The 143,501-nt window shown below is 47.7% G+C and overlaps 1 protein-coding gene, 1 long non-coding RNA gene and 1 other non-coding gene across 4 annotated transcripts; 2 read left to right on the forward strand and 1 right to left on the reverse strand.

Annotated features, from left to right (window-relative positions):
• Positions 1-240: 240 nt before the first annotated feature.
• Slc44a3 (solute carrier family 44 member 3) lies at positions 241-72,348 on the reverse strand. Of its 2 annotated transcripts, none has more exons than XM_074050946.1 (15): positions 72,257-72,348; positions 71,945-72,052; positions 68,837-68,979; positions 67,336-67,472; positions 66,464-66,557; positions 55,731-55,891; positions 53,407-53,496; positions 52,492-52,616; positions 47,151-47,337; positions 36,382-36,547; positions 30,001-30,157; positions 27,232-27,315; positions 4,157-4,294; positions 1,652-1,888; positions 241-724 (listed from the first exon to the last, which is right to left on the reverse strand). In XM_074050946.1, the coding sequence occupies exons 1-15, from the start codon at positions 72,281-72,283 to the stop codon at positions 620-622; spliced, it is 1,959 nt and encodes a 652-aa protein (XP_073907047.1). In that variant the 5' UTR covers positions 72,284-72,348; the 3' UTR covers positions 241-619. The 2 variants fall into 2 exon arrangements, with proteins under 2 accessions (XP_073907047.1, XP_073907046.1); XM_074050945.1 differs by having other exon boundaries at positions 27,232-27,318.
• On the forward strand, positions 72,048-80,851 carry LOC141414964 (uncharacterized). The gene is made up of 4 exons (XR_012439989.1): positions 72,048-72,450; positions 72,758-74,084; positions 76,556-77,709; positions 78,587-80,851. It is a non-coding gene; the product is annotated as an uncharacterized lncRNA (long non-coding RNA).
• A 53,897-nt stretch (positions 80,852-134,748) lies between these two features.
• Positions 134,749-134,821, forward strand: Trnaa-agc (transfer RNA alanine (anticodon AGC)). The gene has a single exon. It is a non-coding gene; the product is annotated as a tRNA-Ala (tRNA).
• The last annotated feature ends 8,680 nt before the right edge of the window (positions 134,822-143,501 follow it).

Consider the following 143,501-nt stretch of genomic DNA (forward strand, 5'->3'; position numbering starts at 1 on the left):
GAAGGTTTGTTAACTTGTCAGTGCCTCCTGCCTGTCACCAGCTAAGTCCCATGTTCTTAACCTGCTGCCTTTCACCTGTGTGCCCAGGTCCAGGGAGAGGTCACATTTTGTCTTTGAGTCACTAAATCTAAGAGCTGCACCTTGGAGAGTTCAGATCTTTAGCACATCTCCTGGACTGGGTGGAGAGGGGAGAGGCCTGGCCCTATAGGAAGGCAACGCCACAGATTTCTGCTCACAAAATCCTGTTTTAAAGGTTTATTTACCAGTCAACTCACACACTCCGGTGAGTTTTTACATATTGTACATCTTATTTTTTATTTATTTTTGAGACAAGGTCTCACTCTACAGCCCAGGCTGACCTCAAAGGCCCAATCTTCCTGCTTTACCTTTCTAATTGCTGGGATTACAGGTGTGCACCACCACGCCCAGCTATATTCTTTTTAAATTGAGGCGTAGACACATGGCATTAAATGTTTCTTCCGTCTTAGTATCAAACGGGCTGTAGACGTTTATGATTCCATTATTGAAACCTGGTCAAACAGTGTGGCTCCTTCAGGTCTGATCTTTTAGTTGGTCAGTGGCTCTGAAGGTCACTTCTGGGTACACATCTGATGAGCACCTAGCTCACAATGGGATGGAGTTCTGGTCCCTCTTGTTTCCTTAGCGGGTTCTCATCTTGTTCTGAGCCTGCATTGTGAAATCTGTGAATCCTTTTCACAAAACTCTGAAAAACAAAAGAATGGGTGAGACCAGTGCTGTATCTGCACTGTTTGATAACACCTACAGTTGGGGAGACAAGTTTTCCCCGTGGTGCTGGCGGGGTGGGTCAAGTGGTAGAGGACCTGCCTAGCAAGTGTGAGGCCCTGAATTCATTCAAACCCCAGCATCTCAAAAAAAATTATTTTCCTGTGGAATTAAAATATTTGAGGGTAGGGGGGACAGTTAGATTTCAAAGTGAAATTTTAACTGGAAAAGTGTGAATCAGGAAACCACCAGAAACACCTTCAGAACCTACAGAGGAGCCAAATAAAAAATGACTTTTATGCTGTATGCGGAGGAGAACTGAAGACACATTAGTGCCTTCTGAGGGACAGTGCCTTGAGTGTCAGCACTTAAGTCTTGTGGCGACAAAATGAAAGAAAATGACAGAGGAGCCACTCGACACAGGACACCATTCAGCTGTCTACCCTGATGAGGTGAAAAAACAACAGCTGCGGCTCTGCAGATACGGGTACTGATGAGGGTGTTTCTGGGATGATGGGGCCCCAGGGCTGCAGGCCGGTCAACAGGGGACAGCCGGTGACAAGTCTACACTGCTCTTCCTTCAGCTTGGTGGGTTAGGACACGACTCAGGGACGCAGAACACGGGAAAACATCAAGCGTTAGATAACCCAAACTGCCCAGGCGGTCACGCCAAACCTTTGGGACCGAGGTGCTCAGGTGCTAGTGTGACCACCAGGCCCTTTGGTGCTGCACCTTGGGGAACCCATCTGGACTTTTAAATCTGTTGGGCTCCCTTCTCCAGGGAGAAGGCTGCAGTGAGGTGAGGTGAGGCTCAGCCTCGGAAAGCTGAGACCAGGGCTCTGGACACTGAGGCCACATGGAGCCCTCGGGACGAGACGTGAGGCTGAGGATGGAGGACACAGCTTACCAAAAACTCTTGGTCCATGAAGTAGGGCCTTTCTGATGATCCATCATTTGTATCCAGATCCACAGCGAAGCACAGGAGCAGCGTGTCCAGAACAGTTTCAAAGACAGATAAGAAGCTGTGAGCCACAAAGAAGGCGAAAAAGGCCACCAGGAGCAGCGGGATGCCCCACACCTGCAGCGCTCGGCTGTAGTTAAACGCCAGCAGTCCTGCGAAGACCGTGAGGCACACTGCCAGCACCTGCCAAAGCGAGCGTTTGTGGAGACCTTCGTAAATGGGTTGGTTAGAGGACTTCGGGAAAGTCACTGTCAAAAGCAACTGTGTGTGCGCGCGTGTGCACTCTGTTGTAAAGAGTCGAAAATTGGCAGAATGAGAGCGGAGGGAGGACAGCTCAGTTCATGGGGTGGGAGGGCGATCTCCCCCCATTGCACCTACTTGTGACACACACGGAGTGGTCACAAAGCGCTTGTCCTGGTTCTCCTTAATACCCCAATGTCACAGCACATCTGTATTTTCACTTAAAAGCCTTCTTAGAAGGGCCGTTTTTAAATGCCTGCTGCGTAGCCGCCCGCTGAGCAGGGGTGCTACACTTTAAAAAGTGACCAGTTTAACCCTCGGGAATACAGTGGAAGCACTTCCATTGCTATGGGGAGATAATAGGATTATTCTAGGCTTTTGGAAGTATAATTATTATATTTCCAGACACAGAACTACAGGCCACAGTGTGGCCAATTCTCTAACATGTAAGATTCTACCTGGGGGACCCAAAAGAACCACTGCTTACTGCGTGCTGATTAAAAGGTGATTAGCTTCTAATATGTTTTTTATGGGAAATACAGGAAAATGAATTATTATCTAAAGTTAGTGCATTCAAAGAGCCAAAGCCAGGTGTGTGGAGCATGCCTGCAATCCAGCACGAGGGAGGCTAAGGAAGGAGGATCTCAAATTTGAGACAAAAAAGGGAAGGAAGGGAGGGAGGGAGGGAGGGCGAGAGGAAGAAAACTCATTCCAAAATCTTTTGAAAGTTGTATTGGCAAATAGATCTGCACAACCCTAGCAAGCTACCACAGATGGGCTTGTCCACTTAAACACAGCCCAGATATTCAGGCTACTTGAAGACCTGGTGACTTTGTGCTGCTCCTGTCACTGTCACACGAAACACCTCAGGCCCGTGGTGTGCAGTTCACATACACCTGTAAAATCCAAGCTTGCTACAGCTGGTTGCTGACAGCTAACTAGGAGCACCATGCACCAGGGACACTGCCCGTGTCCCAGGAGCACAGAGTCCTCGGTGAAGAGCACAGTCCCCATGGCACGGCATGGGCCAGGTCACAACTGGTTTGTGTCAGGTAGCGGAATGGCTTGAGGAAGTGTGTAGCTGGGCACAGGGAAGCCGTGGAGGGAAGGCAAGGGGTCTGTGGGTGGCAGTTCAATTGTATTCAGGTAGATGTGGGGCCAGGGGAACAGATGTGCAGAGCTGCACCCGGAGGGTGAAAATCAGGACCGTGTCACCACACAGAGAACCTTCCAAGGAGCTGGTCCAGCAGGAGGAGATGAGGGGACGGAGGGGGACAGCCACTGCCATCACTCTTTCCTGCAGCCCAGAAGAGGCCTGGGATTGCAGGCATGCTCCACACACCTGGCTTTGGCTCTTTGAATGCACTAACTTTAGATAATAATTCATTTTCCTGTATTTCCCATAAGAAACATACTAGAAACTAATCACCTTTTAATATAGCATGCAGTAACCAGTGGTTCTTTTGGGTCCCCTAGGGATATAAAACTGAAGTTTGGGGTTGCAAACGATTCATATTCCGTCCTTTATACTGAGCCATGCTGCAGCTCAAAGTTGCCCCTTCACTCCACAAGACGACAGGCAATTCTTTAAAACTTTATCCAGACGATAATAGAAATGCAACATTGGTCCTATTTAGGAAATAACAATCTACCTTGCTTCAGACCTAATGCCCTGAAATAGTGCCCAGATTTCACAAGGTCAACGCTGTCCTGTGTTTTTATGACAAACATCCACAAAACATCCTCATTTGCTGGGGGTCATAGCATTGTTACTTTAGATATGAAAAAGTGGGACTAAGAATGGTAAACGTGGTCTCAGGTAAAATAGATTGAGGATTAAAATCCTGTCCGTCCCTATTATGGGACCCTGGAAAAGTTATGAAACCTGAAGCTGGGGACACAGCTTAGTGGTAGAGGGCTTGTCTAGCTTGTGCAAGGCTCTGGGTTCGATCCCTAGCACAGCAAGAAAAGTTGTTAAACCTGAGTTTCAACATTTGCAAAACAGAGAAGGCTTGAGGTACTGAGGATTAACCCAGATAACACAGCATCACTATGAGGTAAGTGTTCAAGAAATGTTAGTCCCCAGTGCTGGGATTGAACTCAGGGCCTCATGCTCGAGGCAAGTGCTCTTAGAAATTCCCTTTCAAATCAATTGCGGTGTGGCCCAATTCTTTGAATTCCAGGTCCTTTTGTCAAATCAAGACATCTCACCTTTCCTAGAAAAATGATGGAGCTTCCAAAGCAGCAAACAGACAGGAAGTGACTCGAATTCTTAGATAAGATTTTCAGTGCATCTTTTGCTGATGTACAAAAATCTGTCCCGTTAATGGCAGCTGCAGTGTATGCACTCTAAAACAAAACAGCACAATCATTTCAAAGGCAACAGAATAACAGCAGAGACGGCGGGCGGGCACACAAAACGCAGGACAGTGACCACGAACCACTGTCTTCATCCAGAACAGATCAGTTTGAATATAATTTGATTATATTCAAAAATACTTTCACAAAATTGCAGTGAGTTGCAAAGGTTGATACGGTGGGTTAAATGTCCCACTACAAACATGGAGATGATGGGTAAGTCATAAATGATTTTGTAATGCAAAGCAAAGTTTATATGGGAAGCAAGACATAGTGGTTTGTGAGAGGTGGCCCACTGGTGGCCTCGGAGGGGATTAGTAAAAGTTCTTGGGTTGGGAAGCTGGGAATTGAACCCACTGGAGCTGAGGGACAATGCAGGCTTTCATAGGGAACTGAACTAATGTTCCTATCAGCCCTAAGCCAGGAAACTGCCCTGCAAGTGCTGATGAGACACGGGTGGCCAGGACCGCTGGAGCTCTTAGGGTCTGGCCAAATGCAAAGCAAAGCCACCTCCCTGGGCCAGAGGACAGGGGTTGGTGGAGGGCTGGGGGAGGGGGGTTCCCACAGACTCACTTTACAGATCCAGGGAAATGAGCAATGCAACACTCAGGAACTGGGCCCTGACAACAATCTGGAAGAAGGAGTTAAGAGAATGTGGAAGAACAGTGACCAGAAGGAAAAGAAACTGAATACAAAATCTAGAAGTGAAAAGTACAAACCTTAGTTGGTGCAGGGTCAAGATTGTATCTACAGCTGACTTGTTTCCTCTATGTAAGCATTTTTGTCTTGCTATGTGGCTTCTGTAATTTTAGTTTTAATGAATATAAATCCCAACGGGGGTTGTGCACCTGCACGTGTGTAACTGGGACCTATTGACTGTTAAAAATATTTTGCTATTATAAATCACTATGCAATGAGCTGGCTGCCAGAGGCTCACGCCTATAATCCTAGCTACTCAAGAGGCAGAGATCAGGAGGATCACGGTTCAAAACTACCCTGGGCAAATAGTTCAAGAGACCCTGTCCCGAAAAAACCCATCACAAAAAAAGGACTGGTGGAGTAGCTCAAGCGATCGAGTGCCTGCCTAACAAGCGTGAGGCCCTGAGTTCAAACCCCAGTACCACCAAAAAAGTAACTATGCAATGGACATCTTACTTTCCTGATTTGGGATAACTTATTTTTTTGGTGAGACTGGGGTTTGAACTCAGGGATTTATCCTTGCAAAGCAGGCATTCCACCACTTGAGCCACACCACCAGTCGATTTTGCTTGAGTTATTTTTTGGTGATGAGGTTTCTCGAGCTATTTGCCCAGTTGAATCACAGTCCTCCTGATCTCAGCCTCCCAAGCAGCTAGGATTACAGGTGTGAGCCATCAGCACCTGGCATAACTTCTTAAGCATGAATTTCCAGAAGAGGATTACTAAATTAAGAGTGTGTGTGTGTGTGTGTGTGTTCACATGAGAAGATGTATGAAGTGATTTTTTTCAAAATACTTCCCCATATGACTATGTGATCATTTCAAGGCCATCAGCTCTTGAATTCTGTGAAGATGCTACTTGTCCTGAGTTTGCATTAGAGAATTCATAACTGTCCCAGGAAGAAGACTCCCTGGAACACTACCTGCTTAGATCATTGTTGTTTCTTTTGACTTGGATAAAGAGTGAAAGCGTTTTATCCATGCCATGTACACTTAACCCTTGTGCTCACCTCCTCAAAGTCATTAAAAGGAAACCAGTTTGGCGTCCACTGTGGTAATCCAGCCCCACTGCTGGAAGAGGAGACGGAGACAGAATGAACCAACCCAATCCATCCAGGGCAGCTAGAGAGAATGTTTTGTTCTTAAAAACAGCAGGCCACGGCCAGCTTCCTCACTCAGAGTTCAGTCAGGGTCAGATTAAGTCCCTACAAAAGCGCCTTACTGTTTCCACCAAGAGCTCTGGTGCCTGACTTGCACACAATACACGGGAAGCTTGCCTTGACACTCAAACCAGCCCTCATGTTACTCGCCTGTGTCCTCAACACCTCGAGGGTTGCAGAGGCCTGGTGACCGATTTGGTAAACCTCAGGACACACATGATGGGTGTGGGGTGGACGTGGGTGAAGAGGCCGCCTCACTCATTTATAGACCAAGATCAAGGGCATTTTGCTGGTGTCTGCTGGTGAGTCAGTGAGACACAGAACTTTGTTCTTTCTATTCCAACCTTCTGGATGTCACCCTACCAATTTTCACTAGGCCCAAATGCTGTTTAAAAGCATGGTGGTTAAGGGAAACAATAGGCTCTGCAGCCAGACTGTCGCTGGGTTCAAATCCCAGATCCAGCGCTGAGGCGTTACTGACCTTGGGCCCCTGATTTCATGTCTGTAAGCCTCACTTCCTGGGCTGTAAAGGGAGTTATAACACCTACCGCCAAGGACCGTTGAAGGATTAAAGAAGAACTTCCCTATAAAGCATCCAGCACAGCACCTGGCTGAGGAAATGGTGCTATCCGGGTGGCTATTATCTGGCTTACCGAGGCTGACCTCATTTACAGCTGGGAACACAGAGCAGCGCTTTGATCACCTGGGGAGGCGGGAAGGGTGGGAGGTTTCCTTACCCTCGGGTGCAATCCCTCACACCACAGACCAGGAAGGAGGTCTTGCCTCTCAGGCCCTGTCCCAGTGCCAGGCTGCCCCTCGTGTCTCCTCTTTTCATCCAGGCTCTGTCCCCAGCCTCTCTCCCTGTCACATCCATCCCCCTTCTTAAAGGAGGTCCTTAGTGTACTTCCTGAGTCATAAGCGGAGGGAGGGCGGGTTTTGTGGGGACTCCCTCTTCCTGAAGCCCATCTACTGTCTCAAAGTCAATATGGTCATCATCACCAGCAATAAAAGTAGATACCACTCCTTGGCTTGGGTAATTAAAGGTTAAAATGGCATTTTCTCACGTCTGCACTGACTGCACAGACTCCGGGTGTCCATAACCGTTGATCTCATCTTCAATGTCTCATGGCCCACGGAAAGAGGGCCTTAAAACCACTGTGACGGGAATCACACATGCCTTCCTGCTGTGACGTCCCCAAAAGCAAGATTCAACCCCGAGTGCCTCAGAGAGATCAAGAATTAATGTCTGGATGGATGTGGACAGGCAAGCACAGTCAAGACAGGGTGTGGAGCAACAGTTGTAGCCAGCATTCCTGGATTTGCACTCACTGTGAGTAGAAGGTGCTTCCTATGGGGCAGGTGGATGGATGGCAGATTCCCAGACTGTGCAGTGTGTGCTTGTGCCCAGGCTGACAGAGCTCAGGTCACCAGCCAAGATCATGTGCACAGCCTGTCTGTATGTGGAAAGGGCTGGCGGGCGTGTTGCTTATGAAAGTTAATCAGGACAGCCTAAGGTTTTTGGCAGCACTGGGATTTGAACTCAGGGCTTCATGCTTGCTAGGCAGGTGCTCTACCACTCGAGCCACTCCACCAGCCTTTTTGTGTGTGTGTGTGTGTGATGGATTTTTTTTTCATTTTTCTTTTATTATTCATATGTGCATACTGTGATGGATGTTTTCAAGATAGGGTCTCAAAAACTGTTTGCCTGGGACTGACTTCAAACTACCATCCTCCTGGACTGTGCCTCCTGAGGAACTAGGGTGATGGGTGTGAGCCACTGGCACCTGGCTCCAAGGTTAATCTTTAAGCAAGAAAGCAAGAGGTTAGTGGCACCCACTTCTAATTTATGACCGCACAAACTTCACTGAGCACAAATCTTTGATGTCACAACACAGTTGGGCATTTCGGTGTCTTGACACTGAAGCTATCAAAATTCAGAATCCCAGGAAACATCCCAAGGACTCCACACTGGAGCATGGTGGCACCCCTGCATAAGCTCCGATTCTCAGCCCCTAGCTTTGGACTAAAGGTTCCCTCTCAGTCCAGACTGATCACATGTCAGCCTTCTGTGACTGTCCACCTGGGACTGCCACAAGCGAAGGTTTCAGCAACAAGGAGCAGACCCAGAAGCTGGGGTGAAAGGAGGAGGAGTGTGCTGGCAGACTTTGTAGATGAAGCCTTGGCACGGGTCCCCGTGCTGGCTGTCCCTGCAGGAAGGGAGGCAGTGGCAGTGGCCAGCAAGTGACAGAGGCATGTCCTATGTCCTGTGTCTGGTCCTGTCAGGCGCTGGTGGGCCAAGGGGAGGAGTGAGGTGAACCATGGGTCTGGAGGAGGCGTGAGCCCCACCTCGGTGGGAGGAGAGAGGGCAGCCACAGGAAGCTTTAGGAGGACTTGTCACCTCTGCTCTGTACTCCTGGAGGCTGCCCCAAAGCTCCCTGGGAGAGTCCAGGCCGACCCCCTCACCACAGAGCCATGGAGCCGGGCCCTCTGCGGAGAAAATCAACTCACTCAGTTTCTCCCATTGGCTTCTAACAAGAGCTCCTGGCGTCAAGCAGGCCACGGTGTAGCAATAGCCAATGGGACAGCCCCCAATTTAGTCCTGAGCTGACCTGGAGGTCCCACAGGCCAGGCCTCAGTCCCCAAGAACCAGTCACGTCAGACAGCAACCATCAGCCCTGTCGTCTTAGTGGTGCTTCTGACCAGTGGGGCTGTCATCGCTAGAGCGCCTCACAAAGTTGGGGAGACACTTCCCGGTTTATTGTAAAGGATTTTACGAAGGCCACAGTTGAGGAGATGCAGAGGGCGAGGTATGGGAAAAGGGGTGAACCCTCCCTCTCTGCACCTCTGAACCCTGTCCTGTGGGCTTTTGTGGAGGACTTTGTTGCACAGGCACAACTGAGCACAGGCAGCAGGGTGTGGCCTCATGCTAACAGTCCTGGTGGGGAAACCTAGCAATGTCTACTGATCCGGGTTCTCCAGCCTTCCCACTTAAGGGCTGTGGGGCAAAGACCCCTTCCGAAGTGGGGGGCTCATCGCCCACTGTCAGACAAAGTAGGGCAGAGAATTTAGCATTAGAGTTTCTGTGACCTGACTCAGGAAGAAAAAGGAGCAGATAAAAGGAGGGCAGGAGAAGGAGAGAGAGAAAGAAAGAGAGAGAGAGATCACTTCCAGAGGCCTTCTTTGAAGGCCTAATGTGTCTCAACATCCCATCATGACTAAGGGAATGACAGAGGAGCAGTGAGTCAGGAACTGTGAGTGAAAACTAAAAAACTGCCAATCATGAGGAAGACTATAGAAAGTGGAGAGATCTCCCTTGCTCATGGATTGGTAGAATCAACATAGTAAAAATGTCTATATTCCCAAAAGTAATCTACATGTTTAATGCAATTCCCATCAAAATTCCAATGACATTCATTAAAGAGATTGAAAAATCTACCGTTAAATTTATATGGAAACACAAGAGGCCATGAATAGCCAAGGCAATACTCAGTCAAAAGAACAATGCAGGAGGTATCACAATACCTGACTTCAAACTATATTACAAAGCAATAACAATAAAAACAGCATGGTACTGGCACAAAAACAGACATGAAGACCAGTGGAACAGAATAGAGGATCCAGATATGAAGCCACACAACTATAACCAACTTGTCTTTGACAAAGGAGCTAAAAATATACGATGGAGAAAAAGCAGCCTCTTCAACAAAAACTTCTGGGAAAACTGGTTAGCAGTCTGCAAAAAACTGAAACTAGATCCATGTATATCATCCTATACCAAGATTAACTCAAAATGGATCAAGGATCTTAATATCAGACCCCAAACTCTAAAGTTGATACAGGAAAGAGTAGGAAATACTCTGGAGTTAGTAGGTATAGGCAAGAACTTTCTCAACGAAACCCCAGCAGCACAGCAACTAAGAGATAGCATAGATAAATGGGACCTCATAAAACTAAAAAGCTTCTGTTCATCAAAAGAAATGGTCTCTAAACTGAAGAGAACACCCACAGAGTGGGAGAAAATATTTGCCAGCTACACATCAGACAAAGGACTGATAACCAGAATATATATAGGGAACTTAAAAAACTAAACTCTCCCAAAATTAATGAACCAGTAAAGAAATGGGCAAGTGAACTAAACAGAACTTTCTCAAAAGAAGAAATTCAAATGGCCAAAAACCACATGAAAAAATGCTCACCATCTCTAGCAATAAAGGAAATGCAAATTAAAACCACACTAAGAGTCCACCTCACCCCTGTTAGAATAGCCATCATCAGCAACACCATGAACTACAGGTGTTGGCGAGGATGCGTGGGAAAAAGGAACCCTCTTACACTGCTGGTGGGAATGTAAACTAGTACAACCACTCTGGAAAACAATTTGGAGGCTACTTAAATAGCTAGACATTGATCTACCATTTGATCCAGCAATAGCACTCTTGGGGATATACCCAAAAGACTGTTACTCCAGAGGCACCTGCACACCCATGTTTATTGCGGCACTATTCACAATAGCCAAGTTATGGAAACAGCCAAGATGCCCCACCACTGATGAATGGATTAAGAAAATGTGGTATCTATACACAATGGAATTTTATGCAGCCATGAAGAAGAACGAAATGTTATCATTTGCTGGTAAATGGATGGAATTGGAGAACATCATTCTGAGTGAGGTTAGCCTGGCCCAAAAGACCAAAAATCGTATGTTCTCCCTCATATGTGGACATTAGATCAAGGGCAAACACAACAAGGGGATTGGACTTTGAGCACATGATAAAAGCGAGAGCACACAAGGGAGGGGTGAGGATAGCTAGCATTTGTTGCCCTTAACGCAGAGAAACTAAGGCAGATACCTTAAAAGCAACTGAGGCCAATGGAAAAGGGGAACAGGAACTAGAGAAAAGGTTAGATCAAAAAGAATTAACCTAGAAGGTAACACCCACGCACAGGAAATCAATGTGAGTCAACTCCCTGTATAGCTATCCTTATCTCAACCAGTAAAAACCCTTGTTTCTTCCTATTATTGCTTATACTCTCTCTTCAACAAAATTAGAAATAAGGGCAAAAGAGTTTCTGCTGGGTATTGAGGGGGGGGAGAGGGAGGGGGTGGGGTGGGTGGTAAGGGAGGGGGTGGGGGCAGGGGGGAGAAATGAACCAAGACTTGTATGCACATATGAATAATAAAACAATAAAAATAAATAAACAAATAAATAAAAAACTGCCAATCATAATACCCAGCTCCCCAAAGCTCATTCCAACCCAAGCAGGGGGAGCCCCGGCCCCGTGGGCCGTGCTGCAGTCTGGTCAATGTGTTGTGACCACGTAGCACTGAGCAGCTGGTCCTGCTGGCAGTCACCAGCCAGGGCCCAGGCCCAGTGACAGAGCTCTGCCCTGGGAGACATCAGGGACTGGGAGCTGCACTCCTTTGGCTTCCTCCACCTGCCTTAGTGCACCCTGAAGGACATGTCCCTTCCTGGCCACACCCACAGAGCTACCTGGGCCCTTTTTGCATTTCTTCAGTCATTAGGTAGGTGTGGACTTGTGTGTTCAGACATTTGTCAAGGACACTGGGTGCCTGGTTCAAGTCCATTTCTGCCTGCACACAGTAACTCAGGTAATCCTCTAAGCAAACCCAATCCAGGGAGGTAGCAAGAAAACAAAGCACAGAGCGGCCAGGTGGTGCCTCCCGGTCACATGCATGCGACTGACCTGGTGTCACTCTTACAGGAAGTGAACCTCTGGCTCCTCAGCCCCATCTGCAGGAAGCATCTTGGCGCTTTCCTCCCAGAGCGCTCAAAACACGGAAAGCGGCTCTCTGAGAGCTGCCGCTAGAAAGAGCCAAGGGGGTAGCAGCGTGGTTTCCTGGAAAGGAGCCGGGTTCCAATCGTGCAGCCTCTGAAGACCTGTGAGGGGCCTTAATGGTACCTCTGTGGCACCTGTCACCTGCAGGTGTCCTGCTTCTGGCCTGAAAAGGTGTCTAGCAGCTGTCAAGGTTGGTGCCAGGAATGCTTCCCACTGGCAGAGCTCTTGGTGTGCACCAGGCCCTCCTGGGAGCCTGTCATCCCTTCTCTGCTCTTCATCACAGCTCGGTGACATCATCACCACAGTCCCATTACCCCCACTGTACAGAAAGTGTCCAGGCGGATGAGAGATAAGTGCACTCTTAGGCAACAGGAAAGGCAGATCACCGCTTTAAACTACCTTGAGAATTCTCCAAGAAAGAGCAGCTTTTGCTCCTGTGTCAAAGCCAAAGCCAGCCCTCTGTCCTGACTCAGCTGAGCACATCTGTCTATCCCCCTCCAAACTGGAATGGTTTCTTCTTAGGGAGGCAGAACCACGAACTCGAATTTCTGTTGACTCTTCAGACAGGCAAACAGGGTTTCCCTCCACCGTGGGGGGAAGGTATTTGCCAAAACTCACGCCACGAATAACCCTTTATTTCTGGGATGGCTTGCTAACACAGCTCTGATTCTTACTAACTCGGAATAAAGCAAGAGTGACTACAAGAATGGAAGGATGAATAAACAGACACCGGAATTCATGTTTTCCTGAGGGCTGAAAGAAACGCAGTGGAATCCGAGTCCAGATGCAACCGTATGCACGGGGTCCTCGAGGAGACAGGAACAACCCCAAACCCGTTCCCCACCAGCTGTTTTTATCACAAACATGTCCCAGTGAGGCAGAGCTCACACAGCCTCTGGCCTTCCAGGGCCTGACAGTCCCCATCCAGATCCCCACAGGAATTCACCGTCACCAGGCTGCAGTGCCATGGTGGGTGGGGATGCCTGACAGGCCCCTGAGGGGTCTGGCCAGGTGTGGGACGGTGTGAAAAAGACAAAGAGGGAAGAAAAGCACTCATCTCCTCCCTCAGAAAAAAAACACTGCTGACATCGCCTGGACGTCCCCAGCCTTCCTCTGCAAGCATGCATGGACAGAAGGAAGGTCGGATGGGCAGACCGGTGTACTCGGTGTTTTAAATACAAGCACAGATGTTAATTTGACTGGAGCAAGAGGAAATGAAACTAAACCAAAACGGAAGGAGAATTTGAATTTCTGACAATTGTAAAAAATCTTCTAAGACACTATGAAAAAATATTAAGAGGTTAGCATATTAATTTTCTCTTGAAAGCCTTTTTTTTGCAGTGGTGGGGATCAAACCCAGGGCCTTGTACATGCTAGACAAGTGCCCTGCCGCTGAGCTACGGCTCTGGCCCCTGGTTTTTTGAGACAGGGTCTCCCTGGGTAGCTCAGGCTTGAGATTCTCCTGCCTGGACCTCCTGAGTGCTGGGATTAAAGGCCTGCACCATCACACCCATCTTAACACCATTTTAAGTCTAGGCAGCGCTGATGATAAAGGATGAATCCCTCACATTTCTCCTCCCTCCTGATTTTAGTGACGCTCATTATCATCCTGACTTCGCTAAGGTTTGAACACCTGGGCTCACACCTGAGCAGCCTTGATTCCTTACCAGCCGTGACCTCTGCCTGCCCCTCCCACACCGGTTCCGCCCCCAGACTGTCACACCGCCTGCAGGGCTCCCAAGTCCCTCTGCTTGCCGATGTCCCCCTGACCCGGTCCTGTCTGGAGGGCTGGCGGCTGAGAGATAAGTGAGATGATTCTGGCAAACCAAGAAATAGCATCGCTTCCTAAAACCAGAATTCAGCTGATGGGCCTGTTTGTCCTTCAGGAGCCTGGGGGGACAGTGTGGGTCACCAAGTTAAGCTCAGAAAGACAAACTCGCTCACACGTGGAAGCCAGGCGCGTAACACAGCAACACGGAACAGAAAGCCACCCAGAGGCCACTTCGCAAAGCGCCTCATTTTACCCAAGAGGAGACAGCTCTCTCAGGTGTTCACAGCTAGTGCTCCATCGTGGACAAGCCCCTTCCTGCCCCAGACCCAGGAAACCCCGACCAAAACCCCAACCAAGCAGGAGCACGGTGCCGGACCTGTGCTGACCACCTCCAGCTGGTGGTGCTACAGACAGTGATGGGACCATGAGGGCACCACACTAATCTCTGAATCTTTTTTTTTTAGTACTGGGATTTGAACTCAGGGCCTCACGTTTGCCGGGCAGGCGTTCTACTACTTGATCCCCTCCTCCATTTCGGGGGCTGACCTCACTGATGGATAACCGTGGATGAATTGTCACCTATTAGGAGGTGGGGCCTAGGCGGAGGAAGCAGGTCACTGGGGACAAGCCCTTAAAGGGCTACCCTGCCCCTCAGCCCCTTCCCCTGCCCTCCTGTTTGCCGGGAGGTGGCAGGTGAGCAGCATTGCCCCAACACTTGCTCACCATGATGTCCTGTTTCATCGTGCACAGGCTCAGAGGCCACAGAGCCTGGTGTCCATGACCTGGGTCCTGGGAACTCTGAACCCAATATCCTTCCTCTTTAAAGTTGTTTTTCTCTGTGATAGAAAATTGACTAACACAGTGGAATCATACAGTCAGTATTCGTCCTTTTGCAACTGGCTTATTTAATCCCGCATGGCGGCCGTGAGGCAGGGCTCCTGTCTTTTTTAAGGCCGCATAATATTTCATTGGATGTAACACACTTCTTTGTCCATTCATCGGTCTACGGACACCGGTTGCTTCCACCTCTCCGCTGTGGTGGACATAAGTGTGCAAACAGATCTCGGTGGTCCTGTTTTCAGGTCTTTTGGACAAGTATCAGAAGTGGGATTGCTGGGGGATAAGCTAGTTGTACTTTTCACTTTCTCTCCGAACTCCATACTGTGTTCCGTGATGGCTACGCCTTTTCCACGCCCACCTACAGTGCGCAAGGCTTGCATTTCACACCCCCTCACACTTGATGCTTTCTGGTCTGTCGACAGCAGCAGTTCTGATGGGTGTGAGGTAGGGTCTCCCTAATGAGTAGTGACGTTGAAAATCTCTTCACGTGCTTGTCAGCCACGTGCGGGGCTTCTCGGGTGAAATATCAACTTCTTTAGCCTGTTTTTTAAAAAGAACTTGATACAGGGTCTCACCACCCAGCCCAGGCTGGCCTCACACTTGCAATCCCGCCTCCGCCTCCCAAGTACTAGGATTACAGGCGAGCGTCACACGCCTGGCTCCTTTGCCCATTGTTTTAATTGGGTTATTTGGGGTTTTGTTGTTGAGATGCAGAGTTCCTGGTGCATTCCGGATATTAATCCCTTCCACATATCATGTGTGTTTTCCTTCCTTTCCTTAGCTTGGATTTTCACTCTGTGCCTTATTTCCTTTGGTGTGCAGAAGTTTTGAAGTTTGAAATAGTTCCATTTGTCTATTTTTGTACGTTTTGTTTTGTTGTTTTTGGTAACATGTCCCAGAAATCACTGCCAAATCCCAGGTCCCAGCATTTTCCCTCTACTTCCTTCTGGGAGTTTTAGGCCTTTTCTTTAGGTCTTTTACCCATCATGAGTTCTTTTTTTTTTTTTTTGAGGTGCTGGAGTTTGAGCTCAGGGCTTTCACATCAAGCCACTCCACCAGCCCTTTTTGTGAAGGGTTTTTCAAGATAGGGTCTCACAAACTATTTGCCCAGCAGGGTTTGAACCTCTATGCTCCTGATCTCTGCCTCCTGAGTAGCTGGGATTACAGGCGTGAGCCACCAGTGCCTGGCTGTGAGTTCATTTTAAAATATGGTATAAGGAAGGTTCCACTTCATTCTTCTGCATGTGGATACCCAGTTTTCCCAAGGTCATTTGTTGAAGAGACTGTCCTCTCTCATATGTCATTTGGGGATCTGGTTTACCTCTGGTCTCTATTCTGTTCCAAAGGTCTGGCATTCGTCATTTTTACCAGTACCACCTTCTTAGTTATTGTAGCTTTATAGCATGACAGGTGTTGTCTTTCTGAGCCTCAAAAGACAGACTGTTGTGGGGCACAGTGGCTCATTCCTGAAATCCTAGCTACTCGGAGGCAGAGATGAGGAGGATCATGGTTCAAAGACCCTATCTCAAAAATACCCATTACAAATAGAAAGGGATGGTGGAGTGGTTCAAGTGATAGAGCACCTGCCTTGCAAGCATGCATCCCTGAGTTCAAATCCCACTACCACCAAAAAAAAAAAAAAAAATCTGGTCCTCCCGTGTTACCTCCTCTCTCTGCCAGCACTTCTGCTTGGAAAGTAGTCGTGTCTGCAGTCGGTTCAGTCATGGGAGGGCAGTTTCCGCCAGAAAGGCAGCTCTTTGGAGTCAGTGTTCCCTTCTTCACGGCTCCTGCTAGCAAGGCAGACAAGACGTGGCTGGCGGATGCCCGGAGCACCTCCTCCTCCCACCCCGAGATGAACCTGCTCAAGTCACTGGGCCTCAGCTGTCTCCTCGTTCCTCGGGTGAAGCAACCCTGCCAGCGTCTCTGTCCCAACGGAGAGGGAAGGCGAAGCCACAAGAACGTCCAAAGCCTGGAGCACCTGCCACAACCTTCAGGAATTTTGTAGCCCCACCTGCTTAGGAAACTGACTGAAGTAAACTCGTCCACACCGCTTCGATCCCTGTCCTTTTCAGGGATCCGTTTCTCCACATGTGTAGGGATGAGACTCAAGGGGACCGACCATCGCCATCCTATTCACTTTGCTCTCTGACTTCGGCTCGTCACTCACCGATTTCCTCCTTCCCCTCCTCTCTGCACCCCCCATGCCAACAGGACTCTGTGCTTGTCCCTCTTAGGGGCATGGGTGGGGACTGGGGACAAAAAGGACACCCAGTCTATAACTCCTAAGGGCTTTGGCGGGGGAAGCGAAGGAAGCAGACTCACAACGGGAACTGATTTCCTGGAGCAGTGGGCGAGCGGTCAGGTCTCCCTCCACCCCAGATTAGAAAATGAAGGTCCCCTGGGCTAGGGGAGCAGAGCACAGAGTGCAGTGGATTCTGACCAAGTGTCCAGGTGTCCTTTGTCTTAGCATGGAGAAGGGAAGAACTCTTCCATCACTTGCCCTAGGGCACCGGTGTGCCCAGGACTCAGGAGGTTCCAGATATGGGGGCTCAAACAGTCCTGGTCACCCACCAGTAGCATATCCAAGCAGACAGGACCGGAGGTGGCTTTGTAAATGATTCTTACATCTCAAGCAGGGTTAGAGGAGCCATGAAGACAACAACACGGTTGTCTCAAGGGTGACCTGGGAACGACCTGAAATCTCATGTGATCGCATAGGGTGACAGGCCAAGGAGAGTAGATAACACTGTTCTGCCAGTCCCCAGAAAAAATTAGGTCATAAATTAGGCCGAGTGACATGATACGGTGTTGCCTGCCCTTATGAGTTTGTGGCCAAGATTCACACCCGTGTGGAAACCCAGCAAAGAGGAGACTCGGGGGCTGGTGGCTTAGAGCATGGTGGCACCCCAGCGTGCAGCAGAACACGTCACTGCCTGCCACCAACACAGCTTCTATCGCCAACCACCGAGACTCACACCTCCTCCCATTTTTCCTTATTATGGATGCCTCCTGTGGCCCCTGGCTAACAACCACTTCCTGCCCCCAGTCTCAGTGTCCAGGTCAGAGGCACCCGGGGGACAAAAGCTGAGAACCGCTCCCCACCAGTGCCTTGCTTGGACGGCGTGGAAGGGAGGGACGGGTGTGGGCTTCCCATGTGCAGTGGGCAGCGACAATATGTGCTCCAGACAAAGAGAAGTGACCTGAAGAAACCCGCTCTCCATCACTGGGAAGATTAGATTTGCGGTAGGAGCTACTTAATTGTTTAATTTCGTTTCCTACAGTAAATGAATTTGGGAAATGCTGACATCAATCTGTAATCTTTATGGCTCTCTTCTCCCTCTCCTTCCCTTGCTCTCCTTCTTCCCTCCCTTCCTTCCTCCCTCTCTCCTCCTCCTCATCTTCCTCTCTCTCTCTCTCTCTCTCTCTCTCTTCCATAATGGAGGTTGAACTCGGGCCTCCCTCTTGCTAGGCAGGTGCTCCACCACCTGAACCACACCGCACCCCATCCTGTGTTGTTTATTTCTAAGGTAAGGTCTTGCTTTATGCCCAGGCTGGCCCAGATGGTAGCCTATTCATGCTCCCCTTGTAGCTCAGGTGACAGGCATGAGCCACCACACCCAGTCATTGGTTGAAATGGGGTTTCGTATGAAATTTTTGCTCGGGCCTGCCTAGCACCATCACCCTCTTGATCTCTACCTCCTGAGTAGATAAGGTTACAACCACGAGCCACCGTGCCCGCCTTACCATCTTAGTTCCTAAGTCCTTGGGGTAACGTGGGCATTTGGGCTGATATCCTTCTCAACATCCTCCCTTGCCCTACCTGTGACTATAGACAGTGGCCTGGCCCTGTCTCAGGCACAGATAAGCAGGGCGCCTGCCACAGATGCTAACCCGGAGAGGAAAAGGACCCCGGAGGTGTTCGTTCTGGGGTTGCAGATCCCACAGTCAAACACTTCATCAGAGCACAGTGTCCTCATGTGCCAAGGAAACTGGGTTTTGCTGTCTCTGAAGACAGATTTTGTACATCAAAGTTAAGAACACGCGTGGTCCCCCTCCATGTATCTCCAGTGTACTAGAACATGTCATGATGGAAGGTACACAGGACGTACAGGTTTGCTTCATACTCGACATGGAGGTCACATTTGGAAAGGAAGTCCCACAGCCAGGAAATGGTGGTCCCTTAGGTCAGGTGACCTTCCAGACCGGTGTTCTTGGACACGGTCACAGTTGCCCTCGCTAGGGAGTGTCACTGCTGGCAACCGCTGAAAACGGGATGAGGAGAGAGAAGATGAGGCTAGATGCAGAAGTGAGAGGCGAGAGACCACCATCTGAGACCTGGTGTACTGGGAAGGCGGGGGGCTGTTGGCTCAGTCTTCAGCCACAGTCATCCCCTGACCCCGGTCACAGGTTTGGATCTGAGTGCTGGACTCTCCCTCATGACCTTCAGTGGCAGGGAAGGGACTCAACTCCCCAGCACGTGGTTCTGGCTGGGGTGGGGGTGGGAAGAAAAGGCATCTTTGGGATAGAAGTTCCCGATGGGTGACAATGTACCCCTAGTTAAGCAGGCTTAACGAATAACCTCATGAACTCATCACTAGTCCAAGTGTCACAGATACACCAGGAGCACGCACACTGCAGGATGGGTTAGTACTGATTAACAACTGTGAACAACTTTCGTTTATTCAGGAAATCCTTCCCCATGCCAGGCACAAAACTGGGAGCTTTGTAAACTTCTCTCCTTAATTATTTATCATAACCCTGGGAAACTGGCAGTTTTATACCGAGCCTGTCTGGCACATGGACTTCTGGTATTTGGTGAATGAGTCAATAAAGCCACCAGACTCCCTCACCGCAGGAATCTGAGGTTCATGGAGCAGAGCTAAGATGCACACACCAAGCTGTAATGGTTACGCATGTCAGATCATTCTTTCAACTGCTGAGGAGGTACGGATTAAGAATTTTGCTTTTTATGAGGGGCAACAACTCTCACAGTAAATGGGGGAGCCATGGCTCAAACCCAGACTGTCTGCCTCAGAATCTACCCCACTGCTGGGAAGATAGATACACAGACCACAGCCAAAGAGGGGAAGGAGTGAAGAAGAGACCTCTCTTAGACGTGGATGGCTGTCTACTGGAAGAAAGGAAGGAATAGAACAGGAGAGGCTTGGAGCTGGAAACTGGGAGTTTGGTAGCAATAATTAAAAGGTTGATGCCAACCTTGCTAGGACTCAAACCCTTCTGCCCCTGTGGGCATAGGCCTGACTTCTGTGTTGTCCATGGGACAGTGTGCGGGGAGATCTACTTGTTCTACTCAAGACACACCATGTAGTGTGACACACTTGTCTAACCTCAATGTCAAAGTGACGCTCAGAGGGCAAGAAAGAAGATGCAGAACAAAGAAGAGGGGGTCAGAAAGAGCTCTGCTACCATGTAACCCCCGGAGAAGCAGTCAGATTCTGCTCTGTACCCCAGATTCTGCTCTGACGGGAGGGAGCCCCTAATGTTTGAAGGTCTGGGGTTCTGGGCGTCCTGCCTGCAGAAGGATTGCTCTGTGAACTAGTGAAAACCCAGGTTTGAGTCCTGCCACAGGGTGACCTTGATTTCTCTGAAACTGCCTTTGGGGTGACACCTCTTGCTTGTTCCCAGGGGAGGAGGCTCCCTTAGGGCCTGGGTGAGTATGGAGGGAGGAGCAAAGCCCAGACTGGCTCAGCCCCTTCCTCACTCTCCTGTGGGATCACCTGTCATGGAAGCCGTGGCATCTGCACTCCAGCTTCCACCTTGTTGGAGAGGCTCATGAGAGGGTGGCTTGGTCCTTCTGGCTTAGGGGCAAGCCATGAACAAGCTACTTGCTGCTTCTGTGACACATTTTCCTTGGTATGCAAAGTGTCATTTTTAATCTTCCTCTGCTCGACTCTTGTGTCTCTCTTGTTCTGAACTTGGACAAGAAGAGCAAAGACTCATTGGGCCTTCAAATTCTCAACAGTCAGCTCCATCCTTTTCCTCTAACTTAAGACAGATTACTGTGTAACGCTCAGAACCTGGGAGTTACCTGTTACAAGGTAGGCCAGGCATGGTGTCACATCTATACGCCTAGCTACTCGGGAGACAGAGCTTGGAAGGATCATGGTTCAGACAGCCTGGGTGAAAAGTTAGTGAGACCCCACCTCAATCAATAAACTGGATGTGGTGGTTCATGCCTGTTGTCTCAGCTATGGGGGAAGCCCATAAGTAAGAGGATCGTGGCCCAGGCTGGCCTACCTGAAAAATAACTAGAACAAAAGAGGGCTAGGAGTGTGGCTCAGGCACAAGGCCCTAAGTTCAAACCCCAGTGCCACAAAAAAATAAATACACAAATAAAATGACTATAATAGTCCCCCCTGCCAGGGTGACTGAGAGGGAAGCTCCAGGTAGTTAGCATTCATTGCTGATTTAATGCCCTGCACAGATAAATAGCCGTCCACCACAGAGGAAGGAGAGAACTTCACACCAGTCACCGTTGCCTCCCAGGAGACTTTCCTGATCATTCCACTGCCCTCTGGCACATTCTCTCCCTTTCCCATGGAAAAGTCTGCATTTATTCAGTGAGGTTTCATGGCCTCTCCCGGAAGGGAGGAGGCCTTTGAGTTGAAGGACTTCAGAGTCCCGTCCAAAGCAGCAGCTGCTCCCTGGCCTTGCCACAAAGCCTGAGGGGCACTGGGGCCACTTGAGGAAGAGGGCTGTGGGGACCTTGCTCTTCCTGCATGCCCGCAGCACGTGGGAGCTCGGCTCAGAGAGGCTGCTCCTGGGACAGCCACACAAACCCACGGTCAGTCGTAAGCTTGCACCTTGGAGCCATGCTCAGGAAGCAGGAGGGTGGCGTTTGTGTTCTCCCAGACAGTCTGGGGCCCCTGACACAAGGTGCCTTAAAACCTGTCTATCTGTAGCATTTGCCACGAAACAGCTGGGTGTGGGATTATCCTTGCCTATAAATGAGCCTTAATGCAAACTATCATGTTGACACACGTGTGAGCCTCCTTCTAAAACACGCGTGCACCAGGCATCTCTCTGGAGCTCTCCCATCAGCTGGCCACCTCAGAATAGCTCGACGCCAGCTGGCCCGAGAGGCAGGATGCAGAAGCACCTTTGTCATAGAGAGAACAGCTGTCTGGAGGCTCTGTGACCAGCTTACCTATTATGGCAACATCAAGGACTGAAAGAACTTTCTCTTCTTGAGAAGCTATCCATCACTTTCATAACGTAGTTCCAGAAATTTCACAGTATTCATTACTTCTCCTCCCCTTGGGACACACATGCTGCACTGGGGACAGAAGAGTCACTGGAGATCTGCCCGATGGCTTGGGATGAACCAAAACCTGACACGGCAAAGTCACCGGGCCCTGCTGCTATTGATGCATGAGGAGAAAGAGAGGCATTGAAAGCGAGCTGACTGCAGGTTCAGGGAAAGAGGAGCTTTGAGCTTTTCCAATGTCAAGTTGGCCACAAAGGCTTAGAAGACAGACCGACATTGTATTCGCTGAAAAAAAGAGCTGGCAGGCAGGGCAGGTTGGAAGGGAGAGTGAGGCGGGGAGGGAGAGATGTGTGGATTTTCCAGGAAATGGCAAGTGTTTCTCTGTGTGTGACACCACAAGACTTATCCAGGCTTTAAGAGCAGCATGTTTGTTTGTGAGGAAGACAGGGAGTCACTGCATTTCCACATCGATGGCAAGAGGTGACTAGTAGCCCACATCTAGATGGATGCCAGAGGAAAGAGGTGGCACGCCCTCTGGGCACATCATGTGCACCTGTCAGCCTGTTCTCTCCACTAAGTCCTAGGCATGGTCATCCTGTGTTACTGCCCACAAAGCCACTGTCCCACTGCTGAGAATGACCCAGGGGCCTGGCCTTTCCCTCAAATCTCATTGCCAGGTATGTGTTTTACTGGCAGAATCACTCCAAGTGGTACAGACAGACAGATGGATCCTCTTTGTCCCCTCGTAGGTGACTCTAGGAGACTCTGGAGCCTCAGGAGCAGAGAAATGAAAACCATCGTTGTGATTCCAGGGTGACCCTCTCATGTTGCATCCGGACAGGAAGACAAACAGCTCAAACCCTCCCTCATCTCCCCACCCCCCGCACCTTCCCACAGATGGGGCAGGTGGGCTCTGTATGCCCCAGCTCTGGGCTATGTCCCCCACAAGGGCCAGAAAGCTTCATGGGGACCTTGGAGGTTACTTCACACAGCCCCTCAACCTGCAGAAGCTCACTAAAGTTGAGTGACTCGCCCAAGTTACACAAAGAAGGAAGAGGCCACTACACCTGACTAAGGCGTTATCTGCCTCTAAGCACCTCCAGGGAAACCCCATAGAAATGGTGGTTCTCAAACTTTTTGACATTAGCCCATAGCTCACTTTCTACCTACTCCCGATTCCACTGGAAAAAGAAGAAAGGACTGGAAAGGAAGCTGATGCTTAAAGTGATTGTGTGTGTGTGTGTGTGCGTGTGTGCGCGTGTGTGAATTAACCAAGAACCACTCAACAGAAGTGTCATGGCGCCAAGGCAAGGATGACTCTACCAAAGGGTTCTCATCCCAATCTGGAAAATCCCAACTCTCTGCTGTGTCCATCCCCAGACCTGCAGGGTGGTCAGCACTGCCTTGACAGCTAGATGTTTTGACAGAACAGTGAACCTGAGTTCTCAGGAAGCTAAGTAATGCACCAGCTTGGTTCAAAAAGAGCACATTTCAGTAAACTTCCATAGCACATGATCTCCTCCATTGATTGGTAAGTACCCCTCACTGTACACAAACATGAAAATCTGTGGAAGACTGCTATTTGTCTATACAAAATGGAAAAAACAAAGAGTTTTTGGACCTCTCAGATCAGTTTTAAGATTTGGAGGAACACTGATCTAAAACCACTGTCACAACTGGGACAGACGCAGCGTGGCATTTCTAGGAGGAACTGTGTGTGAACACCTTAAGAGACAAAAAGGGGAGGACCTCTGGCTGACTGAATGGGGACTTCACAGGCAGGTCCCTTGAAGGAGTTGGGAAAAGGCAGGGTAGCTGCAAGTGCTGCAGGACCAAATATTCTCTGAGATGAGCCCAGATTCCCTCATGCCTGTGTAACCGACGTGACAGAGGAGAGGAGGCAAGGTCAGACCACTCAGACCTGTAATGGCATGATTCATACTTTTCTGCCTTTAATGGCTGTCCTCCACCTTTCCTGTCCCCCACAAGTCAGCTAACTAACAAGGATGCTCTGCCAGCAAGCTTGCTTCTCTGACTCAGGTGGACCCTGAGTCCTCCAGCTGGTGAAGGTACATAGTGGTTAAGGGTGGGTCCTGGAGGCAACATGGACTTGGGTTTAACTCCTCATTCTCCACTCACTGGGGGTCTTCTGTAAGCTTGTCTGTAAGGTGGCAGTCCTTCCCTACATAGGGAAAGGGCTTAGCCTGCAACTGAGAGTTGAGTGCCTACAGCCCACTGCCAGCCTGGTTCTTATTTATTAGCTAGTGATCTCCAGTGGGTGCTATAGCCTCAGGCCCCATCTCTTCTAGGAATTTTCCCTAAGTTTTGAGTCAATGACCTGTTTTGGTTACCAAGATCGTCCATTTCTGAACTTCTGCAGGTCTATTCCAGCACTCAAAGATGCACTTTCCTGTACTGTTACACACGGGTCTCATGCATATGCCTCCGCCAGTGAGCTTGCAAACTCTTTGATGGTCTGGCATACACTTTAACTAACTTTGAATCCTCATTGTCCCCTGGTTGCATACAGCAAAAATAAGCAAATGATTGTTGCATGGGGATGTTTGACACCCACTTTTTAAAAGTTATATACACATTTGAGATTAATGATGTAGAGAGAAGTAAAAGAAATAATGCTATAAAGAGTTTCATCCCCATTCTGCAAGTGAAGGACAAAGCCTTAGGCTGGGTGTCTACAAAACACTGCCACCTGCCTCCCTCCCAGGACTTGCCAGAGATGGGTGAGGCCTTTATGAAGTGATGGTGCTGACGAGAGTAGGGCTTCCTGCCCTCTTGCAGCATCCTCTGCTCCCAAGGAAAATAAAGCAGGCTTCAGCTCCTTTCCATCTGATTTCCAGACACAGAGATGCCAAAAACTCCCCTAGTAACCCAGTCCAGGGCCAGGCCATTTCTCAGAAGGCCCATCTACATTCCTTCCCTCACTCAGAGCTCACTTTCCTTTGTCTACTGCCAGATGAGCTCAGCAAGGCTCTGATTCCCCTGTTACACTCATCATCTCTCTCCCTGAATTTACTTCCTTGCTTTCTCAATCCTTTAAACCTCAGGCGTCTTGGCAGCACTCACATCAGAGGCATTGCCCAATCCTGTAGGAGTCACCCCGAGGGAAAGATGCCAGTGGAGGCCACAGACACCATAATCAGAGTCCCAAAGACCTGTCCCTGTTTGCACCACTGATTCACAACAGAAGCTGGATCAAAATGGCTTAGCCTTTGTAGGATTCAAGGACAACGAGTTCCACTGTATGTCTGTTACAAGGATTCATCACCTTTACCATAGTGATTATAATGTGGTTAACACTGACTCCACTTATGACCCTGGAAGCACTTTGAAGTCCTGAGGGAAAAGGACCTGAGTTAATGCAAGGAGGTGAAATCTCAGAAGGCAGAAAGTAGGACATATTTTCTGCTCATAACAGAGCAGAAAAACAAAAGTGAAGACAGCATGGTTTTCAAATGTGTTTAACAGCAACACAGTCCTATGGTCAAATGACCTTCAGTAGACTCCCATCCCAAAACTCATAAGAAGGAATCCCTTTGGTTGAGAGGCAGGGCAAGGTGGGCTGGATGGACCGGAGCCTACTCTTTCCCTCCTCACTCATTTCTTTCCCTCCTGATGTGGCAATGATTGTCATAGCCACAAGGAGACACTAGGCTTCCATGGGGGCAGTTTGAAATGCCGAGTGAAAGGGGGAGTCAGAAAGAACCCAAATTCCATGAGACAGCGAGAGGGATGGCAATTCCAGCCTGGAACCTTGGAGGGTCATAGGGTCAACATGTTTGTATCAATGGCCTCCATGCCTTTGTTCTCTGTAGTCTACCTATAAGTTTCTTAGCCTTGGCTTTTCATGCAAATACAAAGTATTTTTGTAGTATATCTCAAACATCATAATATAGTAAATTGGTGCTCAGATGCACACAGATGCCTCTGAGAAGACCATGGCATCTTGCCTCAGGAGTTTATCCACAGATCTGGCCTTGAGGAAGGCTAGAAAATGGCCCATGGGACTCGTCAGAATAACTTGTTCTCAGCACATTTCATACTAAACTCCTTATCTCAGCCCGATGCTACAAAAAAACCTCAGGGGGCAAATCTGTCCTCCATTATCACTCAGATAAAAGCATGGGTGTTGATGACACTCCATGCCTATGATCAGAGTGCCCAGGAGCTGGCTCAGGACTCCTCCCTCAGGCTGTCACAAATGTCTCAAAGCAGGGGAGCTCTCTGTGTCTGCCCTTTCCCTTCCACCTGACTCACCACTCCTTGCCTTGACCCTTAGTAAATCCCACTATCTCCCTTACTCCATCCATGCTTTTGCCTGGAGCCCTCCATGCTGGACACAAGCCTGACTTGCTACGTGACCCACCATTCTGAAAAATGCTCTTGTACTTGATTGTATTTTATAGGCTGGTTTGTGGGGGAGCCAAAAGAAAACCAAAACCACTCTAAAATATAGTCCAAGATTCTTAGGAAGAGCCTTAAAAATAGAGCTGTACTGTAAGAAGGCTACACTTTTCCTGAATAATGAAAGGTATTCTAAGTACCTCTTATAAGACATTAAACATGGATGTTCTAATTAGTCCCTTTCCTTCTAACGGTACATTTATTAGGAAAATGGGCTGTAATAAGAGGTACTTTTCCAAGTGAGATTTCTGAGAACATTTTAATTATAAAACAGCTTGCTGACTTTCAAAAACACTGCATTGTGAATTCGACTTTCCTGAACCATCTACTAGAAAATAACTCTGATATTTAAATTTCCATCAATTTGAGAGATTCAGGAAAGAAAAAAAATCTGAAGTTTAAACAATTGCAGGATATCATTTTTTAATGATTTTCAGTGGGATATTTATAGCTTGAGAGGGAAAGGCTGGTGAAATACAGAAAAATTATGGAGGCAATTCTTTTCCTAGTTCAGGAAAATTATAGTTCTTGAAGACACTGAAAATCAGCTCTTAGCAGATGAATATTCTTTAGACCAGGGCCTCTAATGTTTCTTCCCCTTTTATTTTGGAAACTAGAAGCACATGTTTTTCAGAATGTGAAGAGTAGGTTTAACAGTCTAAGGTTACCAGGTAAGGGGTTGCAGACCACAGAGGGGACCATCCATCCATCAGATGGCCTCCTTTCCTTTGGCTATCACTAAGAAAGAGTTTTATGATTTTAATGACAGAAAAGATTCAAAAGAAGAGAATTTCTTAATACATGCAACCATATGAGATTCAGCTACCATCAATAAAGTTTTATAGGAACACAGCCACGCTCACTCCTTCACATTTTCTCTTCGGCTGCTTCCTGCTATGATGGCAGAATTGAGTGGGTTCCACAGAGAATTATGAGTCTGCCAATCCTTGAGCTAAGACATAGAAGCCACCCTTGGATCTTCCTGGGGCAAGGGGTAGGAGGATGCATACCTGGTTGAGATGGAGCAGGCATTTCCCAAGGCACCAAAAGCCGCAATAGCAGCATTTGGATGCATCCCTCGACCATGCACTGTGCTGCTGGGATCAGGTCCACACCACAGGAGTCGCAGGAGCAGAGTGAGAGACAACACAGAGACGGTCAGCAGATACCTTCCTTCTGGGGAGACCCTGTTTCCACTTGCAGACTGACGCACTGGGCAGCCCTAATCCAGTATGGGAGAAGCTCTGTTTCATGCACACTGCTAACTACTTCATTCCCAATGAGCTAGGTTTCTCTGGTGGGCTAAACTCTTATGGTTGCTGAGAACACCAACAGAAAGGGAAATGGATTAATCCATATAAGTAAGAAAGAAAAAGTACTCCTTCGGGTTCTAGCAGAAAGAATCTCATTTCCCTCTCCATTGGCTCCTAAGTGTCTCAAATGGTACACTTGTGCTTTTAAAATTTATTTTATTTTTTGTTTTTTTGAGACAGGGTCTTGTTATCTGATCCTCCTGCCTCAGCCTCCTGAATGCTGGGCTTACAGGGATGAATCACCATTCCTGGAACACTTTGCTTTCTGAACCCAGAGTTTTTGTCCATGAAAAGTTCACCTCCCACAGACAAAAAAAAAAAAAAAAACCCAAACAACATATTGTAGATATTAGTTATGTGTCCACATAAATAAAGAATCAAGTTTAACTTTGGGGGAAATTAATCCTTTATGAGACTTAAAGGACTAAATTCCAAGGGATAATTCAGGCTTTTGAAATATAACTTGAATTTGAGCATAACTGAAACATGAGTAATTGAATCAAACCCTGTGGGGAGGGGTAGCTCACCATGTCCTACCCACGGCCCAGAGTAAAAAATAGACCCCAGCTCACAGTCCTGAAATAGCCTCCCAGGAGGACCCCAGGAGTAACTCAGCCTTATATGGACATTTTTCTTGTTGCAGTGTTAATTCAGTGGCATGAAACTTGATCTGACACTTTCTGGCCCCGTGGGGGTTGCAAATTGAACTGATTTAAGGCAGGAGAGAGCTCTTGGTAGCTGGACAAAGCTTATCTGCTGTAGACGGCACTAGAAGACCTGGGTTGTTTTGTTTTGTTCTTTAACCTAAAAAAGAACGTGTTTCCCAAGAGTGACCTCACTAGAAGGGAGTATGGCTGCCTTGGTCATCCTGGGATCTTTCAGACCTCGGTCAGAGAGACCTGGAGTCTTCCACCAAGTTCTTGTTTAGTTTTCTGGAAGACTTTCCCCGAGGAGGTTAGGGTGCCTCTTTTGAGGGGAGATAGCAAGCTCACAGTTGCTCATTTAGCTTTGATTGTCTATCACTAATACATATAGAAATAGGTGAAATCCATAAATCACCATTCACATAAATGGTGCATATGCCTTAGCAATTCCCACAGGAACCTAGATTTATGCAAATACATAGAATATGTAAACAGAATATATATTCACTTGTGTATGTGTGTATATGTAAAAATACATGAATGTGTCTAAAATAAAAGACTACTAGTTTTCAAGAAATCCTTCCCAGGCTGACGGTATGGCTCAAGTGGAAGAACACCTGCCTAGCAAACTCAAAGCCGGGTTTAAACCCTGGTACTGCCAAAAGAAAAAAAAAAAAAAAAAAGAAAGTTCCTCCTCAGGTTCCTTAAGATTGAGGGATTAATTCCAAAATGCAGGAGCCAGAAGTAGTAGCTCGATTTGCCCTGGAAGGGTGGAAACCTATCTTCCAATCCCTGCAATGTAGCCAGGCAGGACTTTAAATACAAACATGGAAAAACATTCCTATAACCAAAGCAACCCCTCAAAGCGTGTGTTTCACCACGGAGAAGCCAGATGGTTTTACGTGAAATTCAATGCATTGTTCTAGTTGATACGTTAACCTTGTATCTTGATTACCAATTGAAAAATGTCAACAACTCAGATCTCTATTTAAAAGAGCAAACAAAATAAATTCTGAACTACAATATGAACCCGTGTGTGAAATTTCCTACCTTACTAAGGACACACAGCCATACCTGAAGTCTTAGGCTCAGGTAGGTTTGTGACGTGCAGACCAGGCACGACCCTTGAGGTGGGGCTGGGGAGTTTCACAATGTGTGAGAACAGAAAACTTGGGCAAAGGCCAACCACCCCTTGTGAGCAGCTAGAAACACCACGAGAACAGCTGTTTTCCTGGTGTTCGAGTTCCCGCTGGCATTTATAACCAAATGGCCATGGAAATAAAACCCGGGAGGGGACGGCTCTCAGCACAAAAGCCCTACAGTTTTCTGTCCCTTGAGCTGGGATGTGGGTCAGCTTGCCCATTCTCGCTTTCAGGCGTGTGCACACTTGCACACGCTCACTCTGACTCCCCCTCCTCCCGCGCCTCCTCACCCACGCCACGGGGAAGGAGTGGGCTGGGAGCATGTCAGCACTAACACAGCAACGACTATCATTCCTGTCTCACAATGCACTTTCCTACCTTAAAAAAATGCATGAACAAGAGACACAGACTCTGGTTTAAATTTTACCTTCAGAATTTGGCCCACTTGTTTTGCATTTTGATTAGAAGGCAACCTAGCTAATTCAGAGGCACTCCCTCCCCAGCTCCCTCTACCTCCCCTTCTTGGAGAAAACCCAAGACCAGGCACAAAACAGAGCCTGGGAATAAGGTCTGCTGGGGAAGGTGGGGACCTCTGAATGGCCACCCCACTGGTCACACTCAGGTCCTGGGACCTGCTGGAGTTTTCAGCTGTTAACCGCTCTGCATTAGGACTGCCTTACCTTCCCTTTCACAGTGTTGTGGATGCACATGAGAACAACCCTTGGAATCCTCGTCACAGTGATGAAAAATGACCCTTTCACTACTGTCCCTTGGTGGTAGCAGAAAAGAACGGAGAGGGACGACAGGATTGGACGGTCGGGAGGGTCATTCTTATTTCTGGGAATAGGGAAAGAGAACATTTTAAAGCCACTCTTTAAAAAGCAACAAGAAACTTCTTTGTGGTTCAAACCATGGTGCTAACGACCCATAAAGCAGTGAGTAACGCACTTTGAGATATTTTGCTCTCGGTAGCTGAGGATGCATTGTGTCTTGGACTAATTTGATTCCTGTTGGTGACATACAATGCTATAAGCACATAGAGAACAGAAAAACACTTTTTAAGCAAATAGTACAGAGTGAAAGTGACGTTTCCTTTTCTAGGACCTCCTCCTTCCTCCCACCCTTCCAGGTGGCTTTTGGCCTAATCTTCATTTTCCCAAGTTCAATTCTATCACAGACCCCAAGCTTTAAATGACAATATTGCTGGCATTCGCTTGGTGATTGATGTCATCAGATCACATGACCAGGACCTGGACCAGCCAAGTACCCGTGAGCTCAAGTTTAAAGGAAAGGACACAGAGCCCTGGGTGTTGGCGTCCTCGTAGCTCTGGGCTCCTGAAACCCAGCTTTAAAGGTCATTTCAGTGTGAATCATTTACGGGACTTGTTGTGACACAGCTCTCAAGAATGCGTTCTAGTCAGTCTCACAGGCAGCAAAAAAGTGATAAAGACCAGAATGGAGGCACAGCCTCCTCCCATCCCAACCCTGGAGGACAGAACCAAGGAGGAGAGCTGCTGTGACCCTGCAGGCGACCCTCGGAATCCTCTCAATGCCAGTGCTAAAAATGGGGCCTTTTCCCAGAGTTCCAAGCTAACACATTACTCGACAACTGGCTGGGGTTGCTAAGAAGTCACTGTGAACTAAGTTGTCACAGCAGCCTGGGTTTTGAGGGAGAAGGAGGCCTGCAGCCAGCAGTGTCTTAAGAGCTGGCAGTGGCTGAATTTTGCTGTTACTTAAATCATCCAGGGAAACAAAGGGAGCATGACAGTAACCCGGGAGGACAGAGGCACTGCAGCCAGGTGCCCACCAAAAGGGGCCATGTGTTTAAAGCATGTGATTTCAGAGAGACCAAGGAAGCAGCAGCTGATAGGAGTTCATTTTGATCTGATAAATTTGGAAAGTAGAGTTGGCCAGGAAAATCTGACACAATTTCCCCCTTCTTCTTTTAAAGGAAGAATCTTTACTTTTCCATTGAGACTGTTGTGCTTGAGAACATATTACGGTTCTTAAGAGACTGGAGTGGGGGAAGAACGGGACAACTGTGTTCCATCTGGGCAGGAAACATGAGGCACAGGCCACTATGCCTACTCTTGCAGGTGCTGAAGTCTTGGGGTGCGCCTCAGGTTTCAAGGTTTCAGGCAGAGGAGTGCCTGCCCTGCCTCTACTTTCCTAGGTAGGGCTGTAGGCCCTGCTGAATTTGGCTGGAAAAAAAAAAGTGCTTCCAGCAGCTGTGTTATCACAGATGAGTGAGGGGACTTTAAAAGTAGTCCCTTTCAACCCAAGCCAGTTCAGGGAGCCAGGTGACACTGAATACCTGCCCTCAATAAGAGGCAGCCCTGCAGGAAAAAGGCTGAGCAGAACGTCTTGGAAGCTGCCACCTTCCTCTTCAGGCCCTTTCTTCCCCAAACCCACCACCAACATCCTGTCATCCCTCCCTGCTGCCATGAGCTCTGTCTCCTCACAACCTGCAAAACCTGCCTTCAGGAAAGGCTCTGGTTTACCCCAGTGAGGCTAAAAATAATAAGTTCAGTAGAGACTGGGGAGGATCTCCAGGACCACGTCAGCTCATGGTCTACGGCATTGGGTTGCAACATCTGTTCCCATGAGACATCACCAAAGAGAAAACCAAGCAAGCAACTGGAGGGTCCGAGGAGCAAGTTGTCCCTCTAATTGGCAAACTCTGCCAACCCGATGACCTGTCAGTTCTGTGCAGAGGTCCTGGACAAGTCGGGGCTGCACTGCGTGGATGGCTGGCCTCCAGTGCAAAGGTGGGACTTAGACAGGGGTACTGTGTGGCCCTTGCAGGGAGACTTCTTTTAACAAAATGGACTTGGGACGGCTGTGAAAAGGCTGTAAAGTTCACCCCTCAAATCCTGCAGGAATTAGAAGCTGACTGTGTTAGGAAGAGCAAGATTCTTTAGCTGTCCTGGGTTACTCTTGTCAGGGCCAGGAAATCACCCGTCTCTACTTTTATTCCTTACACGCTGTTGGAAGTCTGCTTCTGCACTGGGTCACCAGCACAACCCAAACAGCTAGACGCCACCTTCCCTACATTTAAAAATGGTGACAAAGTCAGGTTTCTACCACCCCATCCCCTAGGTGGCAGTCCTAATTCCTTGCTGTCACAGCTCTGTGGACCTCTCTTGAAGCAAATGGTTGTAAAAGGTAAGTTTGGCAGGTTCTCCATGCCCTGGCCCTTGGTGGTCTTTGGATGAACTCTTCAGCCCGCGTAGGGCTTAAATGAATGACAGAGATGAATGCAGCCTGGCTATATTTAATCCTTACCCTGTGTGCAGACTACAATATAGCATTAAAGAAATGGGAACTCTGAGATAAGGAGAAATCTCAAGGTTTCAAAACTAAGCAGACAGTTCAAAAGAAAGCAGACCCTCTAACAAATGAAATAGTGCTAAAAATAAATCACTACACATTTTATTTTAAATTAGTTTCTTAAATCAGAATAATAGATGAAGTATCTTAAAAAGCCAAGTAGTATTGGTGGGCTTAATAGGAAAAACAGGTTTTCTTCCTGCACCCCTAATTTTCCCTCCGAGAGACACTAGCTTGGTGGCTGCCTCTGGACCTCCCCGCCACACTTTATACCTGCACGTCCTTACTGCTATTTCTTGACTTGACTTTTCTTTTCTTTTCCATGGTGCTGAGGATTGAACTCAGGGCCTCGTGCATGCCAGCAAGTGCACACTCCCTCTTGACTTTTGAAGCTTCAGATACTGTCTGCAACTTCCCCTTATGGAAGTTTCATTTTGTTATTCAGCCTAAACCACTCCCCAGTACATTCATTTTTATCACCCCTTCTCAATGATATTGAGATTTTTAGTGTTCGTGCATAAACAATATGTCTGGTGAATAATATTCACAACTGATCCTGAGGCAGGCAAGAATTAGGGAAAGTTCGGGACTCTTAGAACAAATATGACTTAATATTGCATTTCAGATTGAGCACTCCTCTCTTTCTCTGAGCCTTCTTTCCAATTGCAAATGTGTGCAGGTTACTCACACCCGAGCTCAGAGACAACTCAAACCACCTTCACCTGACTCTGGGACCACCCAGGCCCTCCCCACTCATCAGTTACTGTGGGGAATCCCCACGTTCTTCCCTTCCCCTAGGTGGGTGTACGTTTTAAAGGCACTTGGAAAAAGAGAAAGACTCTCTGCTTACAGCTTCCACCTGACCCACCATGTCCCCTTTTGTAATTCCCCTCTCTAGCTTTTAATAAACCCCATTACACCCACGTGTCCTGCCATGGATTCTTCTACGGGGAAACAGAGAATTTGAAGTATTCTGCTCACAGACTGCACCACTGCAGTTAACAATCCAAGTGTATTTCAACTACATCTCCTTTCCTGCACAACTTTGGGATTGTCCTGGAGTTAATAATTGTATTGGTTTTCTTTTTTTTGCTTTGTGTTTCATGGGCTTCGCTGAATGCTTCATGAAGGTGTAATCTTTTCTCTCACTGTCTTTTCTTGGAGACAGACCTCCTGCTCCATCTTGGACTGGGTGTTTTACAACTGTAATATGGCGACATTCTTGGAAATTCCCTTCTTTGCCATGGCCCATTTTCTGAAACTCATGTTTTCTGTCCTGGTTCACTTACAAGTCTAGGGGAGAAGGTGTGGGGAGGGAAATCCTTTGGGCCTTCGTGTATCTGAGCATGACTTTGTTTCCTTTACTGTTGACTGACAGTGGAAGTTCTAGTTGGGAGTCCTCCTTCCTCAGCATTTTCACAGCCGTGCTCTGATGTCTTCCTGGGTGAAGCTGGTCTTACTGCTGAAAGCCCGAGTCCATTTTGATGCTTCTCCCTCTCTCTGATCCTTCTTTTTTTACTTGAGCTCTCCCCCTTCTATCCCGAGATCTTTTCCTTACTCATGTCCTAGCTCTGAATGTTTTCCTTTCATAATTTCTTCCTTAGAAAAAAATCTTTTTGTTCTTTGTTTATAGAACTGCTCTCAGTCAGGTGGCAGGTTGCTTAAATAACTCCAGTGTTTTATCTTTTCTGCCTTCTTTTCCATTACTGTGCCTTTTTTTAACCCCTACCTTCTGGAAGAGTTCTTTTGAGGTTACAGTCTAATCATTCAATAGAAAAGATTCACCTTTGCAATTTTTAATTATTAAGGGTTCTTTCTTATTCACTCATTGTTCCGTGTGGGGGAATCAAAGTTTATGGGTCAATATTTCTGTTTTCTTTGATAATATTGTAGGGTTTTTGTGGTTGTTGCTTCCTTTTGCAGCCCATATTGTGTTTATTTTCATCTCTTTTTTTCCACGATGCTTTTCTTCAAGTGTTTAATAATTGCTGGTCGATAGCTCCAATTTAAGAGAGACTTGGATGCTCTGTGGGAATGGCGTTGCTTATTGCCTGGTGAGCTATGCTGTTGGGTTAGAAGTCAGGGATTCATTTCACTGGAAGGAAGACTCTGTGTGGACTGTCTGTAGGCCTTTACTTGGGTTAGCCAGTTTCTCTTCAGAAGGATCCTCTACCCTACTTTCAGGGAATCAGCATGGCTGCCAGCTTCCTAGGAGCTGAGCTGTGGAATTGGGGAGGGTAGTTGTGAGAGCGTAGTGGTCGGGGTCCTTACTATTCAGTGGTTAGACTTTCATTTATTTCCTTTCCCTTCCTTATGTCTGGTTTATATCTCCAGAGAGCAACGGTCTCAGCGGCTCCTCATTTCAGACTTGAATTCCTGAGGCTCTCTGGGTTTTGGTGGCTCAGCTCAATCGGCATCTCATTTGCCCTCCTGACAGCCAGCACACAGGCACAGACAGGCTTTGCAGGTTTCACGGCATGGCCAGTGGACATGGACAGCCTGTCCTCAGCTCTCGAGTTTGGTTGAAGTTCTTTATCTGTTGTCTTTCCAATGACAGCAGATAAGGAACACGGTCACAGTGTGCTTGCCCCTTTTCATTCTTTCATGATTGAGGGTGGGTGGAGAGGGGAGGGATGGGGAGGACAATGCTGTGCCTTACTGGAATGTCACATCAAAACCCTGTTGAAAATGCTTTGGTTCTGTTATTCTAAGATAACACAAAATCACTCTGTCACACAAACGTTACCTGCTGGCCAATTTAGCTAGAACAATCTTTGCTCCCTACTCAGGAGCAAGTAACACCCTCCCTTCCCCCTTTAACATCACCCCGCCCCAGCTGGGAGGTTTTTAATGCCAAGGACAAGAGCCCCTTTGTGAGTTCCCCAGAGTCCCTAATGATGGAGCTCTCAGATGGCACCACTATATTAAAAACCCACAGAGCTGTTTATTGTCAGGAGACAACTGCTCCATGGCATGAGTCATGCCTGGTTGACTTTCTTACCCCATGAAAGCTCATGTTTATCTGCTCATTTGGTCTGAGATTAGAGGAAGATCGGCCCTATCTGGAAGTAAACTTCCTGTTTGGGGTTGGGGTCCAACCCTGTCATTTTCCTCGGCCTGCTCTCTGGCTAATAGTCTCATTGTCCCATGGAGAGTCACACACAAGACAGGCAAAGGGTTCAGGTGTGTGTGCGTGTGAGTGTGTGTCCTCAATTATTTCCACGGGGTAATGACTTACAAACACTGAAGCATTAATTCACTAACATGTAACGCTATAGACATGAATTATAGTTACGCATGGTTCCTTTAGTGTTTAAAGTTATTTTCTTAGCAAACATTCTCCTGATTTTCCACATGAAAAAAAAAAAAAAAAACAAGATTCACAGCACTTACTGAAGTACGTTCAAAATAGACCTATCATCAAAAAAATCTGAAGTCAAGAAGATTGGCTATTTATGGAATTCAATTCAACCTTTGCTTTGAGATATTTTTCAATTCTGAGGAATGTACATTCCTTGCTTGGGTTCTTTCTAAACTTCCTAGCTTAAAGCAAAAAAGCCTGGAAAATTTAAGATTTAGCATTTCTTTTCACCACCAAATGAGCATCCAGTCCAGTTTTTAGCTTAGTCTTTTAATTTTGTAAAAGAGTCACATCAAAGCTCTGAGGTCCCTTCTGCAGTCCACAGCTCGAGGTACTTAGAAAATCCACTAGGAGGAAAGGATGGACCTACCTGTTGAAATAACAAGACACCACAGCTCCAGCAACAGTCATTTGCTGGCACGCAAGGATGAATTCACTCGTCCAGAGGAGGCCGATTAAATGGTACCACCACAGGTACCGAATGCCGGAGATAGGCTCGTATTCCACTTGGCCATTTTCCATAACCCGGGCAGCACCTACGGTTTAAAACACAGGCACGCCTCACACCATGTGTTCCCAAGCACGGAAGATGAATCGACAGCCACATTTCTTCATGCTTGGTCTTTGGGAATACCCAAAACATAGATGTCAGAGTCAAGTTTGTACCCGACAGAATTTTAAATCTTCATAGCAAACCTAAAATTTGAGAACACATTTAAATAATGTCAGCAGTGGTAATTATGGTGACTGACTAGCAGGCAATCTGAGAGACACGTGACATCTATGTTGTTATGGTTTGATTATGAAATACTCCTCCCTGGCCTATGTGTTGATGCGTGTCCCCAGCTGGGAGTGCTGTTTTGGGGGTGTGGGTGGAAACTTTCAGAGCTGGGGTCTGTTTTCAGGAAGTAGGTCACCGGGAGCATGCCTTTGAAGGTTAAACCTGTCCTTTCCTCCTTCTCTGCTTCCTGTCTGCCGTGAGGTGAGTAGTCTTTGCCATTTGCTCCCACCACCTTGATGTTCTGTCTTGCCAAGGGCTCAGAGTCAATGGAGCCAAGGACCATAAATCTCTGAAATCGTAAGCCAGAAAAACTTTCCTCCCTAAGTTGTTGGTATCAGGTATTTTGTCACAGTGATGAAAAGGCTGACTAACACATACTCTAAAACTCATTCTACTTTGAAGATGTGAAAATCTAGGTTTGAAAAAGCCAAGTGACTTGGATCTCTCTGCCCATAATTAATGGAAGAGCAACTTGGACTCTACATTGTAATGCAAACCGATGGTATTGATGAAAACACACAAAGCCATTGAGACCATGTCACAGAAACCCACTTCACCAATGATTCAGACTTTATGGAAGAGACAAGGATTTTAGCTTTCTCCAGGGGATTCACTTCCGACTTCAGGAACAAACTCTTCTAACGTGTTTAAAACATCTACCTTCCTAGGTTCAAATTTTGGTTTGACCCCTTCCTGGAAGCTGGGGACATGTGATTAAGCTTCTTGGAGTTTTAGCATCCTTTTCTAGACTGCTTGTCTCCTGATGGTAGCTGGAGCACAAAGTGAGATTTCCTGGATGGTGCTTGGTGTCGGGACTAACCCACAGAAATATCACTCCATGGGTGATAGCAATTTTATTATTGTTAAACTTTAGGGGAACAGTACTATATTAAAATGGGACCAACTAATAATATTTTACTATTCAAGTGCCTATACCTGCTCTCCTTCTCTACAGAAGCCCTGGAATTAGCTCTGCAGACTTTGGTCAACCCCAATCCCAGCTTTGCGGTTGCATTTGATTTCTGGATGCCCTGCCACTTTGTACACTGAATATACTACTGTGAGGAAGAAGCTGGGTGCTCTGACCTTTGGTGAAACCTACGACATGAGCATCACTGAAAAATGGTTGCATATTTCTTGTCATAGCTATAAATTGACTTTATAAGTAATTATAAGTCACGCATCTTTAGACGTTCACAATAGTCTGTGCACAAAGGAAAGGGGAGAAGAGCAAAGCTTATTCCCAGACTCCAGCTGGTCTTCACTCCACTATTGTATGTTCAGCTAAACAGAAGTTGCATTGTAAGAAATGGTGGCGCGGCTTCATTTACAGAGCAAAGTCCATATTCTGCTGGATGCTGGGCTCATCGTGGCGTGGAAGGCAATCTGCTTCACGTAAGCCACCGGTAAATGCCTGTGCTTTTCCAAAGTGGATGTGTTTCAGAAAAGCATTCCCAAGTGCAAGGAGACAGCCCCTGACAGCTGGAATGCATGTTTAGGTAGGTCAGGCCAGTGGATGTGGACAGCTACTTCCTGGACTGTGTCAAGTGCTCGGGGACCGGGAACAATTTTGCGAGCCCAGGTCTCCCACATCACAAATGCTGTGTTCACAGAGCAGGACTGATCATCTTCTAGACAGACAATATGTCACTGTGAAGGCTGTGGTTGCCTGGAGGGAACCACCTCTTCTCTCGGCTATCCTGAGAATATGTGACATGGGTTCACACACACCCCCGCTTGGTGTACCACAGGCCACAGTCAGCTAATGGAACAGCTGAATGATAAGTCGGGATCCACTTAGCTCTCAAGACCCTTGACATTCCCCAAAGAGGCGGAACCCAGAAGCTATTTCTGACAGATTGCTGTTGGCTTTGGTCACGTGTGTTGGGCGCATTTTCTCTTTGTTCGTCCGCAACAGCTCTGCCGGGCTGTTCACAGGCTTTCACTTAGGGTTGGATTACTCCATCTGTCAATACGGTGATTGGTATTTTGGACCAGATGCTTCTTCGTTGGGTGTGGTGGCTAGCCTATGCACTTAAGGATGCTTAGGATTATTTGTCACCTCTAGGCACCAGTTATGACAACTCCAAACATCTCCACATGTTTCCAAATGCCACCTGTGAGAGAACCACAGCTGAAGTAAACATTCTTGAGGAACCAGGCGCCAGTGGCTTCAGGGCGAAAGCCTGGGTACCAAGGGACACAGCTGGTGTCTGAGTTACAGAGCCCGTGGGTGGGGCAGGCATGCTTCTGTGTGCATGACCCCCCTCTTGTGGATGGCTATGCCAGTGCAGGCGAGAGCCTCAGCAAACCAGGGCTCCACAGTCAGTAAAGGTAAAGAAGGTGGGGAGGACAGATAGATATTGGAGCTGTGGCCACATGGTTGGCCCACACTGGCCGAAAGTCACATCTCTGCATTGTCCCCTAATGGCTGGCCAACCTCAAGCAAGTTGTGGGACCTTGTGTTTCTTCACCTACCTACTCCTCACCCTCTTGGTGACCCCATCCCATCATGGTTCCAAATACAGTACACGTAGTCACTATGAGCAAGTATAAGAAATGGTTCTGAGAATGGCAAGTGCGTTATAGTGTCAGCTGTAAAAGACTGAATATAGTTGTGATACCAGTTTGGGAATTAATTAATGTTTATTAGGCTGTCATTACCCTGGGTATTAACTACTAGGTGGAAAAAAATGGAAGAGGCAAAAATCAGGAAGATCCACTGATGTGCTAACAGTGATGGTGACTGTGGTGACTGGTGATGCTGTCTGAGGGACTATCAGACTCACAGGCTGCCATGTTGCTCTATTCATATCTCAACACAACTGCTTTCCAATTGCTCTTCCAACCAATGAGAATTTAGTTCCCACCTCACTCTCAGCCAATGACTTTCCCCCTTGTTGCTTTGAGAAAAATGAGGCAATCATGAAAAGTCTGCTAGGGCCCTCTCCCCACATCTGCCTGCTACCCAAGTGTCTATGATCTGACCCCTCCCTTAAAATGATAAGCTGGCCTGCCCTATAGCCCACCCTTTCTCACCTACTCGAAGACATCCCTTCAGCAATTCTTCCTTTCCTCATGGAAGTATTCTCTTCTCCTGAATTAGTGCTAGTATTTCCATTGAAAACTGTTCTCTGGACTCCTTTGTCCTCCAGCTTCCTCCACTTTCCTCTTTATTCTGTACGGTCTCTTTCTTCGTTCCTCAAGATGGTTTGTACTTGCTGTTTCTAATTCCTTTCTGCCTTCTTTTACCCTACAACAGTCATGAACCCCCTTCTCTGAAATGATTTTGTCTTACTCCAGTTCTAAGCTGTTAATAGCACTGGAGACACTAGACCATCCATAGTTCCTTTACCTAAATTCCAGGACGCCACACTCCTTCCTTCCTGCCCACTGGCCACCCCTTCTGGCCTCCTTTGCTGTCCTTTCTCATCTCCAGGGAATCTTTTCTGCAGTGTGGGGATTGAACTCAGGGCCTGTGCATGCTAGGCGAGTGTTCTACCACTGAGCTACACGTCCTCCAAGTCATCTTCACATCGACATGTCTCAAAGCACAGTCCTTGGATTTCTTCCCTCTCTATCCATACTCATCCTAACCTTATAATTAAATATTATTTATATGTTCCCAAATGAGACCATCCCCTGAACTTCAGACTCATATAGAAATCTCCATCTGCTTGTTTAAAAGTTATCTCAACACAACCCCAAATTGCTTTCTGATCTACTCCTAAATTTCTCCACTCAACTTCTTTTATTTCCCCTTTATCGTTGTGCATCGTACACGCAACTTCCTACCCCGGGTCAGTTTACGACCATTTCATCTTCCAGTTGCTCAAGCCCCAAACCTCAGAGTCATCACCACCTCCTCTTTCTCTGCATGCCTCATCTAACATAGCAGGAAATCTGATTAGCTTGACCTTCAAAGTAGACGCAGAATACAATATGTCATTCCGTGAAGTGGGTCACTCCAGCCTGCATCACTGCTACTGAATTCTACGCGTTTCCATCCTGCTTGGCATCCTTCCAAGACTTCCCAGCTTAGATCCAAGGCCCAATTTCCTAGACAGGCCAACGAGTCCCCAGGAAGTGACCTTGTGCTCTCTTTGGCCTCCCTTCTGGACCACCTTCTCCCTCCCACTCCATTCTGGCTGAATGGGCTTCCTTGCTATGCCCTAGTGCCATGGCCTCTCAATGGTCCTCAACCTGGGACATTTTTAGATGGTCTTGTGGCTCTGTCTACCCATCTTTGCTCAGTTGTTGTCCACTCAGTGAGGCACCCCATTGTCAAGGTTAAAATCGCACCCCTGTCTCTTGTGTACTGCCTGGCCTTATACTGGGGTTTGAACTCAGGCTTTGCATTTGCTAGGCAGGTGCTCTACTGCTTGAGCCATGCTTCCAGTCCTTTCTGTTCTGGTTATTTTGGAGATGGGATCTCCCTTCTTATCAGGCCAGCCTGGACCTGATCCTATTTTAGACTTTCCACTGTAGGCATGTGCCACCATCCTCAGTTTTTCCATTGAGATGGCGTCTCATGAACTTTGCTTCTTCCCAGGCTGGCCTGGAACCATGATCCTTCCGATCTCAGTCATCCATGATTACGGGAGTGAGCTGTCAGCTCCTGGTCCACTTATGAAGGCTCTATAAAATTCACTTTTATTTTTATTTGATGCCTGTCACCCTCTGGTTTGTCCCTTCCAAACTAGAAGGGCAGCTTCATTGCCATCCTCTAAGGCATCCTTAACACACAGTAAATGTTCAATAAATGTTTGTTGAATGAGCGGATGGATGAATACCCTCAAGGGATATATTCTACCAAAGAGATTCTAGATATCCCAGTGTGCATCAGGATAACCTACAGCAAATGAATCATGCACCTGGCTGTAAGCATGGACATTGCTGGCAAGTTTTAATGTTTCAAAAAACTAAGGTGATAGAACGTCATTGCTAACGGCAGTTTCTTCAGGAAGGCACTTTGGCTGGTTGGAATAATTTCCCAAAGATAGCAGGTGCAACTTGAAGGGCTCTACTTTCTACTATGTTCTGTGGACTTCTGTGGGTCTCTTCCAGCAAATTGGCCCCCCAGCCTGCCCACAGGTAGTATGAGGTTGAGGGAAAAAGAGGAAGATGTCACCAACAGAGAGCCTATGACTTGCCTGTTCTTCCCATGCGTCCATATTCAACACTTGAGATGTGTGAATTCACACACTGACTCGGCAGTCAGGCCCGTGTGGTACAGTGAGCCAGAGACAGAAAGAAAGGCCATGATCTCTGCCCTTGGGTTTTCTCACTCTTGTGGATAGCAATACACCTTACTCTACTGTTCTTTTTCAGCACTCACCATCATGGAACTCAATCACAACATCACAGAACCCAACATGACGGAGACACTGACTTCTCTACGGCCTCTCTGGCCACACTAGGACGTCAGTACCTGGAAAGCAGGGTACATCAAGTACCCAGGGCTCACAATACAACTCCAGTGATGAGCACAGCATACACAGGCAATGAATATTTGTTGAAAAATGAAAAATATAAAAATGTGGAGAACAAATATCTTAATATCTGTTGGAGATTTTTCCAGACATCAAAGAACAGCTGGCTTCTGAAGCAGTCTAGGGTGGAAAGTGGGGTGAGAGTTGGGAGGGAGCAGATTCCAGAGAGAACCACACAGGAGTAAGGCACGACCTGGGCGTGGAAATGTCTTTCCTCCACACCCTTCTGAAAGGCCAGGCTTCCATTCTCCGCTGTACTACCTCCTTCCACTCTTTTCAGGACAGGGACCAGACCACCAGCAGGACTTTGTAAAATAACTTCAATTATCTTCTAGATCTCTGATCTTTTTTTGAACTCCGTCCTCAAATGTGTGCGGCAGAGCTGAGCGTAAGCCACAGAGCTGAAGCTAGTACAAGGTCAACATCAATTTTTGTATCAAGAACACTTATGGCCGCTCATCTGCAAGGCTAAGTTCTCACTTCTTCTCAGCCTGGTGCCATTTTCCCCTGCATGAACAGCAAGAGGGAGGCACAGAGATTAACACACCAGGAAGGCTCTGCAGCCTGGACTCCAGGTTCTTCCACAGGAAAACTTCATCTGAGCCTGCTGCTCCCTTCCACGCCTGTTCCTCTGCCTGGCTTCCCTGTGCCTGCCTCTTCTAACCGCAGCTCAGACCTGGAGGGAATTCCAGCCCCCAGATGGGCCTTTTCTATTTTATGGTCACTATTTTGACCACTGGGGATACCCAGATCATCTGAGCTACTTCCAACCCAACAACAGCACCTGCTGGACTCCCCACGTTACTACACTTTCTTTTTTTTCCCCATTGGATTTTTGTTTTGCTTTGTTTTGTTCAAGGCAGGATCGTGTTATATGAGCCTACACTGGCCTTGGACTCACTCTGTAGCACAGGTTAGCCTTGAACCCATGGTCTCCTACCTCAGCCTCCTGAGCACTGGGACTGTCAGCATGCACCACTCCATCTAGTTTCCATTAGATTTTAATAATCACTGTCACATTGCGGGTAGCAGAAAAGTCCCAGTGGGCTAAGAAAAGTCATTAGCTTGGGGGCCTTGATGTGCTGTGCTGAAATGATTCCCAAATGAGCCTCAACTTATCACCTGGTTAACAGTCACTAGAGAAATAGCTCAACTGGTCAAACACCACCTAAGTTCCTGCCTATTTTTTTGTATATTAAAATATTAATCTGTTCAGCCATTTGACCCAAGGGAAAAAACCCACAATTATTTAACTACTGAGGAACCCTCTCCCCTGCCACCAAGTTGGGCAATATGCAGGAAAGAGAGCCTGTCCTTGTCACTGCCCAGAGGACGTTCCTTACGTGATGCAAGGAGGCGCAGTGGCTAGCACCTCCCAAATCCCCAGCAGGGATCTCTCACAAGATGGGGAAATAGCTCCCAGCCTGGCACAGGTGCAGCCAGGATATCTCTGGAGGTCACAGAGCTGTGCAGCTACTGTGCCCAGCCCCCAAGGCTGAGTCACGCTGGCACTGGGTGAAAAGGCCTTGGAAAACAAAGGGGGTTCTGTGCACCGGGCCAGCCCACAGGTGTGTGGAAAGCAGAGTCAGGTGGCCTGAGGGAGCGGGCCAATCTGGTTTCCATCACGGGACTAGTGGGGAGGGGAGTCGGTGGCTCAGGGTGGCACCTTCTCTGCCGGGAAGTCTAAGCTCAGCTTGCTCACAGGAGTCCTTCTAGTCCTCTCATTCTTGCTTGTTTGGCTCCTTCTACAGACAGAGAATTGTCACACTCCAACAGGTGATCCTAAGAGGTGGCTGTGGTGGAGTCACAAGCTACCTTCAGCCCGAAGAAGAATGTGATTGCCTGCCTTCCTGCTCTCAATCCTGCAACCAAGGCCGTGGGCTACCCTGTAGGCGCCGGGTCCGACTTTGGCCCAAGCAGGAGGAGGTCAAGGGGCACCACGCCAGAGGCTCAACCCCAAGTCAACCTTGGCACTCTTCCTGTCCAACTTCTCCCCAGCTCTCAGGACAGGGCTCTTTCCTTGTCCCCTGTGACCAGGTGCTTTCTCGGGACTGTCTTGACCCCTACTGAATCCTCTTTGGTTCTTTGTATTTTCTGGTCTTATAGCAATTTTGAGTGTCCCTACGCACAAGGCAGGTCGGTGTCTTGTTCTGGAGTGAGGAGGGGCTGGCGCTCTGGCGCTAAGGCCATTGCACCTCCTCGCTATATGACCTCTGGCAAATGACTCACTAAGAACTTTGGTTTCTTGCCTAAAACATGAGTCAGAAGAGGACTGTGATGGCAAAAGGGGAGAAGGTGAGAAAGTAACTACCACAGAGCTTAGAATCTAGAGCATTCCCCCAAAGGCCTGTTTCCTCTCCTGTGCCAAGGTCTGACCAGGACAGAGACCCCTTGGTGCCACTGAGCTAAAGGAAGACTCCAGTACTGCTGTGGTGGCGACATCAAGCCATCTCACAATGGCTGCTTCCCTGTTGGTAACAGAACCACAAAGTTTTTCACTATGCATGGCTGGGCCAAATCGAAACTACATTTCCCAGCATTCCTTGCAGATGGGTGTTAACCGTGTGCCTAGGCTCTGGCCTGTGAGGGGTAGGTGGACATGCTGCTTATGACTTCTGGGAGGGGGAGAGGGTGCTCGTGTTCTTTCCTGTCACTTTCCTGAAGCCTGGACTGAGACATGGCGGTCGGAGCTCAACTGGCCGTTTCAACTATGAGGCGAAAGCAAGTAAAAGTCATGAAACACAAAGGCAGCTGGGGCCTTGCCCTCTGGGGACTGTGCTGCATGGGTCACCTCCTTCTAGACTTCATCTGAGACAGAAATTGCCTTCTTGTTTCAGTCACTGCTGCTTCCAGACAAACCTCATCCTGACTAATTATAGTCTACCCGTTCGACCAAGCTTCCTTCCTGGGTCATTATTGGAAGTTCACTGCAGGCCTTCAGAAAGCGTCCAGATAGTTCTGCTGGAAGAGGCAGCTCCAAGAGGCTGGAAGGAAATGGCTTGCATGGGCTGCAGCTTCCAGGAGGCCTGCAGGCATGGCAAGCCTGTTAACTCCAGAGGACAGGGAAGGGAGCGGTGTTTACTGTGAATCACTACACAGAGGCTGCTCTTGAATGTGACAGGGGATCACATGTACTGGTTCCACTGACTGCAGTTAACTAGGGACAAAATAAACTTGGTTGAACATCAAGACAGTGCACCAGCCTTGTTAGCTTGCCATTTGCTGTGGTTCTTACCTGCCTGGTGACAGTCTTTAGCAACTGCTTGCATCAGTGTGTGGATCTCAACTGTCCCCAGATCACACAGAGGACTTACAACAGACCTAGGGCAAGCAGTGTCACTTAAGGTGTGGCCCTCAGACTGGCTCATATAGTCACTACTTCTCATGTGGTCACTAGTTTGCAGTGAGGTGAGGAGCTTGTGCCCAAAGGAGATGATCTGTAGACTGAGCACATTGCTTCATTCAAGTGACATTTTCTTTTTTCATAGGACTTTCTCAGTGAGGCAAGCAATGGAGTGATGCCTGTCTGTCTGGGACAAAGCTCCTAACCTGGTTTCAGACAGCGCTTTGAATAGCTCTGCTCTAGAGTGTCAGTGCCCTGTCAGAGAGCATTGAGAAGAAAACAGGGCTGGCAGAGTGGCTCAAGTGGTAGATCACCTGCCTAGAAAGCCTGAGGCCCTGAGTTCAAACCCCAGTACTGAAAAAAAGAAAGGAGAGAGAGAGAGACAGAGAGAGAGAGAGAGAGAGAGAGAACTTCTGGCTCTCCTCCTGTTTTGTCAGTTATTGCTTCCTGGGGATGGGTCTTTTGGGGGTAACTCCTACTCCTTTGTAGTTTTAGTAGCCTTCCCTGATGGCCTTCAACTCCACATCCTAGCCTCTTCAAGCAGATAGATAGATAGATGATAGATAGATGGAAAGATGGATGGATGGATAGATAGATGGATAGATGGACAGATTGACATATAGACAGATAGATGGACAGATAAGCAGATAGATACATAGATAGATGATAGATGGATGGATGGATGGAAGGGAGGATGGAAGGATGGATGGATAGATGTATGAGTAGACGTATAGATAGATAGATGGATGGATGGATGGATGGATGGATGGATGGATAGATAGACAGACATACAGGTAGGTAGATGGACAGATAGACAGATAAGTAGACAGATAGATAGATAGACAGATGGATAGATGGATGGATAGACAGATGTAGCAATAGATAAATGTGCACATAGATAGATGGATTCTTTGTCTTACCCAAGTCAAATAAGGCAGACTCTGTGAGGACGGCACCTACATACCTGCATTGTAACACTGCACCAAAGCTGACTGAGAAAACACCCCTGGTGGAGGGGCAGCATTTGGATACGGCAGGAGGACAGAGTGTGAATTATCGTTTCAAAACCAAAGCGATACGAACTTCTGTATGCACTTGTAAACTTGGACTGTCCCTGCTGGGCACCACAGACTTTTAACAGAGCCTCTCCTGGCTTCCTCATTGTGTGTTACTGATTTGAGGGGACAAACGACCTTGAATATAATTTAAACACTGAGCCTTGTGATAATACTCCAGCAGCTGTGCTTGCTTCATACTGCTCTAGTTTCCCTAAAGCTTTCTGTCCTTACTGGATTTATTCTCTCAAGAAACACCAGCCCAGCCTGTCTGAAGTCAGCACAAAAGAGGAAAATGAACTTTCTGTCCTTGCCCCCCACAACAGAGCTCCCAACCCACGGCTCCTGCCATCTTGTCTGGTTGCACAAGAAGTTTGGAGCCCACAGAAACAGGTGCATGGCTCCAAAATGGTGACATCTTCTGGGTGTGACTCCAAGGGTGTGGGACCCACATCCACTGTCCCTTACCTGCAGTTCCCAGGCTCAGCAGCACAGCAACCCAGAGGACCCAGAAAAACATGAGGATGGCAAATGTCCACACTGGCTGGAGCAGCAGGAAAGGAGTGGTGCGGATGGCTTTGTGGGTGACTTGGAAAAGCTCAACTGTCAGTTTTATTCTCTTTCTGAGGACAAAAATCAAGATGAGCAGAATTACCTGGTGAGAAAGGGATAAGAGAAAATTATTTTAAAAAGATGGGGAGTGAGGTAGAGCTCAAAACAAACCCTACTGTTTTGCCGACATCTCTGCTAATGTTCTGTGAAGATGTTTGTTCACCACTTCCGTTGTCACTGGGGTTTTTTTTTTCTTTTTTTTTTATTAATATATGCATACAATGTTTGGGTCATTTCTCCCCCCACCCCCCCTGTTGTCACTGTTATAACAGCTCAACCCCCAATCCTAACAGCACCCATGCTGGGCCCTATGTGACCAAGGCCCAGTGCCTTCCTAAAGGAGCCAGCACTCTGGTCTGAGAGTGAAAGTGAGAAGGCTTTCTGGAGCTGGAGAACTGTTTTCTTTTCCTTCCCACAGAACCCCAGATCCTCAGAGAAGGGCCACAAAAGGGTATGTAGGGAGAGAATGGTGAGGATGTCTCAGGGTAGCTGCTGTGCCCTCTCTTTCCCCTAAAAGAGTCTCTCGTATTAAAGAGACTATCACCTTCCCCCATGTCTGTTCCGCCTTCTCTCGCATTTTTTCACAGGCAGGCTACACCCACCACTGCAATTCCATATACCCAGCTCATTCTTCAACTGCATGCAGACCTCCTGACCCCAACACCTCCTGGAACTTCTCTCCCTAAGGTCATGCCATGTAACTTCCTGAGTGTCAGATCCCAGGGAACATTCCAAGTCTTCCTCCACCATGTGCGGGATTTGAGTCTCTTCTCTCTCTCTCTCTCTCTCTCTCTCTCTCTCTCTCTCTCTCTGTTTTGGCTCTCCTGTTTTTTTGGTTGTTACTTCTTGGGGGCTTTAGGGGGCATCTCCTGCTCCTTTGTGGTTTTAGTGTCCTTCCCAGGGGCTGGTGACCTCCAACTCCACACCCGGCCTCCCCTCTCTCTAGGAGCTGGCTGAGTGAGCACAGTTACTGGCAAGACTGCCTTGAATATAGCACCTCAGACTCCACTTGTCCTGGACCAATTCCTTGTCCTCACACCCAAAGCTCTTCTTCCTCTGTTTCCTATCTGCAGGGGTCCTTATTTTTCTGGACTCTCCAAGACTGGTTTCCACTGTGTCCTCCCATCCTGTCCTCTACTTTCCCTGCAGTAACACTTGGGCCATCCCACTGCAAATGTTTTCTTGTCTGACTCCCCCTTAAATTGAGCTTCAAAGGCAAGCCTGTCTGTCATGGCCATAGTGCACAGCACACGGCACAATCACAGTCACCTCAGACATGATTTCAGATGGACCTGTCAGGCCATCCTCTCCTCCTCAGCATCCTCACAGCTCCAGCCTCAGCTCAGCCTCAGCCCCCCAATAATCTCTTCGGTACCTTTCTGCATTGACTCCTCCTGACCCACGTCCACCTCTGTCCTACGTCACCCCACAGCTAAAGGGTATTTGCAAAGGGTAAAGTCTAGGAAGCCATCTCCCTACTGAAATCCATCACTGGCTCCCAGCCATTAATGGATGAAGATAGGAGCCTTCCTGACAGGACCTCTCCCACCCGAGTCTCAGATGTTCACCGGGGGAACGCCCACAGGTGGCTCTCCTGCCCAGGGGCCACTGTCACCTTGCCAGAGGTGCCCTTTCTCTTCCAGGTGGGCTGGAGCATTGATCCCAAGCAGGGGGAATAAAGGTGGCAGGGGATAGTAGCTGCTCAAGGTTCTGGCGCCACACTTCCTGACTGTGCTGTGGGGTGGGGAGAGGACAATCCAGGAGCCCAGTGGAGACCTCTAAGTTCCAAGAGGCTCTGTGTTTTCAGGGTTTAACACGATCAGCAAGGAAGAGGAACTGTCCTGTGTATTATTAAAAATGGGAAGGAGGCAAGTGATTTAATGTTTAGGTAAATAAACTTAGCTCTGGGCCCCTAAGAGGAATGCTACCACGCGTGCAGTGAAATGTGCATGCTTTATGACTTGCTGAAATGTGTGCACATAACACCTTCTCCCTCTTAGGAGTGCTCTGCTAGTCAGCTCTTAGAAGTGCTGGGTCACTCTCATCTCCCTTGGTCTCCAGCACTGCGGGCAAGGGCTGGCCTGGTGGGCAGAGCTGACCCCCAACACAGGAGCCAGGGCTTGGCTTCACTCTGGTGGGCTCCAGGCTGGTCCTCTTAGACCCTTAGATTGCTGCCATGCCAACCCCTCTCCCTGATATTGATGTTGAAAGTGAGTTGTTCTGAAGCCACTGAAGTGACCTTCACAATCACCCTTCATTTTCTCAGAACAATGTGTTCAAGGCTACTTGTAAGGCAACCACTGGGGACTCAGGAGACAGGAACCCCACCCTTCCAGCAAGTCCTGCCAATAGGTCTCTGCGGGATCCAGGCTACTGTTGAGGCCTCTGGGTCACTGCTGGACAGCAGGAGAGGGAGTGGGGGCTCGGAGGTGAGCAAGAAGGGATGGGTGCAGGGAGGTGCCTCCTCCTTCTGTCCCTCCCCTGCTAGTGTTGGCTCCTATCCTCTCTCTTCCCTAAGAAGCAGGAGTAAGGGGGTGGGTAGGAGAGGGAAAGAGGGCAGCTGACCTCTTCTCTTTTTCTCCTTGGAGACCCATACTGGGCCCTGGCATGGTGCTGGCCCAGGAGGGCAGAACTTGGCTTTCTCTCTGTCCCCTGTGCTGGCTGTGTCTGTGGGAGCAGATTGGCTGGCTAGTAGGGCAGCCTGTGGCTTCCCTGGACACACCTGGTCACTCTCTCCACAACTGGCCCAGCTTCCCCAGGGCGTGTCCTGCTGAGCAGGTGAGGCCTGCTTGCCAGGTAGCATTAGGACAGCTTTCACTGATTGCTGAGCCTCATGGGCTGGATTTGCCTCTTAGGGAGGAGGGAGAACCACACTCCTGAAAGCAACTTTGCAAGAGCATTCCCCATTTTTTTTTTTTAATGTGAGACTGGGATTTGAATTCAGGGCTTTGTGCATGCAAAGTAGGCCTCTCTACTGCTTGAGCCACATCTCCAGTCCATTTTGCTCTGGTTATTTTGGAGATGGGGGTCTTGTAATCTATTTGCCCAAGCTGGCCTCTGACTGTGATCTTCCCGATCTCAGCCTCCCAGTAAGTAGGATTACAGGTGTGAGTCACCAAGCCCAGCTAGCACTTCCTCTTAACAGATGAGCAGACCTGGGCTTGAGAGGCCAGTTATGTCTCTCTGGCCACACAGTGGCTGATGGGGCCGGATGTGGGCACAGGCCTGAGATTGCAAAGTCTGGGCTCCTTCCCTGTGCAACTGGTCATGATGTTGCATGCCGGGTACTTTATCTTACCATGGGGCACAGGCTAGCTGTGTTTTGTGTCTTGCCAACCCCATTGCCTGTTGCTCAACCTGTCCTCAATACCAGCTCATAAAAATGGTGGTGATTGAAAGGGTCAGGCTTTCAGGAGGGTAAGAGTTGAGGTGGCTTATCCAGAACCACTCACCTGGGAGTGAGGCAGATGGACAGAAGAGGTGATAGGGAAAGCAAAAAAGATAAGAGGGCCAGACTCAAAAGTTCACACGGAACCGGGAAGTCAGAACCTGAAAAGTCAGAGTGGCAAGTTCCCTTCCATCCTTTAACTTTTAGATGTTAAGTCACAAGAATGGCGAGGGGCTGCCTGTGTCAGCCCTCTCATTTGAGATGCTAAGTAGCTACAAAGTCTTTGAACAGGTAGAGACAAAATTAAAATGCAAGATGGGAAGACCCAAAACTCACAGTACTGTCCCCATGTTTTGGGCAGTCCACACCTCCATGTTTTAGGATAATAGCAAGACCAATGTGGGCCATATTTTGGGTAACAAACCCATCACAGAACCCACTGTCTCTAATTATTAGGGGCTGCTATACCAGGACCACGTGTAGTCCCAGCTCAGAAAGTACAGAGAGCTCAAATGAGGAACCGCCATTTTGAGTCTTCTTCACTCCCATTTCCTGTGTAGGAAGCAGGACTGTTTCTCCCTACTTTACCCAGTTTTACTAAAATAAACCTTTGCTAGGCTTTCACTGTGAGACTCTCCTTTAAGTGAGACCCTGTGATCTACATTTGAAACTGGAGGCTGAGCATCCCTTCCCTCCTTCCCTCTTCTGGTGAAAAGAGGAAGTCCCCAAATGAGTGGTCCATGAGCCATGGCTCATGAGAGGCCAGCTGCCCTCACGGACCCAGGTGAGAACATTCTCTCTCCACTCCCAGCCTCTTCTTCTCTCACCCCACACTCACTTCATCCCCACCCTGTGATCTCGCTGCCTTGAGTGAGTCTTGGGGAGGAGAGCCTGGGGACGAACCCACTCCCCACAGCTTGGATGCAAGGAGCCCATTTTTCTCCGGATCCCTTCACCGTCCCTGTCAGAGGCAGGACAACGAGGTGCTTCCTGTTCTTATGTGAACACACAGCTGAAACTTCACCGTGGAGAGGAGGAAAATGTGAAGCTAGCAAATACAGAGGATCCGAAGGAGGTCATGAGGTCATGGACAGAATCTGCTTCTGAAAGATCTGGTGATCCCAGGTTGCTCCTCTGTTGAACAGTGAGGAAGCAGCATGGCAGACTTGACCACAAGTTACCTGAAGTCAATTCAAGACCCTCCCCAGGTTCCAGCAATTCTAGCACTTCTGATGCCACCCAGGGAGTAATGGGGCCTACCATCCGCCCCCACCAACCAGCTAGTGCCACCTCAATGTTCTGAGATTGCCCGTTTGCTGCCAGAGCTTAATGAGGAGGCCACAGGTTCTCTGAATGCCCAAACAACCCAGCCACAGCAGGCTCCAGACGGAGGGCTCTGTGTGCTCCAGGGCACTGGGAGCTGTCACAGTTTTGGGAGAACCAGCAGTCATTGGCTGGAAGGGGTGCCTTTCCCCACAAACAGGAAATGACTGGCCATAAACCTGCCCTCTCCACCCTGCAGCCTCCACCTTAGAGCCCGTGGGGGTGAAAATCGTGCAACACAAAGGATTTAACCAACCAGGCTCTGGGAGACACCAGAAGTGACTTGGAAAGAACTAAGACCCTTTTCTTTACTTTTTGAAGGTTTTGATTTATTCCTATACAGGCTTCTCAAATGCAAGGATGGCACTGTATCAGGCAGGCACCTTCTGAGGTGAAAGGAAGTACAGACTGGTTGTTTGGGGCGAGGGTCCCATGATCGGAGCTCTGGCTGGCTACTCAGGCAGCTGCTGGCAGGGCGTTTCTTACCGTGATGACCGAAGATACAATAGCAAAACCCAGCACGCACTTCATGTTTTCCCTTTTTGTGTCCAACTCTGTGCTGAGGTCATTGGTGTAGTCATAATACAGCCACCACAAGACGCCGCAGACAACTAGAAAGCAAAACCAGAGTGTGAGCTCAGCACGCGTGTCCTGAGATCCTCGCCCCACCCTCATGCAGAAGGCCACACAGAGATACAGGGTTGGTGGCTGGCCAGGTGGCCCTGCTCAGGTGGCTGCCCTCCAGAGATGCTGGGCAGAACCACAGATGACCCACCAGTCCTGGGACAACTGCTGGCTTGGGAGCCCCAGGAAAGTGACCCCAGAACACAGGGGTCTACCCCACAAGTTGGGTGTGGGTGTGACACTATAGGCAGGGAGGTGAGAGGAGTGTCAGAGTCCAAAGTCTACACTGTTCAAACAAGTTCCGCTGGTGACAGTTCCTGTAGGGACCTGGAGACTGGCTTCTCACACACAAAGCCAGGAGATTTACACGGCCTGTACGATTCACATAACCAGATGCCCATTAGAAGAAAATGGTGGCATTACACACAATAGATTTTAATGTATTTTTATTTTTGCAGTGCTGGAGGATTGAACCTAGGGCTTTGTGCATGCTAGACAAGGGCTCTACTTCTTAGCAACAGGGCCAGCCCAAGGTTGTGGGTGCCAGGGTCACTCAACTGGCAGGCTACGTCATCTCCAGGACTACGAAGTATGTAGTAGAAGCAATGACACATTGCTTTCTTTGTGAGACCTGAGCGACTCCTGTTGTCCTTCCTGGCCTGACTTTTCTTAGTTAGTTAGACTCCATCTAACTAACTAAAAATGCCAACAAGGCAGTTCTATACTGAGTGGAGAGGCTTTTCACTTATGCAAAAGCAACCAAGTAGATATACTTACACAGCAATCCCAAAACAACCAATGAAATGAAAATGTGAACCAGGAGCGTGGTGAGCAACCAGAAGGTGAACAGCATTGCCACAGACAAAGCTGAAAAAGGAAGGAAGACACATCAGGACGAGAGCCACCAGGGCGGAGGCCGGGGCAGAACCATGACAGCCCAGCCCTGCAGAATAGCAAGGGTAGACAGGCTTATCAATCTCGGGCATCTTGGGGACACCTCCCAAACACCACACGATAATGACTAGACACACCGAGGCCTTCTGCAGCATGTAACAGAAGCTTAGCCAGCTATGGCCAGCCAGTCTCTGAGAATGTGATCGTTTTTCCTGAATTAAAAAGAAGTTAGCTGGGTGCCAGTGGCTCACCTGTAATCCCAGCTACTTAGGAGGCAGAGATCAGGAGGATCATGGTTTGAAACCAGCCCAGGGAAATAGTTTACAAGACCCTACCTCAAAAAAAAATCACAAAAAAAGGGCTGTTGGAGTGGTTCAAAGTGCAGGCCCTGAGTTCAAGCCCCAGTACTGCAATAATAAATAAATAAATAAAATATAAATAAATAAATAAAAAGTCTGTATTACTACCAAACACCTAAATCTCTTTTTTTCTTGCAAGTCCAAATGAACTATTTAAAAATTTTACCAGACTTATCATATGCTTGTCTTCTTACTGGGCTTATATAAAGTTCTATCTTTAAACTTTCTCAGCTATGTTATTAAATCTAAAAGAATAGTGGGTTTAAAATGAAAAAAATGAAGCTTTTTATTATAAAGTGAGGCACATGTATACAGTGCTGCATTTTACCTTCCAGTATTTGAGCCCTAAGGCTATGAATTTTTCTAAATATTTCAATAAAACTACAAATGCTATTTTTCTCTAAATAAAAAATCAGGATTGCATATACGCGTTTCAGTATAGTGGCTGATCATAGCCCTAAGGCTATGAATTTTTCTAAATATTTCAATAAAACTACAAATGCTATTTTTCTCTAAATAAAAAATCAGGATTGCATATACGCGTTTCAGTATAGTGGCTGATCACGTGGGTTTGAGTGTCAGCTCTGCCACCTATTCTATCAGCTGTGTGACCTTGGCTAAGTCACTTAGTGTCTCTTAGCCTCACTTGCTCCCCTAAAGGTATGGCAGTTTTCTGCTGAGGTTTTAAAGAGTTAAAAACAAGCAGGATGAGTGGCACAGTCACTCAGTACCGTTATAACCTAGTAGGGACACAGTCCTCATGCGGACACTGGGTTATCATACATGGTATCAGGACTAATCTGCATTTTGGGGGTCACCACGCTAGTACCTGGGTCAAAGGATCCTGTTTGGGCCACGCTCACCTAAATAAGTCTAGAGGTTACACAAGGTTGACAAGTTAGGTTCCCTAAGCATTCACAGCAATCCTAACCTTTTGGTAATAAAATTAAGGAAAACTCAATTTGTAAACTGGCAGAAACATGTTCACGGCTGACCAAAGAGTTTCTTTCAACCAAGAGGCTGGGGGCTGCTGTGGGGACGGGGCGGGAGAGTAGGCTACATGTTGCCCAAAGCACCAGAACACATCAGCCTGTTCAAGAGAAAGGTGAGTCTGTGCACAGGAAATTAATGTGAGTCAACGCCCTGTATAGCTATCCTTATCTCAACCAGCAAAAACCCTTGTTCCTTCCTATTATTGCTTATACTCTCTCTACAACAAAATTACAGATAAGGGCAAAATAGTTTCTGCTGGGTATTGAGGGGGTAAGGGGGAGAGGGAGGGGGCGGAGTGGGTGGTAAGGGAGGGGGTGGGGGCAGGGGGGAGAAATGACCCAAGCCTTGTATGCACATATGAATAATAAAAGAAAAAAAAAAAAGAGAAAGGTGAGTTTGAACAAAGGGTCAAGAGATCTGAGTCCAGAGATGCCCAAAGAGGTGGGTCCTGACCCAAAGCCTTCAGCGACAGCCACAGCCCCATGGTCGTGCACACCTTTGAGGAACTGGACCTCCGGGCACTGTGGTCTTGCCATGCCCACTTCCCTTCTTGCCAAGATCTGGTGACCTGTGGCTAGAAGGCTCAGCTCCTGTCCCCCGATGGCTGTACTGGGAATCTGTTATGTGTCCACCACTCAGGCACAGCGACCTGAGGACAATTCTACTGAGGACAGCTTTGTAGCAGAGTCAGCCGGTCCTCCTCCATGCTTACTGCCCTCCCTGGCTTGAACCAGAAACTCTGAAAATAATAACCTTACGTTCAAGCCCAGAGCTAATTTTCATTGTACCACACATCCGAGAGCTAGAAGCTTGGGCACTCCTTGAACACTACTACAACAAAAGCAGGAAGATCACCTAGTGCGAGGAAACACAGGCCGAGGACGGTGTCTCTTCCTGCCATGATTCCACTGAGAATTCGATGGAGGGTGTCAAGGTCATTGATCATCGTGGAGGCAAAGGCGGAGTAACACTGGGGCGTCTGAGGAATGCACCGGTTAAACAAGGGGAAAGACTTGCTGAAAACAGAAGGGAGAATTGATGGCTAAATATTGAATTATTTATATTAAAACAGGTTTAAAATTCTCAGCAGTCAATAAAACACAAGCTCTGCGGTGACAAGCTCGTTTAACGCCTGAGAAAGTAGGTGACCCCTGGCCACAACAATTAGCCGATGATCTGGATGAGACCCTGATCGTGGAAACCCACAGAAGCTAAAAACCCAAACTGGAGCAGCACCAGTTTCCGTTTTGATTTGTTTTTCTTGCTATGCTGGAGATCGAACCCAGGGCCTTGCAGATGCTAAGCAAGCATTCTACCACCGAGTTCCGCTCCCCGCTGCAGGAACGTCCCTTCCCTTCAAAAATTAAAGTCTGCTCACTCAGTAGACTTCAAGTACACAGTACGTGACCTTAACCCGTCACCACACTCGCGTGGATCACTCACGCCATGGGTCTGAAGCTCAGACCAAGATGCCCCTATCCCCCTCCTTGGCCCCGGAAACCAGAATTTCACTGTTCCCAGGAATTTGACATTTTCAGATTGCGCACATACGTAAGCTCGTGCAGTGCAGTGTTTGTCCCTCTGTGCTGGCCTTACTCTGCTCAACCCAAGGTCCTCCAGGTTCCCCATGTTGTAGCAAATGGGAGGAATGTCTTCTGTTTCTTCTTCTTCTTTTGAGCTGAATAACATCCCATAGTATATATATATGCATCACATTTTCTTTATGGAGAACAACTTTTATCTTTTTTGGTGGTACTGGGATTTGAACTGAGGACCTCGTGCTTGCCAGGTAAGCACTCCACCACTTGAGCCATTCCCCCATCACTTTAGTTATTTTTTAGACAGGGTCCAATTGCCTCAAACAGAGATCCTCCTCCCTATGGTCTCAGAAGAAGTTGGGATTACAGATACCACCACACCCAACATTTTTGTTTAGATGGGAGCCTCATTAACTTTTTGCCCAGTCTAGCCTTGAACCACAGCCCTCTAGATCTCTGCCTCCTGAGAAACTGGGATTGCAGGCATAAGCCACTGCTCTAGGCCCAGGAACAACATTTTTGACTGTCATGTCATGGTTCTTCCTACACGACCAACTCCAACACAAGAATCACATTTCTTTAAGGAACGGTCAGGGAGGTGGGCTGGACCACCCAGAAGCTGTATTCATGGCCGTGCCAGCCAGGCCTGAGAGCCTTCCTATAAACAGTGTGCACTTAATCAATGAATAAATGTAAGATTGACACTTCAGTAGCAGCAAACAAAATGAAATAAAACCAGTAGTTGGCCACTTTCTGGAGTGTAAAAGCGTGTACTAATGGGCCTCAGATGCCTTCACAGGCTCCTGCTCCTTTGTTTCTCATGGGCCCCAAACAGTGGAAAACACCCCAGCCTAAGAAGGGCCAAGTTATCTACATTGCTGAAAATCGAGGCAGCCACCAAGCCCTTTGTGAAACTTGTGAATCTGAAACAAGAGAGAACCCAAATGCCAGCCTCGTCACGCTGGCACAAAGGCAGAAGGTGACTTGGGAAGCTTCCAGTGAGCCTCACACAGTATGGGGACAGACTGCTTTACGTGACAAGTAACGCAAGAGAAAAAGGTTAAATTATGAAAACTTTGAAGAGGTAAAACATTGACGTGGCTCAAATCCCAAAAGACACAGTGCTGAAGCTGGAGAAAGTGCCCCGGGTCCCTGAGTCACCGAGCAGCCCTGGCTTTGGGTTTCTGGCTGAGAATCCCGCAAGCATTTTCTAACATATGTAAATTTAGCAGGAATTTTGCAGCTTCACTCAAAGATAACAAAAACTATACTCCAAAAACGGGCCTGCCAAAAAAGAGGGGAAAACGGGTTAGCTTTCTTAACCCAGACACAGGGTTGGGAGTTGGTTAGAAGAGAGTTTTTAAAAATAAGCTTTTGATTTTGGAGTAATTTTAGAGTTACCGAAAAGCCTTAAAGCTGGAGCAGAGAGTTCCTCTGTGACCTATACACGGCGATCTCGGCGACCTTGTGGAGACCAAGACTTGACATTGTGCTGTTAACTCAGCTATGGCTTCAATTGGTCTTCATCGTTTCCCACAAATGTCTGCTTTTCTGTTCCAGGATCCACTCAGGATATCACATAGCACTTAGTTGTCATGCCTCCTCTTTGGCTTGTGACAATTTCTTGGTTTTTCCTTGTTTCTCATGACCTTGACATTTCTGAAGACTCATAGTCAAGTATTTTGTACAATGTCTCCCAAGGTGTGGAATTCCCCTCAAGTTTGCTCATGACTGGACTGCTGTCATGGCTTTAGGGCGTGGTGTCACCTTAGCCCTTCTCAAAAATCCCCTCAGGAAACACAATTATCAGTGTGATATCACTTGGTGAAGCTGACCTTGATGACTTGGGTAAGGTAACCTTCTTTCTCTTTTGTATTTTGTCTTGGAAGTAAGTCACTAAGCCTTGTTTCCTCTCAAGAGCAGGGAAATTAAACCCCATTTCCTGGAGAGAGAAGTATTTATATTATTTGGGATTTTTTTTTTTTTTTGGTGGTAGTACTGGGGCTTAAACTCAGGGCTTTACACTTATAAAGCAGGGCTCTATTATAAGGGGACAATGACAGAGGTGACTCCATTTTGGATGAGGGAGGCACTTTGAAAGCTTTGAAAGCAGACATCTAAAGAGACGTGGGAAACAAACAACAGGTTTCTCAGAAATAACAAATCCTTCATCAAAATAACAGCACAAGGTGGGTGGTGGGCCCCAAGACCAGGACAAGTCGAGCAGACTTTCAAGGTCAGGGAGAGCTGAGCAGACCTTCTTGGAATGCTCAGTTTGATAAGGAGAGGGGTGGACAGGTAACCGAGTTCAGGGAGAAGCTGAGTCTGTGCCAACTAATCACAAATGTAGTTTTGAGACAAATAGTTGGACCTGAGCCAGGTAGAGCCCTGTATCACTCCTAGACTTCAGCTATCCTATGGCCTACCTCTTTTCCTGGAGTCCCTCCTGTGCATGCAGGAACTTTGCTGTCCTTTCAATAAACGTTGTGCTTGCTTTACTCTTAACTCCTGGTCCAGTGTCTTCATTCATCAACTTTGTCAGTACAGGAACTGGGGATCAACAATCCCATATCACTCCCACCTGAGCCACAACTCCAGTTCATTTTGCTCTGGCTAATTTGGAGATGGGGGTCTCACAAACTCTTCGCCCAGGCTGGCCTCAAGCCCTGATCCTCCTGATCACAGCCTTCCACGTAGCTAGGATTACAGGTGTGAGTCACTAGCGCCCGGCTATTTGGGAGTCTTATATAAGGAGATTTATCTCCTTTCCTCTATTTATTGACTTAGCAATCATTTATTTGACTCAATGCAATGAATAATTGGCCACTAGGAAGTTTTCTCCCCACTTCCCCTCATCCCTCCTCCTCCTCCAGCATTTCCTTACTTCCTGGTTCTACAAGAGGATGCCATCTAAGCTGTAGAATCAGCCATTTCTCTGGGGACCCTTTGGAGACCAGCAACTAGAAACCAAGATCTGAAGGTTGAGGGTGCCCATGGCTACTAGGGCGTCACTGACTCTAGTCCTCTTGTAATCCACCCTCATGTGCAGTTTCAGTCCTGCTAGCCAGGACCCTGTGATCGGCACAGACGATGGCAAAGCTATCCTCCACAGTTACTCCTTTGTCCCCACCTCGCACACTGAGGCTGTCGCGTCTGTGTGGTACGGATTCATTTGTCACAGTCTACCTTGTGTCCCGGGGTCTCCCCACACCCGGGCTGATTTTGGTTCTTATTGCACTCGGTGAGTTCACTTCTGTTTGGATGCTGACGAGGGCAGGGAGTCACTGGAAGGATCCAGTAGCGTTTTGATTTTTTGGAAAGAACTGTCTCCTGACTCCATCCCTGTCCCCCAGGGGAAGAGGGGAAGGCGCCTCTCTGAGTCAGATGACAAGGGTTTTGTGGGCGGCTCAGAGAGCTCAGGGAAGCACCTGGGGAATCAGGAGGGTGTGTGGCTATACGACAGAGTAGAGAGCTGTACCAAGGAAGGGAGCAGCCAAATGGCATGTCTCAGGGCAAAGGACACCTGAGGCCTCTTAGGGTTCAGATGTGGCCACGGGTACGTGAGAGCCAGTACTGGTCCACTGACCATGTGGAGGGCTGGGGCAGGGGTGGGGAGCTGACTGATGCCTCACGACTGAGGAGGACTTCCCAAATCACCAGCCGGCACAGAGAACGCTGAACACTTGCTCAGAATAGCGATAATTAGGACCTAAGAGGAGCCAGAGAAGCCCTGGGACGGCCTGTGCTTGTGTTTTCATTTTCATCCAGGGCTGGAGAGAAAACTAGCTCCACTGGATAAATTTAAAGAGGCAGAGAAAAACCTTCTGTCTTTATCTTATAGGTTGTATTTGTCTGATTAATTCTACAAGAACAGGCATGTGTTCACGTTACTGACACACAAGCACACAGACCCCACTTGCAGTAAAAGCACGTGTGTCCATGTGTTTTCTAGGACGGCTTCCACAAGGCAGCATCAGAGCTGACAGAAGCACAGACAGTGCCAATGGCTCATAAAGCCTGAGATGCTTCTATATGCAGACCCCGACTTAAAGAAATGCTTCTTTTTTGTGTGTGTGTGGTACTGGGATTTGAACTTAGGACCTTGCATTTGCTAGGCAAGCACTATATTACTTGAGCCACTCCACCAGCCCTTTTTGTGTTAGGTATTTTTGAGATAGGGTCTCGAGAACTATTTGCCTGGGCTGGCTTCGAACCACCATCCTCCTGATCTCTGCTTCCTGAGTAGCTATGATCGCAGGTGTGAGTCACCGGTGCCTGGCACAGCTCATTTTCATTTTTACTTTAGGATACTTTTTAGATAGGGTATCACCTTTTGGCCTGGGCTGGCCTTGGACTGCCTATATCTCCCAGGTATCTGGGATCTCAGTGCCACTACCCCTGACTCGATGGAGATGGAGTCTTGCTAACTTTGCCTGAGCTGGCCTTGAACCCATCTTCCAATCTCTACCTCGAGGTAGCCCCAAGATGATGCCAAAGCAGCATCTGGTCCCAAGAAATTTCTTCATATGTTCTGGAGTTAGGTCATTTGTCATATATCCGTATTGTGAATGTTTTCTCTCTGTTCGTAGTCCCTTTCATTTTCTTAATGGTCTCTTTGATGGGTACAAGTTTCTAATTTTTTTGTGTGTGTGTGGGTCTGGGGTTTGAACTCAGGGCTTTGCACTTCCAGAGTAGGTGCTCTGCCCCTTGAGCTACACCTCTAGTCCAGAAGTTTCTAATTTTGATGAAGTGCAAAGTATCATTTTTCTTTTATGTTTAGTGCTTTTGGTGTCCTCGCAAAGAAATCTTCACCTATTTTGAGGTAGCAAAGGTGTTCTTCTTGAAGTTTTGACAGTCGAGATTCTCACTCCCGTATCTTTCTACTTAGTTCAGCACGACTTAATGAAAGGACACTCCGCCCCATGAAATCGCCTGGGTATTTTATAAAAACTCACTTGATCACATGTAGTTCCCTTTCCGGACTCTGTTGTGCTCCCTTCATGCACCTGTGTGTCCTGTTCCAACAATACACGGCCGTCATCACTCCAACATCCCCAACCATCGTATCGGGAAATCAGATGGCATGAGCACGCTCACTTTGTCCTACAAGATTTTAGCGTTTCCATATTTTAAAGAATAAACTCATTTTCTAGAAAAATCACATTGGGGAGATTGTGCTGAGTAGAACAGTTTGGGCAGGGCAGAATCCCGACCTTTAAGTTTTCAGCTGAGGCCTTAGATGTAAAACTTATTCCTGAGAATTCTATTATTTTAATGCTGCTGAAGGTGGACTTTAAAAATGATTTCCTCATGAAAGCCCTTTGTACAACAAGTGCATGCTAATAAAAATGCAGAAAGTTTCCTAATTGCTGCAGTGCACAGAGGTTCAAAGTGACCTGCATTGCCCTTTGCTCAGTTTGCTCAGTAGTTACTTGTAGTCCCGGCCTGTGTCTATATAAGCAGTCATTCATCTATGAATAAAGATGGCTGCACCGTTTCCTTTCTATTTTTGCCATCCTTTGTTGCAATTCCTGGGACTTCCATTCAAAGAGAAGGGGTAAGAGCAGCCACCTTGCTGGATTCTAGTCTCAAGGGGAAAGCGTTCCCGGCTCAATGTCAAGTACGGTGTTAGCTGTCGTCTCCTCACATGTCTTTCTTTATCAGATTGAGCAATTACTCAGTATTCTTTTAGGAAAAGCTGAATAGCGTTACATTAAATGATGTGCCTGAATGCCCTGTATGCTACAGGGAAGCAGGTGACAGAGAAAGAGAAAGTAATGGGGGCAAATCTGGTTAAAGCATGGCAGAAATGCCAAGGTGAAGCCCCCTGGCGCTATCAATATACACTTTTTTAAAATGAAGGACAGAAAGGAAAAACAGGTCCCTTCTGGGTGGGAACCAGTGGGAGGGGGTGGGCACAAGGAAAGGGGAATGAGGGTGAAGAGGGTGGGTGTGTTTTGTGTCCATATGTGAAAATAGAAGTGTGACACTGTTGAAATTGTTCTAAGAAGCGGGGAGAGGGAAGGAAGCGGAGGGAGAACATCATCGGTGAATCTCTGTACCATGAGGGATACATGCTAATAAAATTTCTAAAATGATGTGATCAACTTAATGACAGCCTCCAATGGCAGCCATTTGGATTGTTTGGATTGTGTCTGATGAGAGCTGGACCCTTGGGCCCAGCTGCCTCCTTGGGGCCCCGCCATCCCCACCCTGCCTGTGCCCCGTGCTGAGAGAGGCCAGCCTCTTCCATCACGTATGTGCGCTTTTTCTCCAAATCACCCACGTTCTGACCCCATTTCTGCGCTGAGATTCTGCTTTGACAAAAGCTGACTTGCAAGACAGCTGTAAATGATGAAGCTTTCCCCTTTTCATAGATGAGAGGAATTTGTCTCCTGTGCATTGCAAATGCTTGCCTATTAACTTGCTTCCTGGGGTTTTTCACAGAGATGTTTGTTTTTGACGTAGCTGTATTTATGGGTATTTGGTTGTTTTCTGTCTTGTGGATTTTCAGTAATACTTGGAAGTCTTCCCTGCTGTCAGGTTATGAAAGGATTCCCACCACTTCTAGTCTACCTGGTTGTCAACACCACACCAGACAAATCCCTATCAATATTTGGGTATAATCCTGTTGATATTTCTATTGAAGTGATGACAAATTTATAGATGGAATTAAGCAGAAATAACATCTTTCTCAGGTAGGGGACACGGGATCTATTTGTTCAAGTTTTCCTTGTACCTCAAGACACGTTCTGGTTTTCCTCCTGTGGCTTTTGCCATTTCTTTTTGCATTGATTTCTAGGCTCTTCGTGTCGTTTGTGTTTTTTTGGCTGCATAAAAGACATATTTTAAAAATAAATGAAGGTACAGATTTCAGTGTGGTGACCTCGTCCAGCACCCTTAAATCAGTGCCTTAATTCTCCGTAAGGGCTTCCCAGTGAATTCCCTTAGCTTCGGGTCGGCAAGCGGACCTCTGCAGAGCAGTAATTTTGCCTGCTTGCCAGTTTTAAAGCTCTAATTTCTTTTTCTTTGCTGTTATGAAAGGATCCATACCACCAATGAATCTGAATTGTTCTAAAACCAAACATTTTCTGAAAAATAAGACCAGATACGCACTTGTGCCATTTTATCTGTTTTCCCCCAAACACAATTCACCATCAGACCTTAATTTTGCCAAGATGGTTTTTTCAACTCTGGTGCTTTTTAGGATCCATCCTAACACCGAGAGTGACACAGAGAAGCATGTATGGTTCAGGTCCCCCACGATGGGTGGCCGACAAGCTGCCCACTGAGTCTGTCATTATCCAGGCAGGGTGGCCTCCTTCAGCACAGCCTGAGGGTTCGTCTGCATTCTGCTTTTCTTCTTCCCACTACTGAAACCACCCAGCCTTGCAGGAAGTAACGTGGACAGCTGCCTGCACACATAGAGAACCTGGGCCTGGAATTCACTGAGCAAACACCGCAGGATCGAGCATGGGAGACCACACCAGAATTTACCGGGGAGACCCCCAACCTTTTCTGATTTTAAAATACAGTATTATGTTGAGCTCCCAAAGGAAGAAGATATGCCTGTCCATTATCTTCTGCACCACTTCCTCACGGCTCTTAGGAGCTCTACCGAGGTGCATAGGCCTCCTGACAGCCGGCCATTGCTCCAGGAAGGTATGGTACACCTCACGTGGCCGACAGAGACGGCCAAACAATCAGTGCAGTCAGAGGGAGGTATTCTGAAAATGCTCTTTGGTTCAGCAGCTTCACTTTTCATGTGCTCTCGCTTTTAAATCTTGGCACCACTCGTCCCTGATAACTATGTCTAATTTCCATCTTAAACAAACACTTGCTTTGTGCAGAAAAAGGAAATGGAGTCTGCCAGACTATTTCTGTCTCCCTCACTTGGTCCAAGAAAGGCCAGTCCATCAACAGTTTTGTCTTCATTTTGGAAAGGCCTCCACATGAGGGTGAAAAGGGCTGGGACTGGCTTGAGAGGTAGAAGAGGCGGTGACCTGAGGACACACTGCTCGGGTAATTTTCCTCTCCCTCCCGGCTCATTCTGAGTCTGAGGAGGCCACTCACGAGCAGTCCCATCTAGCCTTGGCCGTTTGTACTGGATCAGGGAAAGAAATATGGATGCTGCCCGAGTTTGGACGCCAGCTTCCCCCTTGCAGGCTGTGTGACCTTCCCTGCTCTCTGCGTTGGTCCTCTCAGCAGAAAGGCAGGGATGAGAGGAATCCCTCCAGCATAGAGATGCTGTGAGGCCCCAGTGAGTTAAGACACTCAAAGAAGCCTAGAAAAGTACCCGGCAGTAGCCAAAGCTCAGGGTTCACCCTGATAATCGCCAGTATCAGGATATAAACTTCGTGTGAAATTGGGGAGTTTGTCCAACTCCGCTTAAATAGCAAACTTAGAAAGTCCATCCGCTCTCAATTGCATCAAAGTATGTCCCTAAAACATCCCTCCTTCCAAGTGTTAAATAATTTGCCTTGAACCTGCTAAAACTGGTTCAGTTATGTTTCAGTGAGACAAGGTTATGATATCTGACAATAACCAGAATTAAAAATATATATATATTACAGAAAAATAGAATGAGTCCTCCCCCTGCAAATCCTTCCTTCCTCCTTCAAGTACCAATAACACAAGCATGCATTTTAGAAAAGAAAGAGGGCCACGGAGATGGCTAATTATTGTCTGCCCCTGTGTAGGTAAAACCCTGTAAGATTAGCATTTCCAAGTTGTACTTTGAACCAGAAAATTATGAAATTCATTTTTCTTTGTGCATGCTGGCAAGTGCTGTGACTATGTGACTGTGCTACAGCCCCAGCCTTTGTTTTCTGAGGGTCTCTGCGAACCTCACACTGCCCTCAAACTTTCCATTCTCTCGCCTTTTCCTCCTGTGTGCTGGAATTGCAGGCATGGGTCCCCATGCCTGGCAGAAATAAGCTATTTTTAAAAGTGACAGTAGAATAGGAACTATTAGATAAATCATAGCTAACAGAAGTCTTATTTTGTGAGAGTTCCCTTGGTTTTATGTACAGAAGTATGAAGGTGTGCGTGTATTGGGTTGTGACATAAATTTATTATATGGTTTACTTTGATTACCATTATTTCCCAGGGATTTTGCATACAATTCTTATTTGATGTAAACATACTTAGTTAGACTTTTTAAACAATCGCAATGCAAAATCCATCCAGGTCCTCCTCCAAGTACCCCTGACTACCCTGATGGTGACAGTGAGTTGTATTGTCCCCTTGGCCTTCTCAAATGTGCCATGGGACCTGTTTCCTGGCTGTCACTGATCCTTCATTCCACCTCTGCTTTACAGATATTCCTAAGGTGTCACAGCGTGAATATGCTTGTTCACAGGGCAGTTAGACCCTGCAAGAGGCGAACCCAGGAAGTTCTTGACAAGGGCTGTGCTTTCTGTTTCACTGAGAAGAAAGGTGTGGGCCCCTTACTCAGCTTTGCCCTCCCCTCAGGCCTGTTCCTATGGAGGGACATAGAGCTATAAAAATTAACAACGTAGCTGGGTGCAGCGGCTCATGCCTGTAATCCCAGCTACTCAGGAGGCAGAGATCTGGAGGATTGCAGTTCAAAGCCAGCCTGGGCAAACAGTTTGCGAGACCCTATCTCAAAAAACCCCCAAACCAAAAAGGGCTGGTGGAGTGGCTCAAGGTGAAGGCCCTGAATTCAAGCCCCAGTATCACAAACAAACAAACAAACCCCAAAAGCAACGTGTGATTGCAGTGAGTACATAAATGTGGATGATTTGTTTGTAATAATTACCTAGAGAAGAAAGTGCACACCCCTGTCCGGTCACTCGCTTGGTAAGCTCTGTGCTACTCTTTGTTATGTCCCGTTCTGATGGCCACTGCTGCAGAGTCCTCCTGATCTGACCACTGTCCACTAGGCGTACCCTTCTTGCTTGTGGACTGAAGCCCCTGTGGGCTCTCCCGGTGTCTCCTGTGATCTCCACGGTGCCCAGACGAGGAGCAGGCAGCAGCAGGCACACAGCAACTTTTGTTGATGGGCGAGGACAGTACAGATGCTCTTACCTGGGAGGAACTGGCAACCGGGGGCACAGCCTGTCTGCGTCTGGACTCTGGGTGTAGTTGAGGGAATTCAAGCTGTAGACACACAGGAAAGACCCTGGAAGCAGAAGACACACCGACTGCACTCCTGTTCTACTGCCACCACCCTGGGGAGCCAGCGAGGGAACCTCAGCCATTTTACCAGACCAAGAGGAAGACAGACTTAGAAAACGGGCGGCCTAAACTCAAGAACAGCCTTGCAATCTGAGGTTGAGTTAGGACCTCTTTTCCTTCCCTCTCCAAATTTAACACTAAAACTAACAAGATTGGTGCCTGAACTATTTGAAGTTATTTGAAGATGATTTATTACAGGAGCTGGATATTTTTAGCCCAGTTTTGAAAATATTTTTGAAGTCTGGCACTCCATTCCTTAGGCAAGGTTTACAGAGGGTTGGCGTGGATTTCTTTCTCCTTCCTTTGCTTGTTTAATCCTATGACACGATCCAGCAGTGGGCTGGCGTTGTACACACAAACTCTTTGGCCACAACTTATGACGGTCCAACTAGCAAGTCCACTGGCCCCACACCTTCATCAGAGAATCTTCTTGTGGGCAATTTGAGCCTTTGGGTCCTACTGTCTGCTGTTCCCCTCGGCCCCGGGCCCTCTATGGAGGCGAGCAGCCTGGGTTTCAGATAAGTCCAGACAGACCTGGATGAAGCTGAACAAGCTCAGGAGAAAATGCTCACAGTATTTCCACACAAGAAGAGGTCCCTGCAAGGAAGGCAATCTGTAGGTTTCCAGAAATAGCAGTGACAGGTAAGTTACCATCTGGGTCCCCCAGGTGACCCGACCCAGGGCATTGGGAAGGGGGCGTGGACCGGCCCCTTGGTGCCTACCATTGGTGTTGGCGAAGAGCTGGACCTCCTCCAGGGTGTTGAGCTGCTCCTCAGGACAGCTGGACACGCAGAGGGCGGTAGGACCCGGCCTCTTCTTCCTGACATCCAGGTCACAGGAGTTCATGAAGAACACATGTCTGAGGAGATGGATGAACAGAAGTGCGTTTCAGGGCACCGCCTGCCACTGGTTTAATTGTGAGCTTTGAAAACCCTGTGGCCACTACTAAGCGTAACTCAGCATTTGTGACACCAATCGGGGGCCACCTTCAGAGCTGCACAATTTGGGAACCATACTCAAGTGGTAACAAGACTTTCTTTCTCAAGCCAGGAACAGTGGCGGACACCTTTAATCCCAGCTACTCAGAAGGCGGAGTCAGGAAGATCACCAACACATGAGACCCTGTCCCCAAAAAGAACTAGAAGACAAAGGACTTTTAGGGGTGTGGCCCAAGCGGTAGGGTGTTTGCCTAGCAAGTGTGTGGCTCTGAGTTCAAATCCCCAGTACTGAGAAAATATTTTCCTTCTCTAGGCTCAACATTTTGGGTGACACAGTACAGGGAATGACCCAAGAAGTCAGCAAGGAAGGGAAGGACTGGTCACACTGCCTGTGGCTTCCAGATATGGGGGCATGAATGACCCACAGATTCCCTGCAATCCACACCTGAGGGTGTCCTCTTAGATGTCAGAGACAATTGGGACAGCAGGAGGTGACAAGTGGGAAGGAGGGGACAATGGGCAGCTGCAGAGCCAGGATGTCCAGCTGTGGGTGAGTGCAGACACAGGGACGATGTGGGTTGGTGCCGTTGGTCACATGAGGGCAGAGGCCTCTGTGGCCCATGCCTGGCGCTCAGCAGGCCCCACGGAAAGTCCCAGGAGGTCCTGCAGGCTGTAGCTGGGGAAGAACCTCCACAAGGGCCCAGAAGCCACTTGTCCTCCGGGTGCAAGAGGAGGGGACAGATTTCCTGTGTGTGCAGTCAATCTGTAGTTTGTTTAAAAACTTTACAAATTGTGTTAATGCCATCTATCCACAGAACCCTTCATCTGGACACAGAAACTCTGCTCCCCTTTGATGGGACACCCAGTTCTCCCTTCTCACCAACCCTGAGTCTTCAGATAGGTGGAACCACAGGGCACTGGCCTTCCCGTGATGCTGGTGAGCTATGAATAAACACAGACGCGTGGGCAAGTGTTGTGTTTTAGCTTGCACAGTGTCTCAGAGGATCCCCAATGTGACCTGGAGAGATGGGTGTAATCACCAGGTTCAAAAGATGAATACCGGGCTCAGAGAGGCTAAGGCTGTGCCTGAAGTCACCGAGCTGAAAAGCAGTGCAGGCTGGATCTGAACTCAGGACCGGCTGATGCTACAACTGCACCCTCCCCGCCACTCTTGGCCTCCCAGTCTGGAGTTGGACAGCATTTCCCAGGCTCTAACTAAATGGCTGCTTTATCCGGCGTTTTGAAATGAGGTACTCTATGGGTTGGGGACTTATCAGACACTTACTTTTTTAGGGTCATGTCCTGCCCAGAAAATGGGGCCCCGTCCACTGGGGAGTTCCTCTTGCCACACACGTTACCGAAGCTGTCGTAGCCAAAGAGCAGCCTGCCCGTGGCTCCAGCCACCACGGAATAGCCCATGATGAACACCTGGCACAAAACACGGGCGCGTGAGGACCTGGACACAGGCGGGACACGGTCCCCACGTCCCCAGCTCCCCAGCCCCCGGTCACCTGCTTTTGGGTGCTGGCCTCAGCAGGGTGAGGAGGAGAGGGGACATGTCCCAGGCCCTCCTCTCTTCTTACCTTTGTCCTCAAAGTCTGCCATTTTTAGTTTGGGGCCAGACTGCACTGGGACAACTTGATTTTTTCCTGGAGGCTTTTGGTTTATCTAAATGCATCAGGGAAGGCGAAGCTAATTATTTTCTGAGTTTTCCGCCTTCCTTCTTTCCTTTTAATATTTTCTTTTTGTCTTACTTTTGGGGAAGTCTGTGGAGGCCACACAGTTGATGTGTTTTTAAAATAATTCTTCACAATAAATCTGAGCATGGAGTTTTGGAGCACTTGCTTAAAATTCACAAAATAAAAGCGCAAGAAAAAGAGAATTCTGGAGTTCTGTAGGACCCGAACATCTTCTATCAATAGCCATTTTTATCCAATTTTATATAAGTGTGAAACACTTACAAATTTCGTTTTAAACACCTGCTCATTGAGATGTACAGCAGGCCCTCCACGAAGACCCCTGAGGTTTCTCCCCGTGGCACGAGTTTGCCAATCGGTAATACATAGATGCCACACTAACAAGCTCATTCCAGGACAGACACACCTTTCGATAACATAGTATGGGCCAGGAGCAGTGGCTCACTTCTATAATCCCAGTTACCCAGGAGTGGGGATTGGAAGGATCTTGGTTCAAGGCCAGCTGGGGCAAAAATTTCATGACACCCTATCTCATCCAATACAAGCTGGCCAGGTATCTTCAATGGTAGAAAAACTGCCTAGCAAGTTTGAGGCCCTGAGTTCAAACCCCAACACTGCAAAAAATAAAAATAACAAAATGGTAAGGACATATGCTCTGACAGAACACGTTCCAGACATTCCACATTCATGGCTAATTTGCTTGCCGGGTGTATGCCTGAGACTCTGTGACTGGTGTCACACAGATGAGGAAAACCTGGCCCCTGCCCTCGAGGCATCAGTCCAGAAGAAGGAGGACATGTCACTTGCAGAGCTGTGGGGAGGAGGCTCCTTGCCCTCCTATACCCAAGTCCCGCCTTGGTCTAACTGACCAGAGTTTGGAATAAGTGGGTCACCTTGGCTAGGAGGCAGAGTCACTTATTCTTTTATTCCTGGCACTGGGTTTGAACTCAGGGCCTTGTGCTTGTTGGGCAAGTGGTCTACCACTTGAGCCATGTCCCCAGTCCCTTTTGCTTTATTTATTTTCAGGTAGAGTTTTGCACCTTTTGTCCAGGGCTAGCCTTGGACCAAGAACCTCCTACCTCTACTTCCCAAGTAGCTGGGATTATAGGTGTGATCCACCACACCCAACTTATTCTTGAGAAAGTTCTAACTTTTTGCCCAGGGGTGATCTCGAACTGTGATCCTTCTAACTTGCCTCCTGAGAATTTTGGAGGACAGGCATGAGCCATTGCACCTGGCCAGGGTCACTCATTCTTCTCTTCATGGCTGTAGGTGATTTTTCTGGCATGGTACAGTCACCCAGCCTTGACATGCTGGCCTTCTGTCCTCCAGTGTGGAGTGTGGAGTTCTGATTGTCTTTGGAGTTAGGGGGAGGAGGGGGACCGGATGCCCTTGCCTAGCCCACCAATGCTCTTTTTCATGCTCCATTATCCTGCAGGTGACATCTCTCTTGTAATGCTCATGGAGAGGAATGGAAAGGTTTTGGGGGGAGATTCGGGTTTTGCCGAGTCCCCCAACACCAATGGCTTTTAAACTGACATTGCTCTGACCTCAAACATACAACTGCAATTCCACGTGACAGGTGACACGGGGCGGGGTGGGGGTGTTTACTAGTGTGGTGTGGCCACTGAGGAGGTCACTGTAAACTGTGCCTGGGAAACGGACCTTGGAAAGTGAACAAGAAAGGGAGAGGAGTGAGAGGAGCCCGGAGAGGGAAGTAGAGGCAGAAGTGGTCCAGGGTTCTGTGTATTTGTGAAAAGATAAACACAGTCTGCAAGAGACGTCCCTGCTTGAGATTCTGGCAACTTCCTCAGGTCAAGGCTGCAGCACACGGCAGGACCGCTGGTCTAGCATTTGTGTGACAGCAGAACCAGGTCAAACACGTTTGCCGCACCTATGAGGAAGGTGAGCAGAAGGACTCCAGGGCCACACAGGGAAGAACAGGTTGGTGTGACTTGCAGACCCCACCTTCTCTGAGCATGTGACCACGGCTGTCTGTCTATGCCAAACCGGTCTGGAAAGTCAGCAGGTGAAAAGCCTGTCCGACTTGGAAAGGAGTGTGATGTTTTAGGATCTAAACTGAATTCCTCTCAGCAACGGTAGCCAGTATCAGGCTTTAGAAGTTAGTCATTTACCCTGCGGCTAGGACAGCTTGTTTCCTGAACGTGGCCTTTGGAAAAGTTGAGTCAGGCTTTTTGCTGGACCTACAACTCTAAAACAAGTGTAAAAAGTGTCAAGATTCAGCTTGCAAAAAACTCCCAGGACTAACGGGGCAGAGCGTGAGGAGGTGTGTCTGCAATCAGGCACACCTGGAAGCCAGGGTGGGGACAAGTGTGACCTATTTAATTACAGGCTCCGGGTAGCCGGTGTGTGCTGGAGTAAAGTGAAAGCAGTGTGTGTCTGGATCGTCCTTGCCAGGGCACCAAGAGGACTTGGTGGCGCTCAGATGGTGAGAATTCAGACTGGAGGGGAGAACCAGCTCCTCATGGAGAAAGTTTGCCAAGAAATCTTGGCCTGCAGCAAGAAGACAGCGGTCCAGGGAGGGGAGAGGGTAGAAAGTGGGGATCAGGACGCCCCAAACTCGCTGATGGTCACCCTGGGCTAACGGTAGGGGCCTTACTACAGCACAGACTTTGAGCCACCCACACGTTTGTTTTGGGGACACACAGCCTCATCCCCGCCCAGCAGCTTCTTACCAGACCCGTCCAGAACAGAAAGAACAGGAGCAGCCAGGCGGGGTCGGTGCATTTCCTGTGGATTTGGGGTCGCCATTGTCTTTGCCTGGGACTTCTCTCCGCAGAAACCTTCCAGAAAAGCCCGCGTTGAGCAAAAGAGCAGCAGGTGGGCTCAGCCCAGCCCGGCCCCGGAAGGCTGCGGCCAGCACCCAAGTTGTCACCCGAGGCGTTTCCTGCAGCCTTGGGCACACCTGGGGACGTTAGGTCCCCACCTGGAGGTCGAGGTGGCCCCCGTCCCTCGCGGCCCGGGGACCCGGGCTGAGCCGCGCTTACCGGCGACCCGGCGCGCAGGTCCTGCATGGCGCCCGCCGCCTCTGCCGACTGGTGGCCCCGGGCTCGGGCCAGCGCCGCCCAGCGGACACGGTGACCTGACCGGCGACATCGGGCCGCCTTCTTCCTACCCGGCTGTCAGCGCGGCCGTGCACCTGCCGAAGCCAGGCGCCTCGCGGGGGCACCGGGGTCCCCAGGTCTGTCCCCAGCCGGGACGGTGACGGCGACGTGGGGCAGGGCACATTGGAGTCCCCAAGTCTGTCCCTAGTGGAAAGGAGGTGACATTGGTGTGGGGCAGAGTGAATTGGGGGTCCCCCAGATCTGTCCTAAGCAGCGTGCGGTGATAGTGGTGAGGAGCAGGGTGAATTAAGGGTCCCCAAAATCTGTCCCAAGCGGGGGGGGGGGGGGCAGTGACAAGGCAGGGAGCGCTCCCTGTGGGCCAGACTCTGTAAGCATTCTTGAACAATCAGCAACTGGGAAACTATTGTTACTGCTAATCCACAGATGGGGAAACTGAGGCACAACCCGCAGGGCTGCACCTGGCTGGAGGAGATGCAAAAGTACAACCCAGTGGCCTGAGAGGTGTGATTTCAAGGTGTACCCCGAAGCTGCAGGCTCCCCCAAGCAGCCCATCCTGGGGAACAGCGTACTCTTCTGTGTGCTGAGTGGGAGGGCGTGGGTGACCATTTGCATTCCTGCCCTTACCTCTGTCCCTCACTGCTCACCTGAGTTCAGCTTCAAGGTTGAGCAGGTTAACAACCACTGAAGCAAAGGTTGGGGGGCAGATTTCCAGGTGCTGTCAGATGGGCACAAAAGGGGTACAGAACCAGAAAAACTGCAGAGACCTCCCTCCTGTGGCCCCCCACCAACTCCTGCCCTTTCCTCCACAGGGCTCTGCTTCCTTTCAGAGCTGCTGCCCCCAAGAGCAGCACCTGATTGCATGGGGGGACAGAGGACAATGGCTAAGATGGCCCTTCTTAGGGGCTTATCCCAGTCTTCCCACTCCAAGCTCAGCAGCCTTCTCCATGCACGGTTGTCAGACAGTGTTTGAAAGTCCAGGAACCAGGTGTTCACAGGATAAAGAACTAGACAGAAGTACAACTACACAAAGACCACAGCTGAATAACCTGGACCATCTGAAACTGAGTTATTGGACCAGATGGTCCCGGGGTTTTAAATACACCCAATAAATACAGTTAAGGAGACCAACTGTGATATCACAGCGAGACAGGAAAAATCATGAAACCAAAACCAACAGTGATAGCTGGCAGGAATAATAAAATTAGGATGGACAGTTATTGGTACAATTTACGAATGATGTAGGATAACTAATAGGATAGTTATGACTGAAAGGCAATCAGTGATTGGAAAAATAGTTATGGCAATTCTCCAGAGATAGTGGGGAAAGCCTACTTTCTTAAAGTCGCTTGTGTTTCAGTCTTTTGACATATCAGGACAAACTCCACTGTCCACTTGATTGGAAGGGGAGTGTGAGATCAGCAAAGCACTCCCCTGCATGTGTCTGTGAGGCTTTCCAGAGATGAGCAGATCATGAGGGTTCTGACCTAATCAATGGTTTAATCCAAGGATAGAGTGGAAATCTGAGTAAAGCATCGGGAGGTTGTGGACCTGTGGAAGATGGGCCCTGGTTGGAGGAAGTGGGTCACCGGGAGTGGCTTTGAAGGGTAGATGGTGGCCCTGTCCCATCCCATTACTCCTCTCTGCTTCCAGGCCTCTAGGTGGGCAGCAGCTTTCCTCTGCCATGACGTTTTTGACTTACCACACCTTACAGCAATGAAGTCAGCCAGCCATGGATGAAAACTCCCAAACTGTGAGCCCAAGTCGACCTTTCTTCTCTTACATTCATCATGTCAGGTGTTCTGTGACAGTGACAAAAGTCTGACAGGGAGTGATAGAAAGTGGTGGGGAGGAAAAATCTGAAGCCATATGGAGAAAAGTCAAAGTCGAAAGGAAGGAAGGAAAGAAAGAAGGAAGGAAGGTTGTATCTCAACATCTGTAACAGTTATATTGAACTCAGAATTTTTATTAAACCAGATTATCACTCGAATATCAAAATATATTTCAAAAATTTGTATAAAAGACTTATTTGGATGAATTTGTTGGAGGAAGTAATCAAACATGAAGACAAACTCAAGGGATGTGAGATACAGCAGCAAAAGCATTTAAAAGGCTAGGAATATTCACATTTATAAAAACTATGAACAACCCAAATATCCAGGAACTGGTGAACAGCTGTATGAACTGTGAGAAATCCACAGTGAAGTGCTACTCAGCAAGCTTTCTTTATTCCCTTCTCCCTCCCTCTCTCCCTCCTTTGCTTCCTGTCTTTCTTCGCAGTACTGGGGATCGAACCCAGAGCCTCATGCATGCTGGGCAAACATTCCACCACTGAGCCACAACCCCAGCCCTGGGAATAACTTCTTATGTAAGCAATGACATAGACGGATCTCAAAACCATGTTAAGTACAGGAAGCCAGAGATAACCAACTGTTCTGTGATTCCACTGAGGTGACATTGTACAAAGACAAAGGTAGAAAATAGATCAGTGCTTGTCAGGTTCTGGGGATGAGGGAGCCTGAAGGAACTTTTATAAATTTAATTTTGATTTTATTAGTGTCTTACTATTGTTGTACTGGGGGTACAGTGTGACAGCTACAAAAATGCTTAAATATATCTGAAATTCACCCCTTCATCATTCTCCTTTATCTTCCCTCCTCCCATTCCTAGAATAGCTTCAACAGGTCTCATTTTTCCATTTTAATACATGAGTGCATAATATTCCATCATGTCACCCTCCTCATGGAAACTCTTGGAGTGACAGAGTGACTACTCCATCATCTGACTGTGGTGCTGGCTAACTAATGCTGTCTGTCAAAATTTATAGAACTGTATACCGTAAAGGGTGAATTTTATTGTATGCAAACTATATTTTTTTAAACCTGACTTTTTAAACTCTAAAAAATTGTCTAGAAACGAAGAAGAGTACCTTTATAACAACCCAGAACTACCATTCTAGACAGTGCCAAGACTGTGAGGTGCGTGGGGCTCGGACAGCGACCTGAAGAAGTGCTGCTTGAACGGTGTCACACAAACTATTTGTCAACGAGATAAAGGGCTTGTCCCAGCATGCAAGCCAGCTGTGTCCTCAGCAAACTGGGTTCAGCTGACATTTTCTTAGCAGCACGCTTTTGCTGAAGGAAGTGTGGATTGACTTGTGTTCACGGGCAAGCCCCTTGTGTCACCCTGAAAAGTCACATTGAATAGCAACTTCCATGGGTTAGACAGGGAAGATTCAGACAGAACCATTCCTAAACCTGAGTTGTTCGATATTTATAACCTGAATACATTTCCACCCAACAGAGTTCAAGAACATTGAAATGTAAAAACAAAACTGAAGCTTGGGAGGAAGATGAAATCAGGGATAATTTTTGTGAATCTATGAATTGAAGTCTCCAGGGCAGTTACCATAAAGAAAGAATAGAATAGAAACCTTTTAAAGTGGCAGAAGAAAATCCTGTCCAATGAAAGCCAAGAAGGGAGGAGAAAAGGAATAAAAAGAAAGTGTAATAACAAGAATTTTTTTAGTTATATGCAAAGTATTTATTTTTAGGCACATATTCATCTACAAAATTTACAGAAAATGAGACAAAGCAGAATATATAGGATACCCTCTTAAGACTTCTTAGGAGAAGAGGGTTTTATTGCTTCAGTTCAAAGAATAAAACTATCCATGTGAAAGCTAAGATGAACAAATGTAAGTTAAATGGCAGCCTTGTTAAAAAGTTTCTGTCCTATTATTGAAATTTCAGCTTTATGATAGATCAAATGTGAAAGGTTGATCATGAAATAATTTGAACCTCCAGTACTTTGAAATATTTATGGCAACCCCAGCAGTTTAATTTTAAGGGCTATGATTATGCATGCACAGAATGTCGTTCGCACTCTCAGCAATGAGACTTGCAGACTTTAGTTTGTGGCACGGCGACCATGTCACCCAGTGATGGAGTGAGACGGTCAGCCCCAGCAGGTCAGTAAGAGCACGTCTACTGCAGCGGAAAACCCAATTACCTAAACCAATGAGTGTCAAATTCCCAGACAGTACACAATTTAACCTTGTACATTCAGAAGACTTTGGGGTGTTCTTAAAATTCTTAAAAAAATATAAAGTATATTTAGCGTTAAGTGAAAATAGTGAAATAAATACAGCCACAATAGTTGCTGGAGTTTAGTATCTGGTTTAACAAAACATTTTCTCAAAACATCTGTAATTTCTTACAACAGAATGGAGATGAGTTTCCTTGGTGTAAGCAGAATGGATGTTTTTCATCGTCACAAGACATGACGGACTCTGCTGACACCATTCCACATGGAGCAGCTCTAATTGATGGTGCAATTACACTCTGTGTCTCCAGCAAAGAGCAAGCCTGTTAGAGTGACACAGCTAAAGTGAAAGCTGGGTGACTGCATAATGATGTGAAGAAGGAGCCTTTTGGGTCTCAGGATCTATCAACCAGTTCCAGGCACAGTCACCATACAGACAGATACGCTAGAAGAAGCATCCTCCAGATCCTAATAACGTGAAACATGACAGTACACATAAAACTGCTACCAATAACTTACCTTTCCAGAGCCCTTAGTGTGTTCCAAGTGCTTTTCTGAGTGTTTCTTTCTTAGTCCTCACAATAACCCCAGGAAGTGGGCACTGCGAGATTGTCCATTTTACAGGTGAGAAAACAGGTTCAGTAACTTCCTAGAAAGTGGTAGAATCACGACTGGAGCTCGGGCAATCTGATCCAGAGCCCACACTTGGACCACTGTTGCCATGTTGCCTCCCAAATAAAGCATCACATACAACACATGTAAGTGGCTTAAGCTCACCAAATCAAAAGCAGCCTTCAGTAGAATGAAAATGGGAAACACAATGCATTTTCACCACTCAGAGACACAGATAGGGCTGCTCAGGGTCTTTACTCCCCAGTGCTGGCCTTTACACCTGGGCTCAGGTGCCCTGGGTGCAGACGGGAGTTTCAGCTGAGTTTCTGCATGTTGTGCATTCCTGTCCTTTGGGACCAGCACCCAAGAAAGGCCAGACTTCCCACCACCCATCATCCATCTTTCCCCAAGCTTCTCCCTGTCCTCACCAGCTCCTGGGATCCAGTTCCCAGCATGACACATTGTGGATGACATCCTGATACGGACTCTGATAAAGTATCAGAGTAAAGTATCTTCCAGGAAGAAGAAAAGGCTTGCCTTAGAGAGTCAATCACTAGAAGCTCCAGTGAGCCAGGAACACTGATAGGTGCCTTCCCCATCACCTTGCTTTCCTGCCAGCCAGGAAGACATCCCTCAGACTGGAAGCAAAGAATGAGAGGAAGGATGCAAGGGCTGTTGGGATTGAACTCTGATCCAAGAATGGCACAAGATGTATGAGACAGGTAAGGGGCACCAGGGCCCCTTGTGCCATTTGTGTAAGGGACAGATAAGGACGTAGGGGGAAGGAAGCCAAGCAAGATATATGTCCAGCTGTTGTGGTAATTTCAGGATGAGGACACTGGGAATTTCAGAAAGTCTTCTCTTGAGGTGGTTCTTGATAGGTAGCCCAGCCTGATCTTAAATTGGCTATTTAGCCCAGGCTGATCTTGACCTTGGACTGGCTATTTAGCCCAGGATGACCTTGACTTTGGACTGGCTATTTAGTTCAGGCTGATCTTGGACTGGTGATCCTTCTGCCTCCACCTCCTGAGTGCTGCCATTTCAGGCATGTACCCCAGCTCCCAGCTTGGTCCATCTTTTCTCCTTGAAATCTTTGGACCAGAAATCTAGTCTCTGGACCTTTGGTTATTTTTAGCCTAAATAAAGATTGACTGAGCACCTGCTCTCTACCAGACTAGGACCAACTAAAGGGCACAAACACCCAGAAGGAGAATTTGCCACCCTCTAGGAGGTTGTGCTCAGTTGGGGGTTGATGATAACACTGATGAAGGCTCTTTGCCCAGCGCCATGGTTCCTCAGAGTTTCTTGGGAGAGGATGAGTGGTGAAGGGTGGATAGGAAATAGTGAGGCGGAGGAAGGTGGGGAGGGTGCCCCAGGCAGAAGGGGAACAGCATGGACAAAGGCCTGGACAGCTGAATTTCATCATTTTGCTTTGCTTAAATAGGCTTATCTCATTATTTGCCCCTTAAATAGTATAGGTTAGTTTGCTTGTTTTAGGGGCTGTTATAAAAATGGTGGTGCATTGGTAGGGTCAACTAGACTTTTTTTATTCAACATTTTTTTCATGCTTGGTTTCAAAATTATGTTCACCGTTTATAGATTGACCACGCCAGTTAACCATAGAGTTCTCCACCTGCGGGGAAGTGCTGAATGGTCAGACTGTGGAATGAGTCCTTAAATCGGCTGGAAATTGGACGAATGGACCCCCAGGGCCAAATAGCTGGCACCATCGTTGGCTTCCCTTCCTGCCACTGTTTCCAGTTAGTTAGACGTGGGTGATCGTAATCACGTCTTGGCTCCTCCTTTGGGGCAGGGCAAGGTCCTCCTATGAATGACCTCAAGAAACTTCCCACTTCCCTTCACCAGGTATTCATACCTGTATCTGAGACACCTCTCAGAGATGGCGTCTTCACGGTGCACAGTCTTGAGAAGCCATGAGTTCTAACCAAAGGCCTGTGTAACGACTCCTTCTGGTCCCGGAGATCTGATGCATCTGTCAATCCTGAGAAATCTTAGACCTGTAGATGCTCCTTGAAGAAAATGTCCTGTTTTGGAAGCCCTGTTCTCCATTTCCCCCTTAGAGCATTGTAGTGTTCACCAATACATTAAGACCTAGCCACAGGACGTACATCTGTGCCTGGTGTGTGTGTGTGTGTGTGTGTGTGTATCTAACAAGTATTAGCACTGGTACAAAACGTTTTGGAAAGTGCTGTTGGAGGGCTGGTGGAGTGGCTCAAGCAGTAGAATGCCTGCCTAGCAAATGTGAGGCCCTGAGTTCAAAGCCCAGTACCACCAAAGAAGAAAAAAGAAAAGAAAGTGCTGTTGGAGGAATGACCAACTTAATTTGTTGTGAAATGTGCAGGGCCTTTGAGTGGAAGGAACAATTTCCAAGGCACTTGGGAAGCGTCTTCATGCCTACCCTACCTGATTAATAAAAGATCTCATAACTTGGAGAAAACAACTCACATTCGAGAAAAACCTAAAATACAAATGGCCCCAGTGAGGATCCTTGAGTTAGAAATCCACGATGAGGAAGACTAACACTGGATTCGTCCCTTGCTGAAGGTCGAGACAGAGAGGAAGAGACCCAAAGACCAGCGTGGCTTCTGAAAACCGAGGGTGGCAAAAAGGCAGGACTGAGTCCCACAAGTCAAACGTCAGCTTCTTTACAACTTTCCGAGGTCTGCGTTTTTACGCACTGTTCAGTAAATTTCATGAGTGGCAGTGCTCGTTTGTCTAGTCTGAAATGTAAGACTACATTTCTGTTGGACATGGATCACTAGAAAATCAAGATACCATGTCTTTCTTCTCACCAAGTGTTTCATAAAAATCCCAGGGTTTTTAATGAATGCGAGCACAAGCTTTCTAGAAAGCAGAATAAGTTTTTTTCCATCCAGTTTTGTTGCATTTGGTTACCTGTGACTTTTTTCTCCCTTCTCATTCAACAGGTAACCTGTCCATTTGGAGTGGTCTTGTGAAGACAGGAAGACCACTAAGACCACTACCCACCGTCACAAATGGGTCTGATTTTAAAGTTTCTCTATGCAGATCTTTTGAGGAAGAGGTTTCTTACTTGAATTTTATTAACCCGACAGACTTACCTTTTTCTGTGCTGAGTGAGGGGAAGCAGAACAGGGAAGGGAGGAGGGGAACATGGCGGTGTGCTTGGAGAAAGAGCAATAAATCAAATTTGGAAACCTAGGTACCGTAGACTAGAAGGAAATTTCCTTTCTCTCTGGGCCTCTTTGTAAAATGAGAAAGGAGAGCCAGGCTCCCCTGGGTTTCCTTCCAGCTCTGAAATTCTACGATTTAAAATCATATGGCATATGTCTGAAAACCAGAAACCCAAAGCAGAAAAGAAGTAAAGAATAAAACAAAAACCCAAAGCAAGTAGGAGAAAGCGAATGACAGAAAAACCAAGTGCAACAGAAAACAAAAATGTACGAGATGATCAATAAAAACAAAAGCTTGCTCTCTGGAAAAAGGTAAAAAACGGAAACAGGTTGGGGATCAAACACCAGATAGAGAAAATGAGTAGATCCCATGACGCAGAGGCGATGGTAGACTTCGCAGGCTCGCTTATCCATTTCTCTCCCATCTTATTTACTTTCCCCCGTCTTCACCTCTTATTCTTATTTCCCCTTATCCCATATCTAGGTTTTATACGAGTTGGAGGACAGAGTGGCCCCCCAGTGTCAAGGTTTCCAAGGCCAGGTGGACTCTGGTCTTGAGGGCTCATGTAGTTCCCCCTTGTGAACAGCAGATGGCGCTGTAAACCAGTGTCCGCATTGTCGAGTCAACCATTGAGCTTGTCCTGAGTCCAAGATAACTTCCTCACGTTTATTTCAATTTTTGGTACTTATTTATTGCATTTTAATATTTCTGAAATTTTGAGGCATCTTATGCTCTCCATTTATGTTTATTGTTTCATGCTCAAAAGTTATTAAATTGATGTGGTTACCAAATCTGAAAGTTGTCTCGGAACGGAACACTGAGCACTTTCGGGAATGAACTGATTTCTGCTTAGAGCATTTAAAAGCACAAATGCACCTTTAAGAGACTCCTTATTTAGTTCTCCAGGGATCACTGACGATTTTGAGGTGGAGTGACTCGACTGTGAAGCTCAAACCAGAGTTTCCTACACCAGGCCCAAACTCCTGGGTTTCCATGCATCAGGTCCAGACACTCACCCCTAAATGCCAAACAGAGAGGCCTGGGGAAGGCAGAGGAAGGAGGTTTATTACACAGCTTGGGACCTGCCGTGGGAAGAGGCAAGTAAGCACTCAGCTCATCTTCAGCCATCTTTGGGATACCAATGCAAGCTTTAGTTCAAAGTAGACAAAGAATTAGGGCAAAGGATGAAAGGTATACACAGTCAACAGTCCCAGTCACAGGCATGGCCTGTTGGTGAGTATCTCAGTCCTGGTTCTTCAAGGGTTCCGGAGAAGTTATCGCTGTCATCACTTGACGGGAGCCATCTGGTTCCCATGAGATGGATGATTGCTCCTGCTCCAGGGTGCACCCTCATCGTTATGGGGAACTGTCCTCATTTGGAGGACAGTCCTGCAAGGCTCCACTGTTCCTTAGGGGACGTTTCAGTCCCTTGTCATAAAGATGTTATCCATCATTCCTGTCCTTCCTTGATTCCAAGGTGGCTGCAGGAGAGAATGGCTCAGAGCAAAGGACAACGGATACAAAATGGAGGCAGAGAAGCCAAGCTTTTCTCCTGTGTTTAGTTAATTCCTGGGCCCAAGTGAGGAGTCAGTGCTTCTCAGGAAAAGCAGTTTAAGTGCCTTTCATAAAACTATTCTCAAACGCACGGCAGCTGTGTGATCTTGGGCAGATTAACAGATGCCTGCCAGCCTGTTTCCTTATCTTTAAAATGGCTAATTTAGAAGGTTGTTATGCTTACCACATAACGTGACCCTGAACAGGGTCAATAACTTCTAGCTAGTGTTAAATAATATTTTTTAAAAAAAGATTTGGTTAACAGTGATACCACACAGCCCTTTAGTTCACAACACATGGAAGAGTGTGCCAGGGCTCTTCAGTGAACTAACTGGCTAGGGCTTGGGACCTGGGGCCCTCGTTTGCCTCACAATGGGTCTGCTTGTCACCTCTCACAGTGTGGCATGGGACAGGACCCCAGGTTACACTCTCACACTCTGTCTTCTAGTTGATCTCCACGCATCCTTTAAAGGGACACAAAAGTGAGGTCACTGTGACCTAGAGCACGACTTCCTGCGGATCATTGTGAGACTGTATTAATTTTGCGTAAATCCTGCAGCACTGTGACACGACCTTATCTTGGTAGGACAATCCAACTGTAGGAGTGGTTCCTGTGCTCTTTTTGCTTCCCATGTGTCGCTCACCTTTCACTTGCAGGACCTTCCACCTCCACTGTGACTAGGTTTGCATCCCAGAGGCAATACCGGGGAGGGAGGAGACCGCCATTGTGTGAAATGGTCAGAAAATGAGAGTTCTCCAATGATGAGGGAGAATTCTGGATAACTGAAGTCTAGCTGTCTAAATGTCTATACTTGCCTGAGGCTGACGTGTGCCTCCCTCTCCTCCAAATTCATACATAAAATCCCCAGTACCCCAGAATGTGCCTTTAAAGAGGTGATTGAGTCATTAAGGTGGGCCCTAATTCAATACAACTGGTGTCCTTGTAAGATTTTGGGGTCCAGCAGAAGGAAGTGAGGGGTCCTTTCTGGTTTTCATAAATCATCTTGCACTTTTGTAGACTGGCACGACTTGCAATGTGTGAGAGTTATCTTTCTCTCTGTTGACTGCTGGTTAGCCAGGAACGGTTTACTTAATCTACTCAGTGATATTTCTCTTAATAGGAAAAGTCTTACAGTTTTCTGGCTGGACTCATCTGGACTTATTTCTAACAAGTCTTCAGGTAATGATGGCTGGAGAGGGAGCAATGTCACTGCTGACTTTTGCTCATGAAGACGTGTTTATTGACAGTGTAGAGCCGATAAACCTTCACTTCCATTCAGAATAAAAAAGGAAGTCCTCCAAAAGTCCAGGACAGGGGCCTCAAAGAAAGGAACCTGTCGACACCCTCAGTCATGTACTTGGACCTCCAGCTTCCCAAGCTGAGAGGAAATACATTTCTGCTGTTTAAACCACCTAGTCTGTGGTGTTTTGTTATGGCAGCCCTGGGTGATATTTTGACATTTTAGATGAAAATGATTTATTCAACAAAAATGTATTCATGGTGTCCTATGTCCCACACGTGGGCTTTTCTCTACTGCACAGAACATGGTGATAGAAGCTGTGGTGTGCAGCTGGGAGACGCCCTGCGGGGTGGGAGAGGGGAGAGGGCTGTTGGATCAGTCTACACAGGGCAAGGCTTTGTGAAGAGCAGGTACAGGGGTGTCCAGCCCCTCAGTCACGACTCGAGTGTAGATGTGTTCATGAAATTTCTGCTTAGACGCTCAAGCTCCAGCTATTGACTGACGGCAGTGGTGCAGTCTGTGAGCAGAAGACTTCAAATTCTCTGTTTCCCCGTGGAAGAATCCATGGCAGGACACGTGGGTGTAATGGGATTTATTAAAAGCTAGAGAGGGGAATTACAAAAGGGGGCATGGTGGGTCAGGTGGAAGCTGTAAGCAGAGAGTCTTTCTCTTTTTCCAAGTGCCTTTAAAACTTACACCCACCTAGGGGAAGGGAAGAACGTGGGGATTCCCCACAGTAACTGATGAGTGGGGAGGGCCTGGGTGGTCCCAGAGTCAGGTGAATGTGGTTTGAGTTGTCTCTGAGCTCGGGTGTGGGTAACCTGCACACATTTGCAATTGGAAAGAAGGCTCAGAGAAAGAGAGGAGTGCTCAATCTGAAATGCAATATTAAGTCATATTTGCTCTAAGAGTCCCGATTCCCTAATTCTTGCCTGCCTCAAAAGGTAAGCTGCCTGCTGACTTAATTTTCTTCTTCCTAAGATGTTTTCCTCAAAGGCTACTTAAGGTGCTCCAAACTTGAATTTCTATCTATCTATCATCTACCTATCTGTCTGTCTGTCTGTCTATCATCTATCACCACCACCGTATATGAGTGACTATTTGTGTATGTGAGCGTGCATTACCCTCTGTGAACTTGGTCTCTCACTTGGGGTCAGCTTACTTTCTAGGATGCGCGTTAGCTGTCGGGAGACAAGGCTGGTAGAGTAAAGCACACTCAGTGCTGGATTTCAGCTTAGGATGGGGCCACAGCAGCTCTGGGACCGAAGCATTTCCAGATGTGAGTTAATACTGCAGGAGCGCATGTCAGGATGCTTAGTCCCCAGGCCTAAACTCCTCATTTCAGAGGTCATTTCCTGCCATTTGCCCCAACGTGCTAAATACAAAAGCTGAGCACTGGTGAAGGACAGAGAAAGGTCGCTTACTGTGTGGAAAGGGAGCAGTTGAGCCCATCTTCAGCCATCTGCCCTGAACACACATTTGCCTTAGGTTAAACAGGAGGAGGAATTGGGGGCAGGGCTGAGAGGTTTGCAGTGGCTAAACAGTCCCAGTCCCAGTCTTAGGTGGTCTGGCAGTCACAAGGGATCACTGTCTCAGATTGGTCAGGTGGGGCCTTGTTATAATGAGAGTCATTGCTGCCTGGCAGGTGGTCTGGTCCTTCCTGGATTCTAAGATGGTAGTAAAGTGACTACAGGAGAGACTGGCTCAGGGCAGGGGACACAGATACATCATGAAGGCTGGGATGCCTGGCTCGTGTCCTGTCTTCAGTTACTTTCTGGGCTCAAGTAAGAAGCCAGTGCTCCCCAGCAAAAGCAGCTCTTAAGTTCCAGCGACAGAGCACAGCTGCCGCCACAGAGGGTCCTGCACAGAGCATGGTGGTCTGGTCTCAGGTGTGCTGTCATAGTTGCCAGGGACTTTGTCTTGAGCAATGGAAGAATGAAAGTCACGGACAACAGGTGAACAAAAGAGCAGTTTTATTTAAGTAGAGGAGAGGAAAGAGTAGAAAAGCTCCCGTGTACGTTCAAGGGGTCTCAGAGCCCTCAAGGCTCTTTGTCTAGAGGTTTTTATAGGAATTTTATTTTCTGGTTGAAGGGGAGCTGATTGTGTCTCTGTGTTACAGTCAATTTAGGGGGTGTACATCTGTGCCAGTCCATGGGCATCACTGGGGCACTGTGCATGCCCCCCTTTCCCTTACCAACAGCCCTGAGGTCCAGTGCATCGGCTGGGCATCCTATCAGGGCATGGCTCATGTACCATGTATAAGTCTCGGCAGTTTCAACACCTGGGTGAGTGGTTTCAAGACTCCCTGGATTCTGTACGCCTATTTATCTCATCTCTGTGTCCCTGGTAACTTTCCATCTAGTCCCTATCCCTGCTCTGCCTGACCAAATTTCCTGTGGTTGACATGTTTACTTTTAAAGCATAATATTTCAGAGACAAATAGCATTAAAATGAAATAGTTTTAAGTAGTAGATATGTGTGCCTTACTTTTTTTTTATCCTGGTATTGGGGTTTGTACTCAGGGCCTTCACCTTGAGCCATTCCACCAGCCCTTTTTTGTGTGGGATTTTTTTAAGATTAGGGTCTTGTGAACTATTTGCCCAGGCTGGCTTTGAACTGTGATCCTCCTGATCTCTGCCCGACTAGCCAGGATGATAGGCGTGAGCCACCGGCTCCAGCTTGCCTCACCTTACTTAAGGACAGAAGGTCATTGTTAGGAGCGTACATTACTGCACCTGCACCGGGTTGGCACAGTTGAGGACAGTCGGGAGCCCTTTGGTGCTGGGCAGGCCGTTTGCCCAGGGCAGTGCAGACACCCAGCGTCCTCTGCCTTGAGCTCACCCCGGGGTCCTCTTGTTCTTGCATCTTTGTCTCTTGCGACTCCCAACACATTTCTGCTGTCGAACGTTTATTCCTCATGCCTTCTATTCTTTTCCATTTCCTTCCATCTTTCATACTGAATTTTATCCTTTGAGATTCTTTATTTTTAGAACCATTTCTAAGCAGTGACAATCTCTTCCCTTTTGTTATTAAGAACATTAAATAAATGTCTCCTCCCCCATCCTTTCTTTATCTTTTGATGATTTACTGTTTATTTCAAAAAGCATACAGCTGAAGATTTAAAAATCGTATGAATATTGAAACCGCTACTAAAAAGAAACAGCACAAAACCAAAAACATCTTTCACTCTGCAATGCATACAACAACTAGAATTATGTCTCACTCATATCTGGGCTCCCCATTCCATGGGTTTATAATGTATTTTATTTCTTAATTGATTTTTTGGTGGTGCTGGAGTTTGAACTCAGGGCCTGGCACTTGGCTAGGCAGGCAGGCAGGCGCTCTACCGCTTGAGCCATGGTACCACATGGGCCACTGTAACATTTCATTACAGCTTTCACCTGCATGTCTTTAGCTGTTCTTGGGTTTTCTAACCGACTCTTGGGATGAAGCTTTTCTGGGTGCTTCTGGGTTGGCAGAGGTTCTGGAAGGTGAAGAGCAGCTGAGGCTGGAGTGTAGGTCATGCATGACCTACTGACCAGTAAGAGAGACCAAGTGTTCATCCACTGCTTTAGGGAGGCGGTGAGTGCTTTCAGATGGTCGTGCTGCCTTGCTGTTCTAGCTTGCAAAGATCTTTTGCTACCAAAATGCTAAAGGGACCTCCATAGTCCATGACAGGGATAATCTATCCAGCAGGGCCACGTGCCTTGTGGTGACCAGCAAACTCCCACTTCCCTGGGCAAAGTAGAGCAACAGGGGAGACTGACTCCCTCCCCAATATCTTACTCAGAACTAGCAGCACACACACCTGGCTAGGTGGGAAGACAGAGGCATCAAGGGGTCTGAGGGGAGGGTCCCTCCTCAAATATTGACCCTAGCTGGGCACCTGACTCACCTCACCCAGTCCCAACCTTGCTCTGGGGACTTTGAAATGTCCTTCCTCCAGACACTCAGAATTCAACCCAGAAGATGGAGCCAGATAGCTTTAAACAGAGTACAGCACCTCAGTTCTAAGTGGGTAGTAGCCAGATTGTAAAATGACTTACAGAACTGGCATGGTTGTCGTAGGCAAAGCTTTTGCTGGCTGTTTAGTTAAAGGAGAATTGATCCAGGATTTCTCACCTATCCTACACAAAATCCTATTGTGCCTGGATGTTCATTCTCCAAGGAATCGGGAGGACATAATGAGGAGTTAAAGTGGAGGTTAGAGAAGGGGGAGCAGACAGACAGACAGATAGAAAGGAAGGCACAAGTTACCAGGAGTGATGAGAAGGAAGACTGGACACACAAGGCCCCCCGTGCTGGGAAAGGTGAACCTGGGAGCATGGGACGTCTTTCAAAATTGATTCATACCTGATGCAACTTCAGACCTCAGCTGGTGGGATTATTTTGTGGGATAGAAATCTCAGCAAAATAGTCTTAAAATTTATCAGAGTGTATATTTGGGCAAGAACTCAAGTTTGTCTTGTTTTGGTGCAGGGGGTTGAACCTGGGGCGTCGTACATGCTAGGCACACATGCTACGCACACACTGCACACTGAGCTGCACCCCAGCATCACTCATGAAATCTGAAGGGGACCCTGGGGGTCCCTGAGGACTGGGGTTAGTGCAAGCTACGGGAACGACAGGTGCAGATCCCTTGGCCTTGGTGTGCTGCCTGTTACGTGTACAAGAATTCAGTACCTATCATAAAGAGAAAGGGTTTGTAAATAATGAATAAATAAAATGAAGCCTTGTGAAAAAATCTGCGCATAGATATACCAAAGGAGTAATAAACAGGACTTTAAATCATAGATAAGGAGAACGAGGAAGAATAAGAGGAAGAATTTCTATAGGTTCTCATACCATGCCCCAAATACATTCCTGATGAATGGAACTCACAGAGACAGCTTTTAATGCTGAAATTCCAGAAGATGAAGGGCTGGGTTTCCAAGTGACACAAGAATTACCCAGGAAGATGCTTGACTTGAGAACATAAATTTGCACAAAAAAAACCCAGAAAAGTGAGCAAAGGAAAGAACAGACCAATTCACAAAGGAAGATGTGCAAACTTACAGAAAAAAAAGTATTTGGAGAAAACCCAACTCCAGGTCTCTTTTTTTTTTGAGATGAGGTCTCAGGTTGCCCAGGCTGGCCTCAAACTCAAGTTCCTCCTCCTGCCTATGCCTCCCTAGGAGCTGGGATTATAGAAGTGAAACACTGTGCTGGGCTTCAGCCCAACATGAAAATGAAGATGTCCGGGATATATCGCTCACTGACATAAACATCCGATACATGCGTATTTGCAAAATAAAATGGCCTGGCCGTGAGCAGGGTGGAGGAGCTGGATGTTCTCAGGTGTGGGAGAAGTTGTGAGCAGGTGGATCCTCACATCTCGCCCTCTCTCTCTGCCTCAACCCATGGGAATAAACCCAAGTTCCCCCAAATGAATTATAGAAACAGGGTAAGAACCCGTTCTAGAGTTTGAAATCTGCTCTGTCCCCCCCTGGTTTTGTGAAGTTGAACAAGCTACTTACTAACTTTCAAGGACTCAGTTTTCTTATTTATAAAAGGTGTAATCACACCTGCCTCTTTGCTGTAGAAATTAAAGATTTAGGGCTGATATTACTAAGTATTCAATAATACTTGTTAACTTTTCTTATTTTCCTTTTTACCCTAATGTTCCTACTTAAGAGTAGTTTGCTTTTATAAACTGCTTTGGGTCACTTTTGGAATGAGGGGACAGATACGTTAATACACACTGCCACTGATTTCCTAAAAGCTGCGTCACCTTGTCACCTCCAACGGAGACTTGTAATTGGATGATGGAGTCGGTTGTGCACACCGACACCTGTCTGCAGAGGTCGTGAGCTCATGACCTTTGACACAGCAATCTCATTTTGGGGGGATCCTGAAACAGTTTTGCATCCATGAAAAGCCTACAAATTCCACTTATATTAGTTAAAACTCGAAAACAATCGGAATATTCTTTAAAAGAGAAATGCCTGAATGATTCACTCCAGACAAGTTCATCCGGTCATTACAACGTTTTTGAATGTGACATGGTGGTAGGACATGTGCCTCTGATGTAACACCGGGGGACAAAGCATTTTGCTCACTTGTGTTTGTAACACAACTACAGCCACCCTAAGATAACGGTACGAAGAAAAGCACTGGAAGGAAAATTACTCGGGCAGCAATAATGACTGTGAGAGGAAAACAATGGGTGATTTTTAATCTTTTTTCCATGATTTTCTGTAATTTCCCATTTTCGTTAACAGTGTGTCTCCCCGCCCACACACGAGGCCATGTCAGGCCTGTCTGTACTTCACGGGGGAAGAGAAGGGACAGCTCAGCTTGCCCTGCTTTCTCTGGGCAGAATGTCACCATCTGGGCAGCATGTCATCATTTTAGAGGGATGCTATGGTGTATAGGGCGGTGTTGTGACAGGGGTCACTTTGGATCTGCACAGTAGTGCAATTGGCTCTTGCCTTAGACTGATGAGGTGATGGAGAGCAGGAGAGAGAGAGATGGGGGTGCAGACTCTGACCAGCCGCAGAAGTTCCAGAAAGCCCCAAATCAGGGGAATGGAGTTCCAGAACAGAGTCCATTGCTTGATTGGGCAAAACTCCTGCCAGCCCCATCTCCTTAAAGAAGGAAGCAGAACCCAGTTGGAATAGGATGGTATGCGGTTTGTGTTTTAGTGTTGTTTTGAACCTGAGCTCATCAGATTAAGGACATTTTAGAACCCTACATTTGAATTACATACTTTTAACTGTCTTGTCTCTTTCTGATCGAAATATAAAAGGCGAGAATTGACACTCACCAGTAATTGCAGTAACACTGTTTCCACCTGAAAACAGTTAGGAAAGGCACAATTGTGCGTTTGAGAGGTGGTTTCATCGGAACAAATTCCCAGCAGAGAAACAGGTCACCTCAAGGGCTCCTTGAGTCCTGGAAGTAAACCCACCGCAGCCGGAGAGCGTTGCTTTGCCTTCTAGAGGTTTCTAAAGTTTGTGCCTTGACCCACTGTGAGAAATACTCTTTATACATCAATCCTGTACGCAGATCAATGCACACGGATCCTGTGTACACATGCACACAGACCAAGCAAAGTTTACTACTTCCCTGACTAGATTCAATTCATTCTGTTTCTTTCCTCTTCCTTTCTTTTCCTTTTCAAAAAAAAAACTTTTTTAAAGAAAATACCAGATACGGTCTACTATGTTAATTTCCTGATCCACGAACGGTCAGTAAGTCACTGAAAAACTCTGTGAGCACGTACGCACCTCGTTCTTTCAAATACCCATGTGTCTGACCAGCTGAGACAACGGACAGCGATTGCCTCTTCAATTACCAGAGAGGCTGACCCCTTGGATCATCAGAGTTTTGGAAAGATTAAACTGAAGCTCATTAGTTTTTGTGTGTATTAGAATTTTTAAAAAGAATCCTTTAATTTCTTGTCCAAATAGTCTCTAGAGACTGGGTCGGGTGTCAGAATGTGTGGCCCATGCTGAGGACGAGCAAGCTGTGGATGGTTACAGTAAATTAAAGGTTTGTGTGGTGATGTTCATGACAGACTTGCCTGTTGAGAGGGAGGGAGAGAGAGAGAGAGAGAGAGAGAGAGAAGAGGGGGAGGGAGAGGGACTTTGAACTTGCTGTTTATTCTGAAATGTACTTGAAAGGCACTTAAATAAAAAATATGAGCTTTCTAAAATGGTTTTGCTCAGTAGTAAGAGTTGAGCACATCACCTGTACGAGTGACTTTATTCAAGTCCTCTATTTTTGCAAGCCTCCTGTGAGCCTTCCTGTTCCCATCCACGGAAGGAGCAGGAGGGGAGCCACAGGCCCTCAAATTTATGCATGAAAATGACTAACACCGGGATCCACGTGGTCATCTCGTCATCACATGATTTAGAAATGAGACCCCTCAAAAGCCTGATTCTGATGTCTGCGCTGTATGGTTCATTTGTGGTCATTTTTTATTATTATACAAAAAAGCAACAAGAAAATCTGGAAGGTCTTTTAGCTGAGTTCACACAGCCTGAGCCCTTTAAACCCCACATATTTTCAAAAATCCCAGCCATCTGAAGGTTAACTCAGGGTCAAGTGTGACATTAGAGAAGGGTTCTAATTTTGGTTATAGTCTGTTAGCTGCACAGACCAGAGTGTCTACAATCCAGTGCTGATCTTTGTCTTACTCAGTGGTGAATTATAGCGTGGAAACTTACTTTGTGGACGTCTAGACTGTCATGGGTAAAATACGGTGGGTGGACCAGGGTGCTTGGTCTTCGAGTTCCATCAGTCAGAGAGTTCCAGTGCCTAAGGGACAGCACCGCTCTGGTGCTGACCCAGCAGTGGTCTCAGCTCCCTCCTGTGTCTTCCACAGTCTGCCACCCGTCTTTGTGGCACAGTGAGCAATGGCTTTTCAATAAGACAGAGCTATCTACATTACCGACGCTGTTTCCTCGCAGAAACACACCACTTTCTGGCCCAAGGCAGTCTGGGAAAGCCTGGGGACTGTGGGTGACGATGGGCTGTGGTCTGCTGGCCTGAGCAGAGACCCCTGTGATTTCTGTCCTGAAAGCTCAAGGAGGCCATCCTGGGACAGCCCGCTTCCTCCTTCCCTCCCTCTCCTCACTTTGCTTCTCTTTTGTACTTGGGTAGAAGGGACAGTCACAGGAGGCTCTCAGAAGACCAGCCTCTGTGCAGAGCAGGAGGTCTGCAGCATGTGTTATCCCTGGGGCCAGCAGAAGTGACCGGTATAAACGAGTTCCAGAAAGAGTCAACAGACTGACACATGGTGTATGGCCAGGAGTCGCTGGTGTTGGGTAGAATGGGGCCATTGGTGTCCTCCAGGGGCTTCTGTCTTGTCAGCCATTGGTTACACCTGGCCATCCCCTGGTCTCCAAGTTCCTATACTGTGGTTCTCTATGGAGGGTGCTGGGATAGAGAAAGCTTTGACCTTGAGCCAGTTATGTAACCTTTCATGCCTCAGTGGCATCTGTAGAATGGCAATGACATCTGACCTATTAGGTCTGTAAAGCACAGCACAGGGCATAGCCCCGAGCAGACACTTAATAAATGACAAGCCTGCAGAAGGAGCCAGGACCTCACACATCTAGCTGGATGTGCCTGAGACATCAGTCACAGCAGAGTGGCACATGGTCCCCGATAGCTTCTGCAGGGTGCAGTGCTTGTGGCCTGGCACACGGCTCTGGCAGAGACAGAGGAGGACAGTTATGGGTCCAGTTAAGATAGATCAGATGTTCGATTCTTACCTGCCTCTCACCCAGCGCTTCCTATTGAGGAGAGGAGACGACCAGTCACCCAGGGAAAGAACACACCCAAGTCTAGATGTCGCTCAGGCTCAGGTTATTGAAGGATAGACTTTCCTCTTGTCCATGGTCACCAGATGTCAACAATCCAGTCATCAAACCCAGACATCAGGTTTACAGGGTTGGAAAGTGGAAAACAAGAGAACCCTACATCCTGTGGGTCACATCCTGTTCACCATGACAGGAAGTGGGGCAGCCCCGAGACAATTGGGAAAACACGGTTCCAGGAGGGATTGCACACAACATGTGTGCGTGAGCTCCCGTTGCAATTCCTAAAGACACCAGAAATAAGACCCATAAATCCTGCTTGGTGAAATCCTCAAACTTCGTGTCAAGTGAAACTGGCTAAAAGCCAAGTGTTTCTCTTTGGTTCGACTGTGTCAGGCCTAAACTCATGCCCATCTAGGAAACATGTCCTACGGGCCACCCGAGAACCGATGACGTGGGCACGGCGTGCTGCCTCCAGGAAGAGGGACGTAATGTTGGGAATTTCTCAGGACGGTCCCAGGGAGCAAAAGATTGGGACTCTGTCCAGAGTGGGGAGGTTGTCGCTTCTCTTGACGGGAAGGGCTGGGTCAGACCCTGGGTACTAAGAGCACACTCCCCATTCAGGGCATGGCCTGTGTCCTTCCCTTGTCCTGCTGCCCCCTCTGAGAAAAGACTTTCTGGACTCAAGAATGGCAGATGTCCCCCATCCCTTTGCCTCCGCCTGTGTTCTGGGCACGAGGACGGCTGCTCAATGGCTCCCATGCAGCTTTCAGTGGGGAGGGGGTGAAGGAAAAAGTGGCCACCGTCTCTTGGGTTTTAGTGGACAATCAACACCCTCAGGAAGTTATCTGAGGGCCCCCACCCCGAGTCTGGACTTCTGGTAACTCAGAACAAGTGTTCTTCTTAGATAAGTCTAGCTTTCAGGATGCACACACTCAGGTTTTTGCATTGCTGGTCCCAATCATGGTCATCAAGACAAAACATTTAAAAACCAAATGTTTTGCAATTGTTACTCAATAGTTTTCTGACTTTCTTCCTGCGGTTTTTTTTTTGGGGGGTGGGGGAATCTGTGTTAAGGATTCGCGCTGGGGATGGGCCACATTGTCTGGAGAGATTTCTTAGGGTCATCTGTGCACCATGGGACTGGAGAGGACGGAAGCTTCCAGGTAGGTAGGCATGCCAAAGGTGTCACCTGTCATCCAGTGAGTTCAGATTTTCAGATTTGGAAAAAAAATTTCAAAGAAAAAGAGATCTGAGAGCTGGGTGTGGTGGCTCACACCTGTAATCCTAGCTACATGGGAGGAGGAGATCAGGAGGATTGCAGTTGGAGGCCAGCCCAGGCAAAAAAGTTTGAGAGATCCCATCTCAGCCAATAAAAATTTGGGCATGATGGAGCATGCCAGTCCTATTTACAGGTAACCAGGAGGACCCTGGTCCACGTCAGATTGGGCATAAACACAAGACACCTAAAATACCTATCCCCAAAATACCTAAAGTGAAATGGGGGTGGGGGGACATGGTTCAAGTGGCAAGGAGCCTTCCCTAGCAAGCACCAGGCCCTGAGTTCAAATCCCAGTGCTACCAAAAAAAAGATCTAAGGTCTATGAAAGAATAGTAATAATTCTAATACTACATATAATTTTATTCCAAAATACAATATTTTCACTCAACTGATTATTTTCTAACTCTCATGGTATGCAAATTTTTTACAGTCTCAGTATAATCATGAATGTTTTATATTCTCACCTAAATTCATGTATGCACATTTTTAAAGAAAGAACACACCAACAAGGCTGGCTTTTGGTGCTGCTGCATGAGCGGCAGAATAACCGCAGTGAGCTGTGGGTTCCTTTCTGGCTTTGCCTTGGAGGCCTTCAGAGGTTTAGCACTTCAATTAGTACAAAGAGAGGGCCGAAGCAATTCAGGTTATAACACTACATACATGGAAATGTCACAAGGATGCTCCCTGTAGAGCTATCCTGAACAAACAAATGTCTGTTTTCAAAAATGGAGAACAGGAAGAGAAAAAGGTCCTGTCTGGGTGTCGGCACCAGTAGGAGGAGGAGGATACAAGGAAAGGGTGTAGGAGGGTGAATATGGTGGAATATTATGCACTCATGTATGAAAATGGAAAAATGAGACCTGTTGAAACTGTTCCAGGAATGGGGTAAGGGGAGACAGGAGAGAATGATGGACAAGGCAAATTCACCTCTGGCATATTGTAAGAACTTTGGTAAATGTCACAATGCAACTCCCATACAACAATGACATGATGACAAAAATAAATAAAAATTTGGAGCCTGGTGTGGTGGCTCACACCTGTAATCCTAGCTACTTGGGAGGCTGAGATTTGGAGGATGGCAGTTTGAGGCCATCCCAGGCAAATACTTCATGAGATTCCCCATCTCTAAAACAGCCAGACCAAAAAGGACTGGAGGTATGGCTCAGTGGCAGAGCACCTGCTTTGCAAGCACAAAGCCCTAAGTTCAACCCCCATTCCCACCAAAAAAAAAAATGGATGCGTGATTTCAGAATCAAATGCTGGTGTATTTATAAAAGATCCTGATATCTGGGAAGGCACCAAGCAAACAGTGTTGTTTATGTCCTGTCACTTCTTTGTTTCTCTTTTCTTCTGTTTTTCACTATTGCCCCTGGAAGTCCTGGCTAAGCCTGAGGGTGAAGACCCCCTTGCCAGCCTCTGTGGGTCTGTCTGTGACAGGCAGCGAGCAAACCCTGGGCTCCAACCCCACTGATCACTGCTCCCTGAGGCGGGAGAGAGCTCAAGGTCACACTGGCAGGAGGCCACGCAGGACGGAGCTGTGTGTCCTCAAGGACCTTTGCAGTGAGGTCCTTGTGCTGACGGATCAGGCACTTTTGCAACTGCCTTTGGACACAGAGCCCTAGAAAAGGCAGAAGGTCCCAGGTGACTGCTTTTTCGGATGGTGGGGCCTCTCTGTATTTATTGTTGAACTTGAACTTGGCAGTCAAGGATTCATAATTTGGCGAGTATGATTTATATGATAGGAAAGGCATTTCAGCAGCATGAACAGTGAACTTCCGGACATCTGAGTTCCTTTATTTTTTTCCTTTCATGAGCTGTTTGGTTGACTTCACTTGGGGTTGACCGCGTGAGGGACAAAAATAACTTTTTTTACAGTTTTGCATCATCCGTCACCAATATGCTGTGCCTTTTCAGGGAAAGAGCTATTTCTGGAAAGGATGCAAGTACCGAGTGGCTGTGAGTAAGTGGCTTTTGGCAAGGCGGTGCTGACCTCACACGAGCACCTGGAGCCTCCTCTGGAAGCTCAGCACTTGTTCCTAACACAGTGTCCCCACACTGTTCTGTGACCCTCCAAACCGCGCTCAATAGAAACCCTAAACGGTGTAGGATCGGGGCTGTAGGGGCGCCTCTTACTTCCTGTATGGCGACTCGCCTTTCAGATGCACCAAATTGGGCAGGGAGAGACTCTCTCCTGGCCTCACAGGAATAGAAACCTATAAACCAAGAGCAGAAACTGGGCCTCTGAGAGCTCATGGGTCCTCCCGGAGGCAGGGGAGGCCTCCGTCGGTTGAACTTGGGGTCTGTATGGGGTGACCCTGGGAAGAGGTAGTGTGCGATTTTCTTTCCTGGTGCTTAAAATCGTGATTATGTGTTTTTTAAGTTTTGGTATAATTTCTGCCAGATTCAGATGCTTGATCACCTTTTACAAGCATGGCAGCTGAAACAGAGCAGAATGGATTTCCTGCTCTCTGTCTGAAGTATTCAAGTGACTAACCAAAATAGAAAAGGTGACTAAAATACTGAATTTGAGAGCCAGAGTCATGGTTTTCTAAGATGACCTGGGCTATTGTGGGCGTGATCCCTGAGTTAGGCAGATGGTCTCCATCCACGCTGAGATTCTGTCATGCTGTGATGCTGTGCCTGGCCAGGTCTGATGCATGTCCTCCGGGAGACATTTTTTCTGCCACTCAGAATCTCAGCAAGGTTTTGACCGAAACAAAAGCTCAGGGTCCTTACCTGGGAAGAACTGAGTGGCCTCCAAGACAAGTTTTGTTTTTTTTTTTCTTGAAAAAACAGACTCCTTAGGAACCTTAAATTAACTTAATTTTATGTTCACGTGAATGGGAGTGAGACTTTCTTAGGAGTTAGAAGTCCTTTGTTGGGTGGTTTAGTCTTCAGTGCAGCAACCTTTGATGAAAGTAATCTGTAGATTCAGAAGAAAGATGGCCCCAGGGGTTGGAATGGGCTTGGGTCGCATAGTTTTCATCAATGTTCCCAAGTGGTCTTGTGAGGGGGAAAGTGATGGGGTCCTTGTAGGCTACAGTCATGACATAGGGATGGGGTTGAATATCTCCAAGGAAGGCAGTAAAGGTGTATTGCTGGACTCAATAGTTGACAACAAATCACTTCTAGTGGTCTTTGTTAATAGCTGTTGAGGAGAAAAGCATTTGCCAGACCTATGGCTGCATTCCGGGCACCAGGACGTGTATTAACTTGCAGTGAGTGCCATCTTCACGGGCAGAGACAATGGAGTCACCTTCTGGTGGTTTATCATCCCCACTGCTGGTCTCCAAGATCTGTCTTCTGCAAGGCCGTGTGCAGCCTGCACAGGCAGGCTGAATGACGACGCAGTGGTGGTGGGACTCGAGCGTCCACCCCATGCCTGGTGGTGCCATTGTTCTCTGTCATCCCTCTTTGAACACGGTAGTGCTCTTGGCTAACTCTTTTCCTAGGTCCAGGCAGTTCTAAGGGCTCCACCTTGGCCTTCCTTCTCTCGTAGCCCTCCCTCCACCAGCAGAGGGTGAATGTGAGAATTTGCCAGTCGCTGGGTGAGGCCCACTCCAGTTATTCATGCTGGAGTTGGGGAAGTGACCACCTAGTGGGCTGGAGACTCACTGGACCTGCTGTGACTTGATCACCTGATCTCTGGCAGGCCACAGAGATGTTGTGTGTTTCCTGAAGTTAGTGTCAGTTTGCCTCCAGTGCCCCAAAGTCTGATAAGTTTCTTTCCCCCAGTAACTAGCAACCCTGTCAGAAGGCCAGGGATCCCTGTGGGGAAGGCTAGCCAAAAGGTAGGTGGTACCAATTTTTGATAGGACAAGGGAGTACTTCTTTAAGGTGATCAAGCCTCAACTTCATGCAATTGAATATTACTCTGCTTTTATGATTCAAGTTATACCATATTTACTTGGCTTCCAACTTGTGTAGATCAAATAAGTGTTTGGTACATTGGCTGTCACACTTTCAGGATACTACGATCAACTAGTCAATGTCATGGTCTCTGTGATTACTGCTTCCACCCGCCTATCGGTTATGATAACCACACCCACCTTGTCTTTGGCAGTTAAGTGCCACCCCTTAGCCCCTGTAACCTTGGGGTCCAGTTCTCCCCATGGCATCAAAGCGTGGCAGTTTAGTGGCAGCAGTTACCGTAGTAACTCCTGACCCACAGAGAAGAGTGGCCACAGAGACCATCACATTTTTTCTTTTTCAGTTCTGGGATTTGAACTCAGGACCTCACTCTTGCTAGGCAGGCTCTCCACCACTTGAGCCATTCCACTAGCCCACATTTATTCTTCATAGTCGTGGTGAAGCTGTGTCCCCAGAGCTTCCCAAGGCGGGCGAGCAGGTCTGACACAAGTGCACCACCAACCCCCAGTCTGCAAGCCTCGGGTTCCTCCTCCTACAGTGTGGCAGAGACTTCTGACATTGCCACTGCCTTCGGTGGACACCACTTTCTGGCCTGTGTTTCAGCCAAACAACCTGTTAGAACCCTTTTCCTTCTTTTTTCTTTTCCACTCTCTTTTTTTGTGGTATTGGGGTTTGAACTCAGGGCCTTACCCTTGCTAGGAAAGCAGTCTGCCCCTTAGCCACACCCCAGACTCTTTTGTTTCAGTTTGGGTTTTTTGGTTTTTTTTTTTCGCGTAGGGTCTTGCATTAAAACCTTTTCTCACTCCTTAAGCCACGACAATAAATCCAGACCTGGGCTTAGTGGACCCATATCAAGAAGTTGGGCCAGATCCTCCAGTTTCACTTTGTGTAGACCTGTTTTAGGTCCTTTTTTTTTAGCTAACCAAACAAATTGTTAGAATCTTGCCTAACACCTGGAGCTACGTCAAATCCAGATGTCTGCTGGGTGGGCCAGAGGAACCAATTGTTCTGTGCGTGCATCAATCACGGGCCTTCCAGCACTGATCCACCCTAGTGCCCACCCCAAACATGTCTCCAGGCCTGTCGGTGTCAGTGGAAAAGCCATGCACTGCTTTTGGAGGGTCGCACAACTCCACTCGGGTCACACATTGCACTTCATCTTTTGGAGCTGGCTGGAACTTGAGTCTTAGAAGTTTAGAGGCGAAAAGAGACAGCAGGCGTGGGTCCCAGGGAGATTTGAAGCGCCTTGCTAGGCAGCTTCCAAGGGGGAGGCCATCAGACTTTCCTCAGGCAGTACAGGCTCTCTCTCCCCTTAGACGGGGTGAGGGGCTGCTTCTAGAAACTGGCAAACACCACTCCTCGTTTGTCCTCATTTTGCTGGACTAGGAAGAAATTCCAGCCCAGTCATTTTGAAGACTCCATCTTGTCCCAGAGTTTTAAGTGCTGGGCCTTAGTCATCTCCCAAACTCCTGGCTTGTCTCTTGTACCACCTAGCTACCTGCTAGGATGGATGTTAATTCTCCCCTCCAGGGACCTTTGGCGGTCTGTTCTGTCTGAAGTCTTCCAAAGTCTTGGCATGTCCTTTCCAGTCTCCAGAAGTCTGCTTCCGACCCCCCTGCTCCTTAAACACACACCTCTGCTTGGCCTCTGCTTTCTGTTGTTCTGGGACTAACAGCTGCTCCTTGCCTTGCCCAAATCCCCTTGTGCAAAACGACAAAGCTTGGTTTTTAAAAATTTCAGCCAATTACCCTGTTGTGGTGGGTTCCGAAGCTGCTGAAGAGAGGGGGAGAGCCTTCCTCACAGCTCCACAGAGCTTGCCTTTTCTGGCTATAAAAGGCTCTAGCATTTCCCCAGAAGTGGACAATCCCGTCCCTGCCAGCCATGAGGGCGAAGCCTTGCGTTTGGGGAGTTGTTACAGTCTGTGCAGCTTCAGTTCTGGTGATGACTGTTGTGTGTGAACTGTGGGGACGGCCAGCATCCAAAGTAAACAGCAATTGTCGTGGTGAGGGCTGAGTGGGCGGCCTTGCTGGCTGTGGTTCAGCTGCCAAGCTGCCAGCAGACTGTGGGTTCCCTGAGGCTCCTTGGAAGGCGGGCCCAGGTTTCAGAGCGGGTCCCTCTCTGTCCCTCAGCAGGACCTCAGCAGCTCAGCTCTTCCCACTGGGGTCTGGCCTGGGGGCCCTGAGGGGTGCATTGCAACTCCCTCTCCCCGACAGCAGGGAGACAGCAGCAGGGCTGCCAGGGGCCTGCACTCCCTTTAGGAACCTCCTCTGGGCATAAGGCCACTCTCTACCACGCGCTAGGAAAGAGGGGACTGGGCGGTGTGGCCGCAGCTGGCTGGACTTGCCCTGCTTATCACTCCTCCATACCCGTGCTGCCACGTTTCCTTTGTCCGAAACTCACCACCTTCTTTCCCATCTCCTGTGAAATCGCTGCCTCTCCAAGGCTCATGAGATCTTCTGGGACGACACCCATCTCTCGTTAACCCTTGCTCCCACTGGTTTTTGTTCCCAGCTCTGTTACATCACCTGTCACATTGCACGCTAGTGAGCGTCTATCTGCCCGAGTGTGGGGGCTGAAACTCTCCAGCCCTAGGGTCCAGGGCGGTGCTCGGCCCAGCTCCATGGGGGGCTTGATGTTCTGACAGATGTCCTCTTGTTCTGTAGGTAGCAGGTGCAGGACACGGGGCTGGGAACTCCACCTTGGTGATGTCATCCAGTCGCCACCACAGGCTTCCCATAGGGGAGCTGCTGGGGAGACCCTAGTTTTTGGATTGGGGTGGCAGGCTAGGGAGTTTCTGTGACTTGCTAAAGGTCCTCTAGCTAATAAAGGAAGGAGCTAAGATTTGAACTCATTTATACAGCATTTGAAAGGCCGTGTTTTAACTATCAGCTGAACCGTTTCTATGGACTCTTTTGAATGCACTAAGGACTTACCCTGAAGGCTGCCCAAGGGCTTCTCCTTCCCAACTGTGCAGCCTCTGGGGCGGGCGTCGGAGGCCTCTCTCTTTCCTTTGGGAGCCAGGGATGTCAAAAGGCCCTGATGATGGGGACAGGCTCCTGACCTGCTTAGAAATCACTTGTCTTAACTAGTGTTAATTCCAGCTCAGGAGACTGAAGCAGAGGTGTTATGCCAGTCTGGACTACATAGTGAGACTTTGTCTCCTAAAAAAAAAAAGAAAGAAAGAGAGAGAGAAGAGAGAGCTGTCGGGTGTCCTGCTTCATGAGCTTTAGGGATAAAATGAGGTTGCAGTTCTTCAACGTTTAAATATTACTGACCTAGAAAGCCCCAGCCAGCCTGACAGCAGGGCCAGGCTTCCCCTGGGATTCCAGCAATTTCTAGGAACCCATGAGAAATACCTATAATTCCTCAGCCAGACCGAACGGCTGCCATCCATCGCCCGCTGATGGAGCGTCTCGGGTTTAGGTAGGAAAGTGAGAAGTGGGAAGGTATGACTCATTCCGGCTAGAATGTGAACACCTCCTGGGCCAGGAACCTGGTCTCTCTGCGCCCTGCTGTGCTCCCCACCTCCACCCCAAGCTCCAAGTAATACTCACCACATAGTAGTCACTCAACAAATAAGCAAAGGAATGAATGAGTTCCAACTTCCACTTCTTCTCAGAACATTTGTTGAACTTTTTTTGTCACTATTTTTTGAGATGGGATCTCACTCTGTAGCCCAGGTTGTCTCACCACATAGCATAGGCTGGCCTTGAACATGCAATCCTCCTGCCTCAGACTCTTGGGTGCTGGGATTATAGGTATGCACCACCACGCCCAGTTTAGTGAACATTTTTGACGTGCTGATTTCTGTGTCAGGGAGTAGGAGTGCACACGCAAACAACAGGAAACTTTCACCTGTGACAGACAGGACGACAGATTAGCACCTTTAAAAAACAGGCTCCAATTGTATAGGAGGCAGTGAGTGTCCCACGTAGGAACAGACACCAGGAAACGAATGACCGATTGACCGAGGCTACAGATGGGAGCTTGCTTTTGGGAGAAGCATCGCCAGAATGCATGACCTTCCCAGTGTAAAATCCTGTGATCCGACACAGTTTAGCCTATCTCTGTCTTTTCTAACTTCTTAGTCACAACAGTGGGACAGATCACAGAACTCCAGGAGGTACACTTACAGATGGAAAACATGTCTGGATGGGCTCCAAATATCTGTTGGTAATAAGTGACATTTCTTGAGAAGCCTGCAGGCTTGATACAAGACAGATCATGCCTAAATAACAGAACTTAGAGAAGTTATTAAATGTCAGGATGTGTTTAAACATTTGTTCCTTAATTCAATCCATTTGTCAAATTCAAAATTCAGATTCACAAACAAAATAGCCAAGAACTGAGTAAGACAGTTAAGACAAGGTTTTTTGTTTTTGTGGTTATTTTTTGATGGTACTAGGGTTTGAACTCAGGGCCTCACGCTTGCTAGGCAGGTGCTCTGCCACTTGAGCCATGCCCCCAGCCCTCTTTGCTTTAGTTTTTGCGGGCTTAGGGTTTTGCATTTTTCCCCAAGCCGGCCTGGACCAAGAACCTTCTTGTTTTGCCTTCTGCATAGCTGGGGATGGCAGGCAAGTGCCACCATACCCAACTATTGGTTGAGATGGGGTCTCCTTAACTGTTTTTCTGGGCTAGTCTTGAACTGTGATCCTTCTGATTTTCACCTCCTGAGTTGCTGGGATTGCAGGCATGAGCCCTCTCACTTTTTTAAACAAATTTTTGACAAAGTTTTTTGTCTCAGGGTCTCACTAGTCCTGACTGGCTTTGAACTTTTGATCTGCCTGCCTTTTGAATCCCTCCTGAGTGCTGGAATTACAGGTGTGTACCGCCACGCCTGGCTGATAATGTTTTCTGAGAAAACCCAAAGGCTTTGTTTGGGAAATCTGAGTTAAAACACTTTAGGGTGAAAATTTCCACATGTTGTTGACTTGGGACTCAAAAGTCACTCATGTGCTCCTTCATTCAAGAAATCCATAGTCGGAAGGGAAAAGAAAGCAAGGGTGAACGTTCACTAATGTAAGACTGTGAACTTCACAAGATGCAAACTTCTAACAGGAAAACAGGTTTATCTGTCACGGATTTGAACAGACTTTTTGCTTTTGTTATTTTCAGTTGTGTCTCGTGTGGTTGCCCAGGCTTGGCCTTGGACCATGATCCTCCGATATGTGCCTTTTGCATAGCTGGGATTACAGACATGCAGCACACCTGTCCAGCTTGATGGTTGAGATGGGGTCATGCTAACTTTTTGCCCTGACCGGCCTCCAATATGAGCCTCCTGATCTCTGCCTCCCAGGTAGCTGGGATTACAGGTGTGAGCCACCATGCCTGACTTCACCTTTCAGCAATGTTATTGTCTCTCACAGAATGTCAAGAACAATCTTGATATTAGAAAAAGGGTGGTAGAGGACTTGGGTCCCGTCTGCTGCTCGTTTCTGTGAAATCCATCATTCAAGGCTGATTTCCCACAGCAGTTTAAAAAGACAAGACTCTTGGCCACTGTTGTTCTCATGAAGGTGGGGACAAGTTGGCACAGTGTTTCTCCTCCACTTTAACAAAGGAGAAAACAAGGGCTACACAAGAGCTCTGAGGCCCCCGGGGGGAGAACCCCAATTCTGTGTTCTGAGCTCTTCCCATGGGCTGTGGTAAAATGGCCATCTCTGAGCACATGGTCCCTGAACACGCAGCCAGCAGGGCCTGTCCTCTGAGACAATCCCCTGTGGTGCTGTGACTGTTCCTTTAGGGCATTAATCACAGACTATCACTGTGCACTTACTCGTGTCACATCACCTCCTCTCGGTCCTCGCCTGGGACCTTCGAGGCATCACCACATCAGGGCAAGGTTAGCGAGTGTCACACTGTCCCCACCATTGGCAATGACACCACCATGACATGATGGCCTCGGTTGCCCAGTCAGTCAACCAGGAACCATAGCTAGCATCCTTTCTCGGGCTGGGTTTCCCTAAGTGGGGAATGCCACTGCCAGGGAAAAATGGCTTCTCTCAGAGTCCCCAGCTGCTGAGGAGTTGGGAGCATCCTCAGAGGGGCTGCCCTGGGCTGTGCCAGCTCAGACTGTCCCCAGTCATGGATCAGTAGGAAGGAGGATGTCACCTTACAACACCAGATGCGTATTACCTGCCACTATTCACTCATGCTTCGTGGGGCTCTTTCTTTGCCACACACTGAGCTGGACACCGAGGGCCCCCTCGGAAGCTGCTCTGCACTCAGACACCCCCACACCCTGGTGACAAGGACACTGTGTGTACATTGTGTGAGGCAGGCCAGGTGCCTGGAGAGACCTTCTGACTCTGGCAGATCTCCAAGGACAAGCACAAAAGCAGGTGCTCTAGTGGAGGGGACAGGGTGAGGAGTCCATGTCTGAATGCTTTCCTAGGGTGTGTGCGTGACGATCATGCTGATCACAACAGCAGAGCGTGATGACATTTCATTTGTCCCAGGTGAGAATGGCTTTGTCTACCCTCCCCCCGGCCCCCAGGAACTTTCTCGCCTTGGGGTGTCTGCCACAGCAGTCACCCTAGACGTCTGGAGAAACCACACTCCTGGCCAGGTGACGCCAGGGAGGGCGTGAGAAGACATTTGGTTACTAGATTCTTCCTGCCCTGTGACTTATGGTTTATAATTCATGATTCACTTCAGGGTCTCTCTGTTTCCAAAATCCTCCAGCCAAGACCCTGCCAACAGAGGTGGGGGCAGGAGCAGTGTGCCCACGGCCCCCAGCGGGCGCCAGGCTGAATGAGGGGGCCGTCAGGACAGCAGAATTGAAACAGGCTGACATGGGCCTCCCACAGACACTGGGGTCTGCAGCCTCCATGAACAGGCAGGTAGACAGCACACTTGTCACCCCACTGGCCGTGGAATGAGGCCTTCACCAGCCTGGGGTGTTTTGTCTTTGGGGTGGACAGCTGGCAGCAGGCCCAGGAGAGGCCCAGTCACTTGTTCCTCAGCATAAGGTTGGCCACTTATGTCCACACACTTCTTCCTGTAGAAAGATGCACGGGCAGGCTTTCATTCACAGGTGACGAAACAGCAGGGACTGAATGTTTGTGAGGTCACTTTCCCCGTTCTGCCTTTCACAGAGAGCTGATTCCTTATTCCTGCTAGGTTGAGGGTTTGAGGCTCGCCAGCAGCCCAGTGTCAAGTCCCAGCTCATGAATGCTCTCAACACGGGTTCCTTCCTGTCAGCGGAGGACAGGGGACAGTTGAAGAAGGATTCAGGATGCAGCAGGGATTGCTGTGCTGTTAACCTCACATCTTTCAACTCCTTCACTGAAACCAGACTGGAAGACAATTATTAGTTGGTCACCAGTCATCGGTCTAGAATGTTCTGTGGCGCACGTTGGCACACACTGAGTGCGGGCACTTGTGGGGACATTCAGAAGCTGTTCTGAATGCGCATCCCTGCGCTCTCTGGTGATGGGGACACGGCGTGTGTGTGTGACGTGAGGCAGGACAGACCCACGCTGTACATTGCAGCCCACGGATTAATTGAGTCTCTTTCGTTGCTCACTGGTGCACACTGGCCCAGAGATGGTTATCATGCCTGGGGACACACAGCTATTAAGAAGAGGGGAGACACCAGGACCCAGGTTCTTCTGATGTCCAGCTCAGAGCTCAGCCCACCACCCACGCAGCCCCGTCCCTCGCATCCAGCCACAGGTATTTCCTTGTGTCCTTCCCCTACATTCACAGCTTTGCATCCAGAGCACGGCGTTCTTAACGCAGATGGTACTCAACAAAAGTGTTACTCAACTCTTTATTTGCTTGGGCTGCAATGTCAGCTTGCAGGAAGTGTTCTAGCAACGTCCAGGGAAATGCCAATGTTCCAACCTTGCCACTCTTGGTTTTCAAGGGCTGGGGCTGTGACGTCTCTCTTGGGCAGAGAGAACAAGGCAAGCTTCCAGGATCCTTTCCAGGGTCTAGCAAAAGCTTTATGGAGAAGCCGACACCCTCCCACTGACCGCCATGCTGTGTGCTGGGCACTGCCAGACCTCTGACTCTCTCGGCCTTACAAGGAGAAGCACCTCCTCCACCTGGGACTGCACACAAGCGAAGCCCAAGTTACATCCTCAAGGGCACTAGGCACCCTCGTGACGTGCGCACTGGGCACCAGACGCAGTGTCTCTGTTGAGCTGTGCCAGTGTTAACTCCCTTCATCCTCGTTCTTAGTGGCAGAATTCATATGGCTCTGATTTTATGAATGAGATAAGTGGGCCTCAGTCACGTGTCCAAAGTGACAGAGCTGTGAAGTGGCAGAGCCTGGAGTCAGGACAGCTAAGTATAGACCCTCTGGTCTAGAGAACACGTCACTATGCCTTGAAGACACGACATGAGGCTCCTCAGGGTGGAGGTGGATCTGCTGTCTTCTGGCAGATGCTGGGCCTTCATTCTCCAAGTTCAAAAGGGGACAGGGGACCACCTTCTCCTCTCTCTGGTCCCACTTCCAAGGTCTATCCCCATGGTGGAGGTTAAAGGAGAGGAGGTCCAGCTGCCTCCACTTCCTCCTCTAGATGTTTGGCACCAGGAGCCACAGGGACGGGAGGGACCCGATTCTGGGCTGGCACGTGGTCTCGGGTTTCTGGCTCTGGTTTGGAACACAGCTGAACTTACAGGAAGGACAGAGGGACGCTGTCTGCAAACATCCAGTGTCTGGATCCTTGTCAGTGGACTATGAGAAGTCATGCTCCATGGGAATAAAATTGTGGAGAAGGATTTTTTTATCCTTTGCAAATGTCGAGGTCATGAGTAATTTATAATTGCTAAGTACAACAAATATAATTGTTCTCTGTTTTGATCCTATATAAACACATTCCAGGAACAATTTATCTGTCTTTAGAAGATTGCTTTTCACTTCCTAGCATCAGGTTGGCAGAGAAATGTGCCACAACAGTAGCGAAAGCCAGTTTTTGAACAATATCTGCATCATTGTTAGGGGATTTTTAATAAATTTTTGTTAGGATATATTCGTTAGATGGGGGCGGGGATTCATCGTGAAAATTGCCATTAGCCCTATATTGTATATTAGTTATACTACCCCGTTGTCTCTCCCCACTCTCAGGGTTTTTTTTTTTAATTATTTTTTCTAACTTTTATCATGTACCCTACAACAGAACTAAAGATACACCCTGACTTATGTAAGCTCACATCTACAGATGCCATAAGGAATTTACTGATTTGTTTTGTTTTTAAATTGTGAGCTTTTCACAACAAACAAAAAACCCCACACAAAATCAAAACAATATCAAAACCTCAAGCTTAATACATTCGGCTTTGCTTTTTTTTTTTCAGTGCTAGTGATCAAACCCAGAGCCTCATGCACACTAGGCAAGCACTGTACACCGAGTCACACCCCCAGCCCTTAATGCAAAGTTTAATCCAGATAAACAGACATATTAAGAGGGAAAACAGGAGGCACAGTGGCCTGTGACTGACTGCTCAACGTTCTTCTTTCTCTGCATATCACCACCCTAGTCACAAAAGCCATTACCCGTGATCCTAAAAGGTGAAAGCCTGGGTAATCACTTCTTAGGAGAGGAAGGGCATGGTTCTCTGCCAATTTTGGAGTCCTTTGGGAGCTCCGGGAGATTCTGGGTGAAGAGCAAGGTGAGTGTAGACTGCCCTGTACAGTGATGTTAGCGAGGTGAGCAGGGTGGAGGTGAAGCTTCTCTCAGACAATGGAAGCAGGATGGCATAGCTCCCTCACACAAATGGACTGACCGCACATTGCTGGTCTCGTGGTTCCATGGATGTGGGGAGCATCACTGTCATCCCTTCCCCCGAACACTCCCAAAGTGTCCAAGGAATCCAAAGCCCTGCAGCCAGGCAAGCTCCATGAAGACTCAGTGCGCCTCCCATGAGTCTTTTGACCACATGGGAAAGGTACTATGTCTTATCTTGAAGATTCGCTTGTGACTAATTTGAGAGTCAACAGCTAAATGTGGAGAAAGGAAGGCAAAGTGAAGATTAGATCTAGGCCTCGTGAAGCAAGAACAACACATTTGAGGAGGCTGATTTTAGGCAGAAATGGAAATTTACCTTGGGGCACACTGGCCATTTTGGAAGGCATGGTGGGATGTCCTTCCTTCACTATGCTGGCCAATAGGGTAGCCTCTTACTTTGTGTCCCCATCTCGGAACATCTGCGGTGACTTTAGTCCACAGCTCTCTTCTCAGCACCCACAGCGGGGGCTGGTGTGATATTGAGAGTCAAAAAATATTTGTGCAATGAATGAACACTTGATAAAAGAACCGTGACTGTGTGAGCTTGGAAATGAGTTCCTAGAACCTTGAGCTTGTGCTGAAAGTGCAAGTGCTGCTTTTCTACAAAAGCAGAGTCGTAAAGAGTGACGGAGTATACTGAAGTAGTACCACTGGCAACATAGTAACTAGATGCACTTGGGACTTGGCCTGAGGTGTGTCCCAATCTGTGACACTGTTTCCAAGGAAATGCCTTCATGGTTCCCAGAATTGGCTTAGAAGCAACCTTGGGAAATATACACCCTTCTTAGTGGAGAGCTGCTTGAAACTTCAGCTGTTTTGCAATTTGTCTGCAAATAGGACATTGCCAGGAAACCTGAACGCCTTAGTTCTTGTGGCTGCAGCAAGAAAGGTGGTACAGTATCAGGGATGCAGTTCTGACGCTTTGGACATGGTCTGGGAAGTCTAGAAGACTTTAAGTCAACTGCGGAAGGGGCTCTCAAGTGAGGTGGCCCAGAAACATCTCGGTGTGGACCACCAGCAATCCTGGTTTTCAGTGAGCTCTAGATGAGCCAGAGTAAATCAGGGTGTTATCCCAGAAGGTCACGGTGGTATGGAGTACAGTGCTATAACTTCAGCTCTGGGAGAAGGCTGGACCAACACACACAGTGAGTTTCTGATCACACACTAACATGGGCTCATCCAGGTGTCCTACCTGCCCTCCTGGGGACTGGGCTGCATGTGAACAGAGAGAAGTCTCAGCTAACACTGGTGTCAAGGCCATGGTTATTCAGACAGAAGCCCTGCACCTCATTGTTGTACATGAAAAACCCAAGGCCCCAGGTAAAGTGGAAAGTCTAAAGCCATTTGGCCACAAGATGGTGTCACTCTGATGACGGAGGGGTTGATATCTGTCTCTGAGAGGTTTCCAGACTGACACACAGATACACTTGCTGGGACTTGAAGAGGCAGCTCTGTCACGAGGCTGATAGGTCTTGGCAGGTGACAAGGGTGGAGTTGGAGGCAAAAGTCATTAATGAAGGATTTGAAAGACTTATAGGATCCCAGCCAGGGTATGGAGGCTCAAGATGGCCTCTTGAACAAAGTCAACATCAACAGTCATTGAGTCCAATTGCAATGGCTCTCATAGCACCATCTGGGCAGGAAGAAAGTCACGAAGGGCTCTTCCAGCCTGAGCAGAAACTTGTTAACTCCATTTTCAGGCAGGCTCTACTCAAGGGATGACAAAGATGGCTGCCTCCAGCACCAAGCTCCAATTCCCTCAGCTTTGCTGCCAAAAATGGGGGAAATTTGCCTCTTTCCCAAGGAGGCCAGTGAAAATTCCAAGGCTGATGCTTAGAAGCCCAGTGTGGATCATGACCGTGATCTTGAGTGACCAGGCTTGGGGCAATTTACTTTTGGGCCTTTGGACTGGGATTAGGAGAAAAATGGCCGTCCAAGAAAAAACTGAGCTCCTATCATCTCAAGAGGAGGGCAGGCGCGCTGAGCAGCCAAAGTCAATTCCCTTTCCCAACTTCAACGTAGAGACTGGTGTAGGTCAAAGTCAGACCTTTAGGAGGGACCAGTCACCTAAGTCATGCAGCCACCACTGTTCCTAGAAAGTGAAGGGGTTTCCCCTGATCTGTTCTAGAACATTTTTAAGTAAAGTGCACTCAAGCGCTTCGCTGAGAAAATAACCACGTGATTTACCAATGCATAAACCAGAAAACTGGGGAACACAGGCAAGGTCTAAGAAAGAACTCTTGTACCCCATCAACAAACACAGATGACATCACATAGCATAAGGGAGGAAATGGAGCAAGACTGAAAACATGATGTGAGCATTTTTGTGTGTGTGGCAAAAAAAGAAAACAAAGAGATGTGTCATGGGTGTTAACGTAACCTGATGAAATCCCAGGAAATGTCCTGTATTGTCATATTGTTTGATGACAGTGACATTTTTTATTCCTTGTCACTTTCTAAGTGCTGAGTGAATCAGTCTTGCAGTCAGTTCTCCATTGGGTAACGTGCCTCCTATTCTTCAACGGGGCCTCTTCCCAGATTCATGTAGGGAGACATCCTTTTTCTCCTGGCACACGCCACCAGGGCTGTGCTTGTCACAGTCCCTGGGGATTTTTCTTTGTTCTGAGGCTCTAACAGGTAAGAGTCGTGGGAGACGAGGTGCATACCTTGACTTCTCTGGAGCTCTCGCTGGAATGCTAACCGTTCTTCCTCCGGGGAAGCATCAGGAGCTAAGTGAAATTTTAGCAGGTTCTTGCTGTGACACCTGCACAGCGAGAGCTCACTGGGTCGAGTCGTTAAAATCCTGGTGTGTATTCTCACTAACATAATGGCGGTTGTGTCCTTACTCAGTAGATGGTGATGTCCTTGAGGGCAGGGACTGTTCTGAGATCATCACAGGTACTCCACGCAGAAAGGAAGAATGAAAAGGAGAGGAGGCAGGGATGAGGGATGAGAGGAAGAGAGGAGGGAAACGCCGGAATAACACAGAACATAGCGATGCAACTTTGTCCAGAAGGACAGCTCCAAGTAGCCACAACTAGCCTGGCCAGCTTGGGGGAATCTTACAGACTTTGTTTTGTGTTGAGGAAACACATTGGCCAGGAAAGGTTAAGGTGCATGTCTGGACCAAGGGTGGCATTAGTAAGGCTGGAACACAGGCTCTCTCCTGGGTCACTCCCCACTGCCCCTCACTGACCTGTCACTGGGTCAGCGTCACTGGTCTCTCCACTTTCCCTGGCACAGGCTCATGCGTGTATCCAAATGAGTGACATCTGCCACTGGGAGATCCGGGTGTTTCCTACCCACCCCAAATGGAGACTGAGGACAGCACAGGTACTTGGTGAGGATTCAGTATGGCTGTATCTTTGCAATGTCCCCCTTGTGAAAACCAGAAGGCAGTCGTTAGGGAGTCACAGGATCTTGGTCTTGATCTGGTTGGCTCCAGGAGACCAAACCCTCTCCCCAACCAGATTGAAAATTATTGGCTCTAATGGAAAGTCAGGAGGCAAAGAACTACTGCATATTTTTCTTTGAATATAGGTTTGGACTGAAGTTTCCACAAAGATTACTGCCCTCCTTGGGAAATTGGCACACATTATGGCTGAACTGAGAACCACACAGGGTCTCTCCAGCTCACACTGGAGGAAGCATCGGCAAGGAAGGCATCCCTGCGTGTGAGTGGGTGGGGTTCCTCAGAAGAGGCGAGTGAGTCTTGACAGGGTCACTTGGAAGAGGAGGTGGGGGTGAATTTGGGGTGGTAGAGCCAAGCTGGGTGTTACAATGTCTGTAATTTACTTTAGAGTACTTCATCAAAGCCCAGGCAGTGTGACCTCAGTGTGTATTGTGGTCACAGTCATTAACCCTAAGTGAGGATTCACCCTAGGGTGGAGAGCCAGCCTGCTCACTAGAAACCCACAGCTCCTACAAAAGCTCTGCCATCACTACCTGTGACCGACAGACAGCAGAGGCTTTGCCAATTGGCATATCCCATGTTAGAAATGGCTTTCCTTGGATGAAGTCGGAGGCTTTTAAATTAGCATAGTGGATGCTTCCTTGGTGAACTTGATTCAGGTAAAGATACTGATTATCTAAAATATTCTAGATGAGCTCCCTGCTCTTTCTTGAAAATAGTGTAAAATTCTAAGCAGCGTTGTCATCCCAGTGATGCAACCCCATACGCTGTTTTGAATTCAGAAGACTCTAGTGGCATCAGCCTATTATAAGATTAATCGAATTCTGCCCTAAAATATGTATTATCTCTATGTGAAGTGACAACAGGTTCCATCCAGCCAGGCTTTGGTTACGAAGGGCAAACTTAACGTGGGATAGGTACGTCCCCACAGTTCCCTGGTGAGTTACTCCAAATCCGAGTGACTTGGGACACAACGATAGTCATTTATTGTCCCCTGGTTTCTCTGAGTCAGGAATTTGAGGGCGGTTCTGGCCGGAAGGTCTCTGGTGATGTTGAAATCACAGCCACTGAAGGCTGGGCTGGGGCTGAAGGACCCACTTCCAGGCTAGTCCGCTCTTATGGCTGCACGCTGGGGCTGTCTGCTGAGGACAAGCTTTACTTCCCACAATGCTGGCATCTCGGTGGGTCCTGGATGTCTCACAACACGGCAACTGATCATCCCAAGAGAGAAGGGACAAAGCAGCCCCGAGACACCCGGCGATGAGATCACCGTCCTCCATGAGGATGGTCTGAACTTCCTGGGAGAGAAAACAGACTAGGTTTGGTTTTGATTTTGCAGGAGGAAAATATCTTGACCTTTTTGTTTTAATAAGCGATCTTCTGAATCGTTAAATTTAAAAAGAAAAAGGAAATTAAATGAACAGAAACGTGAAGCCCCGTGTCCTTGAAAATATGTTTATAATTTTCCGTGGAATATTTTTTGTTCAGTTAGTCAGAAAAAGCAAATTAGTCATCTTATCTGGTAGCTCAGGCTAGGTCTCTAGGAGTCATTTGACTCATTGAAAAGTAATCAGCCACCCTATCAAATATCTACCACCCAGCTTGGAACTGGGAGTCCCTCTGGGGACACTGATATCGCACAGGCTTAAGGAAACGGCTGACCACCTGGCCATTGGTGCTACACAGGGGGTCTGAGATGACCCAAGGGCGTCCAGAAGAGAGCAGTGCTGAGTTTGCCATCGGGGGACCAGCCTCCCTCTGCAAGCATTGAGTCTTCCTGCCAAGGGCATGACCTGGTTTGTGCAAATGCAAGAAGCAAGACAGAAAGGCACTCTGCTTGTTTTGCCTGGAAGTTAACCTTCAACTCTCAGAGGAGCACTTAGTGTTGTGCAGAAGCAATGGCGTCCAAATACAACAGCCCCACCATGCTGGGGCCAGACCGTCGTTAACCTCAGGCTCCCCAGCCACAGACGTTTGCAGAAAGGGTCTTGCGAAGGCTGGTTAAAGCCCACCCTTTTTCCCCAGGCCGGAAGACCAGGCACATTTAGCAAAGAGTCCTGGGGGCCCTTTGGACACCAGGTGGGAGCAAGTGCCAACTCCCCTCAGGAATCAACTAGAAATGCAAGTCATAAGTCAAATAAGTCAGACTGCTCAGGTTCTTCCTCCCAACTGTCCTCGGAAGGAAGAGTTCTTGCTGCAGACTCCGCCCTCGTTCATCTCCTGAAACATTCCTTTTTGGGGTGTCTCCAACACAAGTAATGGGGCTCGGCCGCAGCCAAGGTCTCACCACCCCCAGCCCTGCATCCACACCCAGAGGCCAGAGTCACATTTTCCTCAGCTGACGTGTGAAACCTAATAATGCAAGGGTTTCTTTTAGGATCCAAGATGAGCAGTACCGGGGATTGAACCCAGGGCCTCTAGCATGCTAGGCAAGTGTTCTACCATTTGAGCTGTACCCTCTGCCCTTTTGTTTGTATTTTTGGCTTTGAGATAGAGTCTCACTAACTTTGCCTGGGCTGACCTTGAGCTCACCAAGCTCCTGCCTCAGCCTCCTGAGTAGCTGGCATTACAGTTGTGCACCACCATGCCTGCCTCCAAACGATAACTCTCTAGCTTGCCACGCAATATGGCTTGCAAAGTTGTCTATAGCTGGGTGCTGTTGTTCCCACCTGTAATTCTAGCTACTTACTTAGAAGACTGAGATCAGGAGGGGAACAGTTTGAGGCCAGCCTGGGCAAAAAAATAAATCCAGACCTTACCTCAAAAATAACCACAGGAAAAAAAGGGCTGGAGGTGTGGCTCAAGTGGCAGAGCACCTGCCTCGCAAGCTCAAAGTCATGAGTTCAAACCCCAGTACTGAAAAAAGAAAGAGAAGAAAGTTGTCTATAAATCCAGTAGGGCTCTCTTGTTTTGAGTTTACAGAACTCTGCTTTTTTTCACAGAAATGTTTCACTCCCACTAAGGTTGATCAAAATGCCTAAAAGGAAGCTGCAATTTTCAGCTGTCTTCGGGAACCCCTGTCTCTTCTGGCCGTGCAGACAGGCCTGGACTTGCTGGTTTGATTTACTTGGCTAATGGATTTTTCCCTGGCTTCAACAGCTAGGTCTGGGCATTGGGAGAGGACCATGGAGCCTATGCAAGCCAAGAGTTCTGGAAGAAGGTTCTCCATCTTTCCAGCTAGTGGGACACACCATTCTTGCTTCTTCTGGACTGAGGGCTTTCATGGTCCCCATATCTCAGGCTAACTTACACCCAAGGAGACAAAGTGTGGGCTCTGCAGCCCAAGTGCCCAGGGTGGGGGGTAAAAATCCATCTCAGTTTTCTTGTTTGGAATCTGGAAAGATAATGTCTATCACTTGGGATGTTGTGACACAAGCCTTAGGAGAGGGCTGTTATTATTGTAATTGTTATTCTTTGAAGTAAAATGGCTTCTCACCTCTTAAAAAGTGTGTCTGTATGTGTGTGTGTGTGGGGGGGGGGCAATCCTGTAGGAAAAACAGCAATACGTGTACTGGATGTCTGCCCAGATCTATCAAGAAGCGGTCAAAAAGCATTCGTGGTAGCCTACAAAAGCAAGGAAGTGGTCAGTTGTGTTATTCCTTTTGGAAACTGTTTTATCAAGGTAAGATTTGAGCTTAAGATATTTGGGTGCCTGTGAGGCAGGACAAATGAGGGAAAATGAGCTATGGAGAGCAGCAGCCAAGAACTCACAGGCAGGCATTGTACTAATGACCGTTTGATTGAAAGCAGGTAGATACTGCTTTCTTTGCTTTAAACTTACAAGTTGCAAAAAGACAAAAAAGAAAAGGTTAAAAAATAGTTCTTTCCCTCTGACCTTTTCTGCTTCCCCAATCATTAGTGTGCTCTGGGAACAGAGCAAGGATATCTTAAAGAAAGACACTTATCCTGGGAAAAACACTTGGGAAGATGAGTCCTCTGGCACAAGAAGTATTTACAAAGTCAACACCCATCTTAAAGGGAGCATCTTTTGCGTCTCTGGGCCCAGTTGATAAAACAGTGTAAGAGCAGGAATGATTACATATACCACCGAAACGAAAGGCAGGGCTTCTCCTAAGCTTAATTGAAGCCAAATGTATCCACTTTTTGACCACAGCTCCCTGACGCGAAAGCACTTGATGCACCTGTTAGGGTTGGGCGCTATCTTTCTATCTTTCCTTTGCTTCACTTTATGGATAAACTTTCTTGATCTTTACTTCTGTGTGCCCTAAAATTCATTTTGTGACATCGTGAACTTGGTAACCGAGGACCAGGTGGAGGCCACCTTCCTTTTGGAGACCTCTTCCCTGCAGCATCACCAATTCTGGTAAGACATAGAGGAGCAAGTTTTGGTCATCCAGGAAATTCTGGAAAAGGGAATTCTTTGTGCACACAAGGCTGTGGAGCCTGCAGGCCTGAGTGCTGGGACACCGGATGCCAGGTGAGCCTATGGGTCACCAGCCCTTGCTGGCCATGGCATCAGGCCTCAGACCCTTGCTTTGTGTGTGCCGCACAAAATGTCCCCAGCTCCCACACTGGGGTTCCAGCACACGTGTTTTCCATCAGTGTTAATAGAACCTGCTTTTGAAGCTCTTATTTCCTGTCATTTGGCTTGCAAATTGTTGCTGAGTCATTTGACCGCATGGATCTTCTGAAACAGCAGTCACATGACCAGAGGAAACCATTGCGGGCTCCCAGCTCACTGCGGGCACACAGTGTTTCCAAACTCATCTCAACCAGTGCTCACAGAGGAAGACACAGGCATGACCTGCACTGAGTGGAGGTCTGGAGCTCACTGTGACATGTACAGCCTGGCCTTCTTCACTTGCTCTCTACTGGGCAGGGGAGGCCCAGGTCCAAAGACTGCAGTGCAGACTTGAAAAGTCCCACTTGCTATGGAAATAAATATGTGCCATGTGACAGGAGTGAAGAGTCATCCATTCTGCTGGGAGAATGGCAAAGGAGGGCCCAGCAGGAAGGCTCAGGAAGGAAAGGAGAGTGTGTAGGTAGGACTCGACAAACTCCTCTGGGCAGAGGACCCACGGAGCAGAACCAAGAGTGCAAGTTCATGGTGTCTGTCCAGGCTGGCAATCAGCAAACTTGATCAAGGCCACAGGAAATGAAATAGAGATAGGGACCCTCATAAGGACAAGAGGTGACAGACAGGCTCTCATGCCCTAACTCCATAAAACCTGTTACCCACAAAGAGTTTCTCTCTTCACTGTCAGCATTGCACAGACTATGCCTATTCCTGGTTCCTTTATCTTATCACAAGCAAAAAAACCCCACCAGGTCCAGGTAACGTCACTATGTCTTCAAGGATAAACTGGTCATTGATCTGTATCTAACACAGGGAAAATCTCTTTAAACCACAAGGAAGAGATTTCATTAAAAACAGTTACCATCCTCATGACTAACAAAAATTACCCAACCTCAGACCACTCCAACAACCCGGTCAATGCCTGTTCTTTTCTGTTGGTGACAGCCCAAAGCTGCCGTGATCAGCGCTGTCCCCTTTCCTCAAACCCCTTCTCCTCCCATTTCAAGTGTTTGCCTGAGGGTTTGTGCTGTGCTCTGGTTTCATCTCCACACAATCTCTAGGATGAAGGTCCCCTCCCATCTGGTATCAGAACCACAGAAGAGGGTTAGCAGGAGATGGATCGAACTGGCTAATGGAAGACAGGAATGAATTCATGACTGTAGAGTTGAGGCACATCACTGATCCTTTTTGTGTTAGCTATTGTCCTAATAGGATTTTGCATTTGTGCTTGGCCTCACGGAACCACTGTCCTCCTACTTATACTTCCCCTGTAGCTGGGATGACAGGTGCTCACCACCACTTCCAGCTTTTTATTGGTGGAGATAGGGTCTCGAAGACTTTGTGCCTGGGCTGGCCTGGCCTGGAACTGTGATCCTCTGAATCTCCGCCTCCCAAAAGCTAGGATTACAGGTGTGAACCTGCACCAACACCTTTCTGAAAATCATTTGACCATAAATATGAGAGTCTATGCCTAGACCCATTTAATCAGTCCCATTATTGGCCTAAGTTACACCAATGCCACATTGTCTTGTTATTGTGGCTTTGTAATAAATCCTGATGTCAGACAATATAAATTCTCCAGCTTTGTTTTGTTTTGGTTGTGTACATCTTCTACATTTCAATATGAATTTTATAATCAGTCTGTCAGTTTCTACACAGTGATTACTGGGATTTGGATTGGAATTGAATCGAATTTGTGAATCAATTAATGATGAAGATTGACTTTTATTTTTTCTAAAAGGGTCTTGCTGTGCAGCCCAGGCTGGTCTTCAACTCACGACCCTTGTGTTTTACCTTCTCCGAGTGCTGTGATTGCAAGCGTGTGTCTGCCCCAAGACGGACGTCTTGACAACAGTCAGTCTTCTAAGCTACAAACATAGATTATCTCTGTCTTTATTTGGGACTTCTTTAATCTTTCTAAGAAATGGTTTGTCATGCTCAATCTCACCCAGTGCTTATCATCTTTTCTACTCAAAGTGTTGAGCATTTTGGTGTTCTTATAAATAGTGTTGTTTTTATTTTAATGTCAGCTTGCTTGTGCATAAATACCATAGCTTTTTTTTTTTTAATCAAACTTCCTTTTTAGTTTACTGTGGCTTTCCATGCAGCTGAAAGAAATAATGCAGGGAGCTCTGGTTTCCCTCCGTGGTGGTGACACCTTGCAAGACCCAACCAGCATATTCCCACTAACACAGCCAAGAAGCAGAACTGTACCACACGGGAGCCCTCTGCAGTATGGAAAATTATGTTGGTTCATAAGGAAACGTCAAACCATCCTGCATGGCTGGAATAGACTGCCCTTGGCTGTAGAAGGCTGTTCTTTTTATATACTGTTGGTTTTGACACGCTAAAATTTTGTTAAGAGTTTTTGCACAGATGAGGGTTATTGGTCTATAGTTTTCTTGACATATTTGCTAAGTTTTTGTATCAGACAAGTGCTGCGTTGGGATCAGAATAAGTTGGGAAGATCTCTCTCCTCTTTAATTTCCTGAAAGAGTCGGTTAGAATTTGTATTATTATTTCTTAAATGTTTGGTGGAATTTCCAAGTGAAACTCTCTCTTCCTGGAGCTTTCTTTGTGCAAAGGACAAATTCAATTTCTTCTAATATAGAGTGGTTATTTGTATATTTTTTTAGTGAGCTTTGATATTATGTCTTTCAAAATATTTGTTCATGTCATCTAAATTTTTTTAATTTGTTGACATAATGTTGTTTGTAATAGTCCCTTTAATTTTTAAGCTCTGTGGACTCTGTAGTGTCCCTCTGTCATTCTTGACAATGGCGGCTTGTGTCTCTTCTCACTTGCTTGTCTGAGTGAAGGATTTTCAGTTTTATTATCTTCTCCTTGAGCCAGGTTTTAATTCTATTCTTCCTTTCACCCATCAGATTTTAAAAATTATTCCCTGAAGCCCCTACTTTATTAATATTTGTTTCCCTAGGCTTTACCCAAGGTCACCTCCAGGACTCACTATTGCATCAGTTGTCGTGCTTCTCTTGGCTTCTTGCTCTTGGCTGTGAGAACTTTTCAGACTTTGCCTGTTTTGGATAACTGTGACAATTTTGAGACGTGGTCAGGTTCTTTGTGGGAAATCTCTCAGCTGGGAATCGCCTAATGTTCTTCTCATGGTTAGATTGGATTATGGGGTTTTAGCAGGAAGACCACAGAGATCAGGTGCCATTTTTATCATGCCATGCCCACAGGCAAGCTATCAGTGTGATTTCTCACTATTGACACAACCTTGATCACCTGACTCAAGTAGTACCTGTGCGTTTCTCGCTGTAATTACCCCCACCCACTGTCAACTGTTCTTTTTGGAAGGAAGTCACTATGTGCACTTCCCCATGACAAGTCAGGAGTTATGCTCCATCTGCTTGAGGTAGAGGAATTTTTTCCCCCAGTGGTGGGGACTGAACTCAGGGCCTGTATACTCTGTCACTCGAGCTACAACTTCAGCCCTTTTGGGTTTTAATTTTTGTTTTTGGGACAGGGTCTTGCCTAGGCTGGCCTCAGGGTAGTTATCCTCCTGCCTCCCCAAAGTAGGTGCGGTTACAGGTGGGCACCACCACGCCCAACTAGGACAGAAAATTTATTCCTAATAAATTATTTGAATTCTTCTCTATGGGAGAGTTTCTCCTGTCCATTTATTTTTTATTCAATCATTTATTTATATCACCATTGCATATTTAGTTTACACTTCAGTGCATATGATGTATTTTGTTTATTTCAAAACATTCTTGAATTTCCCTTGTGATTTCTTGTTTTCACTGCTAGATTATTTCTAAGCATGGAATTTATTTTACATTTTTGGGGGAATTTCCAGATCTCACTCAGTTCTAAAATGGTTAAAAGACTTAGCCAGAGGGAAGCCATTAATCAGGTGTCTAGAGGGAAGCTATTAATCAGGTGCCATTATAGCTTCAAAGCTGAAGGACGTTCATGAAGGGATCTGGTTCCCATAAAATTAGAAGAACAGAAATAACCAAACTAGGATACAGTCAAATGATTGTGTGGATTGTGTTGATTGTGTTCACTCATGCTTATAGATAGCAGCCATTGTCTCACTTCTGTACCTTAGCTAACAGCTATTGTCTCGCTTCTGTACCTAGGCTAGCTTGCTTCGCAAAGATTGCCAGACAGGATGTAGTTTTTGTCTTTATAAACCCTACAAAAAGTTAGAGAAGGGCTGCTCTGAGATCCAACGACCTGTTGGTCAGGCCAGTCACCAGCTGGCTAATAGAGACTGTCCCTTAAAGTCTTTCTTGGGTGGTTGTGCCTCATTCTGACTCGAAACAGTACTACTTCCTATTTTATTCCATTTTGCTCAGAGAACATACTTTCACTACTTGATCTTTTAAATGTACTAAAACCTGTTTTGTAGCTCAGAACTTGTTTCATCCTGTCTTTGAAAACATCCTACATGTGCTTGAAAAGAATGTGTATTCTGCTCTTTTGCTGTTTTTTTTTTTTTTTTTAGTGGGGGGTTCTCTAAATGTCAACTAGGAAATGTGACATTGGTGATGGTGTCGTTCAAGTTATCAAAGGGTTTACCAATTTCCCTTCTGTTTTTATCAATTGTTGAGAGGGAGGTGTTGACATACCTTATTATACCTTGGATTTGTTCATTTTCCCTTCCAATTTTATACAGATTTATTTCATTTCCCGGTGTCATTTATACTTCTCTGTGTTAGTCAAACGTTTTGTCACTGTGACAAATACGGGAAAGAAGCAGGTTGAGGAGGCAAGCTTTACTTTGGCTTGTCTTTCAAAGGTTTTAGTCTGAGGTCAGGTGGATGCATTGCTTTGGACCTGGCCCTGTCTACACCTGAGTTTGTGAGGGACATTTCAGATTCAAACCATAACAACACACGCGTTAGATTATCTAAACAGAAGATCCAGGGTTTGTGATAAGAGGTTGAAAATAATGTAGCTGAGTTTTAAATGGAATAGGGGAAGATTTTGTTTTGGAAAATAAGCTTGGGTCAGAAGATTAAGAAAGGGAAGGGTATGTGCATGCATGTGTGAGTGTTTTTATTTGTATGAAGTAATTCTATACTTTTCAGAAACAATGAGCAATGAAATATAGAAAATAAAACCTCGCCTTCTGCCATTCACTTATCCAGCAAATATCTGGAGGTGTCAAGAGAAACGAGATTGGGACATTTTCAGAACTCACTGCCCTGGCACTTTGGGAATTCTGCAAGAAAACAAAACAGCTTTCTGGGAGATTTTCCTGGAGTAATTTGCAGAGTGATACAAGAGCTAAGACCTTTCTCAGTGACCCACTGAGAAAGCCCAGCACCAAACCTGGCACCTACCCTGGCTGAGTGTATTGGTGAAGGATGTGGTTAGAATGATCTTGGCTCAAAGGGAGTTTGAATATCCTTTAACCTCACACTGAAATTTCATAAATCCAATGGCTTTGTGGTTTATTGGATTTACTTATTACTACGCTAAGTCCATTTGTGTTTCCTGATGGATAAACGCCAGGTGGGCTACTCGTTCATTTCTCAGGAAATAGTTAATGGGCGTCTCTAGGGTCAGTCTTGGACAGAGGTTGAGTTCAGAGGTGGGCAACGCAAAGCCCTTCCTATTCTCTGACCTGCTGTTCCAGAGACCTCTGTTACCTGTGCTTAGAGGCACAAGGTGGATGGTCTGACCTGCACCTTGCCAGACTCAGGTGTTCAAATACCTGCCACTTGCAACAGGTAGACAGACTCTGGTGCCTGCAGAGCTGTCAATCCCTCCTCAGGCAGTGGAAGTACGAAGGCATTTGGACTCAGTGTTACAAGACTTCCCCTCCGCCCAGCCAGAGCTGTCCAAAGTCAAAGTGGCATTTCTTGGAGGATCAGTGTCCTGTCACAAGGACCATTCAGGCTCTGGCTTCATGCCTACTTGGGGAGAATGTGGCTGAGGGAATTCAGACACAGACTGGGAGGAGTGACAGTTGACAATCTTACAATTCCATTCCAGCTGGAACTCCATTACCCTCTGTCCCCAGGGCTCTGGCATTTCCTGCAGCTGGAAGGCGGGCTGGTCCCCACCATCACCTGTGGCCCTTCACTCGTTCCCAGAGTTACAGCCGAGTGGCTGGGCAGCCTGGTGGTTCCCCAGGTGGGCAGCACGGCCTGGAGCCTGCTGTAGACTCTGCAGCCCTAGAGATAAACAGCTCCCTGTGCCTTATGTGCTGAATGTCACCCCTCCTCCCCACACTTTGTCTCTAGTGGCTGCTGGTTTCAGTGACCCTGGGATCACTTCGGCTGGAACTAGAGAGCAGGACAGACTGTTTTGTAAGGGTTTTTTCATCTTTCCAAGTTTGTACTTCCTTTAAAAGGCCTTTTAGTTATCTTCATGAACTAGTTTCATGAACTTGAAAATAACAAACTATGTTTCACCCAGTAAGAAAAACCCTTCTTCACCCAAAAGTTATCTTCTCAACTCGCCCCTTAGCCATGGTTTCTGAGTGGCTTCCAGCCTGGCCAGACCCTGGTTCCATCAATGACCTCACTTCCAACACTGGAAAAGAAAGAGTTTGACTTGGGCCCTTGATTTTAAAACTGTCCTGTCTCTTGTTGCATTGCAGACTGAGAGGCAAGAAATGCTTTTGGGGCGTGTGTGTGTGTGTGTGTGTGTGTGAGAGAGAGAGAGAGAGAGAGAGAGAGAGAGAGAGAGAGAGAGAGTATGAGTGTGAGTGTGGAGTCAAGGACATGCCTATCTTTCTGCCAAGTGTTGGAACAGAATGTCAACTGTTGTGACAAGGACACACAGGCTTCTGCCTCACATGCTGAATGAACTCAAATCTACACACCTTCCTGTGATAGGAAACGACCCCAGCTTTCTCTCTTCCTCCTCTCCTGCTTATATCCTATCCTTTCCCTCCTTAGTTTGTCAAGCTGCTTTGACTTCTAGTCTTTACCAGTACTACTTACTTATCTCTGTGAGCACTGGTTAAAAGGATGGGGCCCCCTGGGCCTCTTAGGACCCATCTTAGCAGAAGTTGCTTTATTTCATGTCTGGCAGAGGTGAAGGCCCTGGGGTGGACAGAGTCTAGGAAGGTGGCAGGACCGTGAGAGACCCTGGAAGGGCAGCCGTGAGGTCAAATGTCATTGTCAGCTGTGTTACATTTCCTGTCTGCTCCTATGCAAGGTTTGGTCTGGGTGGCTATTTGAACAGCTACCCAGCCCCTAAGTAGCAGCCTAGGGGCTGCTGTTCAGGGGAAGCCTTCTGTAGACAGAGAGCCGGGAGACATGGCTTCTGCCGGGTTTTGCTGGGTACCAGCTCAGCAATCTCAGGCCTGCCTCAGTGTCCTTGTCAGTCAACGAGGTCAGGCTTCAGCACCTTCCCCCCAGTGATCCACGGACTCCTGTGACAATGCTTGCTGCCCATATAGCACTGTCTTCCAAATCACATTACCAAGCCAGAGCTCTTCCCTGTGTTTCTGAGCCCCAAACCAAAACTCTGAACCTTTCTGTTTGACACTCGTGGGCACCTGGGACTTAGCACGCCCAGAGGGTGATGGTTCCCCTTGGTCCCTCATAGCCCACTGGGGTGAAAGCACTGCCGTTCATGCCTGGGACCAGCAGGAAGCTGGATGTTTGTCCTGGTTCCCCTCAACCTCCCACCTTTATTCAGTCACCTCTCTTACTTGCACCCCAGATCCCTGTCACCATTGCTCCTGCCCCAAATTGAAAAGCCATCTTCCCATCTCACCCCGTGGTCCAGGGCATCTGATAACTCTTTCTATACAGCAGGTCTCACCATGCATGTCTCCTTAAAACCCTCAGCAATCATCTGTTAATTTGTGGAAATCCAAACCCTTGTCCTGTCCTCCTCTTTCTCACACTTTGCACTGACCTCAAACCACACCAGCTACTCAGAGCACCAATGGGATGCAATCCCTCTTTTAAGACTTGTCTGTCCTGTATCCTGTGTGACATTTCCTTAGATCCTTCCTTTGCCTGCCCGGTTCCAACTCTCTCATTAAGACTAGAATCCACACTCTTCCTCAAGAAAACTCCCTGGTCCTCCTGGGTCAGAATGGGCTGCCTCTGTGCTCTCACCCCACTGGGGCCTCCTACCATGATCCTAACACAGAGAGTGATGGTGGCGTTTGTAGGATCTGTGGCCTCCAGTGATCCACACTCCTCAAGGGTGGTGATGAATTCAACTGTGATATATTGTAAGCACTTTGGTAAGTGTCACAATGTACCCCCAGCACAATAATATAATAATAAAAAAAGCAAAATAACCAAAGCAAAATGGACCAGAGGTGTGGCTCAAGTGATAGAGCACCTGCTTTGCAAGTGCAAAGCTCTGAGTTCAAACCCCAGTCTCACCAATAAATAAATAAATAAATAGAAGTGACTGTCTTTGTCTCTTCTGACTAATTTTGTCTGAAGGCTTCTTTATCAGATGTTAGTACAGCTACTCTTGCCTGCTTCCAGGATCAGTCTTCTTGGAAGGATTTTTTCCACCCTCTCACCCTAAGCCCATGTTTGCTTAGTCACTGAGATGCATTTCTTACAGCAACAAACAGTTGAGTCTTGCTCTTTAATCTGACTCGTCATTCTACATCTCTTGATTGGAGAATTGAGAACTTCTTCTGTTCTGTTTGCAAGAGTGAAAATTAATGGGTCCAAACTTTTCAAAGGACCTTTTGAGATATTAAAAAGAACAGGTCCACTCTCTCACAATAATGCGTATGCATTTCCAGTCCTCTTGGGTGATGCTGAATGGCGGCAGAAGAACACACAGTCTTTCCTTCATTGCCTGTGAGCACAGCATGCACACCCATGCACACACCATGTCGACTCGTGAAGATGGAGTCATCAGCCACCTGGGTTCTTAGAGTTCTCTCCTCCAGCGCTTATTTGACATGGGCCTCACATGGAAGGCTGTCTCTGTATCCCTCATGACTCATTTTGGTTTACTTCTGTGGGAGTGATCAATTTGGGTGCTGGGACTTTTCCCTTCTGCCAGAGTCTGAGGCAAACCACAGTGTTATGAAGCCCCCGGGTGTGGCCGGCACTTGGAGTCGTGCCCTTGAGTCTGTGTGTCCTCCCTTTGCAGTGGCTCAAAAAAGGCCCTGTATGTTTCAAGCATGGTCAAGCCTATTAGAGGTGGCTCCCATGGCCTGACACATTCTCCCTGTGCCACCACTGAGGGTCTGCAAAAATTGTCTTCTCAATGGGCGTCCAACTTGGCTTGAATAGGGAACCTGGGTCTTCCCATGATTTGGTGATGAAGCTCTCAGGAAATGTCTATGGCTAACTGCATTTTCATAAAGGAAAACCACAGTTTGCATATACTGTTCACAACAGCCCTGCCACCTCCATTTTGTGTGAGAAAACTGAGGCTCAGTGATGAAAAGTCAGTCACTCCAGATCGTTCAGCGAGGCAGCAGTGAAGGAGGAATTAAGAACCTGATTTTATAATTCCTAATCTTGTAGTTTTTCATACATTGGATTTTTTTTTCTCAGTGCAATAGAGATAAACAACTCTTTATTCTGCTTCAGAGTTTCAGAGAAATTCCTGTTTTGGATGCTGGAATCCCACATCTCACTTTGTTGGGCTTTGAACTGAATCTAAGTTTGCTACTTAACAGCTATGTCCTCTTGGTCAAGTTTACTTGAGAGACTGAGATCAGGAGAATCATGGTTCTGGGCCAGCAGAACAAATTTTGCAAGACCCCCCATTTTAATCAGTAGCTGGTGCGATGCGATGGGCCTGTCCTTCGAGCGATGGAGGAAGCATCAAATAGGAGAACCATGGGCCAGACTGGCCTGAGCAACAGAAGAGACTCTATCTCTAAAATAACCAGAGAGAAAGAGCTGGAAGCATGGCTCAAGTGGTAGAGTGCCCACCTAGCAAGTGTGTGGCCCTGAGTTCAAACCCCAGTACTGCAGGAAAAAAAGGTCACACATGACTGAGTTCTAGTTTCCTCAACTGTAAAAGGGAGGTAGCAATACTCATTTCCAATAAAACTTGACCAGGACCGCTATGAGGTTTAAAGGAACCATTTATTTCAAGCACTGAGTAGAAGGTCAGGGTGGAGGTGGGGATGGTGGTGGTTATTGAGAAGAGACTATTTTCAAGCAGATTTCTACCTCAGATGGGTCTAGTTAATGACTCCCTTGTCTTCTCAGAATACTAACTTTAAAATTTGCTGGTTAAGCCTATAATCCCAACTACTCAGGAGGCTGAGGCAGGAGGATTACAAGTTCAAGGCCAGCCTGGGCTACATAGTGAAACTCTGTCTCAAACAACAAAAAAGAAGTAGCTGGCCAAAATGGAGTAAAGATGAAAGTACTCGCAGGAAAGAAAAAGGTATGGAAGAGGCACACTGGGACATTGGGAGGGCAAAGATTTCTTTGGAGAAAAGAGCAGAGGAGGGTAAAGCAAAACTAGATGAATGGCATTCCAGCAAACTAAAAAGCTACAGAGCAAAGAGAGGCCTGCAGAATGGAAGAAAACGTTTAAAACTACGTATTGGACAAGGAACTCCAAAAACTCAGTGTAAAAAGACCCAAAAGAGCCCAAGTAAAAGATGGGCAATATGTATAAATAGACATTTCTCAAAAGAAGACCAGCAGGTGGATGGAGATGCTCACCCTCACTGGTCATCAGGGAAACGCAAGTCTGAGCCACATGAGACATCACCTCCCTCCAGCAAGAATGGCCATTATCAAAAAGACTAATGGTAGCAAGGACTGGCGAGGATGTGGGGAAAGGAAGCCCTTGCACACTGTTCGGGGGATATAAATTAGTGTGGCCATTTTGGAAAACAGTATGGCGGTTCCTCAAGAAATCAAAAAAAGAACTGGTTTACAATCCGGCAGTCCCACCACTCGGTTCATCTCCAAGGGGAGTGAACTCAGTATGCTGAAGAAGCATCTGTACTAAGTTTTCCTTCCAGCACTAGTGACAGTCCCCAAGAAGTAAAAATAATCAAACTACCTGCCGGCTGTTGAATGGAAGGAGAAGATACAGGCCGTCCACATCATGGAATGCAACTCATCCATTAAAGGAAAGAAATGTCATTTGTCACAGCCTGGGTGGAAAGGGAGATCGGTACATTAAGTGACAAGTCAGGCACAGAAAGACAAGAACCACGTGATCTAATTCACATGGAATCTCAAGAAAATGCTGAGCTCATAGAGGCTGGGAGTAGAGTGGTGGTTTCCAGCTGCGGGGGGTGGGGAGGGATGGGGAAAGGTGATCAATGGGGAGAGAGATGACCACAACTATAGATGGCCACAGAGTACTGTGCATTTCACAGAGCTGGAAGAAAGGATTCTGAAATTATAAATGCTTTAGGAGACAGATATGTTTAACCTGATTTAAACATTATAAAATGTATACTTGTATCAAAGCATCCCATGAGATCCCATTACAATATTTTTGCCTTTCTGTACCAGTTAAAATAACCTTAAGGGCTGAGCATGGAGTCAGTGGTAGAAGACTTTCCTTACATGGGTGAGGCCCTGGGTTTGAGCCCCAGGAAGTTTAATTTTTTAAAAGTTTCCTATTAGTCATTACACTAGCCAGACAGAAAATGTGGTTCTCCCTCTAGATATTATTTAGAAAATTAAGTTGCACCCATAGTGGTAAAAGAAAAGTAGTACTTAAAAAATAGGCTTGGGATTGTCACTCAGTGGTAGAGGGCTTGCCTATCCCCAGCACGGCAAGAAGACAAAGCAAATAAATGAGCAAAGTGTAAATCCTGCTCCTTTGTAGGTAGCAATTTTGAGCTATCAGAATCTCTTGCCAAAAGCACCCGTGGCAGTGTTAGGTACCAGATATGGACAGGTAGGCCCATTTGGTCAGATGACTGACAGAGATCTTCACAGAGCTGTGTGTGGTACCTAGGTTCACCTCGATTGGTGACACAGAACCCTTTCTATCAGACAGAGAGACACTTGCTAACTGAGTGCCACTATCACAATGCACCACTTACACTTGTAAATTCAGATACACAAAGTTCACAGGCAAACAAGTGGAGGCTGTGAAATGAGAAAAAAGAGACACGGGTGGTAGTGCTGTTAGGAGACTGAAGGAATGTAGACATTTTGTCTGCTGTAAGAGGACGGTGACTCTGGCTACCGCCACCAAGGGACCAAAGAGTCAAGTCACTGTCTATGAATTGGGGAAGTGTAAGAAGAGACCACACGTGAGAAAATGGCAGGTGAGGAGAAAGGGACAAGTGAACAAAGGACAGACGCTGCTAACCTAGCGCAGGCTCGTTCTCTGTGATAATAGAGAGCAATGCACAGATGTAAACCCCGGGTGCCTTAACAGCGGCCTTAATTATGTGTGCCGGGGAACTCCGAGAAGACAGATCACAAAGTCGGAAAAGTAAGACATTTACTTGCTTCTTGCAAGAAATAATGAATACAATTCTGGGATTGATCTTCCAATTCTTGCCCTAAGGGTGGACATTAAGGCTGTACCAACCCTGAGTGTAGAGGAAGAATGGGGCGGGGCGGGGGGTGACTGTCCTGGCTAGGACATTCTCTCTTGTAGTCAGATGTGTTGAAGGACCTTTGTGTCTTCAAATCCAAGTCAGCGAAAGATGCTTTTACAGGTCAGGGGTTCCTATTCGTTCCTATACATATTTAAGATACTGAGAACATTAATAAGATGCAAGAGAAAAAGCCTAAGTCAAAACTTCAGAAGGAGGGGTAATTTGCACCCCTCCCCAAGGGTGCGTGGCAATGTCTGGGCAGTTTTAGTTGCTAAACTAGAAAGAGGGTACTTATGATATCTGCCTAGCAGGGAGAGGGCAAGAGCTGCCGCGGAATGTCCCATACTGCACAGGACAGGACAACCCCTCCCCAAACAAGGGATTACCTGGCCCCACATGTCAGTGGGGTGGAGGTTGAAAAGCTCTGATTTAGAGCTATGCTACTTTGCCCCAAATACAGCAACCATTAACTATCCCAGAGAGGGGGGAGCAGGCTCTTTCAATAAAGAACAAAACCTCAATTCCTTTCAGGGTCTACCTGGTTTCCACGGTTCTTGGCGGCATTGGTGAAAATCATTTCCAGACAATTCACATCGTAGAAGGGGGCCAGGTTTTTATTAGGCAAGTTAGATTTTTAGAAAATCTTAAGCAAACAGCAGAAGGAAAGGGAGACTCACACCAAGAGCTTGGGATGCAGGCACTCAGGGACGCAATTTATGACTCTTCCATTTCAGCTTTTGACAGTAGCTAAAGGAGGTCTCTCCAGGTAAGTGGTTTCTTTGTTTGGCACCTGGTAACTTTCAGTCACTTTGCTATTGCCATGTTTCCACATTGTCACCCAAGCTTGGAGACACTGGGTCAGGGTGATCTTGCCAAACAAAGGGTCTTGTGACATGGGTGCCTCTTGTAACTTCTAATGGGAAGAATATGGCTGCACTAGGCTTATTCATTACTCATCTGGAACAATGTCAGAGGGCTTGAAAGGGAATTGCTTTTCCACTCTATATTGTAACTAATGGGGAAGAGGTGCTGGAAGGAGCAATGTGTGTTCTTTCCTAAAAGATTAGTGAGTACAATGCTTCATTTTGCAGCCTTGCTCTGGATTCTGGCTGGCTTTGGTTCCCAAGTCACCTGTTCCTATTCTGGCCTTCCTTGTCACTAGTTGAATGAAAAAACACCACAGGTGAGACCAGAAGCTATGCTAGAAACAGAGTAGGTCATAGGATTAATAAAATCTTGTGAATGAGAAATCTTAATTTCCCCATAAATCCTTTTCCTAAACTTTGCAAATAGGGAGTAAGAATCATTTAATAGAACCACACAGTTCTGAAACGTGACACAGGTTTTACAATGACGTCATCACAACTCTTAAGCATGTGTAGTGTGTATGATTACCTTTTATAGCTTACAAATCATGAAAAAGTTCCTGTTTACATTTTCAACTTGGTGTAATTGTCTCAATTCTGTAGACTGTGAAGTGTTAAATTGTACTAGTTTTTGGACTCGGTCTGTGTCTGTCCAGGCACTGGACTTGTTAAAAGAAGTTGAAAAGCTTCAGGTGGACAGATGTGTGGTGGGTACATGGATGGACTAGGTGTAAACACAGCCCTGGGAGATGGGAAGGGAACTGGGGGAAGAAACTGAAGTCATTTGCCTGAAGTTACAAAACTAATAATTGACTGATCTGTGACTTGACTTAAGGTCTTCCACTCGCTGGGTTCCGGCATCATGGTGTAACCTCCTCAGCACTTCTAGTGTTTTCACTGGAAGACACATCCGTACACGAGCTGGCGAAGGACAGAACATCCCTGGAGCTGTGGTTCAGACCAGGACATTATGAGGGACATAAGACTCGGCTGACCAGAAGAACAAAGTGGCCTTTGGTGTCACCCCTCCACTGGGCTGTTCTTGGGGTTGGATGGGTATATTAAGACCCACTGTCAGGAGGAGTGTGACTTTGACTTGGGGGAGTGGGAAGCCAATCTCTAGTGCCTAAGCGAAGTTCCCCAAATGTAGTTGAAGCCGGGTGTGACAAACTCTCCATTTAGAGAGATGGTTTTTGGTGAGTGGGTGGAACTGCCTAACGACGGGGAGGTAAATATGAGGGAAGATTCACAAATGCTGCTTCTCTAGGACTCACATTCCCTGCTCAGCCCCATCCCACCTCCTTTCCTCCCCCACATCTGGACAGAAACTTGAACCACAGTCCTGTTACTCATTCTGATGACAAACCAGAAGCAATTCCAAAGCAACATCACTTGACAGCTGTTTGCTTCTCCACCCCAGGAGGCAAGCTTTTTGCCATCTGGACTTAGTTAAGTAGTCCTGAGACCAGGCCCGTTTGAGCAGTGCTGGCTCGGTAGAGAAGGGAGGCCAGGCAGAAATGGGCCTGGGGACTGAAGCCAGGACCAGGTCACTTCCTGTGTCCTTTCAGACAGGGACAGGACTGATGGGACTCACGCCAGTGACAGAAAGTACTCATTTTCCACTCAAGCTAGGCTTTGTCCCCCAAGGAAGAACCAGGAGGTAAACACAAGACCTGAGCTGCTTGTGCTGGGCAGAACCACAGTCAGCATGAGATCAGGGCTGCTCCTTCCTCTCCTTCCACTTCCTTCGAGGAGAAGCTTAGCTATGCCAGCCTCTGCCCCTGTGCCCCAGTGAACACCTGACCCAGGCTGAGCCGATCACATTCCCTCCTGTGGGTGTTTAGGAATGGCACGTCAGAGACGCGGAAGCTGGCAAACCCAAAGGTTCTTCATCCTGGCTGTGTGTGGAGAGTGCTCAGGGAATTCTTGACAGACAAACACACTCACAGACAGGCAGGCCTTCCCCAGATTCGATGCCGTTGGTCCAGGTGGGATGCATCTAAGTAGGGCTGTTTTCCAGTCACTGCAGCTGGGCGAGGCTGCAGAAAAGCAGGCCACAGGTGACAATGAAGGGGACGTTCACTGAGAAGTTGGAATGAGAGACCCAAGCCCTAGGAGGAACAGACAGTGCCTCCTGACAGCTTTCTGAGTTGGGATTCCAGGCCATCCTCAGGCTTGCCTGTAGTTCCTGCCCTGGAACCCATCCTTCAAACACGTTTCCTCTGAAGCTACCTCGTGTGGCATCCGTCACACACAACAAAATGAACTGTCACCAAGCCACTCTTACACTCTGTCACAATCCTGCAGATTTTACCTCAGAAATCCTCCTCAAATCTCATCCGTGTGGCCTTTGCAATTGAATTCTCGTGATCCCTCCCCAAGTGGACTCAGCCCAGGTCCTCCTCTGTCCAGTCTCCACAAACGCACATCAAACTTTGTGCCCAACCTGAATTTTTTACAGGTTCCCCAATGCCTGTTAAAATTACAAAGCAGTTCTATACAAACTGACCTGAATAAATACATCACTAATTGAAAAAATGAAGGTGTAGCTCAATAGACAATGATACTTTATTTTTTTAAAATGTGATTTAAACATGCATATATTAAAATGTGTGCCTAAATTTAGGAAAAGGAAAGTACCTATCAAAGCATTTGCTTTGGTTGCTTTGGTGGTGTGGTTTTGGGTGGGCAGAGAGGGGTTTCTACAATGTCTGATTTTTTGTAAAAGTTATAATAACATGTCATTATATTATAATAAAATAATGGGTGAAAATGAACTACAGAAGACAAAATTGTGCCTTTTGTCACAGCTGCTTTTTCCAGAGAGGATGGAGCTGGGGCAAGCAGAGGCAGCAGGAGCCCAGAGCAGGCGAGTTTGGGGGCTGGGAGGCTGGGAGGCTGGACAGTGAGGCACTGGACTCGGGGATAAGGTCAGAGGGCCGCTTAAGGAAGGTACTGTCCTTGTGTTCTCTGGGGCTCTTAGACCATGGTGTCCATGAGCTCACAGGGGTAGGATGAAAACTGAAAGGCGAAACTGAGTTTGGAGCCAGTTCATGGCCTGATGCCAGCTTGCTAGTGTAGCCTCAGACTGGACCGGCATCCAACCAGGCTGTGGATCCCTGGTAACTACAAACCGCTGGGCCACGGAGACCAGGGCCAGCAGGTGGTAGCTTTTGGGCAGTCCTGGCTTCTAACACCTCAATCAGAGTATATACAAAGAGAAGGCTCTGAAATTACCCAGGATCCCCCAAAGTAGCTGCAGAGCTTAAGATCAGAAGGGGATGCTCTCTGGGCAAGGCCATAAGAGGACAGCAAAGTGGATTGTTAATTAATGTGCACAGAGGGGCTTTGGGTCACGCAGCCTCTGTGGGTCCTGACTTACTGCTGGAAAGCTGACCTTGGGCAAGAGCACAGCAAAGGCAAATCAAGGTGGCTGGCTGGAGGGAGGTGTTATTTTGGGTGAAGTGGTCAGGTACATTGGATAGAAAAGGCAGAAAGCCTGGGCTTGAAGCCTCAGCCACCACTGGTCTTTTAGATAGCACTGGGCTCTCGGTTTTCTAATCTGGAGAGCACGGTCTCCAATGTCTTCCGTGTCTTCATCAACTATTCATTCTACAGACATATTGAACCTCTGTCTGTGTCCCAGGCACCAAGCTTGCCCCCCAGGCACTGGATGCCTGGTGCCTTCCTCCCCCCCTCTTTCCTCTAGGACGGGCAGTCCTTTCTGAAATTATCACCAGAGATGAGGAAAGATGCAGGACACCAGACCCAGGACGGAGAGAAGCGAAATGAATCTCCTGACCAGAGCCGTCCTCTCTAACATGAGAGGTTTGTGGAGAAACTGGATAGGATCCAGAACCAAGCCAGGAAATGATCACAGCCTCCTTCCAAGAAATCTATAAATCTTTTCCAGGCCTAATCAAGAAGCCAAGATAATCAGAGCAGCATTTTAGCAACTTTCCTGACCTAAGTCAGATGTTTGACAGGCCACTTAGGAACTGAATACAGACTTGGAAAGAGGGCCACAGAAGAAAACCAAAGAAAAGTGTCATGAGGAGTTGTGAAGGATAAAATGTTTCCACATGCAAACACATGTGCACACATGCCTATCTATCTGTCTATCCATCCATCCACCTAGCTAGCATTTATCTGTCTACCCATCCATCTATCCTCTATCTATCATCTATCTTTTATCCATCCATTTATCATCTATCTTCTATCCACCCATCTATCCTCTATCTATCTATCTATCTATCATCTATCTATCTATCTATCTATCTATCTATCTATCTATCATCTATCCATATATCCATTCATCCATCCATCCCTCTATCCATCTCAGTTCTTTCCTGCTCTGTAGAGAAGGTTTAATAGACAATTCACTTCTGTTGTCATGGGAGTCACTTAAGCAGACATAGGAAAGGACTTCCTGACTCTAGGAATGCTTGCATGTTAAGAAGTAGAGAGTCATAGAATAAAATCAGCTTGCTTATATTTGAGGGAACAAATTTGTAACTAAAGTCACCAAGCCACCATGCAAGTGCTGGTTATCAAATTCTGTCCCTCAGGACTAATACCAGAGAAACCGCCTGGCTTGGCTCACCATGTCTGTGTGCAGTGCTGGGCACTGGTAGGCAGGGGAGGGTTGGTGCACGTGGAGATGCCCTGTGTCCGGGAGTTGCCATTCACCTTCCCAGGCCTTCTTGATCCCTACCCAGCTCGCCATCCCAGGGGCTACACTCCAGGAACTGGGCAGAAGGCCACTGCCCCCAGGCTTGCAGTGGGGTTGGGCCAATGAGAAGCACTGGTGCAGACACTTCTCCAGGCAGCACTCGTGCTCTGACAGCTGCTGGGGTCCTCGAGGATGGCGCCATTACTTTTGAGTGGCCTTTCCTATGGCTGCCATTCTCCCTGGGATCAGGTCACAGCTCCCCCCTTGCACCTTCAGACTCACTCTTGCTGACCCTGAGGTCCCCTGCACCCTGGGGTCCCCTCACCTTGGGGTCTTTTCACCCTGCTCAGACCTTCCTCCATAGTCCATCAAAGAATCCCTCCATCAGCCCTGGGAGCTCTTGTGTCGCCCGTCTCCAGCTGGGATTCTGACTCAGAGACTCTCTGAATCAGACTCCAGGAATTTCTGAAATTTCATTCAACATGCATTGTGACCAAAGGTTTTGAGCAAGTGCTTCGTAAGGATTAAACAATTATCAATAACACCTCAGTGTTTTGAGTGTCTGGAATGTTCCAGAAACTGGATTAAGCAATTTCTGTGATTTAATCATAGTAACATCCTTGTGGTGAAGTTTTTTTTTTTTTTCTTTTTGGTGGCACTGGGGCTTGAACTCAGGACCTCATGCTTGCTAGGCAGGCAATCTACCATTTGAGCCATTCTGCCAGCCCTTTTTCCTTTAGTTATTTTGGGGATGGATCCTGCATTTATGCCTGGGTTGACCTGGACCACAACCCTATCCATGCTTTCCTTTCAGCAGGGATCACAGGCATGTGCCACCATGCCCAGTCATTGGTTAAGATGGGAGTCTTATCAGTTTTTTGTCTGGGTTTGGCCTCGAGCCACAACTTTCCCCATCTCCACTTCCTGAGTAGCTGAGATTACAGGCATGAGCCATTATACCTAGACTTTTGGTGAATTTTTAAAAACTTCTTTTCAAATATGGAAGCCAGAGTTTATTATAATACTCACATTGCCTGAGTAATGAAGGGAAAAGGACTCATACTCAGATATATATCATATTTAAATTTACATTTCAACTTTTTTTGGTGTTTTGAAACAGTGTTTCTATGTAGCTCAGGTTGTCATTTACCTTGAATCTGCAATCCCCTTGGCTCGACCTCTTAAGTGCTAGTATTACAGCCCAGCTTTAAGCATCCAGTCTTATCTACAGTGATCGTTCCAGTAGGGTATTGGAGAGAATAAAGAACAGAAAGAAGGAAGGACTCCCTCACACGTCAAGCACTGGGTGCAGACACTCAGGGTCTATTTTCTCAACTCTAGGACTGGTAGGGATTCCTCTTAGTCTATTTTGAGCTGCTATGACAGAGGGTCACAGACTGGCTAGTTTATAATGAACAGAGATTTATCTCTTATAGTTCTGGAGGCTGGAATTCCAAGGTCAGGAAGCCCACACCTGGCCAGGGCCTCGATGCTGCATTGCCCCATGGTGACAGAAAGCAGACACAGGTGGCTCACACCTGTAATCCTGGCTATTCAGGAGGCAGTGATCAGGAGGATCGAGGTTCAAAGCCAACCGGGGCAAATGGTTTATGAGACCCTATCTCAAAAATACCCAACACAAGAAAGGGCTGGCAGAGTAGCTCAAGTGGTAGAGTGCCTGCCTAGCAAGCAGGAGGCCCTGAGTTCAAGCCCCAGTGCTGCCAAAAAAGAAAAAAAAATCATGTGAGAGGGAAGAGCTGACTTCCTCTTTTATCAGGAGCCCACTCTTGCTATCATGGTGGTGATGTATTCATGAGGACAGAGCCCTGTGGCTTAGTCACCTCTGAGAGGTCTCACCTGTCCTCACTTGTATTGGGGAGAAGTTTCTAGCACACCAACTGTGGGGGGCACAGTCAAACCACAGCAGGTACAAACATCCACAGACAAGGATGACCGAGTTTTCTAGTGGACTAAGAGTATAGGACAGAGATGGTCACAGGTGCAGTGACATTCTGGTAAATGTCAAACAACTGGGCCCCCTTCCCACCCCCCAAAGTCCTGATTTACAGTGTTTGCCGATTTCTGTGAACACTCACACCCTGCTGGCTTCACCCCAATGACATTGCAATGTCACACTGGCTCCTGAGAGCCACCACCACCCACACCACTGAGTCCATGCATGGGCCTGGACCCGTGAGCAAGCATGGTGTGCAAAGGGGTCAGAGCTGAAGGAACCCAAGGACAGAGGGCAAGGGACAGTGAGGGGCAGGAGGAGGCTGGAGGGGAAGAAGCCAGACTGGGCAGCTGATGCTAGAGCCGTGTTGTCCTATTTGGCAGCCACACCTTGGTGCTGACCCTGGCTGGTCTTAGGGCTGGACATATGGCTCCAGTGGTAGAGCACCTGCCCTGAGTTCAAACCCCAGTACTGCACAAAGAAAAAGCTTAATTCCATGTGACTGGTCCAAACTGAAGTGTGCTCTAAGTGTAAAATGTGCCAGATTTCACAGACTTAGCACAAAAAAATTACAAAGTATATTTTCATAGTGACTATATGTTAAAATGATAGTGTTTTGGATACAATTGTTCAATCATATATATTATTGCAATTAAGTTCTGTCTGTTTTTACTTTTTTCATGGAGCTCTTCAAAAATATCAAATTACAACTGTAGCTGGATTATATATATATTTTTTAAAACTCTGGGTCAGAGAACTTGGACTTTATTGAACAAGCAAATAGTCTTAGAAGAAAATTAAACACACGTGGGCTGGCGGAGGGGCTCAAGCAGTAGCCCACCTCCCTAGCAAGCGTGAAGCCCTGAGTTCAAACCCCAGTGCTGCCAAAATCCCCCAACACACACACAAAACAAAACAACCCCCCCAAAAACCAGATGTGGCCTGCTTTCCCTAAACATCAGCCCAGTTCCACGTGGACTTTGCATAGTCCCAGCTGGAGGAGGAAAGTTGTTGAGAGAGACCGGCCAGGGGCACAGGGGACTGAATTCAGGCAGCGATGGGCAGGGGGAGGAAGGAGAGAGCAGAATGGGGGATGTGGTGTGGGAGGTGGATGCACGATGGAGCCCGGGTTTCTGGCTTGGGTAGCAGTCAGGCTGGAGTGGTGATATCAACAGAGGCAGAAGCACAGGAGGAAAGATTTCTTGGGAGAAGGTTTTGAGTTCAGTCTCAGCAGTGATGGCTTTGATGTGCCTGTGGGCAACTGGGCACAGGGCCTGCAGTCTTGATGGCTCCGTCTTCACAGCTGTTGCTAGAGCTCCCCAGAACCCTCGGGCCTCACTCTACCTGGTACGCTCCGTCTCGAAGCTGTTCTTTAGAATTTCTGAGGCTTGTCACCTTTACCTCCTTAAGAGCCTCTGTTCACCCCTAGAAAATGGCACCCCCACTCTTTCCTCCTCCTCTTTTTCATTAGCTCTTAGCTCTGTTCACCTTATAGATGTACTTGTTACAAATGTCTCCCTTGCTACAATGTAGCATTCAACGTTTCTTTCCCTCACACACTGTAATCTTTTAATGTTTGTCTTCCTTGCTAAAATGGAAGCTCTGCCAGGCACACATTTTGTCTGCTTCATTCTCTTCTGTGACTCATAGTAGGACTGGATTAATGTTTGTTGAATGAACAGATAAACTGTAGCATATCAGCAGGTAACGTATACACGTCTTAGAAAGCCATCTGCCTGTGGAATTCCAGCTCTGACACTCAACATTGTGACCTGATTACTCACCACCAACCGTGAGCCTTCATTTCTCATCTAAGGAATGGCTAGATTAATAATGCCTTGCACAGAACAGTCGTCCATTCACTCACTGTGAACCCCCACCCGCGCCAGATGTGCTTAATGGGGATTAAATGAGATACTGCCTGTAAGACACTGGGGCTGTGCCTGGACATTGCTCGCCCTCCATAAATCCTGTTTACCCCATATTGGCCACAGGAGGAGGAGGACCAGGCAGTGTGGATGGCGGGTGGTGTGACTTGTGGGATCGAGCAGCACTGGAAGACGCCAGGCTGAGCTGCCCCAGGGGGACAACAGAGCAAGGGAGGCAGTGGCCTGTGCTGGCCCTGCTGTGTTCATGGGGATGAAATCCCAGGGGAGGTGAGCTTGCTGGTCTTGAAAGGCTGGTCAGGGAGGACGAGGGGAATCTGGTGTCCTCGTGAGCCTGGGACCAGGCCTGGAGCAGAATCATGAACAAGAGCAGACACAGGTCCCCTGAAGCCCCAAGCACGGCTCCTGGAGCATCAGGGGCCCTTCAAGGAGCAAGGGGACACAGTAACATGGCAGGGTTCCACCTTCATCAGACTACATTGCGGTGGACCCAGGGCCCCGTGCCTCGCTACTTGAAATGCATTCTAAAGAACAGTACCTGGTTCTGGGCAGCTGTGGACCAGCGTTCTGCCCTTCACCCCCGTCCAGTGAAGACCACGCGAAATTCTGCTGGCAACCGAGCCCCCAGGCTCTGGGAGGTCACAGGTCAGCAAGACAAGAGCTCAGAGGATGGGAGGCCCTGTTGGTTCCCCTGGTGCTGGATGGCTCTGGGCCCGGCATGGTCCTAACCTTGTGCCTTGCCCTGATTTTCCTGGTGGATTTTTCTGAAAGACTTGCCAGGGGCCTCAATGACAGAATAGGAAGTAGGGAAGAAGTCCCCAGGACAGGAGATCCCAGACAGCAGTGACTTCAATGGAATATACTTCAACTGCAGCTGCTTTAGTGTCACAAGCCATGTAGCTGTGTCCCCTCAGAAGGTCCTGTAGTGCCACAGCATCCCCAGTGCAGAGTAGGGGACCCCTCCATTGTATGGAATGTTAGAGCCAAGGTCAACCCCACAGAGGAGCCTTGCACTTTCCCCACAGGTAGAATACAAACCACAACCACACACGCCTAGTGCTCGCCCCCCCACCCCATCAGTCATCCATATCGCACAGGAGACACACGCATTTCCACGAATGTCACCAAGTGTGCTCCCATGAGCACCACCTAGGCCATGATGGGACCGCTGCCCATGGACCAGCACTCCCTGCATCCCTCTCTGATTCAAGCCCTTGTCTTCCCAAAAGGAAACTCCTACTGTTACTTGGCCGGGCGGGGTGGGGGGGGTGTCATTTCCATGCTGTGTATTAGCTGTGCACCCCCGCCAAACAACTTCATCTGTGTACTTGGGTTCTTCCTCTGGGCCACCCAGTGAGGTTAAATATGGCTTAAAAGATTAAATATGGTGGATGTTTATGCCAGACGTGCTGAGGACGTGTGTGGGAAGGCTGCTGCTCTTTGCAGCAAACTTCCCTTAGCAAGCATGGCCTCGTTTGCTGGTGTTGTTCTCTGCGTTAACAGAATCTTGCTATGAAACGGATGGGCAGGCAACACCTGCATGTCAGAAGCAGCAGTGAAGACGGAGGGAAAAGAAGGTGGCACCAGTCAAGAATCCTGGACATAGGAGAGAGGCCTGTCGTGGGGTCAGAGGCAATGCAGCAAGGACACAATGAGGGAGCACTGCAGAGGACAGAGACCACGACAGAGAGTGCAGCTGAAAACACAGCCTGGGCCCAAGGGTTGGGACAGGCCTGGGGATGGGGGAACCTGTCCCTTCCCATCCCACCAACATGCATCAAGAGAGGCCATGGGTGGGAGGAGAAAGCCAACTACAGACTTCAGGCCAGAAGGGGAGGGGCCTGGTCTGTAGACTCTGCATCAGATGAGGAGGGGACTTGCTCTAAGCCAAGACAATGAGTTTGGGGGCTTTTCCCAAATGAAGCTGATCCCCTTCCCTTGTCTCTGCTTAGAGAAAATGTCCCTCTTGTCTGAAATGATCAGTTCTCACTGTAAAAATAACCGATGGCAAATGTGGAATATGCAAATAAAATAAATCTGTTCAGAAGCCCACTACTGAAACTCCAATGTGACTTCCTTCCAGACCTTTCTGTGCATAAATGAAAGGCGAAATTCAATTCTCTTTTGATTTTTAATCAAATTCACATTAAATCAAGCCAAGGGGAGACAGGGCAAAAACTCTGAAATAAAAACTCTACTGCAGTATCCAAGCTGCAAAATGGATGACTTAAGAAATGGTAGCAACCATATTCCTAGGGTACTTATCATATACTCAGCCCTGATCTCAGGGCTTTACAGGAATTCTTTCTTTTATTAATTTAGTCACTGACTGTGGTGCTGGGAATCAAACCCAGGACCTTTCTCAGGTGAGGCAAGCAAGCCCTCTACCACTCAACTACATGTCCAGCCCAGGAATTATTCCTTTTAATTCAGAGTTTGTAAGGAAGCTTATGAGAAAACGTATAATAAGTTATTATTAGCCTCATTTTGCTGATGGGGGAAGAACAGGCAGTGCAATAAGTACAGAAAAGTTACATGAGCTTCCCGGGTCACATGGCGGGGGTGGGGGGGTTGGAGTCTGGCTCCATTTACAGTGTGTCATAGGCAGCAAGAAGAGGTTGAGGCACTTAAGTTAAAATGTCGCTTTATAAGCTAGCGTGAGGTGCTCGCCCGTGATGCCTCAGAAGTCTAAGGAAGATTGCAAGTTCAAGGCTGGCCTGGGCTACATAGTAAGACCCTGTTCCTCCCCCGTGTCCCCCAGAAAACAAAATACACTCACTTCCTTCTCAGTGCTGTGGACCACTGTCTGTCCTCTGGTTGCATAACTTCATCCAGCTGGGTGTTTCCACTCTGAGCTGCTGGCCTGGCTGCAGGCCACGGCACTGACCGTGATGTTTGTCTTAAAGCCCTAGACTGAGTTCAAAGCCATGAGGGCCTCATTTGGAGAGGACCAGCCCTGTGCTCAGGGACCCAAAATCCCCCGACAACTCCTAACTGCATCCTGGGTAGGGCTAAGCTGGAAATACCACGTTACTTAACATTTCTGTACTAAGTACATGCACAGAGCACATACCTCGGCAAAACGACATGTCTTTCTCGTGGGGCTTTTCCCCTTTTCAATGCCAGGCGCCCCTATTCCACTCTAGGCCTCGTGCTATACACTTTCCACGGAGCTGGGCAGACTGGCCTCGGTCTTCACGTTGGCCGAGCTGTGGCTCACACAGCAGAAGAGGAAGCAGAGGAATGGTGACTTGCTCAAGCTCACGTGGCTGGTAAGTGAAGGAAGCTGGTGGAAGCCACGCTCTCGACCTCCCCTCACTTCTTGTGTAAGGGTGCCGCATGCTCCGTGTGACTGGACACGTCGCTGAGCTTCTGTGGGCCTCAGTCTCCCTCCTTGTAAGGGGTTGGACTGGAAGCTCCTTCAAGGACAAGGCCTGTTGGCCCCTGTGCTCCATTCCCTGGTCTACTTCCCTCTGTCGAGAGCCTGCGAGGAGGCTGTGGCTAAAATGGTAGAGCCCTTGCCTAGCAAGCGTGACGCCCTGAGTTCAAACTCCGGTACCACCCAGAGTCTGGTAGGGACGCTGCACAGTTCTGGGCATTTCGGGGCTCCAGAAGTAATATTATGGTCTTTGGCTTCCCGTGGAGGTTATAATCTAGTTGGGGACACGGTTGGTGGCACAAGAAAGTGAATAATTAATTTCCCAAGGCGTGATTCAGACCAGAATGTGAGGATTCTGGGAAAGCGGATGAGTGAGTCTTGCTTAATGGAAAAAATGGTCATTTTAAAGGAGTAAGTCTGCCTTAAGTTTGCTGAAAACGGCTTCTCAGTTAGGCAAGTACCAGCCGTGCTTGTCTGGTGGACACCTCATCACCATCTGACCCCCTGTCCAGCTCAACCCATCCAACGCCCACCCAGGGAGCCCAGGGCAGCTGGCCGATGGGCCACATTTCAACAAAAGCGTGAACACCGAGAGGGCGTGTTTGTTTTTCCTCACATAATCCTCGCCCCTGTGTTGCAGCGTGTTCTCCACGGGTCCTTCATGAGAACGTGTTTGGGGAGGAAGCAGATCTCAGGGTCCAGCAAAGGTGCAGTTGGACTGAGTAAAAGTCACTGAGGGAGCCAGGGGCAGAGATGCCACATAGGCTGAACCTGGCTTTTTGTTTGTTTGGTTGGTTGGTTTTTTAGCCGATGAGCTGGCTGGGAGCTGACACACTGCCTGGGTTTGCAGCTATGATATTGGGGAGCAGAAGTGTGGGATTCCCTACCCCAGCAAGGGTAAAACAGCATCAAGACTAGAGCATATTCTAAAGTTTGAACGTGGCTTCGCTAAGTGAGCTGCAGAGTGTGTCTTGGGCTCGTTTTGACTCAGTACTGTGGCATCTCAGAGCCTGTGGAAAGGTGGCATCTATCCCAGGATTCCTGGTCTCCCATGCTCTCTCTTCCTCTGTTGGGAAAACCTCCCCAGGCCTCTGTGCCAGCCCTGTTGCTCATTCTAACATTGCAAGGGCAGTAGCTTCCATTTCTAGGCTGTTCATCAGCAACTGGCTGATGACTCTCAAGCCCAAAGGTCCAGCTGAGGGATACTTTGTAGGTCCGCACTCAGCACATTGGCTGTCTCCTGGGCATCTTAGCTCATGGTCCTGCAGGTAGGTACCTGCATCTCACCGGAACCTGCTTCTGTTCTTATGCCTCCTAACTCAACCAATGGCTGTCACTCATGGTCCACACCCTCCATTCTCTTCCTTTCTCTGTAGAGTCTTTCCCACACATAATGTGAACCTTTGTTCAGGGCCTTGCATCTCCATCCTATAGCACCCTTCCTTGGGCTCCCTCCTCCCATCTTTAAATGCATTTTCCACACAGTAGCTACTCTCTAAGAGCACAAATAGGAGGTGTAACCTCCTTACTGAGAAGTCCTCAAAGGTTGGCCATGACTTCTGGGATTTATTTAGCCTGACCTCCTCATTGCAAGGTTAGGCCTTGCTAATCACGGCAAGAGTCTCCAGGCTCAGGTCTGAGTTCAAAGTCAGGGGTAGAAAAGGTAAAATTGTTGAATGAAAATTACATCACTTCCCCTACTCACTCTACCATTGTTCTAAATTCAGAATCCAAAATCCTGTTTTTAATGCTAACCCGTCAGAGCCATCTGCTCAAAATCAACAGATTAGTTTTTACTTAGTGACTTGCTCTTATAAACTGATAAGAAAAAGACAAATTCCTTAAGAGAGAAACTGACCAAAGCCATTGTCAGACAATTTGCAAAAGAAACAGTCCAAAGGACCATCAAAGAAGTGGCTGGTCCTTAGTCTCCCATTGTTTCCATGGTGGGAGGGACAGGCACACAGACTTGCCATGATGAAGTAAGTCACCATGTTTCTTCAGTTTAAGTGGATAGTCTGGATTAAACCAGCTCTGTGTGATTTCCAAGCCTGGTGTCTTGACCATAAATCTACGCCACTCCTGGCCAGGCCATCCCTTCCTCTGCCTTTCAAAAGGACCATTTTCCACCAAGGTTCACTGCCCATCCCCTGCTCGGTTTTGCTAGTATTGCTCTCTCAACAGTGGCCACTCATCCCTTAGCAGGCACCCTGGAGCTGAGGGCAGCCCTCTGTTGCTAATGCATGTCACCTGGCCTCGGAGGGGTCACCCTGTGTTAATTGACTCTCAAGAGGCTCGCTCCACAGACCTACATTTTCTTCACTTCATCAGACCCCCAGCACCCCCAAAATCAGACTGTCACTACTGAAGTATCAACTCACGAGTACTTTCTTCCTCTTATTCAAACATCTTTTTCTGTTTCCCTAATTACAAACACAAGGGAGATAAAGATGTTGGGAGGGGAGTGAAAAGACTCACTTGTCACCCATGTGGCTTTCTGAGGCCACTTCGTCCCCCAGGCCTTGACTCACCGAGGCCATCGTGGCCTCCTCGTGGGCTTGGGGATGACACACCTGGCAGGACTAGCCAATGTCCTTATAAGGCAACAGCTGTGCCTGGTGCTGGCTGCTTCTCTGGCCTGCATTTATTTCAGCGTGTGATGAAGCAATGTCCCTGGCTGGGAAGGGCAGGAACCATTCTCTTTAGCCTCATGCAGGCCACCCTACTTCCTTTTCTGTTGGATTGAAAGTGAAAAGTCTAACTTGGGAGACCCTGGGGATGAGGCCATTGGTTTCCATGCTATGCACTCAGTGACATGCACTAGACAATTGCTATTGCCGGCACTTGGAGCTCACCAGTCACTATTTGCAAGAAATGGGAGGTATTAGTTGAAATGCCCAGAACCAACAAGCCAGCTTCTGTGTGTGTGTGTGTGTGTGTGTGTGTGTGTACATGTGAGGGTGGCGGTGTCTAAAAGTCCCTTCAGGGACTTTTTCAGGTGAGGCAGGACAGATCAGGGACAATGAAGCATGGGACCAGCAGCCTAAACTTCAGGGCTATTAATAAATACAACTAAAAGCCATTTTCTTTGCAGACAATATTTTCCTTGCTTTAAGATTTACACCTCCTCAACAAGCTGCAAAACTGAGTGAAAGAAAAGAGCAGGTGTCTCCCTCGCCCTTGCC

The sequence above is a fragment of the Castor canadensis genome, chromosome 12 (genome assembly GCF_047511655.1).
Source record: "Castor canadensis chromosome 12, mCasCan1.hap1v2, whole genome shotgun sequence".
NCBI classification, from domain to species: Eukaryota; Metazoa; Chordata; class Mammalia; order Rodentia; family Castoridae; genus Castor; species Castor canadensis.

Coding starts and splice junctions, on each gene's coding strand:
- Slc44a3 (XM_074050945.1), bottom strand. CDS start 72,283: ATGCAGGACCTGCGCGCCGGGTCGCCG. Junction 47,338..52,491: donor TTGTATCTTCGGTCATCACG/GTAAGAAACGCC, acceptor CTTTCTCACCAG/GTAATTCTGCTCATCTTGAT. Junction 1,889..4,156: donor CCATCATTTTTCTAGGAAAG/GTGAGATGTCTT, acceptor TCGCTTTGGCAG/GTGCTGGCAGTGTGCCTCAC.